Raw genomic sequence first — 141278 nt, forward strand, 5'->3', positions numbered from 1 at the left:
CATGCACATCTATATATGCAAATTAGATGCCTAAATCTATATTTTTTTCTGTGGTGACCATAACAAATGACCACCAGCTGGATGGCCTCCAATAGCAGAAATGTTTTCTTGTGTAGTTCTGGAGGCCAGAAGTCCAAAAGGTGATGCGGGGCCGGTTCCTTCTGGGGACTCTGAGGGAGAGTGTGTTCCAGGTTCATCCCACTCCCGGGGTCACCAGCATCCTTGGCATTCCCTGGCTTGCAAAGGCATTTCTCCAGTGTCTGCCTCCACCATCACTTGGCCTTCTATTTGTGCTTCCATCTGTGCCCTTTCTCTGTGCCCATCTCTACCGGTTTCTAAATTATTTTCTTTGCCCATCTTTGTCTAAGCTGGATAAAAAGCCAGGACAACAGGCATCTTTTCTTTCCTAGAATGTAAGGTCACCCTAGCTCTACTGTCCCACCAGGTTTGACTTATATATCACTAGCCAGTGGCTCTGGCATATTCACAGCAGCTGGTACTCAGCCTTCTAATTGGACCCTTTCCTCTTCCACCTGTTTTTGGGGACTACACTTTGCAAAGGAGAGCAGCAACCATTCATGTGGCAAGCCCCAAGCCCCCTTTTCTGACTACTTAACTTTGAGGATGTAAACACAGAGGTCAGGTAACTTGGGGGAGTCGTGGTCAGTTGGTGAGGGGGCTTGGATTGGAACCTGGACATTTACCTTCAGAATCTGAGTTTGTGCCTCTACCCTAGTTCTAAACGCCCTGTGTTTAAAATGTGTTCAGGTTGCTCTGATAAGATTCAAAGCACTGCTGAACATACTTTCCCGTCAATGCTTTTCACTGCTGCATAGGATCCCCTCATATGCATACACTGCAGGGCTCTTACCCACTTCCCTGGAGAGGACCACCTAGGTTGCCTCCAGTGCTAGGCTTCCCCAAACCCCATGCTGATGAGTATCCTCATCCACAGGACCTCCGGGGAAACACCCCAGGTGCACAGGCTCAGAGCAGCAGGTTGCAAGATATTCCCATAATTAACTTCTCGAAGCACAAAGTGTGTTCTTTCTGTGAAGTCCTGAAGTTGTGCAGGCTCCTACTTCTTTTTTTTTTTTTTTTTTTTTTTGAGACGGAGTCTCGCTCTGTCGCCCAGGCTGGAGTGCAGTGGCCGGATCTCAGCTCACTGCAAGCTCCGCCTCCCGGGTTCACGCCATTCTCCTGCCTCAGCCTCCCGGAGTAGCTGGGACTACAGGCGCCCGCTACCTCGCCCGGCTAGTTTTTGTATTTTTTTTTAGTAGAGACGGGGTTTCACCGTGTTAGCCAGGATGGTCTCGATCTCCTGACCTCGTGATCCGCCCGTCTCGGCCTCCCAAAGTGCTGGGATTACAGGCTTGAGCCACCGCGCCCGGCCCAGGCTCCTACTTCTAAGCTACGCAACTGCAAACCAAAAGGTGTTTTGAGGAGCTGTCATCGTGATGTGACTGGCTGATGGGACTGTGTATTGGAAAGGAATTTGAAAACGGTTTCATGCTGGGCAAATGTGTGGGCCACTCACATTGCTGCTGAACAGCAGGATCTGTCTTTAGGGTGAAGTGTGGACAACTTCCATGGAAGGGCTGCACCTGTCACTGGTTTGTGGAGGATGGAGTGCCCCTGGAATCCAACCCACGGGCAGAAGCCTAGGACCAAAATCAAGAAAGCTCCTCTCGCCTGTCAGTATGCAGGTTGAGGGAGGGGCCTTGATTCACAATGGCTCAGGGCTCTCACCACAGGGCCCTAATGCACGGGCTGAGGCAAAGGGAGCAGGGCTGGGAGCTGATTCTTAAATCCTGGTGGACTCTGAGCACACAATCCACTCTCCACAAGCAAGCACAGTGGACTTCCCCAGGTAGAAAGCAGCCCAGCAATTTACTCCTTGGCATACTGCCCCAAAGATGGTCCCCAACAATGCTACCCCTACCCTCGGCATATGCTACCTGTTCTTGCCCAGTGGTGGAAAAATTACTGGGCTGGCCTGTAAATGCTCTGGTCCATACAATGACAGTCTGGGACATCTGAATCCTGGTCTTAAGAAGGCTGAAAGCTTCTACTTCCCTCCTCTTGGAATCCAGCCTCTGTGTTGTTAGAAGCTTTAGCCACATGGCGAGGATACACAGAGGTAAGCTGAGGAGCTCTGGTCAAAAGTCCAGTGGAGCTCCCAATAGCAGCAAGCACCACTGATGGCCACATGAGCAAGAAACCTTGCACCTTCGGCCCAGTTGAGCCTCTGAATGACTGCAGCCCTAGTACCATCACATGGAACAGAAGAACTGCCCAGCTGAGCCCATCCCATGAACCAAATCCTGAGAAAGAAGAAAATGGTTATTGTTTCAAGGACTCAATTTGAGGATGGTCTGTTATACGTTAAGAGATACCTGAAACAACCTCCAACAGAAATGCATGCAGAAGGTAGCCAAGAGACATATACCAGTCTCCAGCTGGAAATAACTGTGTGTCCCTCAACAGTAGAAGGAATAAATAGCCTGTGTCCCATCAACAGTGGGATACTCTATGGTGGTGAAAATGAATAAACGATGGTTCCATGCAGCAATCTGGGTGATTCTCATAAGCACAGCCCAGAGTGAAGAAACCAACCCCATTCCATATGATTCCATTTATAGCACGTTCAGAAATAGGCAGGACTATCTCTGTGGCTCCAAGTCAGGAGACGGGTGACCTGTGAGTGGCGGTAACAGGAGGGAGCTTCTGGAGGATGGAGATGATGTGTCCAGCTGTGCACACTGCTCAGAGAATGTGTTTCCTTTGAGAAAGCTCACTGAGCCAATTTGTGGACGTCTCTGTGCGTATGTGATGTTTCAATAAAAAGTTTACCTTAAAATGTAAATCCGATGTTTTCTGGTTATCTATGACTGCATAACAAATCACGCCAAAATGCAGTGGCTTTAAACAGCAGTTTTTCATTACTTCTCGCAGTTCCTGTAGGTCAGAAATTCGAGAGGAGCAGGGCTGGGTGGCTGTGGCTCGGGATCTCTCATGCACTCGATCCTCAGGGAGGGCTAGACTGGGGTCATCTGAAGACTTCTTCACTCCCGTGTCTGGCACCTGGGCTGGGAATACCCAAACAGCAGAGGCTAGTGAGGCAGAGGCTTCTGGAACTCTCTATTACCTTTCTGTGGCCTCTCTACAAGGAGTCCAGGGTAGCTGGACTCCTTACAAGGACTCCTTACAGCGCAGCTCCTAAAGCGTGCATCCTGAGACAGGGACCAGGCAGAAGCTTCTCTGCTCACCTAACCTTGACAGTCACACAGAGTCATTTCTGCCAGTCGAGCCATCCAAACGATCTCAAAGGCCTGCCCAACTCCAGGGGAGGAGTCCCAGACCTCATCTTCCAGAGAAGAAGCTTCAGAGAGTTTGCAGACATGGTCTAAACCACCAACAGAGCATGTCATTCTCATTAAAAACCTTCAATGCTTAACCATCCCATTTAGAATAGAATGCATGCTTTTCCCGGCTCACTAGGCTGGTAGGATCACCACAGCCCCTGCCTACTCTTTCCACCCTCGCTTTCCATCCTCTCTGCTTTCTCAGATTTCTACTCCCCCAGTCCCAGCTACACTGGCCTCCTCCCAGATCCTGGAGGACATCACATTGCTGTGACCTCAGGCCCTTTGCATGTGCTATGAGTTCTGTCTAGAACACTCTTCTTCTGGATTGTTTCCTGTCTGACTCTTTATGATGCAAGCCTTGGCTCAAATGGCACCAGGTCAGGTGTGTGTGTTCCTCCTGCTGTCATTCTCTATCTCCTTACCTGGTTTACCTTCTTCATTGCACTTAGCTCTATTTGAAACCGTCTTTCCGTGGACTTGCCCTTTCGTGCTGGTTACTGTCTGCCTCTTCCAACCAGAATGGAAGCTCCTTGTTAACCACGAGTTCAATGCCTGGTTCTTACTAAATATTTGTTGAATGAACAGACAACAGATAGACGAATGTACTGGTGATAATTAATGCAGACTAATGCTTCCTTTTGAAGTACAGTGTGTGCCTAGTACTGCACTAGGTATTGGGGATATCAGACGGATGACGTGCAGGGAGACAGCGGCTGACACTGCCAGCGAATTTCTCGCCCAGGCTGGGGTACAGTGGTGCGATCACTTCCTTTTTGGATGTATCTTCCTAGTCTGGAAAGTGAAACAAAACAAAACATTTCCCAGGCTCCCTTGCAGCCAAGGTGCTGGAGGTGAATGAGATTCAACCAATGAGATGCAGTCACAAGAAACGTGGGGCAGAGACCAGCTCCTGATGCGTCCTGCTGGTGCCACAGCATGGAAACTCGAGGTTTTCTGTGGCATCCACCTTGGGGTGCCAAGGGGCAAGTGGGCAGAGCCTTCCTGACCCTGGATTGCAATCAGAGTTGTTTGTGTTATTTTTCATCTTATTTTATTTATTATTATTATTATTTAAGACAAAGTCTTGCTCTGTTTCCCAGGCTGGAGTACCGCAGTGTGATCATGGCTCACTGCAGCCTCAATCTCCTGGGCTCAAGCGATCCTCCCACCTCAGCCTCTCAAGTAGCTGGGACTACAGGCACACACCACCACACCTGGCTAGTTTTCATATATATATATTTTTTTGTAGAGATGGAGCTCCCTATGTTGCCCAGGCTGGTCTTGAACTCCTGGGCTTGGCCTCCCAAAGCGCTGGGATTACAGGCACAAACCACTGTGCCCGGTTTGTTGGCATCCTTGAGCCCACCAGTTCCAGTGCTAACCTTCTGCCTCTCACCTCCGGTTTACAGCTCTTTGGTGCCAATCCTACTTTGCTCCCACAGTCATTTCCAGAGGCCCAGTGTGGAACACACTCTGCCAGCCTCTCCAGTGATTTTGGAAGCACCTCAAGCCCTGTATCAAATCCCATCTACTCAAAACACCTCAAGTGGTGTGTTAGTCATGTCACCTGCCACAATCTTAGGAGTCTGAAAAGATGAAGAGGTGTGACTTCTGTGTACGGTCACTGCAACTACAGATATGTCAGCAAATCCCAAAACATCCTGAGAAAACGAAAAACTCCAGCTCACAACCTGGAAGCTCTGGACACAAACCAGATATTGGATATTTGGAATGTACAGGGAGTTTGCTGTGTTGCTCACCTTTTTTTCCAGATACGTCGCATGAAACTCATTTGGCAGCCTGTCTTAGATGATTTCACAGTGCTATGGACTGAACATTTGTGTCCCCCACAATTCCTACATTGAAATCCTAACCCCCAAAGTGATGGGATGAGGAGGTGGGGTCTTGGGAGGTGATTTGCTCATGAAGGTGGAGTCCTATGATAGGGTGAGTGCCCTTATAAAAGCGACCCTGGAGAGCTCTTGTTGCCATGTGAGGACACAACAAGAAGATGGAAAGCTACAGCCAGGAAGAGGACTCAGCAGTGCCGACACCCTGATCCTGGACTTCCAGCCTCCAAAACTGTAAGAAAACAATCGTCTGCTGTTTACAAGCCACTGAGTCAATGGCACTTCATTAGAGCAGCCCAAATGGAGCAAGACAAACAGTAAACACTAAATTAGTTTTTTCTGCTGCACGATATGATTTTAAAAAGGGCCAGCAGTGGCTCGGCTGGGAACAGTGGCTCACGCCTGTAATCCCAGCACTTTGGGAGGCTGAGTGGGGGGGATCATGAGGTCAGGAGATCGAGACCATCCTAGCTAACATGGTGAAACCCCGTCTCTACTGAAAAATACAAAAAATTAGCTGGACGTGGTGGCGGGCGCCTGTAGTTCCAGCTGCTAGGGAGGCTGAGGCAGGAGAATGGCGTGAACCCGGGAGGCAGAGCTTGCAGTGAGCCGAGATCACGCCACTGCACTCTAGCCTGGGTGACAAAGCGAGACTCCATCTCAAAAAAAAAAAAAAAAAAGGACCAGCAGTCTATGTCAGTTCTGAAATCTAGTCCTGGTGCTACCACTAACCTACTAACCTGACTGCCAAACTGGGTAAGCTACTCACCCTCTCTGGTCTTCAGTTTCTCACTGTCAGTTGAGAGAAGGAGATAAGACCATATCAAGTTTCTTTGTGGCTTTATATGCCCAGGATTCCCTTCTCTTTTTCCTGGTGTTCGTGGGGTTCTTTTGTGATTCATCCTTTTGACCAAGGGACTCTGCAGAGCTTCCTGCTTCACTCCACAACCCACACTGGCCCCTGTGAGATCAAGACAGGTGATTTTAATTTGCTCTTGTTACAGAAAAAATGAAATATATGAAAGTAAAGAAAATCGGATAACCAATCCCTATCTGCCCCGTACTCAGAAACAACCATTTATCAGCTCCCGTCCAGTCCTGTTCCACCTCCCGCCCTTCCCACGGCCTCTTGCCTTGGTTTCTCAGATGTAAATCACATCTATACGTATTTCACTTGGTATCTCCGGAAGACACGGGCAGAGCTGGTTTTGACAGTGATGCAATTGCTGGCAGATCGGTTTGCATCCAACATTGTCTGGAAATTTGGGTCACCTCTTCACAAATCCTGTTTGGAAAAGTGCTCTTATGAGGAACAGATGCTCCAGATGAGTCACAAGCCCGAAAACACACAACAAACAGACAGGCCTGTCCTTTCTTTTGTTTGGAAAGCAATGGTTAGAACTTCAAGAGTGATTCTAGGGTGCTCTGCAGTCAACTGCTTACCATAAATGTGATGTGTATAAATTTAGTGATTTAGTTGAACACTGCCCAGTCCAGGCCCCAATCCCCTGCACTACTGTCGATGCTCCTTCATCCTGCACACGTGCCCTGCATCTCATGTTCAGTGTCAGTGGTGATGAGCACACGCCAGGTGCCCTGCAAACTTGGGCTCTGGAACCGAATGCCTGTGTGAGACCCGGCTCCGCCACTCACTAATGTGTGCCCTTGGGCGAGTCACAACCTCTCCTTCCCTCCACGTTCTCATATGAAGCATCCTTCGTTATGCTGCTTCGGGGATTGAGTGAGATCATAGACTCAGCACTCTGCCTGGTGCCTGGCACTCAGGGAGTGCCTCATAAACATCGGGCACTGCCTTGCAAAGTGAGTGAGGGTTCCCTGTGGCCAGATGCTGGCTGGCTGTGCCCAGTGTCCGTCTTCCTATAGGTCAGCTGTAAGCGTCTATGTTAAACCCAAAGAACAAGCCCAAGTATGATCCCCAAAGGGAAACGATTGCCTGAGGGAGCCCAATCCTCCTGCATCTCCCGTTATTGCCTCCACGGCTTGATTGAGCCTTACACAAGGAAAGCATTCAATCTCTCCCTCGGAGGGGAAGAAGCATAGAGAAAACCTTTCTCACAGCAAGAACGGAGTTTGTGTAAGAACTGCAATTTTGAGGTCCTGAAGGACACAATGGGGGTATTGTACTTGTGGCTCCTCGTCAGAGCAGCCAGCTCGCCGGACAGTAAACAAGTTTCCAATGAAATAAAGGCTTTGGGTGGCAGATTCTCTTGCTGTGACTAATAGACCATGTACTTCCAAGAGTATCTGTCACATTTGTCATCTCAGATGGGGGACCCTCCCAGCAACAAAACAACCTGAACAGTAGCAAGGAAGCCAGTTCGGAGCAGTGATGCCTGTTTCGGACATGGCCCCCTCTTGGTCTGAGCTAGAGCTTTTAGACGCACCTGAGGCTAAGAAAGATGAGTGGAGTCACCCAGCCATCTGTCCAACCCTTAGCTGCCTGCAGCCTATCTTCCCTCCTTGGAGTTCGCAGGGAATAAAGGATGCAACCCAGTGAAACTCAAGCTCCAAATGCACATTGTTTTATAGCAATACGCCACAAATTTATATTAACTGATTAACAAACGTTACATCTTGCAGCATCATTTAATAGAAACTCTAAGTTAAATGGTGGATCTACATAATTAAACCTGTTGCATTTCCCCTGAACCCCTGCCCTAGCCATGGGTGCCAGGGTCACTTTAGAACAAATCCCCCACTCAGATCCCTAATCACCAATCAATGAGCACAAATGATGCAGAGAGGTAACAAGTGTGGCATCACTCACTAGCTGTGTGTCCCTGGGGTAGTTACTCAACCTCTCTGAACCTCAGTTTCCTCACTTGGAAAATGGGGACAATACCACCTGCCTTGGAGAGGTGTGATGATTAAATGCGTGTGAAGAAACTGGTGTGTGCTTCATGAGGGTGACAGTGGTGGTGATGAAGGTGACACTGCAGAGAAAGACAAAATGATTAAAAATGATGGCACCATCAAATGCTACAGGCAAAAGACCTGGTCTCTGGAGAGTTAACAAAGAATCCCTGTTTCCCAGAAGAAGAAACAGATGGCCAGAGATGGAGAGGGATGTGGCCATGGTCACATAGCACTGCCACCCAGTGCCTCCCTCTCAGAGTGGCAGGAAACTCCAGAAAGGGCCACGGGCATCCTTGCCTTGCCAGGACTGAAATTCAGAAAGCTGCCCAGGACTTGCTGCTTTCTCTGTATTCAGATGGATATGAGGAGGCTGTCCTAAGAAGGTAGTGCCAGGGTACTTGTTGGGTGTGTGTGTGTGTGTGTGTGTCCACAGGAGTGGGTCTGTAGAATCTGTTCTTGTCCCAGCGCAGGCTGTATCTATCTGGCAGGAGCTCCCAGAATCTCTAAGCAGGACATACATAGGGAAGGGATGGAAGTTCTGGTGTCTTGCCCAGCTTGGAAGCCAAGAAAGTTGGGCCTTGGCCAGTGGGGGTGGAGGACATGGCCACTTTCCTTTAGGACACAACTGCCCTGCCTGGGGGGCCCATTAGCCTTATAATTAATCTGCCCCCTTGGAGGCCTTGGGCAAACATTTAGACTGGGGACTCCCTCATCTGGTTTGTCCAAATATTTGTAGCTTGTGGGTCACCCGGCCACTTCCTGAGAGGCTAAATCTGGGGATGTCCCTGTCCACACAATTCCCATCTCCCCAGCACTGCCAGGATGAAGCTGAGCATCCATGGTGTGTCTGGAAGCTTCTGGTTCCAACTGGGGCCACCTGGACATCCAGGATGTTGGCAGGGGTTGGTGGGGCAGGCAGCAGGGAACGAGAGCACGTGTGAGCAAGTCCTCTTATGGTGAGCACTGCTGATCACCAGAGAGCATGATCTCAGCAAATCACGGCAACTCTGAGCAGGTTTCCAGGGCAGGTACTGCCCAGGGTGATGGTCTGCCCCCTACCCCGCCCACAAAGCTACGACTGTCCAACCCTGCAGGCAGGTGGGGATCCTGCACAAGGGAAAAAAGTTACCCAAGCTGGTGGGCACCGCTGGTGATGGTCTGGGCCCCACCCAAACCTAGGGCTGTCCAATCCTGGACTCCAAATCACTGACAGCCCTTTACATGGAGTGGTCTCATTCATGCATTCATATCAGCAGCCCAAAGACTTATTTTTCTCCCCTTCCTCATGATTTGTCATTTGGCCACCATGAACTAAACTTCTCTGCACTCTGCACTGGGCTACAGGCTTCAGATTAACGTCGAATTTAATTCTTCTAAACTTTCCGGGAGAAGGCATGGCCTTTCCCCCATTTTACAGATGAGGTCACTGATGTCAAGAGAGGTTAACTAAGCCACCCATGGCAGTCAGAAGTAGAGCCTCTCAAGAAGCGAGGTGTACTGACTCTACTAAGCTCCAGATAGTTCCACAGTAAGCCATGGCTAGCACACCATCTTCTTACGATCCTGCCAAAGGCTTTCCCACTACAGACTAGGCGAGTGGGCTGCAGGGAGATCCGAATTTGGGGACTGAGACAGAACACCATCCATAAGCGCCCTAAGGCTCCATGAGGATGTTCTTCCTCCGCGACCAGAGCGGCTCCTTTTGGGATACACTAAGTGGCGGACAGGCAGCGCGCCGGTGCCAGGCCTGTGGCGGGGGCACAGGCACAGCCGGAAAGGGCCTGGAAGAGCGGCTGATCCTGCTGGGGTCGCCTAGAAGACTGAGCCTGTACTTAGCTCTCCGTGGTAAATAACAGCTCTGGTTTCTGCTAAAAGGATTCATTCCCAGAACACAATAATTTTCATCTCCTCCTCACTACAACCCATATTTTATGGCTAAATATACGCCATAATGAGCCACTGGCCTGATAGCGTCGTTAAGGAGATATTTGACCTCGGGTTTAATTGCAGGATGGAATAAATGGCTGGGACGCGCAGAAGGGGCCCTACCAGCTCGCAGGCGAGTTCAGGGCTCAGCATCTGGCATCTACCAGCCCCAGAGAAAGTGGTGCGGCTGCAGAAAGCGGCTCCCGCAGCGCCCAGGGCGCTGAGACAGGGGAGAGCGCAGGCGCCCTAGAGCAGCCAGGTGCAGTCTTTGGCCAGGGCTGCCTCTGGAACACCCCGGTGTGGCCGGAATAGGGAGCCCCCTACCCCTGGGGAGCTACCCTTTCGATCTCGCTCCTTCTTTAGCTTGCCGCCCCTCCTTTCAAAGCACCGGGAGAAAAAACCAACCCCCCCCCCCCCCCCGTGAGTGAGCGCAAGGCCGGCTACCTGGGCGCATGCCTCGCCACCCATCACGACAGATTAAACACCAGCGTGAAGCGTTCCTGTGTCTATCCCTCTGGCGAGGGCGCGGAGGGAGCTGGGATGAGGACCAGTTCTGGCACCTGCTGAAGGTTATTCAGAGAATGGAACCCGCGCTGTCGGACAAATTGCGGTGCACGGCTGAGCAGGGCGGCTGACCCAGAAGGAAGGGCTCCGCGGAGCCATTGCACCCGGCCTCCCACCCCTGGAACTGCAACTACAGCGCTTCTATACGGAAAATACGGGCCAGTGGGAGCCTGTGACCTGCGCTGCCCGAAGGAGAGGGGCGGATTCAGGCCTGTGGCAGCGCGGGCGTTTCACGCACCCGCCCCTGACTCTTCTCAGATTTTTCCCTCGGCTGCTCAACGTCAAGGCTACACAAGCCGTCAAGGGAGTGTCAGCGGTGCGCACGGGTTTGACAAATCATAGTTCGCTGAAAGAACGAGGTGCCTGATAACTGTGACTTAGGCGCACTTTATTCTGTGTTGGCCGTTTTTATTTGGGAGGGAGATGTGTTAGGGACTTGCTGTATCCGGTGGAAACTATGATGCTGCTATTCTCAAAAATGCACCTACACACCTAGTTTGCACCTTCCACTTCAATATCCTTTGATCTGGAGTTAAAAACACAGTCTTTCGCCCTCCCCCTGCTTGACCCACTCTGTTACCCAAGGCCCTGGAAGCAGCCACCAGGCTAACCCTTGACTGGGGGCAGCAACCTCCCAGACCCCAATCAAGGGTCTGCTGGTCTCCTTTGAGGTGGCAGAGGAGAGAAAGTGGGACAAAGTCCTCAAAGAAATGCCTCATTGCCATGTAACTCACTCCCTATGCTGTGAGCATTGTGCCTAGGTCAACCTTGGAGGAGTATGAAGGAACCACCCTCAGAAAAACTCGCCTTCCAGGGAGGAGAAAGTTTACACGCAAAACTTTAATTTGGTCCAGTAATTATCTCTCGATGTCTCCTCTTCCTTGTGAAAGTGTTGTTTCCTGGGATCCACTGACTTCTTTACCGCTGGGGTGCTAATCTGATTACCAGGCTGGTGAGCACGGTCTTCAAAGCGTGTTTGAAGCAGTGTCGGTCTCCTTTGTAGTAAGGGGGAAAGCAGAGATTCACAACAGGGCGTGGGGGATGGCGCCCCAGCAGTGCCAGGAGGTCCATCTTTCCAGGTGGAAAACCCAGGTCGGGTGTTCTCTGGGCCCTGCCTTCCATCCGCAGGCGGGCGGCGGGCCAGTGAACCCACACCAGCGCTGAACTAGCCAGAAAGGGAGGGAACAGCATTTGCACAAGCAGACTATGGCGACCACCAGGGAAAATAGGGCGGATAACTCAAATCTCCCCAGTCAAAGGTCCTCTAGGAAAAGATGAGACATGGCTCTGAAAGTTCCACTGGGCTACACACCCGCCGAGTCTCCATTTCACCATGGAGACGCAGCTATGCGGTGTCTGGTAAGTGGACCGGACCTGGAAGCGCCGGGCTGTGGTCGCCCAAAGGCGTGGTGCCCATATCATCCTGGCTGCCCTGACCCAGGCAACACCGACCCTGTCCCAGGGCCACAGGTCACCCAGCCGCCTGGGTCAGTCTCTCTCCCGCTGCTGCAAGTCGGGTTGTCTCTCCTGCTGGCGGTTTTTCTCTAACCAAAGCAAAGGAGGGCAGCAGAGCCAGGGTCCTTGCCTATCGGAGGAAGACGGCAGTGGGTTCCAGAAAAGGGGGCGAGGAAAAAAGTTCTCTCCGGATGGAAGGACTGAATGGGGCCCTGAGAAAATCTCATTGCTTTCCCCCAGGAAAAAAAAAAAAAAAAAAAAAAAAGGCAGCTGGCCAGGAAATAATGTCAAAATCCGGGCTAATTATATTATTGAAAAGAAAGAAAAAAAATGAAAATGAAAAAGAGCAGAGCGGTGAAGGGGAGAAGGGAGACTGAGTTCTAGCCGCATCCGAGTGTCCCGGAAGCGTTAGCTGAGTGCTGCTTAAAAAATGAGTTGCGGGGGTTAAATTAGGGTTTTTCTTATCCACAAACCTGATTGCGCTACCAAGGGTTGGTGAGGGGAGCGAGGTGAGGGGGCTGATTGCAAACAGAGGGTTCTCGATTTGGAGAAAGAGAGGCGGGCAGGACAAATTCTCCCAGTTAGAGGAGGGGGGGAGAAGGTTTCTGCTGGAGGTCCCAGAGCGGCCCAGAGCGCGCTGGCTTTGATTGGGCCTGGGACCAGAGCGCTGCGAGTCTCCGGCGGCCGCGGCGCGATCGGCTGGCTGTTTGTAATTCCATCCTTTTTTCATTAACATAAACACCACTTGAACAAAAATATACACGGCCACCTACTTCGTCGGGAAAGACAGTCCAGCGCCCACCGGCCCGTGATCGCCCGCCTGCCGAGCCCCGAGTTCCGGCAATGCGCCCCGGGTGCTCGGATCCACTTGGCACACGCCGCGCGCGGGGCTCGGCCGAGGTGGTTTCGGATGGCTTTGAAGTCTGGGTCTTCCCGACTCCCAGGACGCTCCCCCCCCACTCCCCCACTTAGCCTGTCATCTCGGCCCTTCGCCGCCGGAGCCCCGACGGAGGTGCTCAGTTGTCAACGCAAATTCCTAGTTAAGCCACTTGTTGATAAATCCTTTAGGCAAATTGGTTCCGTCTTTACCTGCCTGCCCCGCCCCCGCCCCCGGCCCCAGCCGGCGCGGCCCTAATTGCTGGAGCAGCTCGACGCCGGCGGCGGCCTCTGCAGCGAGCTAATTGAGTTGGAACCGGAGCGGTCTTCGTTAAGCCGGACGCAAGGCGGAGACGGGGGAAGGGGGCGGGAGGTGAGACGCAGCCTGGGACCTCCGGCCTGGGGTTGGAGGCCCACGCTTGCTGGGGTGGGCTTTTGGTGGAGGAAGAGCAATCATGGGGAGGGGTCTCTGCCGCTGGGTTAAGTGGACGCAGCAACTATCTAGCGGTTCTCGCGGGTCTGCTTTCCCGGGTTCACAACCACCCCACCCCCACGCGTCTGTACACGTGTCCCTCCAGCCGCGCAAGGTCTCCGCGGGCGCGCCCCGCCCCAAATAGAGCTTACTACAGTAACCCGGGAGTCGCACATCTGTGCGTCCCCCACCATCCCCCCCGCACCGCCTGTGCCCCAATTTCGGCCCGCACTGTCCAAATTTTAAAAATTGGGGACTTTCGGGGACTGCAATGGCACTGCATTGGAAAATCAGCTGGCCCCGGCCCCAGACTCCGTTTACACTGGCACAGTCAGGCGGAGTACAAAGCCGGTTTTCTGGATGATTCAGGCCCCAAATCGTCGTAGAAATGTGCGAGTAATGGACCTTCGATCTGCTTTCCCTCCCTTAACACATAATCCGTAGTACTCGCTATTTCCCGTTGCCCCTATAGACACGTCCCAACCAATCTCGCACTGTAAGTGCATTTCTTGGGTTTTCCGGGGAAAAGCACGGTTCCAGGCACCCCAGATTCATGAACCTCAGATTCCCACCCAGGCGTCACCGTCTAGCGGCAATCTCAGTCCCATCCAGAGAACAGCGCCGAGGCCTCCCACTCTCAACCCTCTCCCCCACTGGCTGGGGCGGGCAGGGGCTGGGGTTTGAATATGATCGTGATACCCGGGGCCTGGGCAACTGTTTCACCACCGTCCTAGGGGCAGTACCGGCGGGAGACGCGCGGGGCCTTGGTTTCCAGAAAGTGCCTCCTCAAGGGGGCGGGTCCCAGGTGCGCCCCCGTGCCCCGAGGCCCTGAGGCCTGAAAGCTGGCTGAATCCGCCCTTGACCAAGTCAAGGCCAAGCGAGTGCGAAAAAGGCGTGGTGGGAGGGGGCCCCTAAGTCCCTTTCTCAGCCTGAAAAGTTTTCGGCTTTGCAGCTCCGGCGTTCCTGGACCCCAGGCGCTCAGGCGCGCACCCCTCCCCTGGGCTGGTGAAGGTATAATAAACACGGCGTTCACGCCGGCAGGACCCATCATTAGCCCAAACCGCGGTGGAGAGGAGCGCTTGGGTGCAGAGCTAGAACAGCAGTCACCAGCCGAGTCTGCCCGGCACCCTTCCGCCGTCGCCGGCGCCGTGATGGCCGCGGAGCCGCCTCGCAGCCAGGTCCCAACGCCGACCCCAAGGGGTGGCGCCCCCGGAACCCGCGGGGGTCCCACGTCCTCGCGGAAAGAAACGCGCTCTGCTTCTCCCGGGCGTCAGATGCACCGCCTCGGCCGAACGCCAGCCCTGGACAAATTTTTTCCGGGAAGGCGACGTAAAGAATGTCAGACTTGCAAAACCAGAGTGCGCCTCGGCTGCTTAAAAAGGAGAGAGAGAGACAGAGAGAAGTCAGGGGCAGGTGGGCAGCGGCAAAGGGGCGGCTGCCCTGGAGCCACGTACTTCAGCAGAGGCGGCTATGCAAAAAACGCAGAGAAATGTGGGGGCGGCAGCGGAGGGAGAATTGGACGCTTACCGCTGGTCTCATAAAACAGTGAATTTGATTCCTAATTAAGTTAGTTTTCATGGTGCATTAAATGGATCTCAGCTCAATTTTGGGGGAAAAACAGTGACCCCGCGGAGAGAAAGTTTTGCCTGCAGCTGACAATGGGAACGAAGTGGTTTTCAAACCCTGAGGGAGGTGGGAGGAGAGGCCAGATAAAAGGATCAATGCTGACCTTGGGCTTATAACAAAATATTTAAAATTTTTTGAGGTTTATGCTTTTTAAAATAGCGGGTCTTATACATCTACTTATGTCAGGGATAGAATTTTTGCAGGTAATTAATTGCTAACTATTAAGAAAATGTTCCCGGGATGAGAGTTAATTGGCACTAGGGTAGAGAAATGCAGTGCACATATGAAAACCAAGTGAACCACGGAAATTACTTTTAAAAACGAATAGGCGCTAGGATCTCTGTGTGATCAAATTGTTTAAAGATTTGGTGTATTTCAAACATCGAGAAAATACGCTTCAAAATAAAAGGACTAGAAAGTTTGAGTGGTTAATGTTTCGCCTCCATTTGATTTTTAAATCTTGAGGTCAGAAAGCTGCTGGCTGGTAATAAGGTGAGCACGGAGTAAGAGGCAAAACTAATTATCGTGAAGACGCGGGGATAGGGCGCGGTTATTTACCTCGCTAGGAGCGCTCCAACCCTTAGGTTGAGCAGCACAGGAGCAGTCTCTAGGACACCCCAGGTAGAGACAGTGCCTGGCCAGTCAGGGGCCCCTACTCCCAGGAATTCCCCTGGGAGGTCTGCTTTGCAGAGTGGGGGACAGGGGCTCCTCTGACCTCCCAGGAGCTAAGTCCAAGCTGCTCCAAGGGCCCCGCTTTGCTCAAAGTTCTCCTGCTCCAATTCTTTGACTTGCAAAAGCCTTCAATAAAGATTCTCCCTGAACACCCAGGGAGGGGCAAAGGGCAAATGAGCGCCTCCCCCGACCCAGCAGCAAAACAGCAACAGAGTGCTGACGTTGGGAGGGTGTTCAGGACCAAACCCCCACCCTTCACCCGCCCTGTCATTTCTCAGAAACTGGACTGTAGGGGAGTGAAGGCCGGGAAGTGGGGGTGGGAGTTGGTGGGGGCCTCCCCAGGAGGCCTCAGATTTCCCCTGCTTTCCCCGGGGAGGTGGTCCCAGGCAGGACCCCAGGCTAGAAGCTCTTATTTTGTTCTTAGGTGTTGTGGGAAGTTGGGGAAAGGGGACATGAGGGCTTTCAAACCTGCCTTAACTTTGCCAGAGCCTCCGAGTAGATGAGGACATTTCCCCTCCCCCTCTTCCAGCCTCCCCCGCAACCCTGAGCTTTTCCTGGGCTTGCCAAAGGCAACCCAGAGTCCAGATGCCACAGGGGTCTGCACTTTCGACTTTAGGAGAAGGGAGGGAAGTGCCTTAAAATCGGTCCAGCATTTATTGGGCCCTTACTGTTTGCCTCTGTGCTGCACCTTGCTTTCCTGTCTGTGAAATGGGCTTCAGAACAGTAACTGCCCAAATAACGGCAATGCCTCAGCACGGTGCTTGCACACTGCGGGCGCTCAGTGGTTCTCGAAGGAGAGCGGTTCTCTAATTATAACAGCATTATCCTTCTATTTAGTCTTCATGGCTGCCCTAGGGCACAGGGACTGTTATTCTTGCCAGCCTGCAAAAGAGAAAGGGGGCTCAGAGAGGTCGAGAAGCTTCTCAGGGGCCACACAGCAGATGGGGCAGTGAGGTGGGATTCTGACCCAGTTCTCGGGCAGCCACTGCAATGCGGAGGGGGCCCCTTAATGAGGGGCTCTGTTGACTGCAGAGGGTGACTGGGGACCAAGCCCAGCCATGACAGAATGGGGGCTACATCTGAGACTGTGCACCTTCTTGGTGTTGAGAAGTCATTCTGAGTTCTCCAAGGGCTCAAGGAGGCCACCGGCTGACCCCCAGGCTCCTGCCAGAGCCCAGAGTGGAAGGCGCTCATCCACTGGCACATGAGAGCTTAGACTCCCACTTATGCGTATGCCAGGCCCTGACCCTAAACTGCCAGGCTTGAAGGGGCTCCGCACCGCCACCAATAACAACCACAGCTAACAATTGCTAATGAATGTAATCAGCTCAACCAGCCATAAGGGAGGTGCTGCCATTGTCCTTGTTTTGCAGATGAGGAAAACCAAGCACAGACAGAGAAAGCCACGTCACACAACCGTGGAGCAGAGTCTTAACCAGGTGGGACCCACACTCCCTATCACTAATGCCTATATTTGTTTGTTTAACAATTTGGCCGTGGATTGAGTTTACGGTGCCCATCTCCCCACCTCCACCCCTGCCGGACCCTGCAGGACACACTTCAGGTGTTCCTTCCCTTCCCTGGTCCTCATGTCAGCTCTGTGGATAGGGACTGACGTTATCCCCACCGTAAGATAAGGAAACTGAGGCACCGAGAGATTAAATCATTTGCTCAAGGCCAGAGCTGGTACCAGAGGCAAGACTGAACCCTTCTCCACCTCTGCGGACCCCTCTTGCATAAGCAGGGTTTTAAACTCAGAGCCAGGAATGGGGGCCTCTGGAGTGGGGCTCTGGCCACCCCAAACCCCCTTCTTTCTCAGGATACTTCCCTACAGCCAACCAAGGAAATCCATCCACGTGAATGTGTTCTGTGTATGCGTGTGCTTGTATGTGTGTGTTCTCTGTGTGTGCATTTGTGTGTTCTGTGTGTGCCTGTGTATTTGTGTGTTTTCTGTGTGTATTTGTGTGCTCTCTGTGTGAGGTGTGTGTGTGCATGTGTTGTGTGCGTGTATGTGCCTGTGCGTGTGTATGTGTTGCTGTCTCTCTGCACGTCTTTGCCTTCCATCCATGCCTCCCTCACTGTGCTGAGTCCCTGATTGTCCCACAATCTCTGTATATGTCTCTTGGGGCCTTGCCCCTGTCCCTGAGCCTCTAGATGTCTCTGAATTCTGATGAGGGAATATCCTTGGTCTCTGTCTGGGGTGGGCAGGGGTCCCTCTGCCTCCCTGTGCCTCTGTTCTGTGTGCAACCCACCTGGCTCCCACCCTGAACTTTTCTTCTTTACTGACTTCCCAGGGGCTGTGTTACCTTTGCCCATGCCAGGCACGCAGGATCTGGCTCTCCAATCGATTTTGCAAAACAAACAGACAAAACAGGCTGGTGGGGGTGGACATGTCTGCACATCCAAGTGTAAATCCTTCCAGGGGTTCCTGGAGTGGCTGAACTACAACCCGGCTGGGACAAAAAGGACCCAAACTGGCCTTGGAGGAGGGTGTGAGAAGAGGGAGGCGCCTCCATTTTCTCAGGGACTGTGGGCAGCATCTTTGAGCCGGTAAAGCCCCTTCCTCCCTTCCCAAGCCTGGCATCACTTGGCTGAGCGGATTTTGTTTTCTCCCTTAAAACAAAATAAAACAAAACAAAAACTTGTTTGCATCATTTTCAACAACTTCTAAACGGGAATAGACAGGGCCGTTACGGTTTACAAGCCGTAAACGGAGACCAACGGGCACAGGTTGAGTGTCCACATTAGCAGGTTTCTGGGAGCAAATTGCTACCTTTGATTAATAAACCTGAGCGCGTTCCCCTTTCACCTCTATTTCCATGGTCCCCATTTCCAGGGGTCTCCCTGGTTTCTGATTTCCTCTTCCCTGTGGGGTGAGCATGCACGTCTATCGCACCTCTCTCTTTCAAATCGGAAACTACACAACACCTGCCCACTGAAATTTAATTTATGTTTTCCTTTTGGTTTGGTTTGTCTTCTAGAAACCCATTCATGTTCCAATCTATTTTCTCTTTGTTGCCTTGCTCCCTCCCCGTCTCAGGAGGACTTATAATTCCACAGAGAGCCACTGAGTCACAGGCCCGCTCCCTTTCTTTCTCTGCTGCCCCTTTTGGTCATCAATCTCCTTCAATGTGCCCTTTGCTCAGGGGCACAAATTCTGGGTGCCCCTTCAACACCCCCCAACTTACACGCCCCATACACACACATTCATGCTGTAAGGAAAATATTATTGCCATCTTTCCAAGCACAACTGTCCAGGAAGCAGAGATTAAAAATCTATCGGGATGCTTCAGGCACTGCCTCTGTGGGAAGACAGAGCTGCAGATGGGCCCCGCGTCCAGCAAGGGAACACCGGGAAGCTCACTGTCTGAGGCGCTTTCTGCTTCTACGAGCCACATGTACTGCAGATGCAAGAAATCTGAAAAGCTCGCAGGAAGAGGGCTGGAGATTTCTGGGCTGCAATGTTGTCAAATATTTCCTTGAAGAACATCATGGAAAATGCGTGCGTTTGGGTAAAAGGGCCGGTGGAAGGGGCGAGCTCGGGCCGCAGCAGCACAAGCACCAGACTTTTTTTCTTTTCTTTTTTTCCTTTTTTTCCCCCTTTCAATTTTTTCCTTTTTTCTTTTTTTTTTTTTCATGACCAAACTATGAACCTCTCTATGTTGTTCAGCTGAGAGGAGATTCACTGCCAGGGCCTGGGGCCAGGGATCACCCTCATCACAGCTGCTCCCCAAACTTAACCTTGATGGTCCCCACAGGTGGGTTCCCAGCCCCCTCTGTGCTAAGTGGGTGTGGCAGGGCTGGGTAGACCAGGGAGTGCTGCCTTTCTCTCCTCCTCACCTTGGGGTACTCCCATGAAGAGTCTGGGGAGGAACCCAGAGCCTGGCTGGCTACCTGATACTGACTGACTGCCTTGGTTTGAGATTGATCAGGCAGCAGCAGGCACAAGTGAAGACAGCACCCCTAATACGTGTGGCTCAAGCCAGGAGCTCTCCTGATAGTGCCATCACCCCCAGACACTGGGGGATCCCAGGATGTGGGGCCTTTTCTGCTGCAGGTTCCGTACATCTCGCCTGCCCCTGCGTCTTCCCTCTGCCCACTGCAGATAGGTGGCTCTGTGCCCTGAGCACCCGGCCTCTCACAGGCCCACTGGGAACCCACCACACTTGTCCGTCCATCTCCACACCACACCAAGAGCTGCCACCACTCTCCTCCCAGAGCCACAAAGCTGGTAAATGTCACCTGATGGCTACAAAAATAAAGTCGGAGTGTCATTTCGCTTCCTTGGGACCTGAGATCAAAAGAGAATCTTCCTTACAGCATTACAGTGGGATTTTGTAAACTGATGATGACCTTGAGGTGCCTAACCAGGGCACAGGCAGGGCTCGGAAACCGTTCGCTGTGTGGTCACTGCATTATTGCCTTCTTGCTATGACTGCGTGTCAGGTGGTGTGGAAACCGTGGGACAGTCTTCCCTTCACATAGCCATGCGCTACTGTGCACCCATGCCCTGACGCTTGGGTGGAGAGAGTACTGGTCACCACGTGGACCCTGTCGTTGCAAACTGCTGTAGCCAGAATTCGTTTTGCATCCATGGGTCTCCCATGGAGTTCTGTTGCCTCAGGCACTTCACTGTATACAATTTTAAGTGCACCCTGCATGGAACCCATTGCAGGGCACACACAGCCTACGTGTATCCCAGGTTTTATGCTCACAGAGCCTGCAGTACTCTGTGTCTGAAATACGTTATTTGGTGCACACCTCCCAGAGCAACATGTAACATGTGTGTAACATGCTATCCTGCACACATCTGAAAGATTCTGTGTACATAACACTATTATGCTGTGCACACATTTGCTCATATTCTGTGTAGAAAGCACCTCATTTTGTGACTCAAATATTCGGTTTCCATAACAAGTTGCATTGCTCACATCTTAAAATATTCATTAGGCGTGAAACCACGGCATGGTACCGACATCCTTCTGGATTGTCCTGCACAGAGGCTGATATATTTGCACAGTTCTCGCTGTTCTGTGCGCCCAACCACTCACACTGGACGCCCACCTCACACTCTTCTGCCAAGAGGGACCTAGGTTCTTCCCTTCCCTGTGCTGGCTGTGCGGGCCACAGCCCTCTGCACGCCAGCAGCATGACGTTTGCACATCTAGAGTGTGCGAGAAGTATCTCAGGTATCTGTACACAGATCATCTTAGAATCCACCCGCTGGACCTGATATTTCCCCAGTTCCCTAGTCCCCAGGGCTGCACTTTCACCCACAAATATACCTCCCGCTCCCCTCCGCCGGCCGTGAAGTTTCGTTTCCCCCTGCCGGGTCCTCCTTCCCTCCCTTCCTAAGCCCCCAGGACAGGCCGCTTCTCTCCCGCCTAGCTCCCGCGTCGGGTCCTGGCTGGCCGCCCTACCTTGAGGCGTCGTTTGAACCTCGCCTCGCAGGGGGTTGGAGGGAGCGGGGGCGACGAGGGCGCGGGTTCGGCGTTAATGCCGAGCAGGGGCGGCGGCGGCCGGCTGGGCGGCTGCCCTCGCAGTGGGTGGTCGGCGGCCCCCTGCCCCGCCCGCGCGGCCGGCCCGGGCTCCCTCGGAGCGGGATCTGGTTCCCCGCTCGGGTTACGGCGCGCTCTCGGCCCGGGCGGCTTCACTTAAGCAATTAGCTAGTAAAAATACCTTGGGCCTGGGGAGTGGGAGACGTCGCAGGCGTGTCTGTTTTTACACACCCCCGCCAATCCCTCTCCGCCAATTTCAGGATTCCTGGGGCCGGAGCTGGGGCGCAGATTTGTTTTGGGGTGGGAGGGGGCCGGTCTTCATGGATTTTAATCCAGGAGCAAAAGGCTGCCGACGATCTCTGTCCCTGTCTGCATTTTCTCCTCCATCCCTGGAACTGAGTCCCTGGGGTTTTTGTTTCTGTTTGTACAACCTAAGCCTTCCGTGCATGGTCTGGTCCAACCTTCCGTATGACCCTAAGAAATAGGAACCATGATGAGTTCCATTTTTCAGATAAAGAAACTAAGGCACAAAGAGCGTATGCATCATCCCTACGTGGTGGGGCGAGTTCATATTCCCCTGCCTTTGGGGTTCACGGCAGAGGGGCCCCTCTGCCCCGAGCACCGCGGGACCTCACCCCGTGGTCAGGACACTTAACGCCCTGGTTCTGCAATCAGGCCAGGTTTGGATACTGGCTCTGCAGGGTGACCTAGGATCTAGAGTGACCTCGCCAAGCTCCCTCTGTGAGGGAAGAAGGAAATTATACTGACTTGGTAGGGGCATCGGGGAATATTAAGCAGGTTTCTTAGGGACATTTAACCGGCGTCCTGTGTTCATGGTTCGTGCCTCACAGGTTCACAGATGGGCTCCAGGCATTTGGTGAAACCTTCAAAATCATTCTATGAATGTCACAAATATGCACCTTCTGGGGGTGGGGGCAGGTCTGACTAGCTTTCAAAGAATTGACAGCCAAGAGGAAGGTTAGGAGCAGACAAGGGCAGTTTGTGGAGTGAGGAGCAGTGCCTGGTGCCTGGGCAGCAGTGGATGAGCCTACTATTATAGTATTTATAGTTGTCATTGCTATTTTATCACCATCAGTTCTCCAATGGGGCCCTCTGTCCCCTTGGGCCTGGGAAGCCAGGGCTATGTGGTGACAGCAGAGGCATTTCTTTTCTAAGCCCCACTCTCTCCACTTCCAGCCTACACAGAGGCACCTGGAAGAGTGAAACGCCAGGAAATTTTGTCCTTGGGCGCACGGAGGGCAGACAGAGAGATGTTCACCTCTCAGCGCTGGCTGATGAGTGCCAAGTCCATGCTGGGCCTCAGTTTCTCCATCCTAAAAATGTAGGATTAAGGGAGACCTCTCAGGGACATTTTAAGAGCCGAGAATGCAGCCTCTGGGCATGAAGGAAAGCCCTTCTTGCTACAACTGTGGTTTTCCCCAGAATTCAGGGGGTCCCCTCCAAATTACAGAGTTGGGAGCTAATTACCCTCCTCTCTCACGCCCCCACTTCTACACACACCCAGCAGTAGAGATTAGCAGTTGAGGAGAGCCTCCACCTTTGGCTTTCCTGAGCCTCCCAGGCCTACTGGGCCGGCTCTTACCCTGGACTCCATGGCTGGCTGGCCTGTAAGATCTGGTTTGCTGTCAAGAGCGGGTGAAAGGGTAGAAAGAAGGGTGGTAAGGGAGAAAAAAAGGATCTCTGGGTTAGCCAAAGATGGGACCTGCTGCTTCCCTTCCCCAACTGAAGAGGGCCCAAGAGGGAAGGAGGCTGCTGGGAAAGGGCTCCCCAACCTCATGCTTTAGAGACCCCCTCACTTTGAAGGCGCCCCATGAGTGGGGGAGGGGCGAGGGGAAGGGAGAATGTTATTTCCACTTGCAGAGAGCTGCAGGGTGCAGAGAGCCCTAGCTGGCTTAAGAGCTGTGCAGCTTCCCTGCTCACCTCTGCTAAAGGCCAGATGTGCTCTGGCAGTCGGCAGTAGCGACCCCTTCCTGGGAACACAACTTTCCTCCGGAGGCCAGGGTCTCCTCATCTGCAACTGCCATTTGCCAACAAAAAAAAAAAAAAGAAAGAAAAAAAAGTGGGGAGAGTAGAGATGTGAGAATGCGTGTGTGCGTGGACGCGTGCGCACGTGTGGAGCGGCGGTACTTGTGATTATTTGCGCGTGGCGCCTGGCTATGCGTGGGCGAACGCGCAGTGCAGAACACGTGGGCGTGCATGAGGTGTGAACTTAAACCAAAGTGTGCCCTCCCCGTTGGGCAGGCCTGTGTGTTGTTCCAAGGGTTGGGGGGCGCCTGAGCTGTGAGGGTCGCTGTGGGAAGGGTGTTCGAGGCCGTGGGCGGTGCGGAGCGTATCTGTGTCCGCGGAGGCTGAACTGATGGTGTGAAGTGGAAGCGGGTCTGCCAGAGAGCGTTTACCTGCGTGAATGCACAACCACACACTACGGGTCACGTCCCACACTCATTCTTTCCCTAGGCGGGCCAGGCTCTCTGAGCGCGGAGACCCAGAGAGGCCAGCGGAAGGACAGCGCGAAGGCGGCTCTCTTCTTCCGTGAGCGCGGATCTGGGGGAGGAGGCGGCGACAGCCCGGCAGGCTGCTCCGGCGAGCCCCCCAGCTCCTCGCACCGACGTGCCAGGCACCCCGAAGGCGACAAGGAGTCTCCCGCCGAAAATGAAGGCGTCCGAGCAAGGAAGGTGGGGGCGGGTAGTTAGCGAAAGACAAGGAATCGGGAGAAACCCGAGAGGCGGGTGGGCTTTGAACGCGCCGCGCCGCGGGCAGTGCTGCGAGCCCGGCACACGCCTCTCGCCCCAGCTCGCGCCGAAGCTTGGCCTCTAGGCTCCTCGCGATGACCCGCGAAAACACCCCTCGCCCCCCTCTTCCCAACCGGGAACCCTGGAGGAAGAGGCCGGGCCCGGCACCCAGCAGTCCGTGCGAGAGCAGCACTCACCTGGGTCTGTGCGCACAGCGTTGCGCCGGAGCTCCTGCTCAGTCCTGCGCTCGCCTCACCGCACCACCTTCCCTGGCTCCACCGCCCCCAGCCCGCACCCTAGGGCTGAGGTGGCAAGCGCAGGTCTGCGTGCGAGCCCCCTGCGGGCTGGCAGCCAGGCGCGCGAGGGCCGCCCTGGCCCGCGCTCCCCGCCCGCGCTGTCTGCTCTCAGGAACCTGGCCTGGCGCGCAGTGTCAGAGGCCCCCGCGGCGGCGGCAGGCCGAGCCCACAGGGGCATTAGGCCAACTCCCCCCTCCCGCCCTGCGCACGCGGAATTCTCTATTATTATTATTAAAGAATCCCCCAGAACTTGTTTACGTTAAACCCTGTAAACTTCCTGCCAGGGCCTTTGCCATCTCTCGGGAAATCGGACCTGCGCTTTGAAAATGGGGCCGCGGGGCCAAATAGGCGGGTTTTCAGTGTGTGTTGGGAGTGGGGGAGGGCAACTGAACTACGTGTGAGTTCAGATTCGAGTGTGGCGTGTGTACGCGTGAGTGGGAGTGAGTGCGAACTTAAGCTCCTGTGGGCCTTAAGCTTCTGTGTCAGCGAGCGCATTAGTAGGTGCGCACATGCCTGAGCGCCCTCTGCACATGAGTGTGCACACACGCATGGGTGTGTTTACACGTCTGTTTGCGTAATTTACCGGGTTTGCATGTGCATCAAGACATGTATGCGTGTGCTAACGTGTGCACAAGAGCGCAAGGGTGTGCGGGCATGGGTGAGTGACTGAGCACGCAGCTTGTTCCGGGGCCTGTGCGGTTTGGGTCGCCGCTGGGCCAGCGGGTTCTCACTCACCCCCATCAGGCCCGCGGCACCCGAGACAAAGCGGCCGCGACTCGTGCTGCGCTTTCGTTTTCCGCCTGCGCTCTACCCCAGCGGCTGCCCGCCCGCTCGCAAGCTGCTGGGCGAGTCCGAAAAATCCCGGGCGCTGCGCAGTCCTTCCCGGGGCGGGGAGGGTGGGTAGGCGGTCCCTCGCGGGAACTTACGCCGGCCGGCCAGGAGGACCGGAGTCGAGCCGGCTGTGCCCGCGATGGTCACGACCGGGAGGCCACCGCACTTGCGATTTGCCGCAGGGCTGTGCGCGTCGGGGAAGGCCCTGGCCCAGGGCGCGTTTCCCGCCGCGCCGCCCGGGCGGGGAAGGCGGGGTCCTGCGCGCATCGGGGCTGAACCGCCGGCGGAGGGCGCATTAACACTTGCTCGCCAGGTTGGTGGAGGCGGGGCGGATTTTGTTGGCGGCCGCAGGGCGGCGAGAGTGGGGGCTCTTTAAGCGCCCCCCAACGCGGGGGCCCGAGGGGGGCAGGGACGGAGGGAGGGAACTCCGGGAGGGTCTTACGCCGACCTCGAGACGCCGCCGAGCGGAGATGAAGTGAAGGCTCTCTCGGCCGGAATCTCGCAGCCGAGCGCCGCGGGCGGCGGGGACCCAGGGCTGCTCCCGGTTGGGGCGCACGGCCGTAAGCCCTAGAGGTGGTGCCTCCCCCACAAAAATACCGGCGGGGGTAGCTTCCTCACGGCCTCCGCCCGGGCTGCCCTCGGCCTCAGCTCGGCTTCTTTCCTTGTGGGAGGGCGAGAAAGAGGGAGGAGAGAGGTGGGGGAGGCGGGAGTTGGAGAGAGAGGGGCTCTGAGCCAACCGCCGGCGGATCCAGCAGCTCCTCGGGGAGGGCGGGCGGGAGCGCGGGGGCGGGCGCGCAGCAGCTCGCTCGGGAGAAGTGGCCGCCGATGACGGCAGAGGTGCAGCCAGCCCCGCGCGCGCAGCCCCCTCCCCCTCGCCCTCTTCCCCCCCCTCGTCCTCTTCCTCCTCCTCCTCCTCCTCCTCCCGGCCCGTCCGCGGCGCAGAGCAGCGGCGGCAGCGGCGGCGGCGGCAGCAGCCACCCGATGTCTTCGGCGCCCGAGAAGCAGCAGCCACCGCACGGCGGCGGCGGCGGCGGGGGAGGCGGCGCGGCCATGGACCCCGCGTCGTCCGGCCCGTCCAAGGCCAAGAAGACCAACGCCGGCATCCGGCGCCCTGAGAAGCCGCCCTACTCCTACATTGCGCTCATCGTCATGGCCATCCAGAGCTCGCCCACCAAGCGCCTGACGCTCAGCGAGATCTACCAGTTCCTGCAGAGCCGTTTCCCCTTCTTCCGCGGCTCCTACCAGGGCTGGAAGAACTCCGTGCGCCACAACCTCTCACTCAACGAGTGCTTCATCAAGCTACCCAAGGGCCTCGGGCGGCCCGGCAAGGGCCACTACTGGACCATCGACCCGGCCAGCGAGTTCATGTTCGAGGAGGGCTCCTTTCGGCGGCGGCCGCGCGGCTTCCGAAGGAAATGCCAGGCACTCAAGCCTATGTACAGCATGATGAACGGGCTCGGCTTTAACCACCTCCCGGACACCTACGGCTTCCAGGGCTCGGCCGGCGGCCTCTCGTGCCCGCCCAACAGCCTAGCGCTGGAGGGCGGCCTTGGCATGATGAACGGCCACTTGCCGGGCAACGTGGACGGCATGGCCCTGCCCAGCCACTCGGTGCCCCACCTGCCCTCCAACGGCGGCCACTCGTACATGGGCAGCTGCGGCGGCGCGGCGGCCGGCGAGTACCCGCACCACGACAGCTCTGTGCCCGCCTCCCCGCTGCTGCCCACCGGCGCCGGAGGGGTCATGGAGCCGCACGCCGTCTATTCGGGCTCGGCGGCGGCCTGGCCGCCCTCGGCCTCCGCGGCACTCAACAGCGGCGCCTCTTACATCAAGCAGCAGCCCCTGTCCCCCTGTAATCCCGCGGCCAACCCCCTGTCCGGCAGCCTCTCCACGCACTCCCTGGAGCAGCCGTATCTGCACCAGAACAGCCACAACGCCCCAGCCGAGCTGCAAGGTGAGTGGGGAGGCCGAGGGCGTCCTGGTCCCCGGAAAGTCGGATCTGAGTGGCAGCGGGACCCAGCCAGGGGCGAGCCCCTCCACTTCTGTGGTCAGAACCCCAAGGCTGAGGGGAGGCACCAGCTCCCCAAGGTGCCTCTTTGCCCCACCTCTCCCCCTTTGAAGAGTGACTACCTCTCTTGAGCCTAGTTTGGGCCAATCTGTTTCTCTTTCTGTTCCAACTCCAGCTGCCCGCTGCTCCAGGCCTGAGCAGGTAGGCCGGTCCTTAGCAAGATTTCCCAGACCCCAGTGCCCTAAGTCCTTTTGTGTCCCTTAAGTCCCTTTACACTTTGGAAAGGTCCTGGGATGGACCCAAGGCTCCCAGCCCTGGCCAGATGGCCCTCCCTCCCCGGTGGTGGCCCTCACATTGCCTGGAGAGCTGCCTCTGCTTGAGGCTGGGCAGAACGGAAGAGTTAGGCCCAAAGCCGCTGGGCCAGCGCTCAGAGGCTCAGCCCCGGCCTTCAGGGGACCAGGCTTGGCAGAGCCACAGCTGAGTCCAGGGGCATTTTGTGGTGAGGGAGGCAGGGCGGTGCATGGCCAGGCCCCAGAGGGTCAGAGCTGCAGGCCGGGCCATGGGGGCTCCATTTTTTTTTAGGATCCAAGTTTTCAGGCCTCCACACCCCCAACACCCCTGATACCCCAACACCCCAAACATACAGAAGCATCTGCCAAGGGAGATGCGGCAGCCTCGCCTCCTGATTCTGCCCCAGGTTTCCCGTAGCCTGCAGGCCCAGCTCTGGTAAAAGCTGGAGTGAGCTCGCCAGGGCCCATCCAGGGTCAGCTGTCAGCAACCCCAGGAGGCAGGAGGCAGGCCTGGAGGCCTTAGGCAGCCTATCCGCGGGGAACTTCTCCGCACAGGGGCCTGTACTCTGGAGAAGCTTCTTCTCACCCCTGCTGCTGGCCTGGGCTGGCCCCGCACTGGCCTCTTCTTCCACCTGGTCGGCAGTGGGAGCCTCTGAGGTCGGCGGGGAGGGGGCGGCTGCCCTGGCGGGGAGGGCCATGGGAGTTAGGGGCCCTCCACTTAGCCTCCCTCACCACTTCCCCCTGGGCCCCTGCGCGGGGTCGGAGGCTGGACAGGCACGCAGCAGGCAGGCACTGCGGGGAGCGAGGCTCTGGCAAGTGTTCTGGAGTCTTTTCCTTGGGTGCGCAGCCGGAAGGCCGGGAGGAGGGCGGGTAGGCCGCCGTGCTCCGGAGCCAGGCTGGCAGGCCTTGTGCGCCCCAGGAGCGCTGCTCCTCCGCCTGAACTCTGAGCCACCGTGGCTAACTCTTCTGCTCCCCCAACCCCTCCTGTCGCCTCGCCTTGCAGGCATCCCGCGGTATCACTCGCAGTCGCCCAGCATGTGTGATCGAAAGGAGTTTGTCTTCTCTTTCAACGCCATGGCGTCCTCTTCCATGCACTCGGCCGGCGGGGGTTCCTACTATCACCAGCAGGTCACCTACCAAGACATCAAGCCTTGCGTGATGTGAGGCTGCCACCGCCAGCCCTCCTGGTGCAGGCAGGCGGGTCACAGGGACCCTGGACTGGCACAAGAAACTGCTTTATTCTCGAGGTATAACCGTCGGCAGAAGAAAAGGGTTCCACCCCTCCGCAACAGGAGTTTTTGGCAAGGAATCCCCAACGCAAAGACACAGCGCTGCGGTTGGCACCTCCTTCCTCACCCCCTCAAAATTGTTAAGAAATGGTAGTGGTGGGTCTGATCTGACTGCAGCCGTTGGTAAATAAAGGTTTTTGATCCTGTTGAACCCGGCTGAGACGGTGCTGTGCAGGGGAAAGCCTTCCGCATCCACACAGGAATTCTGCTGCGGTCCCCCCTCCTTCCGGCCAATGGCAGAAGTGGAGGAAGATTTTTAGAAGAAAGGCAAACATGTGAGACCAATCATTATCAAATACTTTTATTTTTTGGTTGAGTATTTATCTTTTTATTTTTTATTTTTTTTGAAAGAATGTCTTGGAATGCGCAAGTCTCCCTTTAGAGCTGTCTTTTGCGGGGAGCGAGAGGTGACAAGAGCTCGGATCTCCCTCCCGATCTCCCTCCCCACCTCGGAAGCCTCCTCCGTGGACTGCAGGTGGATCTTTGTGCGAACAACTTGCATTTCGGAAGCCACTGTCCGTCTTTAAACAGAAAATTGAAGGAGCCACGAAGCAAGCGGCCGTCCCGGCGTCTGCCTCCGTCCCCTTCCATGTTCCTCTTCTTCCTTTGCTTCAGCCTTTTCTGTTATGTTTTGTCTTGAATTTTATTTAGACTTTTTCAGTGGGTATTTTTCTTTCTCCCAACCTCTACTGTAAACTTTCTGGTCCGAGAACGAGCCGAACACAGCGCGACGCAGGGACTAGGAAGGCCCGGTGACCGCGCGGATTCAGGATTGCGGGGACGCAGAAAGGTTAAGGCACTTTTAAAAACTATAGCAAGGCTCCTGTTTATTTATTCTACTTTCTTTCCCTAATAATCAAAACACCGCGTAGGCTCCTCCGTTTATCAGTATTAATGGTGTAACTTGTTGGCAATATTTGCCGTGTAGAATTTTTTTTTAGATATCCATTGTAAATTTGAAACAAAGACCGATCTGTGTAAAAACAAATTTCCATATGTTTTATATAAATATATATATAATATGAAGGACTACCCTCCCTCATTTTTTTTTTTTTTTTGTATTTTGGCTGCTAGAGTGCAGCATTGGTGACACGGTTTTGAAATTTGAAATTTCCTTCTGCACTGTAGAAAAAGACCATTTGAGGATGTTTTGCCTTTTGTGTATTTTTTCCTAAAAAAAGAACAAAAATAAAAATGTATAACATTTGTACTTGGCCTTTAAAATTGTATCAACTAGAAATAAAATTGCATGAATCTCTTATTGGGATTGAGATTGCAGAATACCTTACAGACTCCCAAAGATAGAGGGGGGGAAAAAACAGGCTTTGGATCTCTAGACTTTTAAAAATTTTGGGTGATTCTGAATACTGTTTTCTTTTTTGGCAAATCCTCCTCTTTTCACTCTTCATTCCACTTTGAAGTAAACGTTGGACAAGAGGAACTATTTTTCTTGGCTTCTGTTTTTTAAGAAGAGCCCTTTGCCCCTCTAAATGTCATTGATCGTTTTGAAGAAATAATCAAACGTTTAAAGCACACTGTAGACCTCCTTCCCCTAGGGAACACCAATTAAACCATATTTGTGCACATATATATGTATATACATATGTGTCCATGTACATAATATATATATTTTTGCCACTACAAGACCAATGAGAGTTTTACTTTGGGTTTCAGACTTTCTTGTTCTCTTGCTGTAGCTGTTAAAAATCATGAATCAACTTAAAGGGTTTTTTGTAGTTGTTGGTTTTGTCTTGTTTTGTTTCAGCTATTTGGTGGCTTGTTCTTGGTTTTCCCCCATAGTAAATCAAGTAAAATCTAAATGAGGCAAAAGGGCCCTTGGTGGGCCGGGTGACAGGTACCTTTCCAATCCTGTAACGTTTATCTCCTAAGTCACAGTTCGTCGCCTCTGGGGAAAAAATATTTTTTGACGCTTGTGTCTTCCACTGACCACTCTCTTGCTATTCCAATTCCCGGCTAGGGAGGAAAACAAACACAGTAAGTCACATTGTTGGTGCGGCCCTTCCAGACCCACCGCAGTGTCTTGCGTCGTGGGGTCGTGAGTCTCTGAACCTGGTTCTTCTCAGAGTTGACATTTTGGACGTGGGGGTAATTTCTCCGGTGCTCTGTTACATCAAAATTATCAATAAACTCGCCTGGGCAATTAATGTCCCAAACTAACAGCTGTCTATAAAATCGAGATAAAGGGGACAAGAAAAGACGAGCGACTCCATCCCTTGGGGTCTCCGGCGGGCCGAAGCATCAGGTCAGGCTCTGCCGGCCGCAGGCGCCTGGCCCTGCGCTCCAAGAGCAGGTTCGCAGCAGGCGGAGAAGGCGGTCCTCCTGGGGCGGAGGTCTTCTCTGCACCCTCCGCCCTCCACCAGAGCCCGGAAACCCAGTCCTGAGAAGAGTCCCCAGGCCTCCTAGCGCGGGAACGCTGCGCTCGCGTCCGGTCAGCCTCTGCAGGCTAGAGGAGCTGGGAGCCCCTCCTCTCTCCCGCAGAGGCTGCGGCCCAGTTAGGGCAGAGGCTCCGGGGAAGAGGGGCTGATTAGGAGAAACCCAACTGCGAGCGCCCAGGTTTTCTTCTGCGGAGTCTCCAGCCCCTGCACCCACTCACTTGGCACCCTGTGCGCGGTGGTTGTGCATGGCTTTGGCGCCGCTGGACGAGGGTCCAGGGCGGTGGCAAAGCCGGGTTTCCTGTTCATCTCCTTGCCTTTGCTTCAGCGGGATCTCCCAGCACACCCATGTCCAGGTCTAGCGGGGCGGGAGGCACCCAGAGGGGCTTGTGTAGGAAAACCGGGACGGATTGCCCGGGGACGGTGACCGGCCTCGGTCTTCCGGCCTGACTTGCGGCCTGGTAATGAGAGGGAAAGTCCAGCCTTCCCGCAAGGAGATCCTGGCTCCAGGCAAGCCCGGAAGGGCCAGATAACGCAGGCGAAACTGCCTCGGCGGCCGCGTCCGAGATTTCGCGCCCCCGCTGCTGCAGCGCCGAGACTGCGCTCGGCTGGGCTGTGTCCTCCTCGGAGTCCATTGCGTCCTGGGCTGGCACAGGGGTTGCGGGTGAAGCTCCCACCGCTGCGCGACGCCACAAAAGCGCGCCCAGCATGGCAAGTCTCACGCTTAAATCGCAAAGGGCTCCTGAGGCTGGTGCAAAATTACGCGCCCTGCGTGCATAAAGGACCCCTAGGATCCGCCAGCACAGAGGCGTCCTAGGTAGAATTAATTCATAATCGCTCCGTATTATCTTAGGCGTTTTTGTCCTGGAATAACGTGGAATTAATTCACAATCTTTTCATCTATTTTAAGGATTTTGCGCTGGAACAGACAAGTCAAGATGCCCGTTGACATGAAATCCCCTCTGTAATAAAGCCCGGAGCAGGGGTAGGAGATGCTTGGAGCAGGGGTAGGAGATGCTTGCAGCAGGGGTAGGAGATGCTTGCCGCAGGGTTTCTGCGTGTGGATTACACATCCGCGGACGTCGCAGTTCTCCGTGCGGGGCCGACGCCTTGGACGCACTCGAGCCTCAGCGGCTTTCCCATTGTAGCCCCGAGCAGCAGAAGCGCCTGGGCGGGACCTCCGGTCCCTTCAGCCCCAAGGAAGCGGGACTTCGCCTCCTGGAGCTCACCCCCAGGGCCCGTCCAGGCCAGCAGAGCCAGTCGCCCGGCAGGAAGGCGCCTGGGGTGTGGGCTTCTGATGGGAAGGCGCCTGGGCCACAGAGGTGTGCTCTTTTTGTTCTCTTTTTCTCTTTGGGGGCTGGAGGGGTTGGTGGCCACAAGGGTATGGCTCCAGGCCTTCCAGCCACCCACCAGCAGGCAGCTTTCGCTCAAAGGAGCTCCAAAGGAGCTAGGGTTCCTCCTCTGCGGCCACCCCAACCTGAGCAAGACAAGTCGCCTCTGAGCCTTGGTTTCCTCGTCTCCAATAGTACAATCCTGGTGGACCTATGCGGGCCGGGGTTAATAAGGCAGATGCTTCTAAGGAGTAAAGGGGTGGCCTGGTTCCTTGGTACCCAGACAGGAGTGGCCGGTCAGACCTGGCGTTTCTCGCTGAGACATCTAGTGGGTCCAGTGTGGAGTGGTGGTAGTGTGTGTGTCTGCTTGTGGGGGTGTGGGAATCATAAGAGGTGGAAAAAATCCATATTTTACAAGGCCCTCTGCTCAGGGACTTCTGATCCCAGTGTGGGGACAGCTACATTCCCATCGTCACGGACTTTCCCTCCCTTCCCAGGGATAAGGAAGGTGGCTCACATAGCTGGACAGAGAATTTTCACAGTGGCTTAGGGCTTAGGATGCCAACATACACCAGCCACTAGAATCTCCCCAAACGTCCCTGGCCCCTCCTGGGCATCTGAGTCCTGCGGATGACCCCACGGGGAAGTGGGAGATCAGAAGCCCCCTGAGCCCAGTGGCTTCACCTCTGATGGTAACTAGCAGAGTCCAGCCCAGGAATCACCCTCATCAGAAATATTTGGGGTGTCTGTTTAAACAGCAGATTTGAGGGGTCCCTGACAGCTACTGATTAGAATCTCCGGAGGGGAGGCCCAGAAGTCCATGGTGTTCACAGATAAGCCGGGTGGTCCTGGAGAGCGCTAGTTTGGGTCTGTTCTCCCACGCTGGTCAAGGTTGCTCTGAGCGGCCTCTGCTGCCCCCTCCTGCCCGCCTGCTGGATCAGGCCCATGTGTCTGTAGCAGCAGCTGGTTGAGAGAACTTGGAGGCCAGGCAAACAGGCACCATGGCCACATTTGCAGGCGTACCATGTGAACGCTGGGCTGGGGCAGGCCTTCTTCCCACATGGGCATCCCAGTCCACCCCTGTTTGCTCCTGCCTCAGCTCCGCCCTTGTTACTCTACTTGTTTTGGAGGTAGACCCTGAGCTCAGGGAGGGTCAGTGACTGCTCCCGACATGGCTGGTAAGACGTGGAATTTGGATTCAGGTGCAGTACTTTCTGACCTGGAAGCCTGTGTCCCTTGCCATTATTCCACACGGCTCTTGGACACCCATGTGCCTGCATCCACAGGGCCTACTGGAAAAAGGAAAGTTTCCATGGGCTCCATGATCTAGCCTCTGCTGGCTTCCGGCCTCCAGAGGAGGGGCGGCAATGGGCAGGACCACAGAGAGTCGGAGTCTCCGAACACATGCTGTCAGACCCCCTCTGGCCTTCCAGCTGAGCTAGGAGGGGGCATGCAGGTGTGGCAGGGGCTGGCCTAGCAGCCAGTACAGCTCAGACCCTGACCTTCACCCCCTCTCAGGGTTCCGACTGTGATTCACGGGTTCCACCATGGCCTGCCATGGAAGCTTCCTTTGCTTCCTGTGGTCCCCTTAGACCAGCTGAGAAAAACTTCAGATGGAAGTGGATGCTCAGACGAGGCCGGCTGCACAGCACTGTGGCCACTTCCACACTGTTTATGGAAACTTCTGGGGACCAATACCTCAGAGTTCTGGGCTCTGTGTTAAGGAGGAAGGCCCTTTTCCAGTGTCTTCTGCAGCTGAACCCAGGGGCAGTGTCCTGGGCCATGTGGCCGGCAGGGTGAGACAGCTAGGGAGGGGTCGCATCCATCCATGAAGGGATGCTGACTTGTTGTAGGGCCGAGAGGAATCACGGGCCTTTGACAATTCTGTCTTCATGTGCTTTGGGGGTGGGCAGGGGCAGAGGAACGCCTACTATCTGCAAGCATAAAACATCGTGGCAGTTGGGGGGTCTCCTAGCTGACTCTGGCTGGAAGGCTGTCCAATTTGCGAATTGTTCATTGCTTAATTAAGCTCTTAAATGAAATAAAAGAAAACACTGTCAGCATGAAATGACAGACGGACAGAGGGGAACCGTTGCAGAACTATCCTCTCCACACGAGGCCCTGGCTATGTGTCCACCACTGCACTAGACTAGATTTGTGATAGACATGTTGACACACACCTGTCATCACAGATGGACCGCCCAGTGCCCTGTTGACCCAACCCACTGGCAGGGGAGCAAGTGTGTGGTGGTTGCACAGCAGCTGGCATTGAGGTGGGAAAGTGTGCAGTCCCTTTTGGAGCAGATGTCCAGGTCATGCGCTGCCCAGCAGCTGAATACACAGGGCCATGTCTTGCAGGACCATCCAGCTGCTTCCAGCATCGGGACACCTGGGCTCATGTGGACACCCTGAAGAGACGACGACACAAACGCCAGGATGACCACAAATGTCCTGAGCAGAGGCAGAAAGCTGGCCAGATGCGGCGTCTGCAGGGTCCCTGTGGTGGTCTTCCTCTCATCCTACAGTGCAGGACGCTCGCTGGCGACACAACCAAGAGGAAACCTGGCAGAGCAGGGGCAGGGGGTCTCTGGGGCCAGGTGCAGGCATCCTCCCTGACTTATTTTGGACAATGTTCTATGTCCGTGGGGTGGCAGCCTAGGGAGGAGCAATACCACTCTCAGGGCTCTTGAGAGTGCTGTAGCGCTGTGACCAGTCGCTGAAGGCATCTTATGGAAACCACCACCAGCACTCCAGGGAGCAGGCACGGACCCCGTGTTCCTCCCACCCCGTGTTCCCCAGCAGGTCTGGGGCTCGGCAAGCATGCTGAGTCTGCAAATGTCCCTGGAAGAGGATAGCAACATTTCTGTTCTGGACACTTCCCCCCAGACAGGCCGTGATCTATCAGTGCATGGCATTTCCGTGAGGCAGGAAGCACTGGCCCACCCGGGCTTTCTGCTGTGACTCCTCGGCAGGGTCACCAGCTTGGGTGAGCAGAGAGGACTGCGCCACCTCGGTCCAGGTGCAGGGCGGGCCAGCGAAGTGGGAAGGGCAAGAGGAGGCAGCCAGGGGAGGCTGGGTGAGGCCATAGCAAATGTGGGCCATGGGGACAGGAGGGCAGCTGTTCTGGCTCACTTCCCAGGGGCCTTCGTCGCGATGCCCGCCCCAGGGAGAGAGCTCAGGGTCAGGAAACCTCTTGGGAAACAAAAGAGGACCCAGGGCAGCAGGGTCCTTCTTGCAGGGCAGCCTCTGACCCGCCCCAGCGATTTCGCGCTCGGCTGTTTCTCTACGAGGAGGCAGCGCCACCTGCTGTCCACTTGGCGCAGATACTGTTGGACCCTAAAAATCAGTCCCATCAGGAAAATTGATGTCACCACGCTGGGCAACCACGGATGCGAGGAATGAACCTGATTGCCCTATTTCACGCCCTTTGATCTTTGTCAAGGGGTAGCTGGCTTTTTATTTTATTTTATTTTATCTGGTCAGGGGGTCAGTTAATGTAGTCTTTTTCTAATTACACAAATGATGTGGCTTATTCCAAATAAAAAAAATAAAACTTTATTAAAGTGAAACAAAGTAAAAGTGACTTCCAACCCCATTCCTGAGTGAGACAGCTGTGCTCTGGTGGCCACAGGAGACATCTTCCCGCACCCTGAAGGACCCCGTGGTTCTACGAGGAGCAGATAAGGGAGGTAGTGGGTCAGAGCACTGGAGTCACAGGGCCTGGGTTCAAGGCCTGGCTCCACCTCTTCTCAACTTCGTGAGCCTGCACAGGTGTCTCTCTTCTGCTCACCTCAGCTTCCCCATCGGTACAGCAGGGACGATGGTAAGAGCAGGGCTCTCACAGCACTGCTGTGAGAGGCTTAAATAATAATCTGTGAAAGGCTTATAGTGAAGAAACCAGGCACAGAGAGGGCAAGCACTTAGAGGCCACACGGCCAGGACATGGTGCAAACCCTGGTGTGCCTGGCTCCAGCACGGCACTCTTCGACCATTAAATGGTCTCTCTGTTCTGACAAGCTGCGGCGGCTTCATCACCCCGAGGACCTGCTTGTGGTCAAGAGATGAGCACGTGGTGTTTCTCCGGAGGACAACCTTCTCCGCCCCGCAGGGAGGGGCTTGGTGCTATGACTGGCTCTGCCGTGAGACCGCAGGGAGTCACAAAGCCCTTCTGAGCTACCCCTTTCTTATCTGGAAAAGGGAAACAGTGGTACGTGCTTCCTGGGACTCTTCTAAGGCTTAAGTGAGCCAATTCACCCTCCAAGGTGGGCAGGGATGGTTCATTTGCTCACAATTCGGCACTCAGGGCCTGAGCTCGTTGCTTCCAAACCATGCAGAGTGCAGAATGCCCAAACCACATGGCCACACGCCAGCTCCATTCCGACCCCTGCGATTTATGGACATCAGAAACAAAAGGTTCCATTCACGGGAAGGAGTGCTGCCGTGTTCGCGGGAATGGCAGTGTAAAGGTTCCACTCACGGGAAGGAGTGCTGCCGTGTTCGCGGGAATGGCAGTGTAAAGGTTCCACTCACGGGAAGGAGTGCTGCCGTGTTCGCGGGAATGGCAGTGTAAAGGTTCCACTCACGGGAAGGAGTGCTGCCGTGTTCGCGGGAATGGCAGTGTAAAGGTTCCACTCACGGGAAGGAGTGCTGCCGTGTTCGCGGGAATGGCAGTGTGGGCTCCCTAAACATCTCTGCTTGTTTGAACAAGTGCTCAGATGGTCTCTGGTAAAAACACAGGATGACCACTGAGATTGGCAAAGTCATGGGGACTTGCTGGGGCAGTGGGTGGCAGGGAGAGGTGGACAGGAGAGGGACTCCCAGATCCCCTGAACCTGCGGCTCTGCAATGCACCAGGAAACAAGCAGCCAATACTCTATGCCTCAGTTTCTTCATCTACAAATGCAATCAAATATGGGGCTACTTCCAGCAACAGGACCAGGGTCATGCGGGGCTGTCGCACGGTGGGCTGGCCGCAGGTCACAGGGTGGCGATGTGCAGATCAGAGTTGATGGGTTCAGGGCACACAAGACAGGGACTCCTGCTGGCTTCTGACTGAGCAGCCCTGGTCCCCAACGCACCTCTGCACTGTGCACCGTGTGATCTGGTAGAAGCCCCCACTGTTCCACAGGACCCTGCTTTTCTCTTCCAGGAAACACGCCTGGCTTTGTCTGCCTCTTCCTACCTCCAGTGGCAAGCAGGGGACAATCCCCAGTGAAGGCAGGCACAGGGGTGTTGGTGGCTCAACCAGTGGTCAGCTGCTGCTGCAACCGGGGCTTTACCCCCTGCACACAGGGGCACCTGTGTGGGCAAACTGACTCCTCTCTGCATTTCAGTAACCTCGGCTGTGAAATAGGCACTGGCTTGAGGAGGCCGCCTTTACTGGGCTTAGCTCTGCCGGCACTGGCTGTGGGACCAGGCAGGGGGAAAGTCACTTCCTCCTTCGGGATCTCAGTCTTTTCATTGGCAAAACCGGGGAGAGCATTTTTCCTCCTTACAGATTTGGGAGTGTGTGCTGGGGGCTGGCTCCCCGGGCAGCCTGGGTGCTGATCCATCCTGTGCAGCCAGACTCAGGAACAGATACATTTGCCTATGTAAGTGGAACACCAAGCCTTTGCCCTGAGCATTCTAGAAATTGTTTTTAGAAGTAGACAAATGTTATACAAGGTTTTTATCCTATTGTTCCAAAAATGATTTAAGTAACACTAAAAAATAAAAATAAAATTTAAAAAGTCACCTATGCACAGTGACAAGCATGAGAAAAGCACCCGTGGAAATCCCAGTGGTGCTTTGGTTAAGGTGGCATGACGATTCTGCTGCTGCTGTCTTCTGGCCAGCACACAGTGCTGGCTTTTGGAGTCCCACTGCACCTTCGCCTGCCTGTGGTTATCCTGCAGCACGGGGGGAACCCTGCGCAAACATCAGTTTCAACATACTGCAGAACTAGACTTGTCACACTTTGAAGAACAGAAGGTTTCAGAGGTGCTTCTTCCCACAGCCGTCACTGCTGTTCTCTATTATCTTACTGAAAAATAATTAGGAACTATTTGCATCACTCAGACTTGACTTCACATAGAAACCGTATGTGGAAAAAACACTGCGAATGTCAATAGACTCCGGGAACGCTGGCACCTGTGCCACAGCCTGCCGCTCAACTGAGGGTGCAGAGCCATGGTAAGATGCCAGGGGCCGGCAGCCAGGTGTGTCCCATCGTTTTCCTGAGCAGTGTGGTGGGACTGCAGGGAGGAGCTATGAAAGGTGGGAGAGAAAAAGAGCCAGGGGTTTGGGCTTCATCCTGAAGCTGACAGTGCTTTTCCAGAAGGTAGAACTGGGCTGTCCTAGGAACTTCTTCCTCCTCTTTCATATTAATAGAAACAAGATGTGAACTGGGACAGGCAGACTCTCCCATACCTTCTCTTTTTCTTTTTTCTTTTTTTGAGAGGGAGTCTCACTCTGTCGCCCAGGCTGGAGTGCAGTGGCGCGATCTCGGCTCACTGCAACCTCCGCCTCCTGGGTTCAGGCCATTCTCCTGCCTCAGCCTCCCGAGTAGCTGGGACTACAGGCGCCCGCCACCTCGCCCGGCTAATTTTTTGTATTTTTTGTAGAGACGGGGTTTCATTGTGTTAGCCAGGATCTCCCATACCTTCTCAACTCGCCCTTGGGGAGCGCTGGGCTCACTGGCCTTATTTTCACATGGCTGATGCTGAAAGGTGCTTTATCTGTTGCACCTGGCAGCATGAGACAGGCTGATGCGGGGCTGACCACAGTGGCTTATGCCTGTAATCCTCACACTTTAGGAGGCCGAGGCAGGTGGTTGAGGTCAGGAGTGCGAGTCCAGCCTGGCCAACATGGTGAAACCGCGTCTCTACTAAAAATACAAAAATTAGCCAGGCGTGGTGGCACATACCTGTAATCCCAGCTACTCAGGAGGCTGAGGCAGGAGAATCACTTGAACCTGGGAGGTGGAGGTTGCAGTGAGCAGAGATTGCAAAATTGCACTCCAGCCTGAGTGACAGAGCGAGACTCCGTCTCAAAAAAACAACAAAAAAAGGCTGACATGGAATAACTACATAACCTGGCCTGGTTAATTCTGCTGCTTGGAGAAGTCTTCTTCAGATAGTTCATCTTGGTGGGTTCATTTGGATTCTGCACCAGTCAAAACCTGACTTTCTAAGGGGGACAAAGGAATAGATTCCTCTTGAAATTCAAGGTCTTGCTTATGAAGCCCTTTCCTATGCCAACATTAATAAAGATTTCTCTCCTACTGTCTCCAAAGCAAGGGCGCGGTCTCGGCTCACTGCAACCTCCCCCTCCCAGGTTCAAGCCATTCTCCTGCTTCAGCCTCTAAGTAGCTGGGATTACAGGTGCCCACCACCATGCCTGGCTAATTTTTCTATTTTTAGTAGAGATGGGTTTCACCATGTTGGCCAGGCTGGTCTCGAACTCCTGACCTCGTGATCCGCCTGCCTTGGCCTCCCAAAGTGCTGGGATTACAGGCATGAGCCACCGCGCCTGGCTGCCTCTTATATTTTGTTACAATATTGAATTAGCCTGGGATTTATTTTTATGTGTGGCACAATTTAGAAATCCAAGTTGCGCTCTCTCTTCCCACTGCCTAAGATGCCGAAAGAAAAGAAGGCTAAGGGGAAGAAGGTGGCTCCAGCCGCTGCTGTCGTGAAGAAGCAGGAGGCTGAGAAAGTGGTGAATCCCCTGCTTGAGACAAGGCCTAAGAATTTTGGCACTGGCCAGGACATCCAGTCCAAAAGGGACCTCACTCGCTTTGTGAAATGGCCCTCCTCTATCTGGTTGCAGCGGCAGAGAGCCACCCTCTATAAGCGGCCGAAAGCGCCTCCTGTGATGAACCAGTTCACCCAGGCCCTGGACCGCCAGACCTCCTCAGCTGCTTAGGCTGGCCCATGAGTACAGACCCGAGACAAAGCAGAAGAAGCAGAGGCTGTTGGCTCGGGCCGAGAAGAAAGCTACCAGCAAAGGGGACGTCCCCACTAAGAGACCACCTGTCCTTTGAGCAGCAGTTAACACTGTCACCACCTCGGTGGAGAACAAGAAAGCTCAGCTGGTGGAGACTGCACACGACGTGGATTCCATCGAGCCAGTTGTCTTCCTGCCTGACTTGTGTCGTAAAATGGGGTCACTTACTGCATTATCAAGGGGAAGGCAAGACTGGGCCGTCTAGTCCACAGGAAGACCTGCATGACTGTCGCCTTCACGCAGGTGAACTCGGAATACAAAGGCGCTTTGGCTAAGCTGGTGGAAGCTATCAGGACCAATTACAATGACAGATACGATGAGATCCGCTGTCACTGGGGAGGCAACATCCTGGGTCCCAAGTCTGTGGCTTGCATCGCCAAGCTCAAAAAGGCAAAGATTAAAGAACTTGCCACTAAACTGGGTTAAGTGTACACTGTTGAGTTTTCTGTACATAAAAATAATTGAAATAATACAAATTTTCCTTCCAAAAAAAATCCAGGTTGCTTTTTCCATCCTTCAAAACAACAGCCAGCAGCTGAGTCTGTCTCTGACGAGGCAAATCCTCCCCCCATTTGAAATCACTGTCATGTCCCAGGTTCCCACCTGCTTGGAGACCCTGTCCTCCACTCTCCTGATCGGCAGACTCCCTGCTGGGTGGAGGCGGGAAGCTCCAGCATCAGACCTGCATCCAGAAGCCAGTCCCTCTTCCTGGCCCGGGACTGTTCTTGAGCACTTCCTGTCCACGCTGTTGATTTCCATGCGCAACGCCTGGTGAGATTTTGCTGTTCCGTATAGAATGCCTTGGCACCCTTCCCTCTGGAACACAACGTGTTTCTTGATTCAGATCTTTCCTCTCTCTCAGGAAAGTGTGACCATTTTATCCAGATGAGTCGGGAACTGATCAGGTGTTTTCCCAAGAACTGACTAGTTTCTGTTGTTATTGCCTTAAACGTTTGCTAGTGAGTCGTGGAAATGCATGCGACTTGCTCTGGCCCTCCAGACCTTTTCAATAGGAAGTCAAATATTTCTTCAGCTGGTGCAAAGTTTTACTGTGACTGTTTCCATTTCACGCTTCTTCCACCCCTATCCCATTCTGCAGTGCTGTGGGGAAGAATCACCTGGCTCCATCTCTGCACTATCTGTGTCTATGTCATTGTGCCTTCAGCCCAACTAAGTCTCTGTATTTTGTGATTTCAACTTTTTCTGAGTCTCACTCTATCGCCCAGGCTGGAGTGCAGTGGTGTGATCTTGGCTCACTGCAACCTCCGCCTCCCGGGTTCAAGCAATTCTTGTGTCTCAACTTCCCTAGTAGCTGGGATTACAGGTGCCCGCCACCATGCCTGGCTAATTTTTGTATTTTTAGTAGAAACGGGGTTTCACCATGTTGGCCAGGCTGGTCTTGAACTCCTGACCTCAAGTGATCCGCCCACCTCGGCCTCCCAAAGTGCTGGGATTACAGGTGTGAGCCACCGTGCCCGGCCTATGATTTCAATTTCTAAGGAGTTTTTTCTTACCAGTCCACTCTCTTTTTAATGGACACAATGGCCTCCAAGTCCCTTTGTGACTCCTGTATGAACATGTCCACCACGGCTAGCGCACGTCTCAAGATGCCGATGTCCTCAGCTGTCTGGCAGCTACTTGTTGCCTGCTCGTATCTGCAGACGAGGCCCAGACTCCTGCCACAGGTGTGTGGAGAAGCCCTGGCTCAGACGCTGCCTCTGCAGCCCAGGGAAGTCCTCCTGTTGTTTCTGAATGCCGATACGGTCGTGCCTTCCACACCGGGGTTGGCTGTGGCTTGCCACGGCCTGGTCTCCAGCACTCTCGTCTTACTGCTCACAGATTTTCTTTCTCCCGCCACAGCACGGCTTCTCATACAAATGTCGATGTTGTGAGTAGGGATTTATATTCTTAAAAGTATCACCACCCTTCCTGCTGAGCTTTTTATTCCTGCTCACTGTCTGCAGGCTCTGTTTAGGATCCTCACCCACCTCACAGGACTTCTATTTTTAGAGCTCATGTTTTCCTGTATATTTTAAGATCAGAGCAGACACGAGCAAAAATTGACACATTTTCCTTTTTAAAAAACATTTTTCTTAATAAAGTTTCGAGGACACTTCGTCGACACAACTTTTTTTCGTGCAAAACCGTATCAAATGTCTCAGGACTAAGGAGCGGATGGTGCCTGAGATCTTCTCGATTCCTGCAGTGAAGCTTTTTCACGATGTGGTTCCTTCACTTTGAGTCCCTCAAAGGCCCCACGTTGATCTGTTTTCTATTTATTCAATTGTATCATCCTAGCTACTTGGAGGCTGAGGCGGGAGAATGGTTTGAGCATGGGGGTTCAAGGTTGCAGTGAGCAGTGATCATGCCACTGCACTCCAGCCTGGGTGACAGAGTGAGACCCTGTCTCAAAAAATAATAACAATAGATATAAAAATAAAAGGGATGGTCTCAGCACTTGTCAAGTGACTGTCTTCCATTCATTCTCCCCTTATCACATGTGAGTGACACAATCCCGATGCACGCAACAGCCGTGGGAACAAGAAGTTGGTAGCTGAGTACCTGCCTCACTACCACCTGTCACCACAGTCCTTGGGAACTGTCCCCACAGGTCTCCCTGCAAAGGACAGGGCAGTGAAAGGTGTGCAGGCTGTGGGGGATTTTATTTCACGCACTTGCTCTTTAGTTTTTCTTACACGATGTTCCACAAATATAAAAATGAGAAACTCCTTCAGATTATCTGTGTATCCATACACCTGGATTATTCTGGCTAAAGTGTCAGGAAACCCCAGCAGTCTGGCTTCCCTGAGTGAGCCTGTACTGACTGGTTTAATCCTGCCGTCTGAGGGAGGGGTGGGCATCAGGCATGGCTGGACACAGGAGTTTCAGTGGTGGGGTCAGAATCCAGCTTCTCCCTCTCCCGGCTCCAGTGGGTCTATTCCCAGCAGTCCTTGCTCCTGTCTGCAGGGCTGTGCCCACTGCTGGCCGGACAGGGAGTGGACAAGGCAGGGATGACTCACTTGCTCTTCTCCTCGAGTTGCTATTCTAACGGCAGCAAATCCACAGAAAAAAGGTAAACAGAAAAACAAATGAGAATCTTTCAAAAAGAGAAGTATTCTTTAAAAAAAAGAGAAAAAAGGTGAGGACTTCAGTGTAACCAGATGACTACTCTGAACTGGGGGCTGAGTCGGCCTCTGACACTGAGCTGAATGCCCAGTGACAAATGTGACCAGTCGTGCGGGTAGGGGGGAGGCCAAGGACACAGTTGGCCCAGGGCCCAGGGCCAGGTGTGGTGCTTCGAGATGTTTCTCCTCCCTCATTTTATTCATGGCGACTTGGGAAGGTCATCAGTCTTTAATGAGCAAATCTAAGGCCGCGTTTTCTTTCCAAAGTCTCCACGGGATTTTCACGGGAAAACCAGTGAGAAAATGCCCTTTCAAAGAGAAGACTGAGTGTCCCGAAAACATTTTCTTTAAAGTGCGTGCAAGCGCTGCCCTCCTGAGGCATAATAATGTGCTTAAAATAACACTTGGTAAAACCCTCTGGCTAAAAAATCAACATTTCCAAAGCATATACATTTGAAAAAAATAAAATCTCCACTTAAAAGCTTATTTTGACTTGTTGCCCGGGATCAATTGCAAAAGCGCTTCTGTTGAGAAAGGACAGTTCAGCCAAACTCCAGCTGGTTTTTAGAAACAGAACTGGAGGGAAAAAACCAGAAAACATAAGGCACTGGGCAAATGTGACGTAGGCTGGGATGAAACCCGTTCTCCCAGAGCCGGTCTCTCCCACAGCACAAGTTGCTCCCGGTGCAGCCAGCTGGCTGAGGGCCCAGAGCGTGTGTCAGCAGAGGGAGGAGTGGGCTGGGGAGGGGAAGAAGGGACGCTGGCTCCCCAAAGTGTGACCTGAGGACTGATCTGAGCTGCAGTGAGCACTTTTTACCCAGGGGCTGAGCTCCCTGGGCTCCTGTGACGTGGATGGAGCTCTCCCTGCCATGCTGCCAGCTCAGGACCCTGAAGTCCAAGGGCGCTCTTCTGTACCCGGCATGCAGTCCCGGCCAGGGCCTCTGGAGAGCCGGATCCTCTGTCCATCTTCTCCCGTTCAGCCCACCCCTGGCAAACCCGAGATCATCTTCACATCACCCACCCCTGCTTCGCCACTCACTCCATCCCCGGCCCCTCTGCTCTGTCCCTCCGGAGAAACACAAACTGGCTCAAGGCCTGAGCCTGCACGAACGGGAGGCTGAGGTCTCCGTGTGCTGTGAGATGGACTGTGGGCCGGCTTCCCCGCTCACAGGAGGCCCTGGGCGTTCACTGACTGGTGACTTCTGGGAAGAACTGAGACCCGAGCAGCTCACGCGGTGGCTCTGCCACGTCTTGCCACGCAGGCCTCTCGAGTGCCACAGGAACCGGAGCGGCAGGGGATGGGGATGGCGAGTCTGCAGTGAGCTCTGTGGCTCTCCATGAGGTCACTTGTCCCTCTGCTGCCTGGCCAGCGCCACCCTCAGGGTGTCGGTACCCAGGCGCAGGCCCTGCAAGCAGGAGATGGCCTGCTGGGCTGCGGCTGAGTCTGGGTAACGGAGGAAGGCTCTGCGCCGTGGGCCCTGCCAGGTGAGCCGCAGGGGCACGGAGCCGAGTTCACGCAGGGCTCTCTTCAGGTCACTCACACGGGCGTCCCTGGGGAGGTTCCCAACATAAACGTCGGCTGCAAGCGGGGCACCCTCCCCTGGTGGGGACCCACCGGCTGCCTCCATGGAATTGGCTTCTGGCCCGGGTGTGTCCGGGGGCCCTCTGCCCGCACTCAGGGGCACTGCCTGCTGGCGGCCTGGTTCCGGAAGGTGCTGGTGCTCACCCTGGAGGGTGACATCCTTCCCAGCCTGCTGCTCTCGGGCGCGGAGGCTCCTCAATACTGGGATTTTCTCCATCATCTCCCAGCTGATCTGAAAAGCAAAGCAGTTGCAGCTGTTCTCAGGGACAGAATCACAGGGCACCTGCCACACACGCGTCCACACCTCTGACTACCGGCTGTGCTACACACGCGGACTGGATGCCGAGTGGTCTAACTCAGCCCTAGGGATGGGACTCCCACTGTCCCACCCAATGTCTCACACAGACGATGTCACCAGTCTGTAGCTCTGCCCCTCACCCCTGGCTAAAGGGAGATCAGTGCTCATGGGGGCTCTCGGGAGCGTTTGCCCACATGCTGTGGAGGTTGCAGGGTTGGGCCTCCATTTTCGTCCAGGCCCAGAAGCAGGAAAGTGAAGCTAGGGCTCTCTGCTCAGGCCTCCTACCCAGAAGAGGCACCTAAGGTTGCTACTATTGGGATTACAGGGTTACCAAAGGCAGCTCCCCTAATGACCTCCCCACCCCGAGAGTAACAGGGCTCTGTATCTGCCCCCTGCCTGTGCCTTTGGGTGGGATGAGGACTTTAACAGGACCACAGGGGTCTCCTCTCCACTGAGGGAACATCTGTCAGGGGTCACCCCCTTCAATGCAGAGCCAAAAATGCAGAAAACAAGGCAAGTCTGAGACACAGCTTTGAAAACACTTCCTAGTGACAGGTCACCAAACTATGAAATCAGTAATACTACGCAAAAGCTTAAGTCTCAATTGTATGGGACTTGTAGACAAAGGATATCTTTAGCTTTATCCGGATTTTTCTAATCAATCAGCTATTGCAGTGGGCCCCTTGGAACAGACTTGAACTAGCTTGATGCAGCCTAAACAGTGAAGGCCTGTTGGACGGGGCAGTTTGCACTGGGGGCTGCCTGTGGGTCAGGACAAGTCAGGTGACACCTGGACCACCGTGCCCTGTGCAGAAAAGAAACAGACACTGTGTAGTCCTTTTAGACAATTCTCATTCTTTAGAGATATTTTTTATTTTTCTTTTGGGCACCAAGCTTTCACATGACCATGGTCACCAAGAGGCAAGCCGTGGTCACCTGCAGGCCTCCAACAGAAGTGAGTATGTCACAGTATGAGGCAGCACATGAGCTAGACAACTATAAATTGTTCTACAAGATGAAACAGTTCAACTAGTATCAATGCTCTCATTACATTCAGAATAATATGTAATTTAGAGCAATGGTTCTTATCCTTGGCAGGGTGAGAGAGGAACCTTTGTGAGGAGCTGGGGTTCCCTCCCAAGAATGACTCACCCACAATTTTCTGTACAATTTCCCAGGGTCCATAAAGACTATTCATGGGCCTCCAAGCTACAAGAGGTGCACAGGCCCCAAGTTAAGCATCAATAAATTAGAGTAATAGTTAAAGATACACAAGCACCTAAGAACAGCCAAGTGCGTTCCTGAAAACCTAGAGGCTCTCAGTCCTCTCTCATCTAGTACCTGGCTCTGTCTCCCAGTGCTGGGTGGAAAGTAACCTCCCCTCTCGGCAAAACCTTCGCTTTGGTCAGAGTCCTCTGTGGTGGGATGCCACTGTGCTCCCTGGCACTGCCACATCAGAAGCCTTGGCAGGTGGCAGGCACAAGGCCTCATTTTGGTCTTGAATGGCAAACAGACTCTTCGCTGTCATAGAAAGACTCTGCAAAGACTTGCTTCAGTATTTCCCATTGTTCAGACACAAAGGAAAACAACTCACATCTATGCCACGAACATATCCACGATGTGCTCCTAACTAATTACAAGGCATTTCTCTTCCACTGGGCCTGCGGCCATCCTTCTCAACTGATTTACTGCGAGGAGACTGAACTCACAGAGCAGTATCATACAAGCTCTGGGGCCCAAGGAATCTCAAAAACGACCTAAGTCCAACCAACCCAACCTCTTTCCACACCTCTACTCCACCTTCTCAGGAAGTTCAGGCTTTTGTGTTCTTCTGAAGTGTTTAAAAATAGATACAAACTGGTCATCATTTGATTTTGAAGGATCTTTTAAATTACCAGATTTAGTACTGAGAACAGACGATAAAATTTAAAACTGCAATTACAATGAGAGAAAAAGTGTGGCTATGCATTTACCTGGAAGAACTGAAAGTTACTTGGCTCTGAGGATAGCACCAGAAGCCTTGAGGTGACAGCATCAAGTGGGCTGGGGGTGGGGGTGAGGTAAGGAGTGCAGTAAGGGGTATGGGTTTGGGGGCAGGCTGCACCCTCCGGGTAAACACCGCTCTTCTGATGGGGTCTATCAGGAGCTGCGCCAGCCCAGTTTCCCGCCCCCCGAGTTACTGCCCCTCCCATCTGTGTCCAGTAGCACCTCAAGGTTCCCTATGGCAGAAGCAAGCATTCTCAAGCGAGGCTTCACACTTGGGGTTTTACAGCAGAAGTCTGTTTTGAGACATGCCGTGGGAAAGACAAATATATCCTCCATGCACATCACAGGGAGCTCCTCCATTCTGAGCCAGCAAACATACAGTCGGCTGAAGAATAATGAAAACATCTTAACCACCCATTATGAGCTGACGGGACGGCCAGGGCACCGACACACTGGCATCCGCAGGGGGCCGTTAGGATGGAAATGCACCAGTGTGTTCCACTGAAGTAAAATCGCTCTTCTCATGAGCAGTGTTTTTGGGTAAAGGATGACAAGGCTTCGCATCAGCTCCCTCCTCCTCAAGCTCTAATGGAAACATCTTCCTGGCTGTGGGGCGGCTTTGCCACTCTGCCAGCTGCTGGATGACTGGGCCGATCCCTGCCACAGCTGACAAGAAAGCCTCCTGTGCACCAGCCAGCAGGGTGGCTGGACACCATGGTCGGGACGAGTACATGGCAGTGCTACCGTTTCCCGGCTGGCAACGAGGAACAGCTGTTACATTCTGCCAATGTGGCATGTGAAGTGAAACATTTTGCTTAATTCTACTCTCAAAAAAATAGAACTTTTATTTATATTAAATATTATATTATTATATTAAAATAAAGTTTAAAAACCTGTCCCCTAGACATGTTAAGTCAAATATGAATCTGAAATCTGACTTTTAAGATTTCTGATTGAGAATCAGAAACTGCTCAAAAAGCAGAGACTTGGGCTCCAATCCTGAGGCAGCTACATGCTGCTTTTACCATTTTGGATAAACTGTTTTTCTTTCTGACTCCTGCATTACCTGACCTGGAGATAAGGAAACTGGATGATCTTTGAATCCCCCTCATTTTTTTTTTTTTTCTTTTTGAGAGACAGGGTCTCACTGTGTCACCCAGGCTGGAGTACAGTGGCACAACTCATAGCTCACTGCAGCCTTGAATACCCAGCTCCAAGCAATCCTTCTGCCTTAGCCTCCCAAGCAGCTGGCACTACATGTAGGCACTCACCACCACACCCAGCTAAGTTCTCTACTTTCAGTAGAGATGGGGTCTTGCTATGTCCTCAGGCTGGTCTTGAACTCCTGGGCTCAAGTGATCCTCCTGCCACGGTCTCCCAAAGTGCTGGGATTATAGGCATGAGCCATGCTGCCGAAGATGAGCAGACATCAGAAGTCTTTCTTTTTTTTTTTCTTTTTGAGACGGAGTCTGGCTCTGTCGCCCAGGCTGGAGTGCAGTGGCACAGTCTCAGCTCACTGCAAGCTCCGCCTCCCGGGTTTACGCCATTCTCCTGCCTCCACCTCCCAAGTAGCTGGGACTACAGGTGCCCGCCTCGTCGCCCGGCTAGTTTTTTGTATTCTTTAGTAGAGATGGGGTTTCACCGTATTAGCCAGGATGGTCTCGATCTCCTGACCTTGTGATCCGCCCGTCTCGGCCTCCCAAAGTGCTGGGATTACAGGCTTGAGCCACCGCGCCCTGCATCAGAAGTATTTCTAATACTAGGTTCAACCTCCATAAATAGTGAGTTCTCTCACCTGAGACTAAATGTGATTGTTCCCTGATGAAAATGCCTTAAGATACTTCCAGATGGCCACAGTGAAATAACCATATGGAGTGGGTATGCTCAGAGGAGAGCGCAGGGAAGGCCAAGGGCATGTGCTGCCTTCCGTAAACATAAACGCCCGGTAGGCCTCGAAGCCGCTGCTGGCTCTCTAAGGGCAGAATCTCTTCAACGCGGCTCACGGGAAACCCTTTTGTTCATAGTTGATCAAAGGTGTCAGTTGGTAGAAAAAGACTCAATAGGGCCACCCCTTTACAATCACGCTTCTACTAGGAGTGCTGGCGGACAGTAGGGGCGAGGCCTGGATCTCCCAAGAGGGGGCTGACCACAGGCAGCACTGCGTTCGACTGTACCCCAACATCGGGAAGGGAGGGCTCAACTTGGGAGGGGTACGGAAGTCACTAAGAACTATTTAGTAAAAAACATTTCTGTTTTCCGGTATACACGATCACCTTCAAACTGACGCTGTGAGGTGCCAGCTTCCGTCTGCATGCCGTGGCTCCTGCCTGGCCGTCATTGCAAGGCCTGTGGGAGTGACGTGCCTCCCTCCGCCTGCTCTGCACAGAGTCCTGCGTGGGACCAGCAGCTCCCGTCTCACTTTCGCACTTGGAGTTTCGGCCCTTGGAGAAGAGCAGCCGCATGGTTCCCCTCACACAGACATGCTTGAGCTTTCCGTGTTGGCTGTTCCAGTGTCACCCTACACACGTGTGTGCGTGAGTTTTAAGGACTGGCGCATCTTTAACTATTTTCATTTCCGAATTCTCATTTCTACTAATTGAGTACACTGGGAACAGAGATACCTACCTTACTGCTGTATGACTGGGTTCAAATGCACCTGGGCACAATGTCTACCTTGGAAAATGTTGAACAAATTTACTGTTTTTTTCCTAAATATTGTTGATTATAAAATTAGGATATGCTTGTTGTGGGAAATTCGGGAAAAAAGTGAAACATTTGAAATCCTATCTCCCAGAGATAAATATTGTTAATATTCTGTTATATTTCCTCCCCGTCTTTTCTCTCTGCCTTTTAACATGAGCAGAATATGAAATTCCATATCAAGCATGTATAATATCATATTGTGCCTTTTCTACTTTATACCACACGCATTTTCTCATGCCACTAAATATTCTGTAAAAAGCTGTATGCACTTCAGTGGACCCCCCAGCCCCATTTTAAGGCACTGCATGTCTTCTATAGAAATTCAATAAATCCTTATCTGAATTTCTACCTATTTCTCTAGGACTGATTCCTAGAAGGTAAATTACTAGGTCAAATACGGTAATTCTTTTTCAATGAAAGCCTGTCTCGGCCCTCTAAATGTACTGGTCCAGCTGTGGGTAGGGGTTGGTTCACAGTTAGCTGCGCTATTTGCAGAGAACCACTTTGTCTTATGTGGGATCTGAAATTGGGCTTTGCTGTCCCAGGACCGCTGTTGAAGACTGTTCTCAAATCCTTTTTCTTGAAGTGTCTATAGACCATGCAGCATTCTGTGGCCATCTGAGGACCACCCTCCCCAGCAGAACTGTGGGGAAGAACGGGCCATGCTTTGAAAGCTACAGAATTGTTTCCTTGAGTATAAGCACGAGAGTGGCTCTGGAAGAATCCAGTTTCCTTCATTAAGGAGCAAATGAGTTGACCTGGGAAAGTCAGACGCACAGACCTTGGTCTATGGCATCCTCGCCACCCCCATGGTAATCAGGAGCCATGTGCTGATGGGAGTTCCCGTGAGGAGCACAGGACGGGTGAGAAGATGTGTGTGAGTGACAGTCCTTCCACCGGGCAAAGGCCAAAAGGTCCCCTGGTTTGTGGGTCTGGTGACGGGGACCACAGGCTTGCGGGTGCCTGAGTGGCTTCTCCTACGCCCTCAGTCTCCCAGTAGGCTGGCCTGGCCTTCAGTGCAGTTGAGGTTCTGGAGTCGATAGCCATGCCTTACCACTCCTCTCCATCTCCGAGGTATTCTTAACATATATCTTTCTGGCTCCCCAGCTCAGGCCAGCTCTAGGGAAACACTACAATGGTGTGGTGCGTCTCCACTGCCCAGGTGCGGCTTGGGCAGAACGGGGCTTCCAAGATGGCGGTAGATCTGGGTCTCCCCACAGAGGCTCCACCCACTGCTACTGTCCAGGTGCTCACTTGGGTCCAGCAGGTGACCACGGGTCTCAACAGGAAGTTCTGTTCTTCTGTTGCCAGTGACTCACAGGACACCACTCAGCCCTGGGAGCTGGCTGGGACTCTGCCCCACAAGGGCAGGCACTGGTCAGTGGCCAGGGCTGCTCGACACTAGTGGGTCCGGGAATTCAGCCATTTTCGGTTTGCTACTGCACAGAGCTAAGGCAGCCAAATGGCTCTCAGCCCACTGCAGATCACCTGACACATGGCTGTCACAGGGAGGGACATCGCATGACTGTCTCTAAGATCAGAAGATCACCGGAGCTGGACGAACTGCCCAGAGGTTCAGGACCACATTCCAGCTTCAGGCCCAGGTCTCTGGTACCATCTCCAGCCTGACAGAGATCCCTGGTGTAGCTGGGAGTTCAGGGAGTCCTGGGTTCTCAGGGTGCGGTGACTGGGAGATGGGGCAGCAGTGGCTATGCATCTTGTGGCTTGGATGTGGCCAAGTCACCCTGAGTTTCACGGGTCTGTGGGTGAGGCAATCGCCCCCAGAGACAGAAAAGCCCACGAGGACAGAGCAGACAATGTGCCTTCTAGAAAGGAGGAGTAAAAGCAGAGCCTTCTGGGGAATGTCTCTGTGCCTCTCTCTTCCTGCCAGAAAGTTTCTGATGAGGGTGCAGAGCACTGGAATGCACTTTCACCCCCTTTCCCAACCCTACCAGGCTTCCTTTGTTGAAGAGGAGATGGAGGAGGAAGAACAATGGCTACTCGTGGGGGGTCTCTGCAAAGCACCTGCACGGTCACAGGCGGTATGGAGCAGCCGAAGGGCTGGAGAGCCGGGTCAGTGCCTTTCTCTCCTTGTCCTCCACTGAGAGGTAGTAAAGGGCATACCAGGGCACCATGTGACAACCCGTAGCCACAGGGAGACACATGAAGGACCCCATCTTGGCTCAGTGAGCTACCCAGAAGGACCATCCTAAGGATTCTGCCAGCAGCACAGAGAAAGAAGAAACATGCATGATGTCCAGGAAGATTTCTCAACTTTAACAACGTACCTCGCATTTGTGACAATGATGAGGACTGTGGCCATGCTCGCAAGCATCGTCCTGGGCATTCTACGCGCACTGCTGCGCACCCTCCTATTTCAAAGACAAACGAGGGGCTTGGAGGGTGTGCTGGAGATTACAGATAGAGCTACGAAGTGGGAAACTCTTGACTGCTAAACTGAGCAATACGCTCACTGGCCACTTGGTCTCCTTTCTTCAAAATCATGAGACACGGGCTGAGAAGAGTCCACGTGGATGTTGACGGTGAATCAAGGAGATGCGCTGTTTACAGTAACTGCACTCAAGCGGAGCGTGTATTAGACTGCTCTGGAAGACTGGGCAGGACATCAACTATTGGAAAGGTGGAACAAAGGCCACGGAATGAGATGCTGAACTATCTTTGTGTTTTGAAAATGAGTAAAGGAAAGGCAGTTTGTGCTTCCTTCACATCCTTCCACAAGCGATCGACAGTGCATTGCAGATATCCCAGTGAGATGGCCAAGAGGTAAATTCTTGGATTCTAAGACCTACAGACCTATAGTGATAAATCATTACCACTATAATATCATGGACAGGTATACCAAATATTTGCCCAAAAGTCCATTTGAAATGATATCATAACCTGGCACTGAACAGTCCCCCTCCACATCCAAAATCTTTCCTGGAATTTAGGGATTTTTTTTTTTCTCCCAACAAATGTTGGTAAAAACTCACTTTAGCTGCATGGCTAGTGAGACTAAAACAGAAACACTGGGGGCTGGAGAAAGTGACTGATTTCCTCTGACCATGCAAAGGGATTACCAAGTGGTGAAACTGAGAACACAGGACCCAAAATGAGAGACAGGTTTTTAAAAGTTTGAGATTCTTGCTGAGGCCTCATAAACAGTGACCATTTTCCTGGAAGAGGGTCTCGACAAACAGTGAAGCCCCCAATGCCCTCCCTCCCCCACAGTGTTGACCCTGTTTCAGGAACCTTGGCTGAGTTTGGTTTGCTTTTCCATAAGAGGATATACTCATCTAACGTGTCCGATGACTTCATTTGTTGCTACTTTTCTACTTTTCTTGTTAAAATCTCCAGAAAGTAACCAGGCTGTTCCTAGCTCTCTTCCAGCAGAGGCTGTCCAGGCTCCCCCTAATATGGCTGCAATGGGCCCCTTCTCTGACATGCTGGCCTGGAGGGACTGCCAACAGCCTGACTGTGGCTAATGCCCTTGTACAACTTTCCCACCATCCCTCTTCTTGGCTCTGAGGAGCCACCAGCCTCATGCTCTGTCTAGTGCATTGGCTTCCACTTACAAGGAAGCTGTGGATCAGAGTTTCCAGGTGAAAGACTCTGAAGAAAGACACCAAGGGATATTTTCATTTCCTGGAAGAGCAGTGACCGCCTTCTCCCCAGTGCTCCTGGTGCGCTTGGAGGGCCACCCATCCACTCTGGGTCACACAGGCTGTTCCCTCTGCTTTCATCAGCAACCAACCGAGGAGTGCACACCTGAGAGGCCCCAACAGTGCCTGCCCAGGACGCCTGCAGGGAAAGTCCCTGCTGGGCTGTGGGGAAAGTAGCAGGTATTTTGTGTTCATCCTTAGAGGTGGATGTTGTTGACTTTCCATGCCCAAAGGAAGGATATTTTCAAACGCTGAATGATTTGGTTTTAAAGAATGGGAGACGTGGACACGTATGCTTATAGGACCGATAGTTTTGTCCGCACGAAGCACAAATGTCTTCTCAGTCATTCTGGCTGTTTGTCAGCAGTGACAGCATCATAACCTAAAGGCTGCCCTGCAGGGTCAAACTCCTATTGCAGACTCATTTGCAACGTGTGCCATTACCTAAGCTGGAAATAAAAACGACACACGTATAAAATGTACAGAGGCTTGGTACTGCCTTCTACTCAGGCTAGATCTGCTTGAAGATCCGGATCTTCAGTTAAAAAAAAAATCTGGATTTAAAAAGGGAAGACCAATGAGATAATGCCAGGCAGAGTTTGCTGTGCCTGGGATGGCAGAAAACAACTCTTAAGAATGAAAAACAGTGGGCAAGTAAAGCTTCAGGGCATTCGCTCTCCTAGCCCATGTGGCCATTTCTGCCATCTGCAGAGGCAGATTTTAAACCTAGCTGCTTTTTAGAATCCCAGAGATCTGTGAGCAGATTCCTGGGCCTGGGCCTGGAGATGGTCATTCAGGAGCCAAATTGTTCAAAAGCTCCTTAGGTCATTCTAATGTATAGCCACGCTGGGATTGCCAACAGCTCCCATGCCAGACAGAGAACACTTAAAAGAGGAGGGGCCGCTAAGCTACAGGCCAGAGCTGGCCACGGCCGTGACCCACCTTGGACCACGTGATTCCCCTTGGCTGTGGACGCTTGCAGCCTGTGGCGATGACTCTGGTTGGAGTGAGGATGTAGTCAACGGTGATGTCGTGCTCCTCAAGGAGCTCTTCAGGGATGTCCACGACCTGGGGGAACAGAGGCGGGATAAAGGGGCTGGCAGAAATGCCACTGCAGTCGTGCACACTGCCCCACCCAGTGGGAATGTGAGGCTGGCTAGAGAAGCACCCCCACATCCACTCTGGGGCTAAAGCTTAGCCACTGCACCACGAGCAAGTCCAGCCCTAGCTGATCCACACCACTCATGACATGGCATGGTTCAGAAGCAGACGAGTCTCTTTCCCCACCCCCTGCTCCCTCAGAAGAGAGTGGCAGTGGCTCTGCTCAGCCCATTCATAAGGAGCACCTGGCAGTCGTGGACGATGGTGACCACCGGCGTCTCGTTGCTGACGGCACCCATGGATACCATCATGGCATATTCCAGATCGGCGTAGCCTTCTCCCTTCCCGATTCTCCAGCCTAAGAGACAACCGAGAATCAGTATCGCTGTGTGGTCCGGGGCATTGCTGAGAAGTGGACTTTCCATCAGGTCCAGTGGAAGGAGAAACTTGAACCCAATATCCCGAGCTAATCTATAGAAATTTTCACAGAAATGCCCACCAAATGCCCACAAGCAGCCCACCATGAAGATGGACTTTTGGGCATTAAACAGGAATAATAACACAGCAAATGTCAGGTGGTGAAAATACAATGATGTGAACACTGGACCGTTTAACCGTGTCACAAAGGGAAACAGCTCACATTCATGTCAGCTTTATGTTAGCAAGACTCATACTTCAAAAGAATGAAAAGAGCAGTTCTCAAAAAGACTAAAAACAAATTCCTACTGAAAGCAAAATATGTTTAATCAACTGACCTCGGGGGAGAATCGCCGCTGTGAAGTCAGGAGCCCGTGACGGCACGGCCTTGTTTCTTCAAAAACACTGAATAGTTGCCACTGGACCCCAGGCCCGAGGGACGGTTTAAGCAGCACTAACGCGTTTTGCAAATTTGTAATGAGTGGCACCACAAAAGGATTATCTGAGCCTAAAAGAGCAGCTAAGATGAAATCAATGTTTAACAGCCTCTCGAGCCAAATCAGCTATTCAGAGACAAAAACGCAGGAAGACAGGAAACATGAAATGCCTTCTGACCCTCACGGAGAAGCTACAATTCCTCTTGTGAGAAGCCTGAGGCCCTTCAGAAACCGAGGCCTGCGTGTGCCACCACCAGCATCCCCCGCAGAACACCTGCATTACTGCCGCTGTGCCTAAGACTCACATCTGATCGTGCTACTTTGACAATTCAAAATCTCCAACTGTACATGCAAAGAAACAAGAGAAAGAAAATTCAACAGAAAAAATAGCAAAGGATATGAACAGTTCACAGAAAATGACAGGCAGATAAGCAGCAAACATACAAAATTCTTGACTGACTCCTAATTAGGTACAAATCAAAGGCAAAGGAGATACTATTCACTGCTCATTGGCAGACTGCAAAAAGTCAAAGCTGATTCATTCCAGCTAGGAACAAGGAAACAGAGACAGAGGCCGGGCACCACTGTTGGGGCCAAAAGTGAGCGGCCCTTCTGGTGGCAACATCGAGGCTGACAAAATCCATCCTTCAGTTTAGCAACTCCCCTCTGAGGCCCTGGCCCATGGAGAGCCTCAAAGACGCACTTAGACTATCCCCCAGAACACACTTCACTCTAGCATGATCTGTGAGGGAAAAGACCAAAGCCAAATCTGGAAATAACTCATAACGTATACATCCATCGGCCGGGGTGGGCTTCAGCTACTGAGGGGCAGTCATGAGAGAACACCGTGCAGTTCCTCAACACGGGCCGAGGAGGCCGGCCTGCTGTGCTGACAGGAGGGGCGCTAAGACACATTCTCCAGCGAGGCACGGAGCTCTGTGTGTGCCACTGTCCCTTCTGTGAATGTGGAAAAGGGATGTCTGTAAATCTATACCTATAAACTATAAGACAGGGGTTCCCAACTCCCGGGCCACAGACGAGTACCAGTCCGTGGCCTGTGAGGAACCGGGCCACACAGCACGAGGTGGGCAGTGAGTGAGCAAAGCTTCATCTGTATTTACAGCCGCTCCCCATCACTCTCATTACTGTCTGAGCTCCGCCTCCTGTCCGATCAGCCGTGGCATTAGATTATCATAGGCGTGCAAACCCGTGTATGAACTGTGCGTGCCAGGGATCTAGGTGGCATGCTCCTGAGGAGAATCTAATGCCTGCTGATCTGTCACTGTCTCTCATCACCCTGAGATGGGACCGTCTAGTTGAAGGAAAACAAGCTTAGGGCTCCCACTAATTCTACATTATGAGTTGTGTAATTACTTCATTATTTATTACGATGTAGGAATAACAGAACTAAAGTACACAATAAATGTAATGTGCTTAAATTACGCTGAAACCATTCCCTCCCTGGTCCATGAAAAAATTGTCTTCCATGAAACCGGTCCCTGGTGCCAAAAAGTTGGGGACCACTGCTATAAGATATCTGTGTCTCGGCAAAAAAAACTGTCATCAGAGTGAACAGAGAACCTACAGAATGGGAGAAAATTTTGTAACCTGTCTGTCTGGCAAAGGTCTAATATCCAGAGTCTATAAGAAACTGAAACACATTTACAAGAAAAAAACCCAAACAACCTCATTAAAAGGTGGGCAAAGGGCCTGAACAGACAGTTCTCAAAAGAAGACATTTATACAGCCAACAAACATGAGAAAAAGCTCAACATCGCTGACCATTAGAAAAATGCAAATCAAAACCCCAATGAGATCCTATCTCACACCAGTCAGAATGGTGATTATTAAAAACTCAAGAAACGATAGATGCTGACAAGGCTGTAGAGAGATAGGAAGCTTTCACACTGTTGGTGGGAATGTAAATTAATTCAACCATTATGGAAGACAGTGTGCTGATTTCTAGAGGACCTAGAACCAGAAATACCATTTGACCTAGCAATCCCATTACTGGGTATATACCCAAAGGAAGATAAATCATTCTCCTATAAAGACACATGCACATGTATGTTCACTGCAGCACTATTCACAATAACAAGGACATGGAATCAATCCAAATGCCCATCAACGATAGGCTGGATAAAGAAAATGTGGTAGATATACACCATGGAATACTATGCAGCCATTAAAAGGAACGAGATCATGTCCTTTGCAGGGACATGGATGAAGCTGGAAGCCATTATCCTCAGCAAACTAACACAGGAACAGAAAACCAAGCGCCACATGTTCTCACTCATCAGTGGGAGCTGAACAATGAGAACACATGGACACAGGCAGGGGGACAAGCCACACTGGGGCCTGTCAGGGCAGGGGCAGAGGGAGGGAGAATATCAGGGAAAATAGCTAATGCATGCTGGGCTTAGTACTTAGGTGATGGCTTGGTAGGTGTAGCAACGCACCACGGAACACGTTTACCTATGAAACAAACCAGCACATCCTGCACGTGCACCCCGGAACTTAAAAAAAAAGATATGTGTCTCACACGCATGCTACTATGTATGACATCTACACTAGGAACTCCTAATGGGGCAGCTGGGGAAGGAACAGGGAAGACATATGGTAGAGCTTTCTGTGCTGTTCAATTTTCTACGCAGACACATGACTACTTTACTAATTTACACAGGGGGTCCGCTGAACAACGAAACTTACAAAGCATTGCTTTCTTCTTATACATCCCTGAGACTGATGATCTTTTTGAAGAGGGGACCTTTGCTTATTTCCCACCACCTAGAGCCCAAGTCCCATCATCTGGCCTCAAGGCTTCTGAGAAGGGGCCGTAACCTAGTAAAGGGCCTGCTGCCTGAGGACCCTTCAGTCCTCTCTGCCTGGACAGTGGCCAGCATGCAGGAGCCAGCCCTGAGGCCGCTACTGAGGAGATGCCCCCTCCAGGCCAGCCGGTCCCTCCTCAGACTTCCCCTCCCACTCCCATCAGTCCTGACTTGTGTCAAGCACTGATCATGTCAAGTCCTGTCCTGGTCCAGCTCTCGTGTCAGCCCCACCCACACACCGTGTACTAAGGTAGAGACCACCCAGTGCCTGCCTGGCACACAGCAGGTGCAGCAGGTACACCAGAACAGTGTGTTCCTGAGTTCCCAGCCTTGATGACACAGACGAAGCAGCGGAAACTGGGAATGCAATGAAAGCAAAGAATAATGTCCCCACATCAGCTCAAGTGGTGGCTGGGAAAAGAGGGTGTCCTGAAGCTGGAGATAATGAGGAGTGGTGCGGTGACCCTGCCCTCTTGGCAAGGGCCCCCTGGCCTTGTGGTCCGAGAGCAGCCTGCCTCACACGCAGCACGGCAAAGCACCAGGCCTCAGGAGAAGTCTCAGGGACACCCCATGTTGTTCAGGAGTCTGCTGCTTCATAACAAAAACAAAGCTTGGAAGGTACTGCTTTTCCATTTGCTGGAGTCCCTCCAGAACCAAGTATTTACTGACATACTGAAAAGAAATTCAGCTCCAGCTCCAGCTCACTTAAGAACAGAGAAAACATCTCACCACCTGAAGAGAGAGTTATCTCACTTTGTTTTCCCTGCTAAGAAAAGTGAAAACGCTGTACATGTGTTGGGCTGGGGCCAGGAGTAGGGGGGCTGAGCCGATTCACCACTGAAAAATGCAGTGGCTTCGGAGACCAGGTAAGCGCATCCAGAAAGCAGAAATCACCGGCAACTTTGGAAAGACAAACAGCCTGGCACTGATAGCCTGGCACGCAGCCGCCTTCAGGCAGAGCTGTCACACTCAAGAGTTCCCATTTGCTAGTCTTACCTTTTTCAGACACGGCGACGGATCCCACCACAACTAAATCCACAAGGACCCTGGAATCCAAGCCAATGGGGACACTGCAGTTCCTCACACCCTGCACACAGAGACACGGATTGGAACACTTCAACGCCAGCTGCCTCCTCATTTTGTAATTCATGATCCAAGTGCACTCAGGGTTTGAATCAACCTTCGGACAAAACCGATGCAGGCACACACAGCAGCGCGGATGTGGGGGTTCAGGACAAGCCGCATTCCAGAGACCGCTTTAGGGCAGTTCCCCTTCTCTTTCCCAGAAAGGTGGCCAAGGGGAACTCACAGCACAAATTCAGAGGCTGCCAACTTCATAACATTTAACAAATCGTTTTTCCCCATAAGGCGGAAAAGCACAGTGGTGAGAACACAGGGGCAGAGTCCCAGGAAACTGGGTTCAGAGCCTCTGAGCCACAGGACCCCAGAGGCTGGAGCTCTCTGAGCCTCAGTTTCTTCCCCTGTAAGACAGGGACACCACCTTCTGCCTTGTCAGACCAGTGTTGGAATTAAATAACAAAACGTATGCATTTAGCACCTAAGACATGGTCGGTAAACACTGTATGACATATTTACTCAATATAAAATCCTGAAGGGCACGATTTTTATGTACAATATACTCACTTCTAAAAAATTATCCCTTCACCCAAAATGTCCCAAAAGTGTAACGCTTTATATTAATGTAGGCCTGCATGTAAAGAATAGGGAAGTTGAATATATTCATTGATTCTCATAACATGGTTTATGTAAATCTCAGGAAAAAGCCATTTTCAGCCCTGTATCCAGCAGTAACTGATCATTCAACGTGGCAGTGGGCTCTGTCTGTCAGTGCAGAGCTATGACAAGTTCCGTAAGGATCAGTGCATGCGGGTGGCTTGGGGTCTCCCAACAGTCACACAGGGGCTTAGTCCAGGAACCCTCCACTGCAGGCAACCCTGGGTTCTCATCATCTCACAGGAGCCACAGGGGGCAGGCGCTGACCAACTGCAGAGGAACAGACGGCTTGCATTTGTGAATGCTGCCCATCACCATGGTTTTGTCTCATTTTTCTACCTTTATTTTTCCTTTGCTCCTTTCTCTCTCTCTATATATATATTTTTTACTTTATCGTATGTATTTTTATAAATCATATCAAATTCTATTTTTGGAATAAGCAGGGTGCTAATTAGTAAAAAATAAAACATTCCAGTTTTATACATTAGGCTTAAGTGGCAAATCCCATAAAATAGGATATCTTGAATTGCCTTATTTTTTATTCTCAGTAGATTAGAAATTAAACGACTTGGAGTTTACTTTAGGATTCTTAAAAAAGCCACCAAATTCGACTTCCTTAACTGTAAAATACATAACCAATTGTATTATAATGCACCCTAAAGTCATACTTGTACACTTGGTTTTACTAAATTGTGAGGCATTCAAGAAAATCTTAAATTTATAATTGTCAGCAATTACTCATTTAGAACTGGTGAGGCAATTTCCAGTGGAGCATGTTTTGGAAATTACATCCCATCTCCCCAGTCACTCTGGTGGCATCTGACGAACAGGCTGGGAATATGAAAAAGCTCCACAATACGAAACGTTGCAGGTTAACACTGGGCAGCGCCGAGAACCAGATCACTCGTCTTCCCTTTTCTTACAATAAGGAATTTATAATTTGCCAATTTGGTGCAAAACCGAAATTGAGTTACAGAAATAGAATCTGTTTACTCAGTTTTCCTACTTGGCTCCGTTAGTGACAGAATTCTTGAATACTTTAATATCTCTGTTCTTTTGGCCCTGTTAAAAATGAATTCCAACTGCGTGATGCTATCTTATGCGAACTTGTGAGAAGCCTTCACAGGGTACAGTTCTTTCCTAGGTGAGGACATTGCTTCTGGCACTTACCTGAGAGGTGGCACATTTTCTCAAGATGTCTTTAGTTGCCCCAGGGGGTGGTGCGATCTTATTAAACAACCCCGTTCTCAGTCGTGGTGTTGGAACCAACAATGTTTTTTTGCTCTTTTAAAGAAAAGACAATCAATAAATTACAAAATTAAATTATTCCATAGGACTTTTTTATATGTGTTTTTACCATTTCAGGAGGAGAGGCAAATTACTATTATCTGCATTTTTTTTTTTTTTTTTTTTTTTGGTGTGTGCCAAGGAAATTACCTATTTGAAAACCTAATTAAATAATATGTGGGTTCAATTTTTCTTAGAACCACCACTCGGCACCTCCTTATCCTGAAGAGCCACAGTGTTTACTAAACTTGCTAATTTGACTTCACTTGCCATTCAAAATCGGTACAAGTAAAAATTGACAACAGAAATCCAAACTAAGGCTGGTTCTGACAAAATCCCAACCTCGACTTTCCTGTGCCCTCTCTGCGCTCAGCACCAAGTGCAACAGAGTTACAACAATGTTGTCATTAGAAACCGGCAAGGCATAGCTGTCTTACTCAAACATTTCTATGCAGTTTGGCTGTTCAGCAAATCAGTCAAAGAGACCAGTAATCATGATAATCAATACACCAACACGTGCCAATAGCCCTTTACTTCTACTTAGTTCTCAAATGCCTATTGTGAGAACTTCTACAGCAGGGCTTCTCGATGCGAGGGCCCTGGGCCAGCGCACCAGTGCTTCTGGCACCTGTTCGAAATCAATCAGCCCCTCTGGGGGAGCTCTGATGAGCCTTCCAGTGACTCTGATACACACGGAAGTTTGAAAACCACTGGTTGAGATGTCTCATAGATTCTGCAAGGGTAAGCCACAAGGCAATCACAAGATCTGTGAAATCTTTCATGTAAATAACAGTATATTTTAGTTTTCGAGCAGGAGATGACATCGCAAGACCAATAAAAGACCCATAACATCTGTTTGGCCTATTTCAACAAAGGCTTGTCAACCACGAGAGCAAAGTACTTCAACACAGCACTCTAACTGCCGCGTGCTGCTTTCTGTGAGTGGTGGAGTGTGGCTCCCCTCACTGGCAGTGTTGGAGTCCTGTGCACCACATTATGGGGACCACTCTCTCTTTTCTAGAAGCTGCTCATCCTCTGGCTCAGTGGATGTCAGCCTTTAGTGAGCATTAGAATCACCAGTAAGCTTTAAGAATTATCGAGGTCTAGACCTCACTCCAAAGACCAACTGGAACCTGGCATGGCCAACAGACAGTCTTCAAACTTCCTTGAGTGACACCACCATGTGGCTAGAGCTGGCAAGTGGCACCTGAGCCAGTGGTCCTGAAGCCTGTGTGCTTGGAGCACCCCCAGAGTATTGATGAAGCAGAGTCTGATGCCACTCTAGAGACTCACAGGTCTGGGGTTGAGCCTGGGAAGCTGTGCGTGCCCCCCGCACTGCGGACTGTGCAGTCAGACACTGGCCGCTGTGCCTCCAGGTGTGGCCTGAGGCTGTGCATGTCACCATTGCCTGCCCACACATAGCTGGGGCTCAGGAACCTGGATTTTTACCTGCATCCCAGCTGATCCTTAAGTCCCTTAAAGTTTCCAAAAACTACTGAGGACCCTGTAAGCACCAGAACTCAGGGACCACATATGTGTTGGTGTCTTTCAGCACTACATCCTATGCCCAGCACGCAGCCTGGGAGATAGCTCAGTTATTTATGCAGTCGTTTCTCCAGCCTGAATAAATGATGGCATGAAGCAACAGGGATTTGCTCAGGGCTGCATCCCTCTTCCAGGCCGTCTTGGCTAAGGCTGATCTCCACATGGTCAAGGTTTCTGATTTTTGCTCTGAGGGGCCGACAGCTGAGAACACCCTGAACTTCACACCTGCAAGGACTGGCTCTGGAGTCAGGTGGCTGGGTCAGAATCCTGGCTGTACCGAGACTGACATGTGGTAACTGGAGGTGGAGCCTCCCTGCATCTGGTTTCAAGTGTCACAGAGGAGAAGAGATGGCTCCCATAGGACTACTGGAGAGCTAAACCACATAACACAGGGAAAACATTCAGACAGAACTGCGCCTTGAATGCAGCGACTGCCGACTGCTGTCCTTCCTTGCTACTGCTGCTATTCCTACTTCTAGCTTATTCAAATGATTCCTTAACTGAGAAAATAAGGCTGACAGGAAGCTACGCTTCTGGAAGAGCCTACATAGAAGTCTCTCTTGGGGCTGAACCGCCATCAGCAGACCAAACCATCTCCCACACGAGCTTGGACCCAGGGCAGGCCCCTTCTCTCAGCTCCAGCAGGAATACACTCTGCCATTCACCTTTTTTTTGCCACGCAGTGTGGAAAGCGCCCCTCTCACCAGGGCTTCTCAGGAATTTGACTTGACACCTTGGGTGGGAGAATGGTGTCAGCACACGACGCGTGGCAGCGTCAGGCAGAATGACGACGGTTCTGCCGTGAGATGGCCAGTACTATACTCACCTTATCAGCTGTGATTCGCTTCAGCAAAACCACACTAAACATGACATTACATACATGGGGTTATTTGAATGTTACTGATTTTATAGTTTTGTTTGTATTTAACTTATATGCTTATTTTGGTTTTATAGTTGCATAAAAGCTATCTGCATTACAATTTATACCAAGTTTTATGTTTATCATATTGAATTAGATTATAATAAACTAATTTAAACCAACCCCGGGGGGGTTTTCTTTTTTTCCTTGAAAAGGAGCCTCTATGTTTTCAGTCGAGAAACAGTGCTCTAACTGATACATTCTGAGGGCACATCAGGCTTCTTCTTCGTGATGGATCATGTTTCAAAGAATTATAACACTACAACTACGGCAAAAAGAACTAAGTATGTTGTCATCTTCCTCCTCTGATGAAGCACATCAAAACTGAGAATGTGTCCACGCCATAGTTTCTGTGTTTGGTTGGATAGGAAGAAAAAAAATAAAAATTCTAAGAGCATGCCTGAATTTAAAAAGTTTAACAGTGTTGAGAAGAAACCTTTCCAGTTCTTATCCCTGGTCTTCATAGTATCAGAACATGACAAGTGACGTCTGTCATCCAGAAGCAAATGATTCTGTGTTTGGCAAGCTTGTCAGCATGCTCATTTCAAATGGCAAAGTGGTGTCATCCGTTTCAGCTCCAGCTCCTCAATTCTGGAACACCACAGGTTCTGCCTGCGTTCCCGCTCTTGTGTGGAAGCCATTGTTTTGAACATCCTTTATCTCTGAATTTAGACACATTTGGGACTCCTGATTGACTGAATGCTAAACAGCTGAAGGGCTTCTGAACTATTCTTGGAGAAATCACCACCAAGGGCACCTTCTCTATTGGAGGGAATCAGAAGCACCAACGTTCTAAATACAAGACAGACGTGTGCACTGACCAGCGACCTGGAAAAGGTGTCCCCCTTGGCAGCCAGGCCTCGGCTGGCTCCGGGAAGTGGAATTACCTGCAGCGCCAGCAGCCGAACGCCTTCCAGTGGTTTATCAGGGTCCACTTTAACTTCCTGTGTTCTGGCAAAAACGTCTAGGTCTTTGATGCTTTGGCAGGCCAGATAAGACCCCTAGTTAGGCAAATAGACAGAGGTGCACTTACTTCAAGGACGAAGAAGCGAGCATTTTTCTGGGGGGCATCGGGATTTACTTTAATGGTCCTGGCCGTTTTGAACGCCTGCAAGCGTGGGAGTTGCTCAGCAGCATGAGAAGCGCCCTGTTTCCAATGCAATCGCACGTTACTGAAAGGACAGCATGCTCTCAGGCCAACTGCAACCCAAGCAGCTCGGCCCGGAATCTCACCCAGACAGGAACTAACAGTCACCCAAAGAAACATCTAAGGAAGTAGTCTAAGTAAGGAAAGGGATTTGAGAAAAGGAGCCTAATCCCACTTGAGTTTTAACTGAAATAAAACACGCACTCCAAAAATAATACAAATCACGAGTGCAAAATGCGATGATTTTTCACAAAATGAAGACTGCTGTGTAACCACCACCAAAATCAAGCAACAGCATGACCTGGAAGCCCCCACCTCTCTCCTGTTTCATTCATTTTTAAAGATTTCTACATGATTCTCTACATCCTTCATCTTTTCCTCTGCCAAGATACATTTATCTCTCTGGGGTCAGAAGCATTTAAACAAAACACAGTAACCACAGAAAATCATCAAAAGAGCAGTTTTTCAAAGGGACAGGACAGTCTTGGAACCACCTCAGCCGAGGACCAGAGAAGGTGGAGCTTGTTGTGGAGAAGCCAGGCTTGGGGAGAGACAGTCCCGACAAAATGGGGTGAAGCAAGCAAACAGCTAAGTCCTTCAGGCCAGAGAGAGCATTTTTGAAAAGCGCTTTCTTTTTCTCTTGGAAAACAGGCATGCCAAAGATTATGAACTGTTGCACTGCCTCTTTCAACTAACCTTTTTTTTTCTGTCAACCCTGTTACGAACAGCCATCTTTGATTGTCTTACATTTTGATCAGCTGGGAAACTGAGGCCCAGCATCGTTAGGCTGGCAAGGCATTCATTTCTTTCCGAAGGCGCTAGAGCCTGGACTTCCAGTTCAGTACCCTTCACTCCCTAACGCTCTTAGGCGGGCCAATTTTGTGAAAAGCCATCACAACAATAACATGCTTCTGGCCAGGATAAATATTTTACTTTGTATCATACAGATGCAAAGTAGCACCACCTCACCTAGAGACAACCAAGCCGCCCTGCACAGAGAGGCAAGAGGCCCCAGGTGAAGGGTAAACAACGTCTCTAAACGCTAAGGACGCCCTGGCCAAATGGTTTTGATTTCACACCACTGCTCACTGCTCACCACATTCTAATCCACCATGATGCAGTACGAGAATTTTATTACGAGTGTTATTCATTTAGGAATATCTTGTTTTCCTTTTCCAGACTCCAGAAATGTGTCAGTACCTTAAAGTTGGGAATCCTGTGATGAACAGGTCGGGGAAAGTCAGCTAAATTTTGTGATTCCATGTGGTCCCAAATTTGCTCACGAATGTCCTGTTTGGAGACACCTACTGCAACAAAAGATTCCCACTTAATAACAAACAAAGGAATTCCACAGCCCATGCTGAAAGCCTGCTCCAGTTACACGCTCAGCTCCCCACACCAGAGTTCATGACTATGCCAGACCAGACTGAGAGGTCTTTTGGTCTCTACATTGAAAAATGTAGTATGTTTTTTTTTGGTTTCTTTTTTTGAGATGGAGTTTCGCTCTTGTTGCCCAGGCTGGACTGCAATGGTGTGATTTCGGCTTACCGCAACCTCCACCTCTGCCTCTTGGGTTCAAGCGATTCTCCTGCCTCAGGCTCCTGAGTAGCTGGGATTACAGGTATGTGCCACCACATACTCACGAACAATTATTAAAGTTCAGAGTAAATTAGACATAGCCCTAATACTTACTCCAGTTATACTAACCTTGTAGCAGTAGGGGAGCCAAATACAACCCAAGTCTTGTAACCAAGCCCTCCTAGAGTCCCTGCTTGGGGACTCAGGTTCTGCTGATGTAGAGAAACTGTCCTCTCAGTCTATTCAGTCTTGATATAACTATGATTCGCTTATTCTTGCCATAAGTCAGGTAAGCTTGCCTTAAAACTAAGTGATCTCTAAGACAGCTATTATTTTGGATTACTGACTGCAATCCCCTTTATTAGTGTGGGCTTAATAATTAGATGACCAAGTTGGCCTTATCTCCTGTCATTCCTCACTCTGAATCCAAAAAGTGGCTCAAGGACTGTTCTTCTCTGGCCCCAACACACCTGCCTACCTCCCTCTCCCTTTCAGGCCTGTACCTCCTCTGCTCTCCCTCAGGTCTAGCTTAGATTCCACCTCCCCCAGGAAACACTCTGAGCGCTGTCTCAGGCAGATGACCCTCCTTTAGAAATCTAAAGAGTACCCATACCATTTGGGTTTTTTTCCCAAACTGGAACAATTACTACAAGGTTACCACATGTATCACTTTCACTAACAGCCCAGAGGGCCTGGAATATCCCCAGCCCCGCCCAGGATACCCTGTGGGACACAAGAAATGTAACACTGTGGTCCCTGCTCTGGAGTCAATTAATCCCGTAACAGTGATTTCCCCTAATAAAGCAATGGGCTAACTGGTAAGGGGAGGGGTCATTGCAAAAGAAAAGGGCAGGGCCTTTCCTTTGGAAAGTTACAAAAACATGAGAAATAATTAAAATAATAAAAGGTGACACATAGCAATGTGCGAAATGCCTGAACCCTATCCTGTAATTGTCTGTTTGCTCCCTTAGCAGGCTGTGGGCCCTGCTGGGTCAGCATGGGTCTCATTCACCCTTAAGTCTCCAGTCCCAGCTCAGTCCTGGCACAGGACAGGCATCCCAAAAGGTCACTCTAACCATGACGGCATATGATGACCCTCCGTCTATGTATTGTGTGCATGCTGCACACGTAATATGGGTGGGAGTGAACCTGTTCACAGCTGGGGTTCCGGCATTTAACAGACCCTGGCACACCTTGTGTACTAGTAGTATGGGGTATCTGCCAGGCAATCCTGCGAGCAATCATCCACTCCTTACCCCACTAGAGAGTGACGTCCTACAGGCCAGGGGCTCTACCGGAGGAAGCCTCGCCAGTGCCGAGAGAGGGCCCCGCACGGACAGGGCTTCCACAACCATCTGTTAAGACCACAGCAGTTAAGCGACTCCCACATGTAAGTCAAACCGGCTTCCGATCCTGCCCCTGAGTCTCAGTTTCCCCGACCTCACGGGGCCCATAGGCTCCCCGACGTGCACGGCAGGTGTCCCTCCCGCCTTGTCTTCCAGTTATCTTTATTTGGTTGGACCCGAACCCAGCACAGACCCCCTCCGACCCCCTCGCCCGACTCCGGTGATTCTGCGCCATCCTCTGCCAGCCCTCGTGGCCCCGCCTCGACCCTCACCGGTCCCGGCCGTCCCTCCCCATTCCCAGCCGCCCGGGGGCCGCGCCGCGCCGCGCAACTCACCCCTCCTCGGCTCCATGGCGACGCAGTCACCGCGCGACATCTCCCGGGGCCGAGTCTGGCGCGCAGTGACGTCACCCGCTTCGCGCCTGCGCGACGGCGAGAGGGGCGGAGGCTGAGCGGGCGTGGCCCGGGCGCGCATGCGCGGGCGGGTAAAACCCGTGCCGGGGAACCTCAGGGACTCTCCCGGGCATGTCGCTCATGCTCTTAGCTGGTCATTGTCGAGCGCCGCCCGTGACAGGCGTTTTGCCAAGCCTTGGAGTTACTGAAAGAACAAGTCCCTGGCCTCTCGGAGCCCACTGCCGGTTGAAACACATCCCACCTCCTCTTCCAGTCCTAGAGGCCTCCTCTTCCGGAAAGCCGGCCTTGATTGCTCCTCCTGCAGGACGCGGTTCCCTCCTTTGAGACCCTGCAGAACCTCGTGTGCTCACACTTGGACTCAGCCGGCAGCTCTTTAAAGGGTCAGGCAAATGGAGATTCGAAGCCAGCCCAGCCCCGGCGACTGCGCTGCGGACGGCCAGAGGCCATCCTTGGAGAAACGCCCGAGAGGTCAGGGATTCTTACCCTGACCTTTGCATACCCTGAGAAAGAACGAACGTGGCAGCCTGCGTCTGTTCGTCTATGTCTTTCATGTTTGCCAACCTAAGGGTCGGGAAAAGACTCGAGGAGACCAGGCTGCACAGACCATCACGTCCATGCCCTCCCAGGCCCCAGTCCAGCGAGAAGAAAACGAGGGCGTTCAGCCTGGCGGTGCATTCACTTACAGCCGCACCCAGCACACACACACACATGTCAGGGACCAGCCCCTAGGAACCACTCCCTGAGCGAATGAAGGCATCCCCGTAGCCACGTGCCTGGCACATCACAAGCACTCAAAACGTGGCTGCCACCTTTCGAAATTACATGCCCAAAACTTTATGAGACCCTCACAACACGCTTGTGAGACAGACAAAAGCGTTTGAATGCCGCCCACTTGACCGATACAGAAAATGGTGTTCCGTGTTCAAGCGACTTACGTCTGCTGGTAACTGGCACTGTGCTGTTTGACCTCCTTAGAACATAATTAATGATGGTAATTAGCAGTGCTACGATGTGCCAGGCATTGAGCTTAGCGCCTTAAAAGTCATAGCTAAATATGTTTCACAACAAACCGTCCGAGGCAAATGTGACCCGCCTCCTACGGAGGAGGCAACAGAAGCTCAGACATGTTAAAGAAGCTGGCCTGAGTCTCCCAGCTGGGAAGGAATAGAGCAGTGATGTAGCCCTGACAACGTGCTTATTTGCCACTCCTGTGGATCCCATCATAACTCTCTCTCTTTCTATGTGGAGTCCGCAACATTAATACATAGAGACACGGAGGAGCCTTAGTTCTGCTTGTGGGTGGGTCTGTCTTCCACCAGGCTGGCAAAAGGAGTGCAAACATCATTTTGGAGGTGATAAAATCTCTCGAAGAGGTTGGATGTCCTTTCCCCCTTTCGTGGAAGCATGGATGTGCAGAGAGTGTTTTATGCAAGTAGACTTGGTCTCAGCAGTGGAAGTGTGTGCAGGATTCCGTTCCCCAGCTGTGCTGAAAACAGAGTCCAAGTCTCTCAGATGGACAGCCTGGCACAGCCCCCAGAGGGTAACAAGACACCAGGGACAATCTGCCAGTGGCAATTTTAGAAAGCAGGTGGTGCTAGGAAGGACATTCTCTTCAGTTCCTCCATACCATGTTTTCAAGTTAGAAGTGCCTCAAAAAGCATTTACCCCCAGCTCCTTGAGGGGGTGAGGCAGAAGGTCACTTGAGCCCAGGAGTTTGAGGCTGCAGTTAGCTATGATGGCACCACTGTACTCCACTTGGGTGACACAGTGAGAACTCCTCTCTGAAAAACATAATAATAAATAAAAATAATAAATAGTAATAAAAGACCCCTTAGAAAAAATCAACGGGCTCTTTTATGCAAGGAAGATGCTCTCAGGATAAATAGCTAATGCATGTGGGGCTTAATACCTAGGTGATGGGTTGACAGGAGCAGCAAACCACCATGGCGTGCATTTACCTATGTAACAAACCTGCACATCCTGCACATGTATCCTGGAACTTAAAATTTTTTAAAAAAAGAAGGTACACTTGAACTTTAACTCAGATACTTAAAACTCAGTCACATATGTAAATTTGCATTTGGGCACTTCAGGATTTTTTTTTTTTTTTTCAGTAGACTTTATCGTTTAGAAAAGTTTTGGTTTGGCCGGGAGTGGTGGCTCACACCTGTAATCGCAGCACTTTGGGAGGCCGAGGTGGGCAGATCACTTGAGGTCAGGAGTTCATGACCAGCATGGACAACATGGTGAAATCCCATCTATACTAAAAATACAAAAAATTAGCTGGGGGTGGTGGCTTGCGCCTGTAATCCCAGCTACTCGGGAGGCTGAGGCAGGAGAATCACTTGAACCCAAGAGGTGGAGGTTGCAATGAGCCAAGATTGCACCACTGCACTCCAGCCTGAGTGACAGAGCGAGACTCTGTTTCAAAAAAAAAAGAATAAAGAAAAGTTTTACTTCACAGCAAAATTGAGCAGAAAGTACAGAGTTCCCGTATACCACCCCTGCCACTGCATTTATACACAGCCTCCCCCACTATCAACATCCTGCAGTGGAATGGTACATTTGTTACAATCAATGAACTTACACTGATACATTGTTACCATCCAACAGCCATAGTTTATATTAGAGCTCAGGCTTTATGTATGTTCTAGGGTTTTGACAAATGCATAATGGCACGTGCCCATCCCTTACTGCCCTACAGATCCTGTGTGCTCTGCCTCTTCTTCCCTCTCTCCCTCCCTGCTAACCGCTGGCAGTTACTGGTCTTTTTTCTTTCTCCATAGCTTTTTCTTTTCCAGAATGTCATATAATTGGAATCATACACTGTGCAGCCTTTTCAAACAGGCTTTTTCCACTTAGTAATCTGCATTTAAGGTTCCTCCATGTCTTTCCATGGCCAGACAGTCCTCTCTTTTTAGTGCTGAATAATCTCCATCGTTTTGGTGTCTCACGGTTTATTTATCCACTCACCCACTGCAGGACCCCTCAGTTGCCCCTATGTTTTAGCAAATACACATAAACCTGCTATAACTATTCCTGTGCAGGTTCATGGAGGATCGTAAAGCTTGTCACAGGCATCTGGTGAATCCTCAGCCCTCTTTTAGAACCTGGCTGGAAGGAATGGCGTGGAAATGGGGAGTCTCCTGGGCATGAAGAGCGTGGCTGTGAATCTCCAAGCTGCGTTCCCTTGTACGGTCTACTTTAAACATCACAGTTCTCCGAAACTACATCTAGTAGCTTCAATTGTACTTTCAATCTACATTCAAAGTAATGGCAAAAACCGCAATTACTTTGGCACCAACGAACTTAACAAAATATAAGATTGTTTAATAAGCTAATAACTGAAAAGATATTCGAAGAATTTTTTCAAATTAGCAGTTGCCAGATTAAATACAGGTTTCCCAGTTAAACTTGAACTTCAGATAAAGTGATTATTTTTTTCATTTTTAGTGTAAGCATGTTCCATGCAATCTGTGGGTATCGTTATTTTCATTTGCTCAAGCTGGAACCTGAAGGGGCCCCCAGCCTGTTGCCAACTTCTTCCAGAAACTCACACAGCCTCCTCGTCCCCTTTCTGATTCTTCTGGGCTTGCTCAGCCTGGCCCCTCCCTCCCTGCACCGTCCTGTGGCAGGGACTGCACCGCGGTAGAGGTTTGACTCTGCTGCGTGGCTGATTCAAATCCCAGGTCTGCAGCTCTCTAGCTGCGTGAGGCTGGGGGAGTCACTGAACGTCTCCGTGCCTTGCTTTTCATTTGCGGGGTGGAGATAGAAGCACCGTTGGCATCCGCCTCTCCACACTAGTGATGGTGAAGTGCCGGATCCATGCAGCCCAGAGAACAGCACCTGGAACGCAGGGAGAGCTCTCTATGTGCATTGGCCTAAAATAAAGTTTCAGCCTGTCATCACCCATGCGCCTGCCACGGCTTGGAGCACTTGACGATGAGTCCCCATTTCTTATGCAGTGTCTGCCTTTATAAAATATGTGCCGGTAAATGTTTGAAACAAATTCTGAGGTTGAACCACACATGGGAGACAAGGCCTGTAAGTTCCAGTTCTGGAGGCAGTGAAGCCAGGGAGGGGGTGCCTCTCTCTGAAGTCCCATTTGTTCAATGTATAATTAAGAACATGGAGTCTGTGTCAAGCAGAGCCATGCACAGGGCGGACCAGGCCCCTGCCTGTCTTCCCTGTATGGGGGTGGTGAGGCGAACAACAGACAGAAGACCGAATGAGACCGTACCAGGCAGGGGGGCCTGTGCCACCCAGAACATGAGCGAGGAGAAGTGGAGAGGTCGTGGGGGCAAGGTGAGCGGGTGGCTGGGGGAGGCCTCGGAGGAGGGGACAAGGGGGCAAAGAACTGAGATGAGGGACCAGGCCCAGGGCACAGCAGGCACAAAGGCCCTGCCGTGGGTCCAGGCTGGGCTGGCCATGCAAGCCCCGTGTCGGGATGCACACAGGCAGAGGTGGGTCCAGGCTGGGCTGGCCATGCAAGCCCCGTGTCGGGGTGCACACAGGCAGAGGTGGGGGCCAGGGCCAGGGAGTCTTCTTGGCTTTCACGGGCTCCTGAAGGTGGACAGCACCCAGTGCCAGTGGTGGTTGGACTCCCCTGGGGGAGCGCTCTGCATTCTTAGCTTTATTCAGTGAGACCCACTGGGGTCCCACTCAGTTATGCCACTGTGAGCCCCAGCCCTAGTCCCAGTGGTTACTGGAGGCACTGGCTGAAGCTGCCCCAGACTATAGCTTTTGAGCCTGGCTTATTCCCTGGGGCTCAGAACACCCATCCTACAGGCTGCTCCTTTGGTGAAAATGAAATCGTCCCCCTCCCCTCTTTCTCACCCTGTCCCTGTCCAAACACTGAAGTCCTGTCTGACCTCCCCAGGGGCAGCCTGCTTTCCACAGGCCTTTCCAGTGAGTCCATGTACCCCACAAGGTTAATCACAGGGGTTCAAGTTAGTGATATAAAAAACTCAAATCTCATACACATTAAGTTGTGTGTGGTCAGAAGCCACGGCTTCATGGATACACCATTGACTGTGTCTACATACTTATAAGGTTTCCATATAGATTGTGTTTATTTATATAGAAGTTTTTCTTTTAACTTTTTAAATCTCCTCTAATTTCCAAGTCCCTAACTCTCTCTCTCTCTCACTCTCTTTTTTTTTTTTTGAGATGGAGTTTTGTTCTTGTTGCCCAGGCTGGAGTGCAATGGCACCATCTCAGCTCACTGCAACCTCTGCCTCCCGGGTTCAAGCAATTCTCCTGCCTCAGCCTCACGAGTAGCTGGGACTACAGGCATGCACCACCATGCCCAGCTAATTTTGAATTTGTAGTGGAGACAGGGTTTCCCCATGTTGGTCAGTCTGGTCTCGAACTCCCGACCTCAGGTGATCCGCCCGCAGTGCTGGGATTACAGGCGTGAGCCACTGTGCCTGGGCCCAAGTCCCTAATTCTTAATCTTAAAGAAGCAGCAAAGGAGTGGGTTAAGAGATCCCGATCTCATCACTTGGGCAGTGCACTGGGGCTGCAGAGAACAGAGAACAGTGGTTACTCACCTGGAAAGACAGGATATGAGGCTGCCGAGCAGATGCCTGGGCCCAGGGAAGACTGATCTTCCTGTCCCCTGGGTGTGTTGGGGACATAAGACCTGCTCTGGCCTATGAGCTGTGGATAGAGGTGACACATGTCACTCCCAGGCTGGAAGACTTAATTCCCAGGGCCGGATCACCTCTCTCCCCTGCCAGGATGACAGGAACCGATATGATGAGAGGTGGTCTTTGGAAACTCAGGCTCCTGAATGACTTTGATGAGCAGAGCCCCCTGCTAAGCTGGGGTTGGCTCAGGATGAAGTCACTGAGACTAACTTTCTTTAAAAAGAAACATATATGTATTTTTAATATTATGATTGCTTGAGGCTAAGAGTTCAGGCTACCGTGAGCCATGAGCCATGAGCCAGTACACTCCAGCCTGGGTGACACAGTGAGGCTCTGTCTCAAAAAACACAAAAACAAAAACAAAAAATCCTATAACACCTACAATACTGAATGTCTGGCATCTTTGGTTAATTGTGGCAATGCCTAGATTATAAAACAGATAAGTTCCTCAGAGAATGCGTTTTTTTTTTTTTTAAACCACGAATTATTGTGATAAACGCCATAGCTATTGATGGTAGTTTTCCAGAAACTTTGAGAAAAGGAGGAGAGCAGACACTGGACTAAGTTAGGCCCTCGCTAAACATTTTGCAAATTCCTTCCCTGGAAAGACCTTCCTTTACTGTCACATTTCTTTTCAAGTGTTCAGAGTAAGAAAGGTGTTTTACTCCCATTTTTTATTTTGAAAAATTTCAAATTTACAGAATTGCAAGAACAATACAATGAATACCCAGGCACCATGGGTTCAACAACTGTTCTCATCTTACTACCTTTGTATGGCCTTCCACCCTCCTTCTCCCCTTGACCCCACCTTGGTTGAATCTTTTGAATCTTCTCCTTCTCCTTCTTCTTTTTTTTTTTTTTTTGTATTTTGAGACAGGGTCTTGCTCTGTCCCAGGCAGGAATGTAGTGGTGCAATCATGGCTTACTGCAGCCTCGACCTCCCAGGCCCAAGTAATTCTCTGCCTCAGCTTCCCACATAACTGGCACTACAGATGCTCACTACCATGCCCGGCTAATTTTTTTTTTTTTTTTTGTAGAGACAGGGTCTCACCATTTTGCCTAGGCTGGTCTCGAAACCCTGAGCTCAAGCGATCCTCCCACCTCAGCCTCCCAAAGTGCTGGGATTACAGGCATGAGCCACCGCGCCCAGCAGGGTGAATTTTTTAAAGGTTGCAGAGATGATGAATATTAGTCCCAAATATTTTGACACGTACCTTCTAAAAGCAAGGACACGCTCTTACTTGACTATGTATAATTATCGCATGCAAGAATCTTACCCTTGATACAAGATTATTATCTCATACACACCTCAGATGCAAATTTCCCCAAGTATCCTCAAACCTGTCCTTGATTGCTGTTTAAAATTTTCTTCCACCTGGGATTGAGGATTGTGTTTAGTTGTTGAGTTTCTTTAATCCTTTTAACCGAGAGTGGTCCTCACTACCCACCCGCTTTTGTAGCCCTTTCTGGCCATTTGTCGATGGCACCTCATGGCTTTCACTCACCGGAAAACTCACGCACAGTAAAATGAGCTTGAACTGAGTTTTAGGAAAGACGCTTTTTTTTTTGGTCCCACAAAAGAGAATCTCCAGAAGCCGGATTGCGATGGAGTTTTAGGAGGAGGCACTGACTTTGTGTAACCCAAGGGCTCCTCTGTTCCCAAGCAGCTTCTGGAAGCCTGGGACTCCTCTGCCACCCGATCCCTTTCCCTAAAACCAAGGCACCTCGTGACCCCAGAAAAGAAATGTTTGAAGGATATTGAAATGAATGAACGGGAAATCGTGAGAGAAGAAACAAAACTCCTTTCACTTGTCCCCTCTTTGAGTTCTCTGCTGTGCCTCAAAAGCTGAAGTGGCCTGCTGCCAGTTTCAAAGTCTTCCTCTTGTTCAAGACAACCCTCTAAACATACGCCCAGCAGGAACAGCTTTCTGATGAATTCCCTGAAGCTCACGCCACACCTCGCGCAGAAGTACAGCTGCAGCAGGAAAACAAGGACGAAGCAATTTGTTCAACAACTCCGGGGGAAAAACATGCACATTTCTAGCCACCTAAGAGGCATAGATTTTATTTGCTGAAAACCTCAGCAAGTTTCCCTAGAGAAAATTTCTTGCTCCCGAGCAGTTTCAAAGACATTTTTGTTTCCCAACAGATCGTGTTCTTGACTGATTGCAAAGCTATGGGAAATATTTTTAATCGACGCGGTGCAGTTTATCCCGTTTCCCTGCTTTTACAGATGTTTGAAGGCTCCATTCCTGCCGTGCAATGCCCAGGAGTATCCACAAGGTGTCAGCACCTTCATGATAAGCTGGGAGGGCCGGGCGGTCTTTTTCTTTTTCCTTTTATCGTAGTAGTTCCCTGGTTGGCCTCAAGATGACGCCAACACCCATGGAGTCCGCCCAGCCGCTCCAGGTGCAGTGGCCACAGGCCGGGCCGGGAGGAGCGCAGCGCGGTGCGGGTGGAAGGCGAATTAAATACCTTTCGTCTTTATCGCCGCTTATTATTCCAGGAACACGCGAGGCCCTCTGGGATCCGATTCCGCATTCGGCTCACTGACTTTCAAGGTCAAGAAGGGGGAAAGTCAGCCAGAAAGTAGCAACCCCCCATCCAAAATACTTTGGCAGGTTAAAGAAAAGCTCGGAAATACGGTTTTTGCAAAGTCCAGGTGTGTGAAAGGCGTTGTTTTAATAACCTGAACAAACATCTTTCCCGGAGTCCCTCTGAGCAGAGAAGAAACCTAATTCCAGGGGCAAAGGGAAGTGTCTCTCTCACCTTTTCAGTCTTGATTATACGAATTTCTTTCCTCTCCCCTTTTCATTTCTCTGGGGCAGGGGAGGGTGGTTAATATATTGGGCGACTCGATTCAGGTGGTTTTTTTTGTTTGTTTCCCCAGATGACATTGGTTTAAACCTGGACATCCTTGTAAATACAAACGCAGGCAGCAACTGCCATTTTGGAATTTATTTTTTCATAGTCCTTAGCTATTTTAGGTTTTGCTGTGATAAAGCTGTTTCTCTCTCTCTCTCTCTCTCACACACACACACACACATACACACACACACACAAACACACACACCCCTCGTAAAAGCAGAGTAAATAATATTCCTCCAGGAAGCCTACGGGCTGAGGAGTGTTTCTTGATCAATAGTTTGCATTTCCAGTAAAATCGTGACATGAACTCAGTGTGCCTGTCGTACGCTGCAGGAGAAGGGCACTTTTTACTAGAGTCCTTTTTTTTTTTTTTAAGCTAGATGCGGAAATACTAGCGGTATTAAAAAATAATAAAGTCATGGTGGGAGTTTAGGGTTGGGGCAGAAAGCTCAAATCATTTGCCTGTGAGCTGAGAACTGGGCAGCTTTATTTCACTTTGTTTCAAAGAAAGAAGAAAAAGGATCAGGTTGGAAAAAAAGCCCAGAATCCTCGTAAAAACAGTGTTTCAGAAGTGGAATATTCAAGGTAAAGGAACCTGATTTGTAGCTTCCCTTTGGCTTTGAATTGATCAGGAGACAAAGATAATGCATATAGATTTTTGTCTTCTGTTCTTTTATTTGAAATGACTGGCCCGCCCCGATTGCCTTCTAGTCACCTCCCCGAAGCGAAGAGGCCTGGTGGGTTCTCTTAACATCCTTTTGCTGAGAATCGAATACGCAGCCGATGAACAGCCAGGAAGGGACAAGGAAACCCGAAATACAAATGTTCTGTCTGAAGCCCTCTTCCCTGCCCAACCAGACAAGCAAATTCCAAAATTCTGCCCGTATTTAGCCCTTTTAAAGGAGTGTCTCACTCCTTCAGGGGAAGTGGGAAGAGGGGATCTGATTACTGAGGTGTGGAAGAAATAAATAATCAGTCCAGAAATAAACAAACTGTCCGGGATTCCTAGAGGGAAGGAGAAATCCTTGAAGGAGATCCAAGTCGCTCCAGGTCTGCCTCCCGAATAATATCATCCCCAAGAGATGTTGAACCGTTTGCAATCAATCGCTCACTCAGTCTCCCCACGGAGCGCGCTCCTCAACTCAGCCTACCCAAACCCAACAAAACAAAAAAAGGCTAAAATATAGAAAATCAACTTGGAGACTCCCAGGGGGACGTTGCCAGGAGCAGGAGGCAGGGACAGCGCCCTAGGGTCGATGTTAGCGGCCGGCGCCGACCTGGGCCGGGGAAAGCGTCCACGCTTGGTGCCCGCGGCGCGCGGCGCTCATTGCGCGCGTCTTCGAGCGAAGCCCCCGCGGAAAGCAGGCTCGGGTTTCTCCTCGCAGGGCCCAGGAACTCGGCTCTGCCTGGCCCCCGTGGGTCGCTGCATTGGCCGGGTCTTCTGGGAGCGCGGGGTCAGCTCGTTAGAGGGAATTTGTATCTGGGAAAAGGGAGAGGAGCTTCGAAGCTGAAGTCGGTGGGCTGCGAGTGTCCACGCGGGAGACGAAAGGGGGAAATAGCACAGTCACTTCACCCTTTTCCCCAAACCCCACAAAACTGCTCGCAGTGAAGCGGATGATTTACCGAATTCACAGCGAATTCAGAGGATTAGATTGTCGGCACGTTGCTACCTTCCCCTCTATCCACCCTGCGGCCTGGCTCCTCGGCGGGGGGCGAGAGAAACTGAGAAACTCAGTTTCTAGGGTTTGCCTCTAAAACCTTGATAGGTTATCCTTGACGACCCCGAGCCTGGAAACTCCCTGCTGATGATTAATTATTTGATTAAATAAGTATAACATCCAGGGAAGGCCCTGCCATTCCAATCCAGTGCGTTTGCTTTGAATCCATTACACCTGGGCCCCCATAATTAGGAAATCTAATTATTCGCTTCATCACTCATTAATAAGAAAAATGTCCCAGGATCATTGCTACTTACAAGGTCTTTGGGGGAGATATTTTACTCCATTAATCCATTCTATTTTATATTTCAAAGTGATTTTTTTTAAAAGAGGAGAGTGGCTATTTTTTGTTCTGGGCATGTGGGTCCATTCACCAAAATGTGATCATAAAATAAATTTTAATAAGATACAACTTTTTAAAAAGTCTTTTCAAGTGAAGACGGAGTCGCAGCGGAGGCCGGGGCGGTCGGGTCTTAGAGCCGACGGATTCCTGCGCTCCTCGCCCTGATTGGCGCCGACTCCCTTCAGCTGCCGGGTGATTGGCTCAAAGTTCCGGGAGGGGGCGTGGCCCGAGGAAAGTAAAAACTCGCTTTCAGCAAGAAGACTTTTGAAACTTTTCCCAATCCCTAAAAGGGACTCGGCCTCTTTTTCCGGGCTCGGCGGGGCAGCCGCTCGGACCCCGGCGCGCTGACCCTCTGGGCTGCCGATTCGCTGGGGCCTTGGAGAGCCTCCTGCGCCCCTCGTCGCGCGGGCGGAGGGTCCACCTGGGTCCCCGGGCCGCGGCGTCTCCGCTGTGTCCGCGGCCGCCCGACTGCCCGCGCTGCCGCCACCGGGTCCTGGAGCTAACGAGGAGCGGGGCCGGCGCTGCGCTCGCCCGGGGCGCGCCCTCCAGGATGCCGATCCGCCCGGTCCGCTGAAAGCGCGCGCCCCTGCTCGGCTGAAGCGCCGCCGCCCGCGCCCCCTCGCCCGGGAGGCTGCCAGGAGCCCGGGGCCGCCCCTCCCGCTCCCCTCCAATCCCCCTCTGGCTCTCTCGCGCTCTCTCACTCTCGGGGCCCCCCTCGCTCCCCCGGCCGCAGTCCGTGCGCGCGGGCGCCGGCGAGCCGTCTCGGAAGCAGCATGCAGGCGCGCTACTCCGTGTCCGACCCCAACGCCCTGGGAGTGGTGCCCTACCTGAGCGAGCAGAACTACTACCGGGCTGCGGGCAGCTACGGCGGCATGGCCAGCCCCATGGGCGTCTACTCGGGCCACCCGGAGCAGTACAGCGCGGGGATGGGCCGCTCCTACGCACCCTACCACCACCACCAGCCCGCAGCGCCTAAGGACCTGGTGAAGCCGCCCTACAGCTACATCGCGCTCATCACCATGGCCATCCAGAACGCGCCCGAGAAGAAGATCACCCTGAACGGCATCTACCAGTTCATCATGGACCGCTTCCCCTTCTACCGGGAGAACAAGCAGGGCTGGCAGAACAGCATCCGCCACAACCTCTCGCTCAACGAGTGCTTCGTCAAGGTGCCGCGCGACGACAAGAAGCCCGGCAAGGGCAGCTACTGGACCCTGGACCCGGACTCCTACAACATGTTCGAGAACGGCAGCTTCCTGCGGCGCCGGCGGCGCTTCAAAAAGAAGGACGTGTCCAAGGAGAAGGAGGAGCGGGCCCACCTCAAGGAGCCGCCCCCGGCGGCGTCCAAGGGCGCCCCGGCCGCCCCCCACCTAGCGGACGCCCCCAAGGAAGCCGAGAAGAAGGTGGTGATCAAGAGCGAGGCGGCATCCCCGGCGCTGCCGGTCATCACCAAGGTGGAGACGCTGAGCCCCGAGAGCGCGCTGCAGGGCAGCCCGCGCAGCGCGGCCTCCACGCCCGCGGGTTCCCCCGACGGCTCGCTGCCGGAGCACCACGCCGCGGCGCCCAACGGGCTGCCTGGCTTCAGCGTGGAGAACATCATGACCCTGCGAACGTCGCCGCCGGGCGGAGAGCTGAGCCCGGGGGCCGGACGCGCGGGCCTGGTGGTGCCGCCGCTGGCGCTGCCCTACGCCGCCGCGCCGCCCGCCGCCTACGGCCAGCCGTGCGCTCAGGGCCTGGAGGCCGGGGCCGCCGGGGGTTACCAGTGCAGCATGCGAGCCATGAGCCTGTACACCGGGGCCGAGCGGCCGGCGCACATGTGTGTCCCACCCGCCCTGGACGAGGCCCTCTCGGACCACCCGAGCGGCCCCACGTCGCCCCTGAGCGCTCTCAACCTCGCCGCCGGCCAGGAGGGCGCGCTCGCCGCCGCCGGCCACCACCACCAGCACCACGGCCACCACCACCCGCAGGCGCCGCCGCCCCCGCCGGCTCCCCAGCCCCAGCCGACGCCGCAGCCCGGGGCCGCCGCGGCCCAGGCGGCCTCCTGGTATCTCAACCACAGCGGGGACCTGAACCACCTCCCCGGCCACACGTTCGCGGCCCAGCAGCAAACTTTCCCCAACGTGAGGGAGATGTTCAACTCCCACCGGCTAGGGATTGAGAACTCGACCCTCGGGGAGTCCCAGGTGAGTGGCAATGCCAGCTGTCAGCTGCCCTACAGATCCACGCCGTCTCTCTATCGCCACGCAGCCCCCTACTCCTATGACTGCACGAAATACTGACCTGTCCCGGAACCTCCCCTCCCCGGCCCGCTCCGGCTTCGCTTCTCAGCCCCGACCCAACCAGAGAATTAAGGGGTTGCAGACACGCAAAAAAGAAACAAAACATGTCCTCCAACTTTTTCTCAGACCCGGGAGCAGAGAGCGGGCACGCTAGCCCCCAGCCATCTGTGAAGCCCGCAGGTAACTTGAATTCGCCGCCCCGTTTCTGGGATCCCAGAAAACCCCCTCCAAAGGGACACAGCCCAACAAAATGAGTATTGGTCTTAAAATCCCCCTCCCCTACCAGGACGGCTGTGCTGTGCTCGACCTGAGCTTTCAAAAGTTAAGTTATGGACCAAATCCCATAGCGAGCCCCTGGGGACTTTCTGTAGGGGTCCCCATAGGTGTATGGGGGTCTCTATAGATAATGTATGTGCTGTGTGTAATTTTAAATTTCTCCAACCGTGCTGTACAAATGTGTGGATTTGTAATCAGGCTATTTTGTTGTTGTTGTTGTTGTTGTTCAGAGCCATTAATATAATATTTAAAGTTGAGTTCACTGGATAATTTTTTCATCTTGCCCAACCATTTCTAACTGCCAAATTGAATTCAAGAAACCTATGTGGGTTTTGTTTCCTGTACAATTATGAGATATAATTCTTTTTCCCATTGTAGGTCTTTTACAAAACAAGAAAATAATTTATTTTTTTGTTGGTGGATAAAGAAGTCAAGTATCTGATACTTTTTATTTACAAAGTGTGATGGTTTTGTATAGTAGGTTCCACCCTGAGTATTCCTAAAAGAAAAAAAAAAAACTTAGAAAATCTAATTTCATCTATGTTTGTCTTATGTGGTCTTAATTGTTGTACTTACCTTAAAATAAACCCATGTTGTTTTTTCTGCCCAAAGTTTGGACAGTGTTTGTGTTGTTGCATTTTTTAAAAACGAGGTGTGTTTGCAAACCCGCCTGCTTTGATTATTTTTGTTACACAGGTGGGTATATGTGTAGACACATAAAAATGACCAGAGACTAGGAGCACACACCTGCTGTCTTGTTTAGTGACAGAAAAGGCTTTTGATTAATTTTAAAATCCCACTCTAGGATTTTTTTCTTTTCGAGAAACCACCCAGTTGGAGGGGGCTGCCTGAAGGACCGGACCATGAGCTTGCTGTGATGCATTTTGTTAAATGCAGAAAAACATGCTAATTGTCAAAACAGTGCCACTCCATCTCAGTGTCCAGCCGTCCCCAATTTAAGAGGTGAAGGAGGGGAAGAATAAACATTTCCCGTTTGCTAACTGCAAACCAGGGTGAGTCCTGCTTTCCCCCGATTTTGTAAAATTCAAGCTTCTTTGCCTGCTTTAATGGTGTTCCAGAGAATTTGAACTGGGCCAATGAAGGTCTGAAAGGGATGGATTTTCTAGCATTTAATATCTGTCCCTCTTAGCAGCCAGATCAGAGGGTAATTTCAGACTTCGTTACTTCTCAACATCATGTCTAAATCTATACCCTCATCACAGCGAAAAATTTTGAAACCTCATTACCCTTCAAAAATAATTGATGATGCCTTTAGAGTTCTAAATTCAAGTTTTTCAATATGTTAAATAATAGAGATTATTTTTCATTTCAATGTTAATATCTCATCTTTTACATTTTTAATAGCAACATAGATTTTGTGAAAAGTAGCTGAGAAAATGGCTTTATTATCTATTTCAATGGCTGAAGCCCACCACTCCCCTGCTGGCCTCTATGTGTGAATTTGGGGACGAAAGCTTCATCAATTCCCACCTCAGCAGGTGAGCTGTACCTTGCCAGTGCTGACGTTCTTTGTGAGCTTAACGTTTCAAGACCTGATGATTTTGCTAAAGGCGATTTTGCTTGATGCCGTGGCGCTGAACGTAACCCGGGTGTTGTTCTTCTTGTTGTTTTAAACGTGGTAATTTATCTCTATGCTGTGTTGAAACAGAATTAGGGGAAGCTTAAAGCGTAATAATTTTCCCCATATGTGCAACACAGACTCTTTCAATCTGTGGCCCCAGAGGTGGCACACAGTTAAAACTTGGAGGCTGTTTCATTCCTTTTCATAATGTGCGGGTGCCCGGGCATCCGGGTGCTAGACTTTCAGCAGGCCCCAGGCCAGGCGGACTTTGGTTGAGTGAACAGGAGGAGGAAGTTAAGGAAGTAGGGGTGGGGAGAGACCCTCTCCAAGCTGCAGAAGAAGGTGGCCCAAGCTCCTTGCCCGCGTCTAGCGTCTACCGTGACGGTTTCATTTTCCTTCTGCTCGCTTCATGCTATTTGCTCCAGGAGAAGAGGAGAGTATTCCAGACCCTAAGCGAGCTGGCTTCTTCCCTTCCCTAGATGTTTTAAAGAAGTCTTTCTGAAAGCTTGCCTTCATCGTAAGCTTTGAAACCGTTGGTGTCCTGTTAGTGGCGAGGCCTGAGAGACACACGGAAAAGAAAGGAGAGCGACGGTGTGGCTGAGAGCCCCCAGCCCTGCTGTTGAAACCACGCTGGGCTTTTGCACCTTTAGGAAGCCTTTTTAAAGAAGTCCTGCTGTGTGGGGGCCGGAAACCCAAGTGAGTGGCCCTTGTGGAGGTTATCGGGAGGGGGTTTTTCCATTCCTTGGGGAACGTGGGCAACTGGAGGATTGTATCTGGAGCTTTATTCAGGTCTTCAGCGGCAGCAAAGTGGAGAACCAGGCCCTTAGTGTGTAGCGGCCTGGGGATTGTGGGACTCATCTGAGGACCCTGTCACTCAAGGCTTCCTCCGTTTCAGTGGGGACAGGCATAGGTGCGGTAAGTGCTAGAAGGCCGGTGGCCCCTTGTGCTGTGAGCTGGCTCAGAGCTCTGTGCAGCCTGGTCTCCTGCAACTCCAGCCTCCTGCAGTGCCTGTGTGGACCTCAGGCCTGGGGGCTTAGCGGCTCCTGGGGCATCTGTTGCTCCCAGCAGAGTGGGAAGATTCCACAGCACATGCTGTGAACAGCCAACGTTCTCGCCAACAGTTTTGCGTCTTGCGAGCCACCCTGCTCGTCTGCTGCCCAATGTACAAAAGGCACGTGCCCAGGACATTGGCTGTTCTTGATCCACTCATCTGCCACCTTTTCCTATTGCCTTCTGGTCCTCAGGAGGTTCTGGGCCTTTCAAGGGAAGGGGAAAGGAGGTTGAGGATGGAAGGGTCAGAGTGTCTGCCACAGGCTGCAGGGACCCTGGGCTGGGGCGGCTCTGCAGACCACGCAAATGCAGTTTGCACGAAGTCTGTCTGATAACCCTGTACCTTCCTGACCCAGTAAGAAGATATCGCAGGGCCAATCACAAAGATGTCGCAAATAAAATGAAAGTGCCTGAACACCATGGCAAAGACCTTCCCGTTGAATTAGCGCTGCATCCCTGGTGGGTTTTGGCTGGGTGGCCTCTGACTCTAAGCACAGTCCAGTTATGACAGATATGGGCTACCCGGAGAGACCCCCATGGCCTCTGAGTGTCCCATACATTCTCAGCCCCAGAGAGGCTGCAGCCAGTGTGGCCTCCTTGAATGGGCCATCTTGTGTAGCCTCTGAGGCTCCACCAGATGTTCACAGCTTCCAGGTAGAGAGACTGCCTGCCTCCTGCCGGCCGTGCCGGGGCCTCTCAAAGGCTGGGCTTGGGTCTGTGGTCAAAAGGCCATCGCTGCTCTGAAATAGGTGACCTATCCCTGAAGATGCAAATCTTCCTGTAACTTTTGTCCAGGAATTGCTGGAGCACTGGGCTAGGATGAGAAAGTCACATCTTTCTGTGTGAACAAACCACTTCCCCTCCCTAGCCTTGGTCTCTTTATCTGTAAAATGACCAGGTGGCCGGGGCTACGCTGCACCACCCTTTTGGGCATAGCCAGGGCTGCTGCTATGGGGCCTCACTTATGCTGCTGACCCTCCTGCCACCAAGACATGAAGATCAGAAGCCAGACACAGAAGAAAACACAGGGTCCTGGGAACTTCTGCGCTTGGCTCATAAATCTTTCGGGGCTCCGTCCCTTCCCTTTACCCAGTGACTGCGTGGGGGTTGCTGCTGGTGCAGGGAGAGGCTAGTGAATAGAGCTCCCAGCTCACCGGTGAAAATGAACCCTGTGTGCTTGTGAAGGTCTCCTCATTTCCAAAAAAGGGGTTGGGGTGTTGGACAAGGTTGGTTGATGGGGACCTATTGTTAACTGAAAACATGAGCTGGGTAGAGATAGAGACACCGAGATAAAACACCCGTTGAAGGGTGGGCAGAGCCACATGTCTTGAGAAGGTGCTGGGGTCTCAGAGCCTGTGGTTGGCATCTTGAGAACTTGTGTTCGCCTGGGTCCCTGTCTGACTCTCAGTGGGATGAAGGTGGATAAGTAAAGACCTGAGGTTTTATGCCTTAGGTGCCAGTAGGCTGAGGCTGGTTGGGGATCTGGGGTCCGGTGCCTTTGCTCCAGGTGAATGGGACAGGCCGGGTCACAGCCACCCAGAGAGCCCGCCCCTTGCCTCCCAGTGAGCACTTTCTTGCACCGCATATTTGAAATGCTTTCCCAAACTTTCAGAAGCGTTCCCTGCCTGCCTCTTGCATGGCCTCAGCTCGCCAAGGCGTTTGAAATGTTTGCTTTTTGACATAGGCATGTAAGGAAGGGGGCGGACGGTTTCAGGGGAGATTGGAAGGCTGGCAGCTGCTCTTCAGGGACAGCCACTGGGTCTGGGAAGACACCACCCACCTGTGTAATTTGTGCCAGGCTTTCTCTTCCCTTTTCAACCTTCCTGCTGCAGACCAAAAGCAGAGGGCTAGGTTTGTCTGAGTGTCAGCCTTGTGGGGACTTCATCCTGGGCGGTGGGTGTGTGAAGAGGGAAGGGAGGATGGTTGGTAAAGCTGCTGGCATCCCAGACCCATTTGGGGGGATGGAGCTTGGAAGCTTCCACCCCCTTTGTGTCCTGCTTCATGCTCTGGAACCCCAGTCTATGCCCACCCAGGCTGCGAGGTCATGGAGACACTGGGCCTCGCCTGTCTCAGTGGCCCTCTGGCCCTGGGTCTCCATCTGTCTTGTGTTATTTTCACAGATGGCCTCCCTAGTGGAACCACTCTCTCTAAGGCTGAATCCACGTGCAGCAACTCAGGCCCTTACGAAGATTCAGGGGACATCAGACAGATCACCTTAAGCACTCTGGGGCAGTCTCTTGGCTGAAAACAGTAATAGGATTGAGGGGGTTATCTCCAGGATTCATGAACCTCACATAGGCTGGCAAGGTGCTTCCACAGTGTCCTGTTCATAGTAAACACTCATGACCAGCCAGTAAAGTTTACCTGGAACACAGAAGAGAAAAAGAGAAAGGAATCTTTGGTCTGAGTGATGCCATTTATCACACGGTACTGTGCAGCCCTGGCAGGGAAAGCCACTGTGTCTGGGAAGATGCCACTCACCTTTAATTCTGCCAGGCGTTTTCCTTCCTTTTTCAACCTTCCTGCTCTACAGGGAAAGCAGAGGGTTGGGCTGTTCAAAAACCCAGAGAGAGCATGTGCACCAACTGCCTCTGTTTAGAGCCTTTCCATCATTTCTGGGAAAAAGGTGTGCTATAAATAAGTGCATCATTTGGGAAATCCCGCCCTGCTTTTGGGTCTCCTTCTGCATTCACTGACCCAGTCGGACTGCCATCACCTTCATGTCCCGTTCACTGCCTCCCAAGAGAAGGGAGGCCCTGGGCCCTGTTCCCCCAGCTCTGGAAATCTTCCACTCTTTTCAAAGTGGGAGGGGAGGGAAGGAGGAAGAGGTCTTCGGGGTTTTGGTGGAACATAAGCAGGGACTCTGGAATTTTCTACTTATAATGTCCTGAATCTCCTAGCTCCAGGGGTGCTGCACACCCTCTCCGCTCTGGAGGGCCCCTCTCCCACTGTCTACTCCAGACAATCTCTGCCTCTGAGTCCTTCCAGATACCTGAGCATGTCAGAGCTCAGAGCACCCACTTTTGGAGGACACTCACATGGGCTGTGGTCCCTGTGCCGCCATTTCCTACTTTTAGGGTCTAGGGGTATTCTGTGCCGAGCCTCAGTTTCATCATCTGTCAAATGGGTGAGTCTGCCACGCCTGCCTTTCACAGATGTAGTAAGGATTGGCAAGATAACTTCCACGGAGCCCTGAGTGTCCACACCTGGTGCTATTATAAGATTGTTTTTCTGTCTTTGGAGCACTTCCTCATGGGACACCTGAGACAGGTTCACTTACAGAGCTTCGGTCAGTTTCCTGGTTTGCAAAATGGGAACGACAAAGGTTTCTATTAGGTCTGCTATGAGGACGAAATGGCTCAATACATTTTAGTTATTCATATTATTATCATCTATGTCTCCAGTGTTTTTAGGTTGTCAGTAAGGTGAGGGGCTAAGCCCTTCATCTTTCCATTGCAGCTCTTCTCAAACATGCTACACATGCGGTTGAATCACACATACGTGTAACACACACACACATTGTATATGTGTTAACTGTCTTTACATTTAGAAAAGTGATGCAGACACTTGGAAAGGCGACACAGATTACTGTTAACTCAGGTTTCTGCTTTTTACTTGCCAGTGAGGAAGGCTGAGTGGATGGCTTGGGGCACAGTGGGAGGAGCTCTTGTCTCTCACCCCTCGGCCTTTTTATCTGAGGCGGTTTTCATCACCGGTGCCTGGGTTCCGATCTGCCTGCCTGAGGAGCGCACATGCGCTTTGTCCCAGGACTGGGAACGAGGCTGTCTACCCTCATCCCACGCTGAACCCCGTTTCTGCTCAAGCCTCAGAGCTGGAAACTCCAGTCCTTCTGGAGCATCCGGGCAGGCCAGAGATCTCAGGCTTTTCTTGCAGGCTGGGAGGCGAGCCCTCACCAAGTGACTTCTCAGATGACGCTCTTTTCTGGGATCCGAGGCTTATGAATCTGCAGGGAACGTTCAGTGTCCCCATCTGGCTCTCTAGGACACTCGTTCTAGAGGCCCACCAGGCCGTCTCCCAGGCTCCACTGCCCCCCGCAGGCCCTTCGCTCAGGCCTCAGCCAGCAGAGCATCCGCACGAGGGCGCATCCGCTCTCGGACTCTCGGGGCTTGAGCCTGCACTCCCCGGAAATATGGAAATTGCCCCAGCGCGGGGTTCCTTCTAACAGAGGCCCCTCCTAGGCTCAGGTTACAAACTCATCAATCACCCAGGAGCCCGGGATTCAAACTCGCTCCGGAGCCGGGCTGGGGCGCAATGCTGGAGTTCTACAGCTGAAACCTCCCAGAGACTGCACACTTCTGCAAAAGCGCGGGGCTGGGTGTGCGTCTCCAAACCGCAACTAGAGCGTGGGCATTTGTTTTTTGTTTTGTTTTGTTTTTTCTCTCTCTCCCAATCTCTCGCTTTTTTTTTTTTTTTTTGCTTTACTATCGGTGCCCCGCCCACCAGCCGAGGGTGTCTCCGCCCGCGTCCCGCCCATTACCAAATCGGGTAGTGTTTATCACTGTACAAATTCAAGCTCGGATTTGTCTTAGAGTTTGGAAGTCGCGCCAGGACGGCAGGCGTTTCGGTAGAGGCAGGGATGTGCGTGCTGGACTTCGGGTGCCGCGTGGGGAGCTCCAGGACGGGCTGTGGGATAGGAAGGTGGGGAAAGGGTTGCATAGTGACACCGGTTTATCTCTTGGTCTGGGTGTGTTGGAGCGAGGGCCGAGGCTGGAGAAGGAACTGGATCCAAACTTGAGCTTGCTGGGGGCACGCCGCCCCGGAGAGATTGGGTGACCCCAGAGACTGTGGGGCCTGCGGGTTGCAAAGGCGCTGGCATTGAGGTTTCTTCATCCCAAGGTTGAAAGGTGTGCGCCAGTGAGAGCGAGCGGTCACGAAACGACAACGCCCCGCCCCTGCTGGCCAGAGGTTCACCCCCAGGACCTACGCGGGCCGGGCTGCGTGCTGGACCCACGTTAAAGGAGTAGGGCCTCGGAAGGAGGCCCAAGGTGTCCCAGGGACTGGCCTGTCGCTCCCGCAGGCAGTGTCGGCACCCAGACCGGTTTTTCCACCATTCCTGCGACTTCCTTTTTGATATTTTAAATTTACCCGCTCCTCTGCGGTCTACTTATTCTATGGGCTGGGTACCCGGGAACCCCAAACACACGGATTATTTCTGTTTTTCTCATTTTGAAAAAGGATGCCCGCCACCTTTCCTTGTTCAGAGGCTACCTAAGCACTCACATCCCCAGCCGGGTGTGGCAGCAGCGGACACTCCCTCTATCCCTGTGAGTGCCCTCCGTGCCTCTCCCTCCTTCTTGGCCCACACCTACCTGCCATCATCCCCCTTCCCTCGTCTCTTTGACATGCTCACACGATTTACTCAATGAGACGCCAATTATCCGAATGCGTGTGCTTGTGTGTGAGTGTGTGTGTGTTATATTCAGGGGGTGATCATAAACAGGAAGTAGTCATACTAGGTGCCCTCTACCCCTACCCTAAGGAGTGGAGTGGGGAAGAGAGGCCGCCTTCGAAATCAGCATGATTCAGGATTTTTATTCAAACAGTGACCTGGGAAAATGTAAAATGAGATGGGGGTGGGTAGCGGCGTACACCCCAGGGTGGGTGGATGCAGGGAGAGCAAGCAGGCTTCCCAAATGCCTAATGTAATCACGGGCCAGCTGCATGCACTTGTAAAGTTGTTATAACCCCCTCCTTGTTATAAACAGGAAAGCCCAGAATATAAAGCTGGAGACCCACATTCACAAATACCAGGCCTCCCGCGCCAGCTGCCACAGCCTCCTTTTATGGTGCTCCTCCCTTGCAACCTTGGCCCCATCAGGAGGACCTTACTTTTGCCCCCAGTTCTCTAAATGGGTTTATTTTGAAACCTTCCTCGATGGAGCTGTGGACCAGGTGCTTTTCCCCAGGCCTCCAGTGCCCTAGGCCTTCCCTTCCAGAGAGGCTGGGCTCCCAGAGTTCAATTTCCCTCCGATTTCCAGAGAGCCCTGGAAGGGAGGGTGTTGGGAGAGCAGGTCCCTAGAGAGTGCCACCTCCTATTGGGTCTGCCACCTGTTTTTTCAGAGAGGGCCCAATCCCCTTCTCAGCAGACACTCAGGCTTCTTAGACACCCTCCCTGCCCAGATCTAAAAGGTTCCTAGGACCTCAGAAAGTGTTTTGCTAGACTCGACCTTTTACATCTCGACATGTCCGGTTAAGCCTGGGAGAAGAAAAGTCCTTTTGTGGAGGCCCTGGGGTTGTGGGGCTCCCCCAGGCCAGCGTAACACTCAGCCCTGCACACCCACCCCCATCTCCACCTCTCTTTCCTGGCTCAGCAGACCCTGCTCCGAGCCACCGCGGTCTACATCCTGCCTCACTGACTGTGTGTGCTTACAGCGTCAAGCGGTGGACGTGATATTTCAAACATCAGATCAGTGCGTTTATATATTGGGTGCCCGGAAATTTTTCCAAATAAACACAGCTTGATTCAACTTGGGTGGGCGGACTTATCAACAGACTAATTCTATAAACAAATGAAGGAATAGCCCCCAAACCGATTGGCTGGTATCAAAAAGACACGTGGAGGGAAAAGCTTGGAGTTTTTCAGCAATGAAATTTTAATTAATGTGGGTGGGCTGAGAACACAAGGACTGTTTATCATAGACAATTTATTTTCCAGGGCTAAGTCAACATATAACAGCAAACTTACAACAATTATTTAACATTTTTAAAGCCATGAAGAAGGGACAGAGCACGGAGCGGCCGGGGAGAGCGGCAGAGCCAGAGGCAGAGGCACGACTGGCTCCCCCGGAGGGCCCTTGCGGCGCGGGGCGCAGTGCCTAGGTCCCCCGGGTCGCCTGCGTTGCGGGGAGCGCAGCACAGGCTCTCGCTTGCCATGAGCCACCTCTTCGATCCCCGGCTGTCTGCCCTGGCAGCCTCGCCCATGCTCTATCTGTACGGTCCCGAGAGACCCGGGCTGCCTCTGGCCTTCGCCCCCGCGGCTGCTCTGGCTGCCTCGGGCCGGGCCGAGACCCCACAGAAGCCTCCCTACAGCTACATCGCGCTCATCGCCATGGCGATCCAGGACGCGCCCGAGCAGAGGGTCACGCTCAACGGCATCTACCAGTTTATCATGGACCGCTTCCCCTTCTACCACGACAACCGGCAGGGCTGGCAAAACAGCATCCGCCACAACCTCTCGCTCAACGACTGCTTCGTCAAGGTGCCCCGCGAGAAAGGACGGCCAGGCAAGGGCAGCTACTGGACGTTGGATCCCCGCTGCCTGGACATGTTTGAGAACGGCAACTACCGGCGCCGGAAGAGGAAGCCCAAGCCGGGCCCCGGGGCCCCGGAGGCCAAGAGGCCCCGCGCCGAGACGCATGAGCGCAGCGCGGAGGCGCAGCCGGAGGCGGGGAGCGGGGCAGGGGGCTCGGGCCCTGCAATACCACGCCTGGAGGGAGCGCCTGCGGGCCCCTCGCCCCTCCTGGACGGCCCCTCTCCGCCGGCGCCCCTCCACTGGCCGGGGACCGCGTCCCCAGACGAGGACGCCGGTGACGCTGTCCAGGGCGCAGCGGCAGTGGCGGTCGGCCAGCCAGCGCGTACGGGGGACGGCCCCGGGTCCCCTCTGCGCCCCGCCTCCCGCAGCTCTCCGAAGAGCTCCGACAAGTCCAAGAGCTTCAGCATAGACAGCATCCTGGCGGGAAGGCAGGGCCAGAAGCCGCCTGCAGGGGACGAGCTCCTGGGGGGCGCCAAGCCCGGGCCCGGCGGCCGTCTGAGTGCCTCGCTCCTGGCCGCCTCCTCCAGCCTCCGTCCGCCTTTCAACGCTTCCCTGATGCTCGACCCGCATGTCCAGGGCGGTTTTTACCAGCTCGGGATCCCCTTCCTCTCCTATTTCCCCCTGCAGCTTCCCGACACCGTGCTCCACTTCCAGTAAAGCAAACGATGGCGCGGTTCTTCTCCCGGCCCAGCCTGCGCCTCCGCTGAGCGAAAGGCCACAGCTCCCAGCTGCGGAGGATTTTAAAATGATCTTTGCCTGGGACGGCCTGTGGGTTCAGGGAAGTGGCACCAACCGTTGCGCGCAGGTGGGCGCGCTCGCCTGCCTTCTCCGCAGCAAACTTTTCCCAGCAACTGGGCGCAGCTACAGAGACTTAAAAGATCCCCGCGGGGTCATGGGCACCCGCAGGGACCTCTACCGCGGGAGATTCCTTGACTTTTGGCCTGTCTAATGGAGTGGTCTTCAGCTGCCCACCGCAGGTCCTGCGCGTCCCGGGCATGCGAGGGCCCGCAGACTACCCAAGACAGGCCTTACAGGTGCAGTGTGGTCCTTTCGACCGGGGACCCCCATAGGACCGTCGCCTGCTTCGCTGTTGCTGTGTGGGTCAGGCCTTGGTTATGAGCCCATCTGGATGTGGGGTGGTCACAGCTGGGTTTGTTCCTGACTTGAAGTTGTGGAGGTGCCGGGGGTGACCCGGGGTTTTCAGGTTTTCTGGAAGATGTAGGGCCTGATTAGGATTTATGACCAATATTCAGGTACAGAAGCTGATAAACCACCCAGAGCAGTAACACTTTTATTTTAAACAGAGAAGTTTTCTCTTAATTTCTTTCTGGGTAGTAAAAGGAACATGTTTTATTATTTGCATAAATACTTGACTCTAAGCATTGACCTTTGAAAACGCCTGTATTAACAACTTTTATTAAGAAAGTGCACTCTATATAACATCTTCTTGCATTATGATATCTCATTAGCCAATACACATGCAGCTATGTAACCCACAACAGCAGACGGCCTATCCTTTTGCTTTTGTTTTTAAGGGATCAAAATATTTCAAGGCATACCATGAGGAAGGGTGTGAGGGGGAGGGGATATGCCTCAGACAATGTCAGAGTTTTGATTTCCATGTTTTTTCAAGATCCAGGCTTGGTGGTCGCTATATGTTTCAGAAACAGATAATGAAGGACTACGTTTAATTTAAAAAGTTGGGTGAAACAAGCAAAAGCAGATGCAGAGAGAGAGGGATGAACGCGGGGGAAGAATAAGGGGATGTGCTGGTATCAGCTGGAAGGGGCCTCTCCAGGCCCCAGAGGACCTGAGGCTTGACGGCAGGACACTCCTGGCCCCGCACCCCCAGCAGCTTAAAGAGGTGACTGGCAGTCTGGGGAGGGGAGCAGAGCTCTGCAACAAAAATCTAATTAAGAATATTGAGATGTTCACAACCAAGTTAGGCTTGGAACTTCGGGGAAATGCACCCAACCTCTATGCCATCGCTAGCTGGATTATCTTCGAGGTCGTGAAATGCAATTTTCTGAACCTCTAAGTCACTTTTATTTTATGTCATGTGATAAAGACACAAGTAGTCATGCATTCTTGGAAATAGATTGGGAGGGAGGTCTTTAAGATAGCTTTTAAGATAGTTTCCTGGACTTCTCTAAAAATGATGACAAACTTTGAATCCAGAGGGCCTGCTGGTCAATGTGTTGGAAAGGACATTTCAGACCGACAGACTGATTGGATAATTCATAGGCATAAAGGTGACTTTTGGAAAATTCATTCTCATGTCCGTGCTGAACCAGGCTTCCATGACTGGTTTCCACCCAGGCCAGTGGGAAGACTCTGGGAAACTGCAGCCCAGCCTTGACTGGAAGAACTTCCAGGAGGAACCATTGCTGAGATCCAGGCTCACTGTGTTTAACTGAAAATGTGGTGGAAGGGCTGTCACTGGATATTTTGTTATCCCAAACTCTCAGCCTCTGTGAATAAAGTTGTTTTTTCATTAACCTCTCAGTGACTGGTTCAGTGGATTACTGGAGGGAAATAAACAAACAGTGTAATAAGAAAGAGGAGACTGGGATTATATCTGGGAGTCGTGTTAGCATCTCAGGAGGCTCTGGCTTCGGAGGGGTAAACACACAGACAGAGGGGAAGGAGTGAAGAGGATGCCGGGCCCGGGAAGTTGCCTCCATATCAGAAAGCACGATGAGTTAATTCTGCCATATTGAATCAGTTTTTAATCTTTCCTTTTTCTTTTTTGTGTTTGATATGCTGTCTTGGGAGGTTTTGTTAATTTGTGATGGCTATGTTTTGAAGAAGCAAATAATTTGATACTGCAATTTTAAAAGAATCATATTTTAAAGTTACCATTCCAAAAAGTATTGTACAAACGTTACTTTTATGACACAGAAAAAATGCAAATGTATCCACTTTGTGTGTTTATACATGCATAAAGATAAATTCTATTTAATCCCCACTTTCATCTGGTTTAGAAAAGCTAAGACAAATGGATAGTGAGGTCATTTTTATGTAATCTATACAATTTCATGTGTATTCCTTCCTCCCGAACCAAAAAGAGGAACTTTGGGTCTTACCAATCCGAATAACTGTTCTATTGATCCAGATTTAATCGTTGGCTGAAAATTATGGCTCAATAATGTCAATAGTTTCTGCTCGTAATTAAAACAAAATCCCAGGTATAATTAGGGTGAGCCAGAAGCAAGCTTATCATTGTACTCTTATGCCATCTGAAGGAATACCTCTCTGCTCTCAACTAAACAAAGGGAACAGATCTGTCTTCTGTAAATGATTTTTGGTTCAAGCCCTGATTACACACACACACACACACACACACACACACACACAAACACATACCCACACATATGAGTGCACTGATCGTAATGAGGATATGGCAGGCACATGTATGAAAACTGTGTATACATATGTGTATGTTTATATAGGTGTATATACATATATATACACACATGAATGTGTAGGGGTGTGTGTGTGTGTATTTGTTCTGTGTACATGAATGCTCATAAATTTATCTTTTTTGAATATACCTGAGACTCAGATCAAGTACTGAGTCCTTTCACTTTAATCCAAGTATTGATACTATTTGAAAGATTTTGTTTTTCTATATAGTTTTGAAAAGTAGATATAATTTCTATATAGCTTTAATAGTTTTGTTTCTCTATGTGGTGTGAACCAGGGATAACTTTATTGTTCTGTGTTATTATAGTGAAACTAACAGATTTTATTCAAATGCCGTAGACGACACCCGCTTTGAGAACTTTTCCCTCCGTTCACAACGACAGAGAACTTTACAAAGGACTCTTGCTCTGCCTGGCCTCATCTAGTTACTGGCTCTTCTAGAAGCGAATGGCCTCCTGGGCTTCCAATGAACCATAAGAGTTTTGAGAACCTGAACAGGACCTGCTTAGCCATTTTCAGATTTAATTGTGCCCGTTTGAATGGTGGTCTTCACCATTTCACTCAAAGTGGTGAGTGTGTACCCGTGTGTGTGTTAAAGAATTAGCCACATATATTATTGTTATAGCTGAAAGCCAGAGCCAGCCTGCCCAGACACTGGCAGGTTAATGTGAACATCGCAAAAGTGGGTGACATTTCCAGTAACCAGCTGCACCCGGAGTGAGAAAATCGGGGGCGAGTCATGATTTTGTGCCCTTCCTGGCTTCATGGTGGCTGGAGTTTTGCTTCCATGGAATAAAGATTGTTTCATAGAATGAAAAACATAAATGATAAAAGCAAAGTTTGTCCATTAAAAATAAAGAGCGTGAGTTTGTGGAAAAGTAAGATCCTTTTGACTCACACTTAAAGCAGTTTTAAAAATATGCCTGAATAGCCACATGGCAAGCTCTCTCCTCTGCTGGTCCTTATCCAGAGGCCCCAGTGCTGAGTTCTCCAGGGCTCAGGCAGGGGCCACAGGTGTTTACAGTGACCTGGAGTGGGGCCTGATCACTGGAGCGGGCAGTGGTGGGGCTTGGGCTGAACCAGGGTGGGGGAAGTTCTGTCCCTTCAGATGGCATCCAAATGCCAATTGCACTGGGTAAATCAAATGTGTGGCTTATAGGCCAGATGTAGAATCAAGCTCAGGCTCTCCACCATGGGGTGCAAATGAAATCTAGGGGGACACAGTCAACTCAGGTGTCTTTACACTAGCAGTGGGGGTGGAGGGAGGCAATGGGACATAGATTTGGTCCCAACCTGTTTTTTCCATTAGGTACAAGAATGAGGGTCCTGGCAGGAAATAGAAACCCACTTAGAGGGCTCCATGGAAAGGATCAGGGTGGAAGGACTATTTATGGAGGAGTGGGCTGGGTAAAGGAAACCATCGGTGATTAGCAAGGGTGAGAATGGCTCCATCCTGCCTCTGCCCGCCTCAGCCCACAGCAGGTACCACCTTCAGAGCTGGAGTGGAAAGGAGCCACAGTGCTGGAGCAGACAGGAGGGAAGGGAAATACCCCACTTCTCCTCTTCCTCCTTCCAGCCTCAACCGATGCCTCTGATGGGCTGAAACCTGTCAGAAGCCCAACCTACTATGGAGCCCAGGTAATGCTGTCCACAGGGACCAACCTGAAGAGGAGGTGAAGAAGGGCTGTGGACCCGGGAAGGGTTGGGCAGGCTGACTGTGACCAGCACACTGGGGGTTCTTCTGCTGGGATCAGGAAGTTGCCACTGCCCTCACCACACCTTGATGTACAAGAGCCAAGGTTGGGATGTCCCAGTCAATGCCTATGGCTGCATGTGGAGTTCCAGAAGATTGGAATCTCCCATCTGGCAAGCTTCCAAGAGAAGCAGGCTGTAGATACTAATCTGGGTCCCTCTTAGGTGGGCAGGGCCTCGGCCTGAACTGAGCTCCAGAGAAGGCCTGCCCTGGCCATGCATCTCTGCCTGGATGTCTTGGAGCCTGAGAAGGTGCTGGACTGCCTGTGATCGTGCATGGTAGTAGTGTTTTTTGTTTTTTGTTTTTTGTTTTTAAGGCTGAGTCTCACTCTGCTGCCCAGGCTGGATTACAGTGCTGTGGTGTAATGATAGCTCACTAGCCTCAAACTCCTAGGCTCAAGCCAGCCTCCTGCCTCAGCCTCCTGAGTTGCTGGGACTATACGTGCACAATCTTACACTTAGCTTATTTTACAATTTTTGTGTTTGCAGAGAGGGGTCTGGCATGTTGCCCAGGCTGGTCTCAAACTCTTGACCTCAAGTGACTCTCCCACCTCAGCCTCCTGAAGCACTGGGATTACAGGCGTGAGCCACAGCATCTAGCCTTCACTGGGTTGTGTGACTGATGCTGTCCTGCCCTTCTAGAATGTGTGGACCACTAGTTGGCGAGGGCATCCTCAAGCCCAATCCAGAAGAAGGTGGGATGAAAAAAAGATCTCCACCCCAGGGCAGTGTCTGTGTTAAGCCCACTTGGAAGGGTGAGGAACAACACCCTGGAGTTCCTGAGGTCATGTGAACTTCAACAGCATGAACTTTAAGGAACAGCTCATGCCTTTGCAATGTGCAGCAGAAAGTATTACGAACCTCATGCCACCCAGAGCTCTTGGCTTCTCATTTCTCTCAGGTAGTTGGTCACCATCTCCTATTCACCTCTTCCAGGTCTGCCCCTACACACCCAACAATGGGAACAATCGCTGTAATTGCATCTTACTGATGCCTTACACCTCAGTAATTGATCTAGTCGGGGTGGGGTGGCCCCGGAAGAGGGTTTCTTAACCTGGAGAAGAGTGTGGTCTCGGAGCCCATCAGATAGAGGCTAAAAAAGCAGCTGAGCTTTCACTTGCTATTGACATTGGCACAGTGACCTAACTCTTTTGTCCCTTAACTCCTGGCATGGGTACAAATAACATTAGTAACTGCATCATAGAGCTGTCATGGGGCATAAATTAAATGATGGTTATATGTTCATGACAACAGCCTGCCCTGGTTCTCATCTGTAAAATAGGAAGAATAATCTCTCCTCCTCCATAGGACCTCATCAGAGTTAAATTAGTAGATGTCTATAAAATATCCGGCATACAGAAAACACTCAAAACATGCTAGGTCTTATGGCTGTATACAGATGTAACCTCTAGTCTCCATTTGTGACTTCTCTGTTCAGCAACAAAATCATGAACCAGCAGCACTGCTCATGTTAGAGAATTCTGTCGAGAACAGAAGGCTCCTGGGGCTGATTTCTCCAGTCCTCCTGCCCGGGCAGGCTGGGATCCATTTCATCTTTTTGTTGCCATGTTTCCTCTCTTGAGGTGATCCAACCGTTTGAACACGAAACCAAAAGCAAAATAAGCTGCTACACACAGCAGGGAATCTTAGGAAAACCATAGGAGAGATGATTTTCACAGACTGGAGGAGGGCAACATTCCTTTGGTGCTTCTTTGCTTTGCCCGGGCGGTACAAGGAGCCTAGAGGAGACTTCCCAGGGCTGACTGTCTAGCCACTGTGAACTCAAGGGCCTTGGGAATGAATACAAGTCTTTATTTCTGCCCCCCCAGCACGGAGACCATTCCTATAAGCCAAAAGAGAGGCTCCACCCCTCTCCTGGGGAGAAAGGGCCTAGCCTGGAGGAACAGTTTTCCCTAAACTCACGCATTTCATAGCCCGCCTTATAAAGTGTAAAGAGTATTTCTTTTCAATGCTGTAGCTAAATATAGCAGGGCTTGGTCAGCTAGAACATTTTTAGAAAGCACATTACAAATCAGGAATGTTTTGGAGAAATAAATAAACTTTCCCACATTTTTGGACTTTGAGTCGGTCCTGCAGCCTCCATCTTGAGAGCACGACTGGTGGGGAAATGATGAATAATTCATCAATGGCACTGCCCAGAGCTCTTTTTGGAACCCTGAGTATACTGGATATTCTGCATTGACTGAAGTTGTGGGACAAGGATGGATGTGCAGGGAGACACTCTCGGGGGAGGGCAGCCCCCTGTCTCCATAAGGGCCACTCAGTGGCATAAGGAAGAGAAACAAATGTATCTCCAATGTGTTGCATTTCTGACCCAGCCATTTTGGGAGGTGTTCACTGAAGCATCTGAATGTGATGAGAAGAAACCCATGAGGCTGTGGTTCCCACCTGCTCTGCACCAAGAATGACCTGGGAGTTTTGGATTTGCACAGCACCTGTGTACTGACCTCAGACCATGATTCACTTGGCCTCTGGTGAAACCAGACAGGTGTATTTTTATAAATTCCTCAGGCAATTCTATTGATGCTGCAACCAGAGCTGACAGCCCCTGCAGTGAGGTATAGATGCCACTGGTTGCATTTGTAGAGGTAGAGAGAAGACGTACTCAGCATTAGCTATCATTTCTTTCTTTTCATCTATGCATATTTATATACAAGTTTGTTCAGAGTAAACTCTCACCATCTCTCTATGACCTCAACTACCCTTTCCCTTTATTCTGTGTAGATTTGTCTTTCAATAAAATACCACTGTGGAAGTTATATGTGTTCATACAGGAAATGCATAATATTCAGAAAAGTGGTAAAAAGGGAACAAACCTGTAGCAGCACAATTACTTGTAATAATCCTACCTCCAAGAGTGTACGTTTGGTATTTCCAGTGTATTTTGGTATTTCTTTTGGTATATCATCATTCTCTAAGTTGTTTTTATTTCATGAATGCTACCACAATTACCACCACCACCACCACAATTATCACCATCATCATCATTACCACCACCACCATCATCATCATCATCACTATCACCACCACCACCATTATCATCATCACCATCATCACCATTATCACCACCATCACCATTATCATCACCACCACCATCACCATCATCACCACCACCACCATCATCACCCTCACCATCATCAGCATCATTATCACCACCATTATCATTACCACCACCATCACCATCACTATCACCATCATCACCATCACCATCACCATCATCATCACCATCATCAGTATTAACATCATCATTACCACCACCATCATCATCATCATAACCCTCACCACCATCATCGTTATCACCATCATCATCATCATCTTCATCATCATCATCATCACTATTAACATCATTATCATTACCACACCACCACCATCATCACCATCACCATCACCACCATCACTATTAACATCATTATCATCATCACCACCACCATCATCATCACCATCATCACTCTCACCACCATCACCATCACCACCACCATCATCATAATCATCACCATCATGATCATCATCATCACCATCACCATCATCACCCTCACCACCATCATCACCACCATCATCACCATCACCATTATCATCGCCATTATCATCACCCTCACCACCATCATCATCGTCACCACCATTATCATCACCCTCACCACTATCATTACCATCACTATCATCATCACCACCACCACTATCATCATCATCATCACCAGCCTTGCCACCGTTGTCATCATTACTGTCACTAAGTTGCATCTCAACATTGCCTGTGCAGTGCACTGGGGACAGAGAACTCTGCAAGTCACACTTCTTTTACTTTAATTGCTGACAGCTTGGTAATGGAAAGAGGTGAGTGAAAAATATTTATTTATTAAAAATTTTAATTTTGATATAATTGAAGATTCACAGGAAGGTGTGAAGAAATGTACGGAGAGGTGAAAGAGACTTATTTTGTACGAGAATTTTCATATCCACTTTCTCATTCTATTTTAACCACCTTCATGTGAGGTAGGCATTACCATTTTCTCCACTTACACACACTCTAACACAGGGACACTCAGAGAGGGTTAGGTGGCTTTTCTTAAGGCACATGGCTAGTCAGTTTCAGAATTAGTCCTGAAATTGAGAGTCCAGCACTCCCAGCCCTCTGGTTCATTCTGACCTCCTGCTGTGGCATCTGGCACCAGGGATTGGGAACAAAGACTTCTGCCAAGTGACCCCTGGTTGGCAAGTCCAGTCAGTGACTTTGCTGTCCTCTCCATCATTCTCATGGGGGAACCACACTGGCTTCTCTCTCTAAGCCCTGCCAGGATCTATTTCTGTTTTCAGGTTGATTTTTATCCTTCCTGAAATTACAGGAATAACTGTTGGTTAGAATTGTGACTTCTGTTGTCTGTGTAAACCATTGAATCTCCATCTGGGCTAAGCACTGAAATCACTCTGTGTATGTGTGTGTGTGTGTGTGTGTGTGTGTGTGCGCTGGGAGGAGCAGCTTTAAAAGTGCTGGCAGCAGTGTTGCAACCCCAAATGGTATTTCAGAAACCTTCCCAAATGATTCTAGTGTAACTGATTTTGGGAACCAGTGGTTTTGACATCATTAAGGGAAGACTTGAGGTCAAGTGTCCAGATTATTCAGAAAAACCACTTGGCATGAAGGAACAAAAAAGTGGGTTCAGGGCTGAAAGTAACAGCCCAATTGTTTGGTATTACACAAGCCCTGTACCCTTATCTCCTTGTCCTCACTCTTGGGAGAAGGATTGAGCACACAATCTTTGCCCTCTATCATTTAATCATTTCAACAACTCCAGGAGGTTGGCTAAAGTCTCTCCCGTTTGACAGATAAGAAATTGAGGCTGGGGTGCAGGACTTCATGAGCAGCACACAGTTAGGAAGAGGCTGAGTCAAAAATTGAGGTCAATTTCTTCTAGAACCCTTGCTGTCCCTCACACCATCTTCTATGCTGCCCATCCTATAGTTTCACTAAAACACATTTCAGTGCAGCATAAAGGAAGCGCATGCATTTAGGAATATCCCTAGAGGAAGAGCGTGGTTTACATTTTTCCATGGTGAAGAACATGCCTTTTACCTAGTGGTCTTTGTAATTGGCATAGTTTATCATTTCTCATCTAACGAATAGTGATCGTCATTAACTGTCAGGCTGTGATATGCCTTAGGAATATGTCAGTGAACCAGACCCAGGTCCTGGCCTTCAGGGGCTCATATTCTGGTGGGAAAAACTAGAGAAGCAAATTGATATGCGCCATCTAAGGCAATTTGGACATTTATGGTTACTCAAAATCTTTTAAACACTCTTCAGTTTCTGATAGATTCCCATACTTTAAATCCTACCTTCCCAAAATAAGCAGGAAGAAAGTCCTGCTTGTCTCTGTGTGCTAGCCATCTGGAGTCAACCACTGAGATAGGCAGGGGTGAACCTTGGATTTCTCAGGGAGGCAGGTGAGCAAAGGGGAGGGCATGGTATGCTGGCTTTGCTGCTGTGGACTTTGGAGGTGGCCCTGGAGCCGATGGCTGTGGCAGCCACTTTCTGTGTGATTTGAAGGCTTCTGATCCTAGAAGAGGCAGCAGTTTCCTTGGTGCTCATTTCTGCAGTATAGTGCAGGGAGTCGCCCCTGGAAGCTCAGCCTCAAATCTATTTTGTAAGTTTTGCAAAGATTCTGTGAGCTGTGTGCATCCCTTAATATAAACACTTTCTGTGTAAATGAAGGAGAGTTTGAAGTAAAACTAAAGCCAATAAGAATGATAAGATATATGAGGGGCTAATAGTCATTTTAATATTTTCTGATTGCTTGGCCTCCGCTTGGATTGTTCTAAGCACTTTACATGTACACAGTATTAACTCATTTACTTTTCCCTGTCAGTTAGGAACTATTGTTTTCCCTTATTTGTAGATGGATGAGGTAACAGAGGTTTAAAGAGCTTAGTTATTTGCCCAAGTTCACACAGCTAGTAAGTGGCAGGGCTAGAGACTGGATTCAGACTCTCTGGCTTTGGTGCAATGCCTTTACCACTGTACTCCACACCTCCCATTGTTTGAAGCAGCCTTCTATGGCATGAGGGCTCCTGAGCCAAAGAAGTAGATCAACCAACTCATCCCAGTTTGCCTGGGACTTTCCCAAGTTATTATTGAAAGCCTGGGTCCCAGAAAACCCTTTTGTCCTGGGTAAGTTGGGACGGTTACTCACTCTATGGAAAATTACTCCATAGTCACACTATGGAGAAGTGTTTCTAACCCAATCCTAAAGGATTAGTAGAAGCCACTTGTACATGTGTTTTCTCCAGGAAGACCTGAGCAGGGACTGGAGCTTCTTCCTCTTTTTATCCTCAGCACATGACCTAGGGCATGTTCTCTGCCAGGTGCTCAATGTGTAGTTGTTGAGTGAGGAGATGAAGCAAAACTTGTGTTGAACATCACTACACCCAACATGTGAAAAACAATGGTAGTTTATTCTTACTGAAAGATGACCAGATGCCAGGAACCTAACTGAGTATGGAGGATACATCTGTGAATGACACACAGGCCTTTGCCCACACAGGGCTTTCAGTAGGGAAGACAGTCAATAATGGAATGATGATGGTGATGATGAGGATGCTGATGCTGAAGGTGACGATGATGATGGTGATGAGGATGAGGATGATAATGACAGTGATGAGATGATGGTAATGGTGATGCTGCTGAAGGTGATGATGATGATGATGATGGTGATAATGATAATAGTGATGATGATGATGGGTGATGAAGCTGATGATGATGATAGAGGATGATAATGGTGGTGATAATAATGGTGATAGTGGTGATGATAATGATGATGGTGGTGGTGATGATAATGATGATGATGAGAGGATGGTGATGGTGATGGTGGTGATGATGATGGTCAGGTGTCAAGCTCTGTGCTGAGGTCTTTATATGCATGTTCTCTTTAATTTTCAAGCAAACCTAGAGGGTAAGTACTATTGTGTCTACTTTACTAGTGGTGTTCTACTGTTAGTTTCTCCAGGTGGAAAAGCCAGTCCTTGGCAAAGTATCATACCAGGTAGGTGCACCTATCTTTAAAGTTCTTAGCCACTTTTTGGTATCATCTAACCAGGCATGAAAGAAAGTATTAGGAATACAGGGCCAATGCTTACAGACTCACCTCATAAAATGAAAGAGACAGGCCAGGAAACACCCTCTTATCAAATAGCATCCTACACAGAAGTCCTTGGTCTGCACAGCACATCACAACCATCTAGGGAACTTAGCAAAATGTGATATGTGGACCCTGCCCTCAGAGATTCTGATGTATTTGGCTTGAGGTTGGTGCACGCTTACCTGGTGATCTTAGTGCACAGTCATGGGTGGGAGTCATTAATCTTATAGAATATAACAGTGGTCTAGTACAGTGGTCCTCAGTTGAGGGCAACTGGCAATGTCTAAAGACAGTTTTGGTTGTCATGACTGACAGAGGGATGCCACTGTCACCCTACAAAGCACAGGACAGCGCCTTACAGCGGAAAATTATCTAGTTCAAAATGTTAACAGTGCTGAGGTTTCAGAAACCTTGTATAATCCCCTCTTTGTGAGGTCTTGACTCTGAAGAATGGTAATGGTGTAAGTCACGTTTCTATTATCTTCTCATCCCTCTGTGAGAAGTTCATAGAGCTCTGGGATTTTGAAGCTAAAGGGCATAGAATACCTCTTAAGCCGGGCTGCCTTTTATGACCTTTTAGACCAGTGAACCGAAAAAGGAGTAATTTAACAATGTTTAATGGCCACATTAAAAAAAGTAATAAGAAACAAGTGAATAAATTTTAGTAATATGTTTTATTTAACCCTACCTATCCAAAATACTATCAGCCGGGCATGGTGGCTCATGCCTGTAATCCCAGCACTTTGGGAGGCCACGGTGGGTGGATCACCTAAGGTCAGGAGTTCGAGGCAAGCCTGACCAATATGGCAAAACCCTGTCTCTACTAAAAATACAAAAATTGGCCCGGCGTGGTGGCAGGCGCCTGGAGTCCTAGCTACGCAGGAGGCTGAGAGAGGAGAATTGCTTGAACCCAGGAGGCAGAGGTTGCAGTGAGCCAAGTTCGCGCCACTGCACTCCAGCCTGGACGACAGAGTGAGACTCCATCTCAGACAAACAAACAAACAAATAAAAAACAAAATACTGTCATTTCATCATGTAATTTAATTGAATAAATTATGGCTACTTTACTTTTTTGGGTTTAAGTCTTCAAAATCCGGTTCATCGTTTGTGCTCACAGCACATCTTGGGTTAGACTGGCCGCAGGTCGTGTGCCCAAGATGCACCTCCAGTGGTCCCTGCATTGGACAGTGAGGCTTCTGTCTCCCTTGGATTGCCTCTCATGCACTGTCATCGAATTCTGCAGCTCTTTATGGACTAGTCACGCTGGCAATAAGGTAATTATTTGCTTATTAGTGTGTTTTGTATCTGTCTCCCCCCACTACTCATAAGCTCTAGAGAGGCAGAGGCAGAAGTTTATTCTGTTTCTGCTGCCACTTTTTTCTAGAGCGTCTAGCCTAGTGTCTGCCACACAGTGGGTGCCCCAAAACTACTTGCTAAAGGATGAATTTTTCCCTTATTGCTGACTCTCTTGCTGAAGTGAAAGTCCCCAGCTCATTACAACCAAGTGCTTGGAGTATAATAGACAATAAATGCTTGTGGCACGGATGTAAAATCTTGTGAAGGTGCCCTCTTCCTCTCCATGTTTCCTTCCTGCTTCTGAAGGTTCCTTCCGTCCAGAGGCACCCCCACCCCTTTACTCACTCAGCTCTGGAAGGAGGGGGTGGGAAGGCTGATCTGATTCATAAACAACAGTAGAATTAATGGGATATTGAGACCCAGCCTGGCTCTTCTTTCCCCTGGCAGTGGGGAAATTCTATGTTGTTCCTTTGTGCAGTGAGTTTTAGAAGGGGCTGCCCACATCCACCCTAATAATGGATGGGGGCTTCAGCGGTCCCAGGCTGCCGTAGCTGCATGGGTGGCTCTGTTGCTCACTGTGAATCTAAGCGAGCCACCGGCTCCCAACCGAGCTTTCATAGCAAAAGTTTTGGCTTCTCTTTGCCTAAGTCTGTCATTTCTCAAGTGGTTCACAATTCAGACAACTTCCTAGTTTTACTGGAGAGAACTTCAGAGGGGCAGTGGGGGGAAATGAACTTCCCCAAGACACAAAATCTGATAGTCAGGGCTGATGGGGGGCTCCCAGTGCCCAGTCTGGGGGTGCAGTGGGTTTCGGCTGTACCTCATATGAGAATGCTAACCGGATGGCAATGCTCAACTCTGGAGGACCTCCCTGAAGAATGAAAGAGCAGGGTAGTATTTACACCACCATGGACAAGACCCAAGGGCTTGGTTTTTTTTTATCTCCACAACTTCCTGGAGGGACAGGGAAAATTTTCAAACTGCGGATTCAAACTCTGGGTTTCTAGGATTTCCAGAGAGTTGTGTCCCCTTCCCTTTTGGTGAGAAGGATGCCCTCGGGGAACTGCAGTTGTGATGAAGCGGGTTGGGGAATGGGATAGGAACAAGGAGAGGGGGTGGCCCCTGGGGACTGAGAGAAAGAGTAAAAGTCCTTCGAGCTCCATTAAGAGCAAGTGGCTGTCTTTCCCGGCAACAGAAATTCTCCATGGGGCCCATGATTTATATGGCAGAGCTGAGCTTGAAGTCAGGCCAGAGACGCTGTGTTCTGCATGGGCACATGATTATGACGTGTGTGGTGGGGTGTGTGTGTGTGTGTCTGTGTGTGGCAAAACTAGGGGCAGAAAGAGGCTTTTGGGGGGATTTAGAACCTCTACCTTTGACTCGATCTATCCTCAAATGGAGAGAGATCCCTGCAAGCCTCCCGGCACCCTCCCTTCCTCTCCATTTTAAAATTATCCTCTAAGTTCTTGAGTCAGTGTCTCTGAGGGCTTCCCAAGCCTTTGTTTTCATTAGCAAAGCAATATGTAATAATAGTTGTTAAAATAATTGTATTTCTGTTTTTACATCTGTAAAGATTAAGTTAAACAGTATGAAGCCCATTAAACTATTTCATGACACGCTGCTGTAAATTGCCCTTCATTCCCACTGCTACTATTATTCCAGAGTAAACTTCAGAGATCGGGCGGCTGCCATGAAGGTTATTTATAGCGGCTCATTCATCAATAAAAAACTTCAAAAGGAATCTGTTATTCTTCTATTGAGAAGCCAAAGAAAACTCACATAAAGAGAACCCCGTTAAGAAACAAAGTGGAGGCAACCGCAAGACATTTAGTTAAGTAAAATCCTGATTTCTAACAAATACCATGTTGCAAAAAGAGATTGCCGGCAACGTGAATCCATTTAAACAACTCGATTCCCATTGGATAGTTAAAAGACGCTGTTAAGCAGTCGTATTTACATTGGCTTCAAAGGGCCAAGGACCCCTCTTTGGGTTTAAACATGTACTAAGTTTGTGATCTCCATGTAGCAAAGCGATTCTTTTCATCTTCGGCGAGCCCAGGGGATGGACTCATCCCAGTGCCGACTGCTCATGGTCTGAACCTGCAGTGTCTTTGGCTTTTTGTGGAGGCTGCATTGCGGATTGAGGGAGAGTGTCCAGCCGTGGGAGTAGAAGGCACTGGGTACTTGCTAAAGTTTTGGTGCCATTCTTTAGAAGTAGGTATTATTGGCTCTGTTTCGCAGGTGAAAAAACTGAGGTTGAGGTGGGCTAAGTGTATCCATCAGACTGGACAGAAAACATGACCCATCTATGTGGCCCCATCCTTGGTGACATCTTAGAATGGCAGTGATTCATTTGGTCTCAGATCTTGAAGTGTGACTAGCTGCAGCCACCCGCACATTCATAGACATAACAACCGCCAGACACCTGGCACGCCCTGAAGACACACCCTAAGATGTCTGTGGAGATCCCCAGACGACAAGAACACTGGCATTTCTTTGCATCTCCGTGCCCCAATCCCAGACCTGTGCTGGCGCACAGGAAGCTGGTTATGAAGGTATGCAGTGGAGACGGTTTGCAGAAAGAACACCGAGTTTGCCGGACTCCGTGTTATGGAGATATTTTGTACTTGTGGGGGTTGGGGGTGGAGGCTGGAGCATGCCCCAGAGACGACATAGTCATGAGGATTCACAATTATCCAGCAATTAGCATGTGCTGGGAACCCTGCCCAGTGAGAGCTGACAGATCTTCTGTCATTTATTTTTCCCAAGCCTGTGAGGTAAGCACTACCATTAGGCCCATTCTACAGATGAGGGAACTGAGGCTCAGTGAAGTCACTGGCTCCAGATTATATGGCTGAGAGGACACAGAAACAGGGCTCTTGCCTGTGTACTTGGTGGGGACTCTCCCCTCCTCTCGTCCCTGTGCCTGTGGTTAGCTAAGAGGAGCCCCGGGCTCTGGAGTGGGACAGGGGATAGTGTTTGGCTGTGTTGCTTGCTCACTGCCCTGAGAACCAGCAGAGGGGCTGAGGTAAAAATTCACTCCTCCTTGCCAAGCTGTGTACCTTGAAGAAGCTATGCCTTTGGGGTTTGAAGTGGCCCTGGAGCCAGCCCTATCTGGCAGACCTGCTTTGCTACTTGCTAGTAAGTTATTCAGCCTCTTGGAGCCTCAGATTTCTCATCCCTTAAACGAGCTAATAACACTGAGGTAGTGGTGAGGGTTAAATGGGATGAGGTCATGTATCTGCAGTGCCTGGAACATCATCGGAAAAACAGCCAGCACCAACTGAGCACTCAGAGCCTGACAAGTACAAACTCTTGCAATTCTTCCTGCAAGCCTCTGGCGGGAACTGCTACCATCCTCATTTTACAGGTGGGGCAACTGGGCCACAGAGAGGTGGAGTAGTTTGCCCAACCTCATGCAGCTCTAAGTGGTAGAACTGGGAGGCAGACCCAGGCAGTTTGGCACCAGAGTCCATTCTCCAGGCAACAGTCCATTCTCATCTGTCTCAGTGGCGGGTTCTCAGCAATAGGGTTAGATGGCTGCTGGCATTCAGATAGCACAGACAAGACAGAGGTGAGAGTCGGCATTGGATTCTAGAAAAGCGTTGGCCACCCGTGCGTTTTTTGGTACAACCCCAGGCGTGCCATCCACAGGGATTCGCGGAGTCATGCTCTAGAATGGTGCACTGGAGTTGTGTAGCGTGTGCGGCCTGGGAAATGGGCGTCATGAATCCAGTCACTGGCATGGCTGCCGTTCATCTGCTTGAGTGACCCCCAGCAGGTCCCCATGTTCTCTGGGCTTTATTTCCTCACCTACTAAATGGGAGTTGGCTTCAGTGATGGCCAAAAGCTGTTCGGTCACTGCATGCTGTGGATCTCTGCCCTTTGAACTTAGAGACAGTGAAACATGCCTGACCACACATACCTCTTCAAGAGTCCAAAATTTGATTCTAAAAGGGCACATGCTTTGCTTTCGTTAGAGGCTAAGTCGGGGCCTCATCTCCGGTGCACAGAGCATGAAGATGCTACTTTTTTTTTTGGTGGAAGCCATTTTGGTTTCCCATACACGGCTACAGGAAGAATTTTGGAGGGAGTCTCTCATTGCAGGTGGAGGCCAGAGCTATGTGGAAATGCTGCCTTTTGCAATTTCCTGCAATGCAGTTACGTGCCTCCAAGAAGAACAACGGTGACTACAAAGACCAGGACGACTTCATGGCACCGTTAGCTGTAGTTTTCAGTTCCTGGCTTTTGGCATGTTGGAGGGAGACCCGTGCTTGTTGGATGGAGTGAGAAACTAATACCCATCCAGGCATGGTGTTCCAAACTTGTTCTGTTGGATCTTTTCCTTAGCCCTGTGATTAGCCCTGGATGATTTCATCTGCTTTTTGGACTCACTGACCATCTCACACTGTTTTTAACATGCTTGGGGTTTGATAAAACTGGAAAGATATTTGCCAAGCCCCTTTCCCCTTCATTTTTAAAACCCATGTGGATTTTAGGAGGAATTTAATCCATATGTTTCTGATCCATGTGCTCTTAACTCATCAGAACCTTGTTTCAAAAGCTATTTGATGTCCAACGAGTTTTTGGGGTTGGGTTTTAAATATTTTAAAGTCTTCCCTTCCCGGCTTTGAAATGAGATGTTGCCTTTTGCCAAGCATAAATGAGCTCCCAAGTCGAAAAAAGGTTCATGTTTGGTTCACAGTTAGAGAAATGTGAATTCTCAGTGGGCTGTGATATGAGCAAGACCTGCTCTCTTCTCAAGACCTGTCAGGGCACTCCCCCAAATCATGACCACAGCCTTTGGGGCCAGGAGCCTTCTCATTGGCTGGGTGGACAGCTTTTGGGGCTAGAAGCCATCTCATTGGCTGGGTGAAAAGCCTTCCAGCCAGGAGCCATCTCATTGGCTGGGTGAACAGTCTTTGGGAGTACAAGCCATCTCATTGGCTGGGTGAAAAGCCTTCCAGCCAGGAGCCACCTCATTGGCTGGGTGAGACAGGACTCAGGGAGCTCCTTTACAGGGAACCAATTTGACTCTGTCCAGAGAATTGGAGCCTGGAAAACATTTTTGAGGACTAGACTCCCCACATTTTAGAGGAATGTAACTTAGGCAGGACTTCTAATAAAACATATTTTATTTGTTCGTAAAATCTGAGTTATTTTGAACTTTTTACAATGAAACGTTTAAAACACAAGGGTAGAGAGTGCCTCCCTGAGCTCACGGACCTTCAGCACATATCAGTGCAGTGCTAATCCTGGTGATTCCAAAATGAATTTGGACCTCAGATCAGTTCCTCCTTACAATATTTCAGGGTCTATCTCTAAGACGTAAGGAAGGATTCTTAAAAATTCCACAATACTCTTATCACAAACTGACGAGAAATCTCCAGTGTCATACAATATCTGCCAGAGATTAAATTTTCTCTACTTTCTCTTAATTTAAAAAAAATTTTTTTACAATTGGCTTATTTGAATCAAGGGCTGTATATTGCATTTGGTTGCTGTCTCTCTGAGATTGCTTTTTTGTTTGTTTGTTTGTTTGTTTATTTGTCAGGAATACATTTTATTCTGAGTTTATTAAATCTAACCTCTAATCTTATTCACCAAGGTGATGATGCTTCAATGTCATCCGTGGACGCTCATCCCTAATTCATGTGAAAATCCAAGGGCTTGTGCCAGCCAAACAGATGAGCAGGTACTCTGATCATCTGTTCACGTAGGTCACTGCTGATGGGCTCCTTGTCCAGTGAAGCAGGATTCCGTGGCTGCTGCGGTGGGGCCAAGGTTGGATTCTGGAATTTTGTTCAAGGCTCAGTGGTAGAGTCATTCTCTTGAGATCCATTCTCTTCCAGGTCTTGCCCTTTCCCTTCCTTACGATCACGAGGTCCCACAATAGGCCATTTGCAAGCTGGGGAGCAAGGAAGCCAGTTCAACTCCCAAAACTGAAGAATTTGGAGTCTGATGTTGGAGGGCAGGAAGCATCCAGCAGAGGGGAAAGATGGAGGCTGGGAGGAGGTTGCTTCTAATCCATGGTTCCTCTCCCCTCCTCTCCTCTCCTCTCCTCTCCCCTCCCCTCCCCTCCCCTCCCCTCCCCTCCCCTCTCCCCTCCCCTCCCCTCCTCCCCTCCCCTCCCCTCCCCTCCCCTCCCCTCTCCCCTCCCCTCCCCTCCCCTCCCTTCCCCTCCCCTCTCTCCCCTCCCCTCCCCTCCCCTCCATCCCCTCCTCCCCTCCCCTCCCCTCCCCTCCTCCCCTCCCCTCCCCTCCCCTCCCCTCCCCTCTCCTCTCCTCTCCTCTCCTCTCCTCCTTCCATCCTTCTCCTTCCTCTCTTCTTTTCTCCTTATCCATGCCCCTCCCCAACCCCACTCTCTCTCTCATTGCAATTCATTTATTAAGGAAACAAGCCATTTATCATGTGGCATAGCCCATACTTTGAATTTTTCTGACTGCGTTCTTGCATTTAACAAGTTCTTTCCCTACAAAATATGAATTCTTAAGGCTTGTGTAGGAAAAATATTTCATACAATCAAGTCTATTAGAACAATTTATTTTAAATTTTGATAGGCTTACTCTCTCCCTTTCTCCTACCTTGGAATACATCCTCTCAGCCCTGCACATAACTCCGTTCTCTGGGCATACCTGATACCCACATGCATTTTCTGTCTGGATCCATGGTTACAAGGCACAGATGTTGCAGGGTGGGGAGCCAGTTTTATCGTGACCGAGCCTCGGCAGGAAGGAGGGGCAAGAACAGCCAGGGAGGGAGATGCTTTTCCAGGGACGCCCTCGCTCCTGGTCAGAGGGGAACCCCAATCATCTTTCCCTCTTATCCAGCTCCCTCCTGTGAGTCAGCAGCCAACAACTCTCTTTTCTTCACTCACACGATGCATTGGTTACTAGGGTATGAACCAGGGGAGCCCATTTCCAGGTGAGAGGAAAGCTGCCTTGCTCCTCCCTGCCTCCACCTGCTTTTGAGAAATGCAAGCTGTGGCCAGACTGACTTCACTCAGCTCCTCACACTGGCTGGTCCTGCCCTAACCTCGAACATTTTGCATGGCTCGCCCCTTTACCCAGAACACCCGCTTCCATCACTACCACCCATTTGTACGTACACATTCATCACTCACGTAGGACTTTTCCCAAACTGTTCTATATGGTCATTGATACTGCCTGGCTCTGTGTCCCCACCCAAATCTCATCTCAAGCTGTAATCCCCACGTGTCGAGGGGTGGGGGTATCTCCTAGGAGGTGATGGATCATAGGCACAGTTTCCCCATGCTGTTCTTGGGGTAGTGAGTGAGTTCTCACGAGATCCAGTGGTTTAAAAGTGTTTGGCAGTTCCCCCTGCCCCCCTCTCTCTCTCCTACCAGCCAGTGAAGAAGGTTCTTGCTTCCTGTTTGCCTTCTGCCGTGATTGAAGTTTCCTGAGGCCTCCCCAGCCAAGTGGAACTGTATCAATTAAACCTTTTTTCTTCAAAAATTACCCAGTCTCAAATAGTTCTTTATACCAGTGTGAAAATGGACTAATACAGTCATGCTACTTGTGCACTTATTTACTTATTATTTTTCATTAAATCTACATTTTTCCCAAAAGAAAATTTTAATATCTTAAAGAATATATGTGTGTGTGTGTGTGTATATATATATATATATATATATATATATTTTTTTTTTTTTTTTTTTTTTTTTGAGATGGAGTGTCACTCTGTTGCCCAGGCTGGAGCTGTGGCATGATCTTGGCTCACTGCAACCTCTTCCTCCCAGGTACAAGTGATTCTCCTGCCTCAGCCTCCTGAGTAGCTGGGATTACAGATGCCCACCACCATGCCTGGCTAATTTTTGTAGTTTTAGTAGAGACAGGATTTCACCATGTTGGCCAGGCTGGTCTCAAACTCATGACCTCAAGTGATCAGCCTGCCTTAGCCTCCCAAAGTGCTGGGATTACAGGCATGAGCCACCGCACTCAGCCTATTTTACTTTTAAAAAGTAAAAATCAAAATTACACATATTAAATAGTATTAGCATTTTGGTTTACAAAAATAGCTTTTAAAAAAAGAAAAGTAAAAAAAAAAAAAGAAAAAAGTAAAAACAAACAAACAAAAAAAACAGGTAAAAAAGAACTAGAGGCAACTATTAGGTCCAGGAAAAGAAAAAGAAATTATACAAAAAGGAAAAAAATGATAGTACACTACTTATCTCAGATTAAATAATATTTTTATGATCATAAGAAGGAAAACACTGGCTGCCAATTTTATGGAAAATTACAATATAAATCTATTAGGAGAGTGTGGGAAAGAGAGGTGGATACATGAACTATTTCCTTTAATAAAAGTCAGTAGTTAAGGCCTGAAACTGATGAATCAAGAAACAGTAACACATACATATTAGAAGAGAGAGCTAAGGGAATTAAAAGTGGTTGTCTCGAGAGCAAGGCATGATGGAAGTAGGGGACGTAGCAACAGGGATCCTCTTTTTTTTTTTTTTAATGTTTGACATGTTTGCTGTGGTGTTTTCTCTTGTGCTGGGACGCTAGTGCCCTTTTCAATCTGGAGATGCATGTTCTTGGATTATGGGAACTTTTCTTGTCTTACTTCTTTGACTATTTCTTCATAGTTCTCTTGTTCTGTCTTTCTGGAATGTCTATTAGTAGAATATTAGGCCTCAAGGACTGATTCTCTAAATTTTGAATTTTCTCTCCCATTATCCTTCTTATTACTACCCCCGAACCCCTCCACTTACTTTCTGGGAGCATTTTCTCTCCTTTATTTTTCAACACTTATTGAATTTTTTATTTATGCTGTCATACTTGTTTCTAAAAATCTATTTTCATTCTAGGTGAGCCTTAAAAATAGCATTCTATTCTTGCTGTCTTTGATAGATATTGTAGGTTCTCTTTTTTCTAAGGCAGGGGTTGGCAAACCTGTTTTGTAAAGGTCTGGATAGTAAATATTTTCAACTCTGTGGGCCGTATGGTCTCTGTTGCATTGACTCCCATCTGCCACTGCAGTGTGAAAGCAGCCTGGGGCCACACATAAGTGAATGACTGTGGCTATGTGCCAAGAAAACTTTATCAATCCTGAAATATGAATTTCATATAATTTTCATGTGTCACAAAATGTTATCCTTCATCTGACTTTTCTCAGTCCTTTAATAAAGTAAAAACGGTTCTTAGCTCACAGGCCCAGCTCGATTTGGCCTAGGGGTCATAGTTTGTCCAAATTTGCTCTAAGGTTAATATATTGATAGTATCTCTAACTGTATTACTTTTTCCCCAATGCTCTGGATTTTCTCATGTTTGTAAGGATTTTTTTTTTTTTAATGTTTGCTTGTGTTCTCTGACTTTCACATTGCAGACCCCTGAATTGGCAGTCATGGTTTGAAGGCAGGCACACAGGGTCATATGGCAGGTTTATGAGCACAGAGGAGGTATGTACATGGGCGGGCTTCCCTCCAGGGGATGGAGGGTTCCGCAGTCCTCCAAAGGTTCTCTCTCTGTACATTCTGTTTCTCCTGGCATGGATCTTGCTGCCTCTTGTCTTGGAACACGAGCCTGGTGACTGGCACGCTGAGGCTGAGCAGGGCAGGAGGTGGTAGGAGCTTACATTTTAGGATGCTGACTTTTGTCATTATGTTTGCAGTCCAGCATTGCTCCATATCTCTGGGGACCCTGTGCTGGGCTCTTCAGTTTAATATATCCAGAGAAAATAGTGACGACCCCTGAAAAGGGATGAGGTGGACAGATATCCTCTCTGCAGGACATGGAACTGAGGTCTGGTTCAGGAACCTATACAGTCTAATTGCCCCCACGCCATCTCTTCGTTCAGCCCTGTCTCAGTTCACCTTCCAAGGTAAAGGAGGCTTCCAACTCCCAAGCATTCCCAGGGGTCTGTAGGAGTATAGTGAACGAATAGTGGGGCTTAGGGCTTGTGGGGATACCCTCCTCAACACATCGCTTTGGAGGTATCTTCCAGCTGCTTCACAGCTTCATGTACAACACCTTAGAGCCATTCAGGGTCACAGATGTCTTCTCATTTCATTGAAAGGAGACTTTGGGTTTACTTTTTTCAATCTTTTTCCTTGCAGGGGGAGCTGATTTTTTTAAAGCATAGAGGGATTATTCTGCTTTCTTAAAACTGCAAATCCAAACACATTTATTTCAAAAAGGAACTTTATGTCTCTAAGGAGGAGGAAAGCCAGTCATCCCTGTCGTAAATAAAGGATAACCCTGAAAATGAGCACTTAACTACAATGGGCAAGCTGTTCCCTATTTGATTTTTAGGTGGTACACAGATCCAGTGTTGCTTATCTTTGAGGCACCCAGTGGGAAAGCTCTTCCCTTTTCCATTCCCTTCCACACCACCTGATTGTATCAAGGAGAGTCTCAGCTTGGTGTGGACCTGTCCAGCACCTGCTAATCTTCTCGTTTAACAGACAGATCCAGGCCTGCAGCACAGAGCCCTGGGCAGGTAGTGATGTCTAGCTAGAGTTTAATCACATTGCTTTGTTTTTATTGTGTTTATTTTTAGTTACATTCTCCTTATCAAGAGATACTAACTTTCCATTTGCAGCAGTGCTGTAAAGTTGGCTTTTAAAAATTATTGAAGTAAAAAATATGATTCGACTTAAAGGAAAATCCTAACGAAATAATGGAACAGTGGCACGTGCTCCGGTAAGCACCATGCTCACTAGCATGGTGGGCAGGATGGGGTTCTGCAGGAGGCAGTGGGAACGCCTGGGGCTTTTCCTCTTCTGCATAATCTAACAAGGCACATGACTACAGGCAAGCCACTTCACCTCTCTGAAATCTGTTTCTCTCCTCTGTAGAGTGGAAACAATAATCTTGGCCCAGAACCCCTGTCTCACCTTGCAGCTGTGGTTAAGGAGCAGAAAGATGACTAATGTGAAAGTGCCTTGTAAAGAATAATTATTATGCATAATTTAATAGTCATTTCTGTACTTGTCTAGCTTGCCTTTCTCTCTCCTCTTTCCCTTTCTCCTCCTTTTTCTTCCTCCTCCCTTCTTCCCCTCTTCTTCCTCCTCCTCTTTTCTCCTTCCCCCTTCTCTCTCCTCTCCTTCCTCCTCCTTCCCTGTCCTCCTTCTTGCTCCTCCTGCTCTTCCTCCTCCTTCATCTTCCTCCTACTCTTTCCTCCTCCTCCTCCCTCCTTCAACCCCCCACATCTATCTCCTCCTTTTCTTTCTTCTCCCTTCTCCTCCTTCTCCTCTTTCCTCCTGCCCCTCACTCTTCTTTCTTATCCTTCTCTCTCCTCCTTCTCCCTCCTCCCCTCCTCCTTCCTCTTTTCCTTTCCTCTTCCTTTCTCCTCCCTCCTTCTCCTTCTCCCTTCTCCTCCTCCTTCCTCCCCTTCCTCCTCTTTCTTTTCCTCCTCCTTTCTCCTCCCCCTCCTCCTCCTTCCTCCTCCTTCCTTCTCCAATATAGAGTCTTTCTGCTTTCTTCTTGATTCCCCATTTACTCATCTTTCTGGAGCTATGAAAGGACATCATGCAGGCAGTTGGGTAGTGAGACGGTTTGGATATTTGTCCCCACTCAAATCTCATCCCCACCCAACAGTGGGGATTGCAATTCAGCGTGAGATGGAGCCTAGTTAAAGGTATTTGGATCTTGGGGGTGGATCCATCATGGCTTGGTGCCGGTGAGTGAGTTCTTGTGAGGTTTGGTTAAATGTGTGGCACCTCCCCTTCCCTCCTGCTTCCACTCCCACCATGTGACACGCCTCCTCCTGCTTCACCTTCTGCCTCGATTGGAAGCTTCCAGAGGCCTCCCCAGAAACCGAGCAGATGCCAGTGCCACACTTACTGTACAGCCTGCAGAACTGTCAGCCAGTTAAACCTGTTCTTTATAAACTACTCAGCCTCAGGTATTTCTTTATAGTAATGCAAGAACGGCCTAACAAAGGTAGAAACTAAAACGAAAGCCATGAGTCCTTGCTAGAGGTACTAGAAATAATTTGGGCTGGCCGCTCAGGGATTCCTCTCACAACGTTTCTGTATCAGACTCCACCTACATGCCATAGTAATTGGCCCCGTGTCAGGCACGTGGCTCATATTGGGCCAGAGTCCAGCTCCGGCTATCTCCCACTGGCGCAGGTGGGTGACCCCGCTCTTCCCCAGGAGGGTGCCCGGGGCTGTGATTGAGGTGCTGGGGAGTGGGGGCTGGTGGAGCTGACTGAGAGGGCCCCATGAGAAGGCTTTTCCCTTTTCCATCTCTCCAGTGGCGTCTGACTAGAGAAGGAGGGGTTCAGTTTGGTAGTTCCTCTTTTGTTTCTTGGAGAGGAAAAACAGAGGGGAAAGAGGGAGAGAGAACAACATTTCAGTCCCCAAGGCCCACTCTGCTCCTGATATTTGATTAAGGAACTTGATACATTCTTTAATCCCGATATTTTATTAAAGAAGTTGATAAATTCTTAAGCTGGCTTGCTTAAGCCAGTTTCTGTTTCATTTCTGTCACCTTCAACCCAGAGTCCTGACTAAATACATCTGTTAACATTACACTTAAAAGCACATATTAAACAATTCATTTGGTGGCTAGAAAATAGGGCGTCTGTGGACAGACGTTGGGTGGGTCTAGCTGCTTTGCGCTGGCCTCCTGAAGTGCTCTGGAGAAAGGAGCTGCATCCTTGTTTAGGTATTTGACCCTTAATTGTCTTTAGCGTCATTGCCAGCAGCTGGTTCCTGTGATAGCCTGTTCCAGCTCGTACGTTTTCATCACCTCACTACGTGTTTTCATGTTTGTGCCATTTCTTTGTCACAGTGTCCCTTTGATATGGTCAAGAACGATGGATGGATTGATTAATTAATTTGACCAAGCAACATTGTGGACCACCTGCCAAAAGTTGGGGGACCTTGGGGGATAAGGATGTAAGGTGGAATTTCCGTAGCCAAGTAGGGAGGTTAAGAGATATGGCCCTAACACTCAAGTATTAGGTTGATGCAAACCTAATTGTGGTTTTTGTCATTACTGCAATTACGTTTGCACCACACTGATATCATTATCCCTTTAATAAAAAGCAAAAACAAAAACAAAAAACAGAGGCAATGAGCAAGGTTAAGGGACTCGCCTGGAAAGTCTCAGGGCTTTCAAATGGAACCAGGAGTAGGGCCATATCTCTTAACCTCCGTACTAGAGTCTTTCCACTTCAGCCTGCTTGCCACTTTGCAGTGTTTGAAAGATGCCCACTCTTAGACACTTCCTTGATCTAAAGCAGCGTGTCTGTATCAGACCCCACCCCTGGGCCACAGTGATTGGCCCTGCATCAGGCACATGACTCATTTGGGGCCAATCAAAGTCCAACTCTGGCCTGTTCCCACTGGTGCAGGTGGATGACCCTGCTTGCCTATACCAATGTAGGCAGATCTGTGGATGTCTCCGGGCCCCTGCACTCCGAACAGTGAAACACAGTGTTGGACACCTAGGACTCATGACTTGCAGCCTATGAGTGTGAGCACCCAAGCCTTGGCAGTTTTATTTGGTTCAAATATATTTTTAAATACACTGTATCTAGGCAGATCTTATACTTGGTAGCCATTTAAGCAGCTTAGCATCTGTTGCCTCATGTTTGGCCTACTTCAGTCATTTTTGTTATCTTCCAGGCCCTTACAGACTTTGGAGTTTGCAACCCCCGGATCACTAGGTAGCCTCTGACATATGTTCTATTCCTGACATTTCTATGATTAGATCGTAGTGTTTTTTAAAAGTATAGGTAGAACATACACAACATTTCACATCAAGTATACACCTTTATGATCACGGCTCAGGTCATGGGATGGAATATATTAATTCCCCGAAAGTTCCCTTGTGTCCTTTTTCCGGTTGATATCTACGACTGCCCCAACCTAGCGGAAGCCGTTCTTTTGATTTCTAGCACCATAGATTGTTTTTCTCTATTCCTGACTGTCAGAGAATAAATGGAATCAAAACAAGTGTGCCCCTTTGCATCTGTCTTCTCTCCCTCAACGTTATGATTGTGAAGCTCATCCCTGTGGCATATGTAAAGCTGGTTTTTCATTTTTTATTGCAGTGTAGTATTCCTCTATATGAATACACCACCATTTGTTTCTCCATCTATTGTTTGTTTGTTTGTTTTGAGACAAGGTCTCACTCTGTCACCCAAGCTGGAGTGCAGTGGTGTGATCTTGGCTAACTGCAACTTCTGCTTTCCAGGTTCAAATCATCTTCCTACCTGAGACTCCTGAGTAGCTGGGACTACAGGTGCATGCCACCACACCTGGTTAGTTTTCGTATTTTTTTCTTTTTTTAATAGAGATGGGGTTTTACCATGTTGCCCAGGCTGGTCTTGAACTCATGAGCTCAAGACATTCACCCACCTTGGCCTCACAAAGTGCTGGGATTACAGGTGTGAGCCACTGCACCTGGCATTCTATCTACTGTTGATAGATGCTTGGGTTGTTCAAAGTTCTTGTCCATTACGAGTAAAGAACTTTTTTGTACATGCCTTCTTGGAGAACACAAGCCCTCATTTCTCTTGGGTAGAGATTTGGAGAAGAACTTGCTGGGTCATGTGGTGTAAGCACGTTTAGCTTTGGTAGGTTCACCAGATTGCATTCTCATGAGGCCAAGCTCTTGCTCCTCTATTTCTTACTCTTTGGTGGGGGGCTATGTAAGCACATGCGTCGCCCCCCTTCTCTCCCAACACACAGTAAAGTGCCTGGCACATAGTAGGTGTTCAGCAAACACCTAATGGTTGGGGAATGAATACTGAAGCAATCCCTCTTCTCATCTCACCATCAGGACAGTCACTGCCAGCAGTCTCGTTGCCATCACAGATGACACTTGAGGAGACCCCCCTAGGGACATTGTTGTATTAGGCCGTTCTCACACTGCTAATAAAGACATACCCAAGACCAGGTCATTTATAAAGGAAAGAAGTTTAATTGACTCACAGTTCTGCAGGGCTGGGGAGGTCTCAGGAAACATACAATCATGGCCGAAGGGGAAGCAAACACATCCTCCTTCACATGGTGGCAGCAAAGAGAAGTTCCCAGCAATGGAGTGGGGGATGTCCCTTATAAAACTATTAGATCTTGTGAAAACTCACTATCAAAAGAACAGCATGGAGGTAAAACCACCCGCATGATTCAATCGCCTCCCACTTGGTCCCTTCCATACACATGGGGATGAACAAGTGGTAAGATGGGAACTACAATTCAATTATGGGAACTACAATTCAAGATGAGATTTGGGTGGGGACACCGCCAAACCATGTCAATCATCTTCTCTAATCTTCACAGAGGCTGCTGAGGCTGGTATCACTGTACACATGTCACAGGTGAGGAAGCTGAGGCTCAGCACAGGTGACCTCCTGCCAGCACATTTCGAGCTGGATCATAGATCTGCCCAAGGCCGCGCACTCAGCCACAATGCTGTCTGCTTCTGGGCACCTCAAAGCCTTAGGTTCATCCTGTCAACCCGTTTTTCAGACAGCTCTTGGCAGCTTGTCTGCTCTGTGGCATTGTTTGCAGAAACAAGAGCATTGCTAGACAGTTTGGCTTCCCCTGGGATGTCTCCAGGGGCTACAGTCTGTTTATAAATGGACCCTGGGCCTTTTCCTTTACTGGCCTCTATTGACAAATAAATGACTGACTCACCAGAGTAAAAATACACTTCTGGTTGGAGCTGTGTAGAGTTATTAAAAGTTTGTTGTGTCTACTCTGATGGTACAGCCACTGTCCTGGGAGAGGGCAGCTGACTGAGCTGTAGGACAAATACAGGTCAACGTTTTTTCTCCTGACTCAGTCATACATTTTAGGTCATGGGGACAAGGCTCACATGGTTGCAGGGATCAGTTCCCCCTCTGGTGGTTTGGCAGGGTGGCAGGGAGGCAGGGCATTGGGTCTGGAGCCAGGAGACCTGGGCAGTGCTGCAGCTCTGTCATTTCCTGGTAGAGTGACCCTGGACAAGTCCCCTAACTTCCTGGAGCCGGGCCTGCCTTCTGCCTGCAAAATGACAATCACACACCTTCCCTCCCACGGTTGCGAGAAGGAACCAACAAGGATGGATGCAAACACAATTTTAAACAAGTTTTCTTGGTGAACATCTTGGGATAGGAAGGGTTGGCCTGATGTGAACTGGGAGAGGAGGGCTGGTCAGATCACAGAAATCTTTTGGGAACTGGGATGCTGTAGTTTGGAGGGGTCAGTGTGTGGCGATGCTGTCCAGCTCCCATCCCGTGTTTGTGGCAGACATTGCTAATTGATCATCATGTCTTTCCTGATGGGGCTGCAAATGAAATGGAATCACACAATGTGCAGTTTTTGGGGATCTTTCTCAGGATAAGCCCCAGGAAGTCACCCCCAATTGGTTAGAGTTGACAGGGAAGCTGAAACCTATTTGCAGTTCTTTTTTTTGAGATGGAGTTTCTCTCTGTTGCCCAGGCTGGAGTGCAGTGGCTGGATCTCAGCTCACTGCAAGCTCCGCCTCCCGGGTTTACGCCATTCTTCTGCCTCAGCCTCTGGAGTAGCTGGGACTACAGGCGCCCGCCACCTCGCCTGGCTAGTTTTTTTGTATTTTTTAGTAGAGACGGGGTTTCACCGGTTAGCCAGGATGGTCTCGATCTCCTGACCTCGTGATCCGCCCGTCTCGGCCTCCCAAAGTGCTGGGATTACAGGCTTGAGCCACCGCGCCCGGCCTGCAGTTCTTGCTAAAGATCAGTGTGTCCCAAGTTCTGAGCCACATTCTACTGGGCATTCCTCAGATGGTTTAGGTGGGATGTCAGGGCTTATGTTTAACGGAATTGGGTTAAAAATGCAGGAAGTTATTTCCTTTCACTCCTTCTCCAAGATTTCTGATGATCTGATTGCCCTGCTATGCCTTCACCCCCTCTCTTAGCACTTGTTCATCTGCATTTTTAACAGAAAGAGATGAGTCTCAGCTCAGAGCTGAGGGCAACCAGAGTGTCTGGCTAGATACTCATAAACCTTGTTTTGTTTTCATGGCATTTATTTATATACATTGTGACTTTCTCTTGGTGCACCTAGAGTTGGTTTTCCATTTATATTAGCGATGTGAAGGTTTCTTCTAAAGTGAGTTTAGTTGGATGAAAGTGAGTCAATTTAGGGAAGGGTGTCAGTGGCCAGGAGTGCTAGTGACCACATCAAGTCTCCTGAAGGATCTGCCATCATGCTGGCCATGGCTGGAATTCTGAAGGTCACACATGAATCCCTTATGTTCGGAAAATACAGCCCTGAGCTCTGGGGATCTGGGGGAGAGCGTGAGCATCACAGGAGTGGGTTTCAGTGGGATCCCTGGGCAGAGAGTGGCAGGAATGGGGTTGCTGGGAGGAAAGGGGAGGGTGAGGTGGCTCTCCAGGGCTGCCAGGGTGGCCGTGAGGGTGAGGAGGACGCTGGGGCTTGTTATTGCTGGGTTTAAGGGGTGAGAAAGAGTGGGAAGTCTGGGATGTCCCCCAGGATTGGTGCCTTGGCGACGAGTTTCCTGGATGTGCCACTCCACTTGCCAACATGTTTCCTGGAAAGCAAGGAGGAAGCACTGATGTGCCGCCTCCCATGAGGTTTTGCTATTTCCACACTTAAACATTTTTTTTTTTAGATTTTCATTTTTTTTTTTTTTTTTTGAGATGGAGTCTCGCTCTGTCACCCAGGCTGGAGTGCAGTGGCCGGATCTCGGCTCACTGCAAGCTCGGTCTCCCGGGTTTACGCCATTCTCCTGCCTCAGCCTCCCGAGTAGCTGGGACTACAGGCGCCCGCCACCTCGCCCGGCTAGTTTTTTGTATTTTTTAGTAGACACGGGGTTTCACCGTGTTCGCCAGGATGGTCTCGATCTCCTGACCTCGTGATCCGCCCGTCTCGGCCTCCCAAAGTGCTGGGATTACAGGCTTGAGCCACCGCGCCCGGCCAGATTTTCATTTTTAATTGTGGTAAAATACATGTAGCAAAATTGACCATCTTAACCATTTTGAAGTGCACACTTCAGGAGCAGTAAGTGCATTCACGTTGTTGGGCAACTGTTGTCCCATCCGTTGCTGGGACTTCTCCATCATCCCAAACAGAAACTCTGCACCCAGCAACCTCCCACCCTCCATGACTCCTCCAATGCCAGCCCCCAGCACCCACCATTCCTCTTTCTGTCTCTGTGACTGTGACCACTTTAGAAAACTCAAAAAAGGGAAATTGTGCAGTCTTTTGTCTTTTTGTGTCTGGCTGACTTCACTCAGTATCACATTCTCAAGGTTCATCCACGCCGTGGCCTGTGTCCGGATCTTCTTCCTTTTCAAAGGCTGGCGAACACCCCACTGTAAGTACATGCCACATTTTACTCCGTCCGTCTGTGGGCATGTGGGTTGCTTTCACCTTCTGGCTAATCACACTGCTGTGGACATGGGTGTCCAAATATCTGTTCAAGTCCCTGCTTTCAGTTCTTTCTTGTCTAGGAATTGCTGGATCCTAGGACCAGACTTCAATCTTTAAACCCCACAGGATGAATCTCGAATAACGAAACTCAGGACTGAGATGGCCTCAGGTGGCAGATGTCATAGGGGAGAAAGAGCTTTCCCAGCAGTCCATCAGTCACCAGATGTGTGTCTCAGCTCAGCTTCCCCAGGAGCAGAGCCTGAGGCAAGGGTTTGGGTGCAAGGAGTTTATCGGCAAGGTGGTTCCAGGAAGCACCCATGTGGGAGAGGGGAAGGGAGGCAGGGAAGGGATGGAGCCAATAGGGGTGCATGGATGAGGGGGTCGCTGCGAGAGCACCTGGACTCAGCCGTACTGGGGACCTCGGGAGGTCACAGCACAGGCCTCAGCATTGTCCCATGCTGGACCAGGATGCAGGAGCATGGGCTGCCTCTGGCTTGTCAGTGGCTGAGGGCCACTCTGGGGCGGGGTTGTGCTTCTCAGCCCTTCCTGGCAGGAACAAGGCCTGGGCACCAATGGCCAGGAACGTGTTCAGCAGGTCTCAGGAGCTTGTGGTGGGAAGCCATTGTCATGGACAGGCAGTGGGAGCACGCCTGGGCTGGGCACAGGGGGCCTCTGGTATAAGAGAGGTGACCACGAAGCCCTGTCAGAGACTCCCTCACTCCGGAGGCTCCAGCTGGAGTTGAGCTGTGTTCACCAAGGTCAGGAGTCCTTCTGCTCTCAGCTCTCCCTCAACAGGCCAGAGTCCAGCACAGGGACCTCCTTTTGATGACCCAGAGAGACAGGATTTACCCTGTGACAAAGGGCTGCAAAACCAACGTTCTGGAAAGACCATGGATGGCATTCTTCCTGGGACCAGGAGGAGGGGCTGTGTGCCGCTCTGCTCCTGTCATAGCCTCCCAGCACCCTGAGCCTGGGCTCAGACAGCTGCCACCCCATGCCAGAGCGGGTACAGATGAGCAAAGTCTACCTTCCTCACTTCACAGCTGAGTCGTCCGCGGCCAGAGCAGACGGGTGGTTCAGCCGGGGCCACGCTGCTCTCGGGAAGCAAGGACACCACTTGAACCCAGGCCTCCTGCCTCCTGAGTACTGCCCTTTCCTGCAGTGCCCAGGGCAGCAGCACAGGCCTGCTGTTGGCCTCGGGAGAAGCTTGGTGGTTGTTTAGTCTCCTGTAATCTCCCGTGCCTGGAGACCAAGAGGCTAGGGCTCACCCTCCAGGCTGTGTGTGAGGATTTTGCAACTGTGGTGAGACACGATTTAACATTTTAGAGACAGAAATGGCCATCTGAAAAGGCTAAAATTATACGTTTTGGCCCCTTCTGTGACCTTTGGAAAGGCGCCCGGCTTCTGACAGTCTCTGATGCTGTTTTGGGGAGGAAATCTTATGTTGAAGAAAAGCATGTTACTTTCATTCCATGATGCAGCATCTGTTTGTGCATCTTTCATTTCAGAGCCCACACTGTATTTCAAAACCTTTCTCACTGCCTCTAAGAGGGGCAGCCAAGGACACTCAGGTGGAATGAGCCCACACATTCTTTCCAGGACATAAAGAGGAAAAAATTATTACTTCTACCTCCAAAATACCTTGCAAGAATATGCTTTCTTGCAGTGATTTGAAAAATCCTCCCAGTTAAGTTCTTTTATCAGGAAGGGATATTATCCCCTAGTAATCAGACAGCAGAGACAGACAAGTTCTCTGATTTGCAGAATAAGCACTTTCAGGGTTAGTTGACTCTTAGAACACATCAGTGCACATCCCATTGGAAGTGCTATTTAGAATCTTGGAATCCAAACCAGATGCAAGCACCTTTTCGTTTGGGAATTAAAAAACAAAATCAAAACCCTAACACTACATTTTAAAAAACATAGTTGAATTCATTGAAAAATTATTGTTAATGGGTTATTTGTAAGAATAACTATGGATCCTGATTGGCTCTGCTTTTTCTTTACCATTCTTTTGAAGATTCGTGTTACATCACACACGAATACATACACTTGTGGTTTGAATTACTCAAATCAGTGGAGGGAAACAAGACTCGGTCTCCTGGAGCAGCTGGGTGACCTTGAATCACATTGTACTCTGGATTTGAGCCTCTTCACTTCTACATGACTTGTACTAAATCATCCTTCTAGTTATTACTCAATAAGAAGAAAATAAATGTCAATGAGGCGGAGATTTATCTTATGATCACTTAGTAATAAATCCACTCAGTATCATTTCTCTGTCTTCTGGCATCAGCACTGTGGCTTTCCATGGGGGTCACTGCTCCCCCACATTCAGTCCCTTTGGTTTGGGTAGGGTTACTTTACTTCCTTTTTTTTCGAGACCGAGTTTTGTTCTTGTTGCCCAGGCTGGTGTGCAGTGGCGCAGTCTTGGCTCACTGCAACCTCCACCTCCCAGATTCCAGCCATTCTCCTGCCTCAGCCTCCCAAGTACCTGGGATTACAGGAGCCGCCACCATGCTCTTCTAATTTTTTTCCTTTTCTTTTCTTTCCTTTTCTTTCTTCTTTCCTTCCTTCCTTTCTGTTTTCTTTTTCTTTTTCTTTTTTTTCTTTGATAGAGTCTTGCTCTGTCGCCCAGGCTGTAGTGCAGTGGTGTGATCTTGGCTCACTGCAACCTCCGCTCCCGGATTCAAGCCATTCTCCTGCCTCAGCCTCTCAAGTAGCTGGGATTACAGGTGCCTGCCACTATGCCCAGCTAATTTTTTTTTTTTTTGTATTTTTAGTAGAGATGGGGTTTCACTATGTTGGCCAGGCTGGTCTCAAACTCCTGACCTCAGGTGATCCACCTGCCTTGGCTTCCCAAAGGACTGAGATTACAGGCATGAGCCACTGCGCCTGTCCAGGTTACTTTACTTCTGTGTCCGGAAGTGGTTGAGGAATACAAATTCACCAATCAGACAACTACCCCACATACTCCCTGGACAGTGCTGGGGCCAGGGGTGCACGTGGGACCCACATAAACCACAGTGACCCAGTGGTCATGGACCATTGGGAAAAAAAATTACCTGTTTGGGCCAGGCCCAGTGGCCCACGCCTGTAATCCCAGCACTTTGGGAGGCTGAGATGGGCAGATCATGAGGTCAGGAGATCGAGACCATCCTGGCTAACACAGTAAAACCCTGTCTCTACTAAAAATACAAAAAAATTAGCCAGGCATGGTGGCAGGCACCTGTAGTCCCAGCTACTCTGGAGGCTGAGGCAGGAGAATGGCATGAACCCAGGAGGCGGAGCTTGCAGTGAGCTGAGATTGTGCCACTGCACTCCAGCCTGGGCTACAGAGCGGGACTCTGTCTCAAAAAATATAAAATGGAATGGAATGGAATAGAATAGAATTGAATGGAATAGAATAGAATGGAATAGAATAGAATGGAATGGAATGGAATAGAATGGAAATGAATAGAATGGTGTGGAATAGAATGGAATGGAATAGAATGGAATGGAATGGAATAGAATAGAATGGAATGGAATGGAATAGAATGGAATGGAATAGAATAGAATGGAATGGAATGGAATGGAATAGAATAGAAGGGAATGGAATGGAATGGAATAGAATGGAATGGAATGGAATAGAATAGAAGGGAATGGAATGGAATGGAATGGAATAGAATGGAATGGAATAGAATGGAACGGAACGGAATGCAATGCAATGCAATGCAATGCAATGGAATGGAATGGAATGGAATGGAATAGAATAGAATAGAATAGAATAGAATAGAATAGAATAGAATAAAATAAAATAAAATAAAAATTTCCCTGTTTGGCTGGGTAGCTCAGAGGGATAGGACACAAGTCTGGAGCTGCAGGAGCCACCCTGCCTCCCTCAGGAGCCACACACGCACACATACACACAGAATCTCACACACACACACACACACAAACAGACTCACACACACACTCACATACACACTGTTTAAGCCAGTTTGAGTTAGGTTTTTTCTCTTGCAACCAAAAGAGTTTTGACAATTGCTGAATTTATATTTTATCTACCAAAACTCACGTAAATGTTGCATTCTCTAATAACAGCTACATTTTCCAATTACTATAAAAATAATCTCCACATATGACAGAGGTGGCAGGGTTTATTGAGTAAACAAGCTGGTGTAATTGATTATCCATATAGATTAAAAGTGAAATTGCATCTCTACTCTCACCACAGACACACACACACACACACACCCCAGATGGATTAAGAACTAAAATGTAAAAAGCAAAACTTTCAACTTTTAGCAGAAAATACAGGTGGATGCATTCTTGACTTTGATACAGAAAAGAATTTCTTAAGCAAGAATTAAAAATGCACCCTAGGGCCGGGCGCGGTGGCTCAAGCCTGTAATCCCAGCACTTTGGGAGGCCGAGACGGGCGGATCACGAGGTCAGGAGATCGAGACCATCCTGGCTAACAGGGTGAAACCCCGTCTCTACTAAAAATACAAAAAACTAGCCGGGCGAGGTGGCGGGCGCCTGTAGTCCCAGCTACTCCGGAGGCTGAGGCAGGAGAATGGCGTAAAACCCGGGAGGCGGAGCTTGCAGTGAGCTGAGATCCGGCCACTGCACTCCAGCCCGGGCGAAAGAGCAAGACTCCGTCTCAAAAAAAAAAAAAAAAAAAAAAATGCACCCTAAAAAAAGAAGACGGCCAGAAGAAGCCCCTCTAGAACAAACTCCCTAAGTAAAAGTGATGGTCTGGGCAGGTGGGCTGCCTTCGTTTTTAACTCCAAGTCCAGGCTTGCATGTCCTGGTTTACAGGCATGAAGCGAGAGTATCTGTCAGGCTCTCTTTGGCTTGTCTTGGTGATGTAGAAGTCCAGCTTTGGAAGTTTTTTTTATTCCTGCGTTGATGCTTTTGAATTCTGTAAAATGCACAGCCATCTGTAACCTGTGCTTTAGAATTTCCAAAGCTGCTGAATCTGGGTCGGCTCTGGGAGGCACATTCATGCAAGATGTCAAAGACCATGATAGCCTAACTACAAATGCATTAGTGTGATTTTAAGGGACTTGTAAAAAAATGCCTGTTCTTTTCTAAAAGCTTGCATGTTTGCACCAAGCACACCTTCTGAGATCTGTATGCTTGCTCCAATCACTCAAACAACAATTTCCATTTTAGTAGCTGCCAGGAAGGGCTAGGTTATGGAGCAGTAGGAAATCCCCTTTGCATCTCAGTGGCTTTCTATTTCTAGCTAGTACTGAGCGCCCCTTGCAGGTCAGCATGGCTGTGTTCCATGTTTTCTTCAGGTGTTCAACCCAGAACCCAGGAGGAGGACGCAGCTTCTATTTGAAACATTGTTACCTGGAGCTGAGGGAAAAGGGCTTGGTGAACTATGGGCTGGTTCTTAAAGTGACAGGCATTTCTACTCATATTTCATTAGGCCAAGCAAGTCAAGTGGCCAAGCTGGACTTAAATGGGGCAGAGGTGTATAATTCTGTAGGAGGGAAACCAGAATTTTTGGTGCACAGTGCTAAACTCTACTTTGCATTTCTAACTGTTTGTGAAATGGAGACGTGGGCTCTGAGAGCAAATAGACAACATTCTGTGAGCTTCACATGGTATACAAGGTCTCGTGTCTTTTCCACGTGCTCCCTGAGGTGTGTTCTATATGGCTTTTGTTCTGTACCCCCAGGGCTTGGCATGCCAGCAGACACATGGCAGGGGCTCAGTCTGTGTTCCTTGCTAGGCAGGTGTAGCTGGCCCCACTTTCCAGATAAAAATTAAGACCCAGAGAAGCTCAAAGATGACACAGGCGACACAGAAAGGTTGATTTAGATTTTTATTTCCTGCTACTTGGAGCGGCTTCCCAGGCATGTCTGCAGAGACACTTATTTTATTTGGGGAACACTCTAAGGTCATGTAGATGTGTGGATCAGCCTCCCCTTGGCCTCTCGCTCCCTCCAGCGACCACGACGTGCTTAATCTGATGAATGCTAGCTACTGTGGGCTTCTATGTTTATGTATGTGTGCACCTATATATTTCTGTCTGGTGGAGTTTTCAGCTTGGTTTCTTTGTGTATTTGATGCTGTCCGACACGTTGGTGTGAGGTCTTTCTTGAATTGGGGTGTGGACGTACATGATATGTTACTATTACTCAGAATCATTTATTTTGAATGCTTCTGAATAATAGTGATAGTTGAGGCATGCTGGTTTCAGAAGGAATCCATTCATTCAGAAAATAAGACCTGGGGATCTTCAAAAGTGCAAATGGGGTGGGAGGGTGTGTGAAGGCACCTTAGTATCTGATGAACAAAAATCCAAAGGATGATTTTTCGGTTGTTCATTTTCTACTATATATGCCTCACCATCACCCCAGGTTTTGCTTATATTGAGGCACATAATCTTTTTTTTAATTCGTCGAAGTTATTAGGAAGCGAACTAGCACACAAGTGATCAACTCTGGTAGTATTTGGCACACTTCTTTACACTGGATTCAAAGCACTTAGTGAAGGCCTGGAAGATTCTTTTTGCTTCCTTCAAAGTGAAGTAAATGCAAATATTTACTATACCTTATTGTTAGCAGAGAAAGAAACTGCATCCAGGAGAATTAATAGTAATAATAAACAACCTCTCCAAAGGTTTACAAAGTCCCAGCAGATGAGTTTCAAAGACTTTTTTTGTCATTTACTGACAGTAAAATTAGTAAGTGTTTGTAAAAAATCCAGACATTACAGATGTAGAAAAGATTTTATTTTTAAAACATTTTATTCATCTCACTTTCTGGGATTTTAATCTGTAATTTATACGAATTATTTTTGTTCAGTTATATTGTATTTAAATACATTTATAAATAAACAAGTGACACACAGTTAATTTAATTTTATGTTATTTTTGAGACAGGGTCACACTCTTTCGCTGAGGCTGGAGTGTAGTGGTGCCATCTCAGCTCACTGCAGCCTCGACCTCCTGGGCTCAAGAGATTCTCCTGCCTCAGCCTCCCAGGTAGCTGGGACTACAGGCATGCACCACCACACCTAGCCAATTTTTAAAATATTTTTTTTTTGTAGAGATGGTACTTTGCTATGTTGCCCAGGCTGATCTTGAACTCCTAGGCTCAAGCAATTTGCCCTCCTCAACCTCCCAGTGTGTTGGGATTACAGGCCTGAGCCATGGCGCCTGGCAACATACAGTTATTTGAAAAAATTCAGTTAACAATGAAATAAATCTATAACGTAGTGGGTATCAGTCCTCACTCTCGGGATAACCACAGTTACAGACATTTGGAACATATTTGCATGAAAAATCCAGCAGCTATTATTTTTATTTCTTTTTAATAAAAAATGGGAAATGACCTTACTTCCTGCTTTATTGCTGCTTTTTCACTTAATGATAGACTTTGGGCATTTTCCATGATTACACACACGGATCTTTGCTCTTTCATGGCTGGATGGTTTTCTCCGGATTGCAGTTCGTTTAACCAATCCCTTTTTAGTGAACACTTGGATTGCTTCCAGTTATTTGCTACGATAAATGGTGCTACAGTGAAAACCCTCGTACAGCTATTTGGCACATTTATGAGAGTACCTTTCAAGATACATTTCTCGAAGAAGAAGTCTAAGTCAAAGAAGAGGTGATTCTTTAAAGAACACTTACCACATATAAGCATCTTGTCCTTCATGCAGGTTGTTTGAACCAGTTGGTGCTCCTACATGGATTTTCTTATTCCACAACCTGTTTAACATCCTGTACTTCGAAGGTGCCTTGAACGACAGTTTGCTTTTTCAGAAGTACCTAGAACCATTGTTAAAACAAAAATTTTTTACCAAGAGAATCTTGACTGTCCAGGTAACATTATCTGCTATTGTCACTATTAAAGAGATACTGCCACACTCTGTAATGAGCACTGCTGATTCAGTGCTTACCATACTGAGGTGAAGCTGGCTAGGCTTCTGGTCCAGGTGGGGACTTGGAGAACTTTTCTGTCTAGCTAAAGGATTGTAAATGCACCAATCAGTGCTCTGTGTCTAGCTAAAGCTTTGTAAACGCACCAATCAGCACTCTGTAAAAATGCACCAATCACTGCTCTGTGTATAACCTAAAGCTTTGTAAACGCACCAATCAGCACTCTGTAAAAACACACCAATCAGTGTTCTGTGTCTAGATAAAGGTTTGTAAATGCACCAATCAGCACTCTGTAAAAACAAGCCAATCAGCACTCTGTAAAAATGGACCTATCAGTGCTCTGTAAAACGGACCACTCAGCAGGACTTGGGCGGGGCCAAATAAGGGAATAAAAGCTGGCCACCGGAGTCTGCAGGGGCAACCTGCTCTGGTCTCCTTCCACAGTGTGGAACGTTTGTTGGAACCTTTCTTATTTCTTTCTTCACTATAAATCTTGCTGCTGCTCACTCTGTGGGTCTGCACTGCCTTTAAGAGCTGTAAGGCTCAATGTGAAGGTGTGCAGCATCATTCCTGAAGTCAGCAAGATCACAAAACCCACCAGAAGGAAAAAACTCTGGACACGTTTGATCGTCTGAAGGAACAAACTCCGGACACACCATCTTTAAGAACTGTAACACTCACAGCGAGGGTCCACGGGTTCATTCTTGAAGTCAGTGAGACCAAGAACCCACCAGAAGGAACCAGTTCTGGACACAATACCACACTGCATGAGACACCTCCTTCAGGGCTGTTGAGTGCTTCATTCATCAGGATTAATTTTTTTTTTTTTTTTTTTTGAGATGGAGTTTTGCTCTTGTTGCCCAGGCTGGAGTGCAATGGCACAATCTCGGCTCACTGCAACCTCCACCTCCCAGGTTCAAGCGATTCTCCTGCCTCAACCTCCTGAGTAGCTGGGATTACAGGCGTCCACCACCATGCCCAGCTAGTTTTTGTATTTTTAGTAGAGACAGGGTTTCTCTGTGTTGGTCAGCCTGGTCTCAAACTCCCAACCTTGGGTGATCTGCCCACCTCAGCCTCCCAAAGTGCTGGGATTACAGGCGTGAGCCACCAAGTCCGGCCATCGAGATCATCAAGATTAATCTTATAAGCAGAATGTACAATGATGACAACTCAGCCTTGCTTTGCAGTGCCTTTCACATGCTGGTGTTATGACCAGAGGGCTCTGTGATACTGCCTGTGTGTGGCCTTCGAGAACTACGTAGCCCCTCTTCCTGTTTAACTTTTGGGGCAAACACACTCTCATTTAAAAATAATGGAAAGATAAGACTCTAGAGAAGGGACTTCTCCTGGATGATGAGAAGTTCTTCTTGTAAAATCTCTGCAAGTCTGGGGCTGCCATATTGTTTTTTCAAATACAAAGAAACAATCACCTTTTTTTTCCTGTGGCTTTGGTTGTTGTAGGAAACCATCCATAACCCCCTCCCTCTATGCCTTTGTTCAAACTGTGTCTGTGCTTGTCTGTCTACCTCAATGCTATTGTACCCTATAGGTTGGTTGTTCAAGTCCACAATTCTTCCCTTCTTACTCCAATGCCAATTGCCTGCAGGTGGAGTGACTTCCTATCCCTTGGACTGAGACAGAAGCAGCATGCATGTTTCCCAGCTGAGTTGCTGAGTCTTTAGGGGACATGTCCTTCTGGCCTCTGCCCCGAGACCAACATGCCCTGGGTGGCACTGCCCTTCAACCTGGGTCTCAGAATGAAAACCTGAACCTCAGGGAGCAAACTCGACCTTGACTTTGACCCACAGCCCAAGATCCAACCTGGCGCAACTGAGCCCAGTGGAGATCGGCCAGGCCGCGTATATTGTATATTGTGAGCACAAAATACAATACCGTTTGTGAAGCCACTGTGATGAGGGTGGGACATTAAGTGGCATGACTGCAGCAAAAATCAGGCTAACACACCATCTTCAGGTGGATCTTATGCCCCTTTGAAAGCCTTCTCTGAGATTCAGCCTGTATACAGTTGCAGGGTGGACTGAGTTTTAAAACGTTGCCATGCTTGATAAGCAGACCCTGTCTAACCCTCTGAGGGCCTCCCCTTGCCACCTTGGCAGCCTCTGCTCCAACTGGGGACCCGCCCCATGATTCAAAAATGAAAGGTTAATGCTTGGTTCGGTAGGGTGTGTCCAAGGGGCCCTGCAGGACAGGACAGCGCTGGCGGGTCCACCTTTGCTGGCTGGTGCCTGTGCCATCGTGGCTGTGGAGCATTTGGGATATCTTGCCAGGCAGAGGTGAAGAAGAAGCTGAAAGTAGATGTGAAGTGCTCAGCACAGACCCTGGTGTATGGGGAGCCTTCGTAAGTGTCAGCGATCATCGTTGCTGTCTTTGCAACATAAAGTGGCCTGCTTGCCAGGCTTGGCCCTCTGTGTGCAACTGTATGGGTTGTTCCCTAAATGTTGTGATGTGAAAACTCTACCTGTCCCCAAATACCTCCCTCACGGAGCTGCTGCAATGCCTGAAACCCCCTTCCCAGTCAATCCTTTCACCGTGACCACCTGGAGCCTGGGCACCTTAAAAGTCACGCAGGCAGCCAGCTTCCATCAACTCCAGAGGAGATGTTTGATCAAAACAGAAAACTAGGCTGGGCACGGTGCTTCAAGCCTGTAATGCCAGCGCTCTGGGAGGCCAGCCGACACGGGAGAATTGCTTGAGGCCAGGAGTTCAAGACCAGTCTGGACAACACAGTGAAGGCTGGTCTCTACAAAAAATAGACAAAATTATCTAGACACGGTGGCATGCGCCTGTACTCCCTGCTGCTTGGGAGGCTGAGGTGGGAGGATTGCTTGAGCCCAGGAGGTCAAAGCTGCAGTCAGCTATGATTGGGCCACTGCGGTCCAGCCTGGGCAACAGAGCAAGACCCTGTCTCAAAACAAAAAAAAGAAAAGGAAAAGAAAGAGAGAAAGAAAGAGAAAGAAAGAAGGGAGAAAGGGAGAAAGAGAGAAAGAGAGAAGGAAGGGAGGGAGGGAGGGAAGGAGGGAGGGAAAGAAAAAGAAAAGGAAAGAGAAAGAAAAAGAAAAGAAAAGATAAAACAAGTTACCTGGTATCTGGAAAGGTCTGGGGTTGATCTGAAGCCCGAGAGGTGGGCATTGAGGCCATGTGGAGGGAGGAGCTCTCCTCCTCATGGAGGGAGCTGGCCTTGGTGCCCATCATGCCATCTCAGCTCAAGGATCACAGAGGCTCAGGGCAGAAAGGCCACTCATGGTTTTCTCTGTCACCAACAGATACTGAAAGGACTAATGATATGGTTTAGTTCTAGGTCATTTAGAAATTGGTGACATCGGCAGAAAACAGACGGTTGGGGCGTTGGGGCCCAGGTCCAGGCAGGGTGGGTGGACGGGCCTCAGTTGTTAGTGGTGAACCATGATTGGGCTGCCGGGGCGGGCTATTTCTGGGGCTCGCCCACCAGAGGGGAGCTGGTGGCGTCGTTGGCCGGCTTTGTGTGCTGGGCGCCACTGAATGGGAATCTGGGAATGGCAACTTGGGGAGAGACAATGGGACTCACATTTAAACTTGGATTTCAGAAGAAATGCCAGACACAGACCCAGGGCCTCCCTGCGACATCTGAGGCCTCATTTGGGAAGTTAGTAAGCAGGGGGAGGCTGTGACTGGTTAACAAACAGCCTTCATGGATAAATGAATATACTGGATAGGTTGACTAATGCCTACTCTCTGCACCTGATGCCACATTTTGTGAGCACAGAGGAGAGCAGAGAGGAGGGTCCTGGAAGGAAGGGTTGCTGGGTGGACCCGAGCCATTTCCTTCACTCCTCCTGCGGGACACATGGTGCTCTTCGTCCTCACTTCCTGTGCCTCAAAGCAGCTCTCTGCTCATTGCCCTAATAGGAGCTGCATCTATTCTCAGACCTGGACTCTCCCAGCAGGGATGTCTTTCTGGGGTGATGGAATGTTCTAGAACTGCAGTCTCATACAGTTGCTGTTGGCCACATGCGACTCTTAGAGCACTTGAGCTGTGGCTGGTGTCACTGAGAAACTAGTTTTAAAATTTCATCTAGATTTAAGGATTTAAATTTAAATAGCTGCATGTGGCTAGTGGGCCCAGCATGGGACAGGGTACCCTGAGAACATAAGCCCAGCCGTGTTTACCTTTGCCTCCTCCACACCACTGGGAGGCTCTGACAGTCTGGGACTGTATTTTATTCCTCTCTTTTGTGCTAAACTTGTTGGGTCTGAGAGGTGAACAGGTGAGTGGAAGCCTCTGTCCCCTCAGTGTGGATCCATGAAGGTCATGGAAGGTTCTGATGGGCTGGGCCTGGCCATGCACCTGGTCTCTGTACAGTGACATCAGCACACCTGACAGTGACAGTAATTCTTCCAAATAATCAAACACACAGTCATTGCTCACATTTTCCCAGTTAGCAAATATATATCCCAACTCCTATCTGTATCTATATCTTTTTCTATATGTATATATCCATTCATCTGTATTATCTGTTCTCTAGCCTCCATTTGTCTATCTATGATCTTTTCATCTACGTATCCATTCAACTATCACCGCTCTCTCTCCATCTATCAATGATCTATCGATTCATTCATTCATTCATTCATCTATCCCTTTCTCTCCGTCTTTCATCCATCCACCTATCTTCCATCTATCTAGCTTTCTCTCTCCATCTATCCTTTTATCTAGCTATCTTCTATCTATATTTCCACCTATTTATCCATCTACTTATATGTCTCTATCAATTATCTATCTATCTATCTATCCATCCATTCATCTACCTGTCTCTTTTTCTCCATCTATTCATTCATCCACCTATTTCCCATCTATCTAGCTTCCTCTTTCTCTCCATCTAGCCATCTATTTCTCCATCTCTCTATCATCTATCCATCTATCTTTCCATCCATTTATCCATCCACCTATCACGTGTCTAACTCTCTATCCAACTACCTATCCATATCTATCCAAGTCAGGCTGCAAAAGAGACCCACCCATTGCATATGACATGAGTCTCCACTCTTCATTATCTGGCAGTTTCATCTCTCATCTCTGGCCTGTAGCATGAACAGGGCCCGTACTCTGTCTACCACCCATGCTGACTTCCCTGGGGAGGGACGACTGCTCCCAGTGAGTCCTCGGACTCGCCTGGCCAGCTCCCCTGGCTGGCGGCTGTCATGTCTACTGCGCTATCTCCCCATCAGGGGATGAGGATGCGCTTGCCGTGCCTGGAAGCCCTGCCCTGGCAGCCGCACAATCTGATATGACGCCTGTCTCAGGGAGGTTTCAGCACTTTGTCATCCTCACGGTCCCGGCGCCAATCACTTGGCCCAGGCTGCTGCCAAATGGAGCCATCAGGCCCCACAACTACGTTTCACATGCTCGGACATGGCCAGGCCACGTCTAGACAATCGTGAGCACCCAGGAAAACACGCCAGGTCTGATCAGACCAGATTGTGCCCAACGTCTTGGGGGCCGGGAGCCCATTCTGACACTGAACCGCGGTGCTGTTCCCAAGGCTTCTTGCTGGAGAAAGCAGCCCTTTTCCAACTGAGATCAGAAGACTCGGGGCACAGAGGCACAGTGCTATGACAATTGAAAAACAGATCGTGACTTAGAGCATTGGGGTGTTTTTCTGAAAAGTTGAAATTGTTCTTGTCTTTTAATCTCTCCTTTTTCCAGCCTTCCCCTACAATCCTACCATTTTCTTCACATTTGTGTCATTAAAGCCAGTGCAATTCAAAATAATAATATTTATTCTTTGCATATAATACCTCCTTTTAGTCTCCCAATGACCTTAGAGGGTCCATTATGATCTCTGTTTTACACGGATGAAGAAAGGAGCCCAGAGAAGTTAAGTCACTTGCCCAGAGTCACGTAGCAGGGTGGGGGTGTGAACCTAGGTCTTTTGATTCCAAAGTATGGGATGTTTACAGTCCCCCTCCCATCACGTGGAAAAGAGAAATCTTGTCCAAAGCGGGGAAGGAGATGTGACAATGGTAGGAATGTAGAAAAGAAAAAAAATTCAGGTGAGTCACTTTTCCTAGACTTCAAGGAACTGACAAAGTGGAGCTGTGAGACAGCCAGGCAGCCAAGTTCAGAAGGAAGGGCGTCCCAAGGCCCTGGCTTGGCAGCCAAGTTCAGAAGGCAGGGCATCCTGAGGCCCCACCTTGGCTGCCCACGCAAACCTCATGTCCAGATTCCTGTCATTACCTAGCAGTACACGTGAGACAAAATTCATCAAGCTGGACACCTAAGATGGTTTTATTATAAGTCAATTACCTCCCAAAAAGTTGATTTGAAAAAGATGGGCCTTGAGGACAGAAAGAGTGGGGAGGAGATCCCACGTTCCCGCCAAAGACAATGACCTTCCTGGAGCCATCGACTGCCCATTCCTCGGGCCTGGCTTGCTTCTCTGGAGGACATAGGCCTGCGTGCTTGCTCTGTAAGGACACAGTGGGGATTCGGTGAGATGATTTGCAGGACAGCCTGAGCGTGGAGCCAGCATGCGCCCCCCCATGACAGAAGCCATTGATACCACAGGGAGTGCTGTCCCAGGCAGGCCACCTGAGGTTCCAAGAAGTCCATCATGGAATAAGAAAATTCCCATTCCCAGGCTGCCCCCAGAAGCTGCAGACACAGGCCTGGTCCAAGCTGGAGGAGTCCCAGAGTCCCCTGCACTCAGCACCCCGACCCTCCTTGCTCCCTGACATGGATGGGCACCTATTTCCAGGCCTTGGCAATGCTGGCACATGGGAGGCACTCACAGTGTGTGTCCCATGAAGGCAATAAGCCACCTTGCAGTTTTGTGTCCTCCTCTGCTTCTTTGGAAACAGGTGCATGGAAGCTCTTTGGACTCCATCCCAGCTCCAGGCAGGAGGAGAAATAGCTTTTGTTTAGTGCAGCTTCCCCCCATGCTGGCTCTGCTCTGAGCATGTTGCAGTGCCTTTTATTCTTCTCAGGACAGCTTCACAAGGAAGGCACCATTACACCAACCTTTCAGATAAGAAAACTGAGGCATGCAGAGGCAAGGGACTAGCCTGAGGTCACAGGTTACTGGGGCCCCACACGGAGGTTTGCTCTCCTGTCCATGTGGCCACGCTAGAAGCCCCTAAATGCACTCCTGTCTCCAGACTCCATAGCAGTGAAAGGTGGGCCAGTCAGGGCACCACTGGCCGTGCTGCTGTCACGGGACACTTCCCTCTCTCATTCCTCCTACCTCTCGCTGGCCAGCTCTTCTCAGTGTCCTTTGCCAATACTCCTCAGCTCTCTAACACCTGAATACCCAAGGCCTCCGTTCTTGCCCTCCCCTCAGTTCCCAGTGTTAATATCATATGAGTGTTGGCAACCACTGGAGTTCAGCCTGTGCTCCCCAGAACCCCAGGCCCTGTGATCCAGCGGCTGACTTGGCTGCTGTGTCTGGATGTCTAATGGGCCTCACAGATTTGACATTTCCAAGCCCAATTCCTCACACCCCACCAAACCTGCCCCTCCCCAGGTGGCCCCATCTGGTCCACCACAGAACCCCTCTCTTCCTGGGTGCCTCTAATCTCAGCTCCTGGCAGGCCCTGCACTCTGTACCCCAGCCACACTGGCCTCCCCTCCCCGCGGAGCCGATGGTAGCTGCAGGGTCTCTGCATGCGTTGTGGCCTCTGTGCAAAGCCCCTATCCCAGTGCACTACAGTCAAGCCTCTGCCTGTCGACTCCGTTGAGAAGCCTTCCCTGGCCGCCCTTCCAGAACCGGCCACAGTCCAATCTGTGCCCTGTAGTCCTCTCCGGGAGCACCCAACACTCTTGCCCGCTACACGAATGAACCTGCTGATGGGGCCTCTCTCTGCAAAAGAGGGCTGGCCTAGCCCATTTCTCCTTAAACCCAGGGAAGCAGGTGTGACGGAGGCTACTGGGTGTCCAACAAAATCACTCTGCCCCTATTTGGGAAGCTGGTGGCTCATCTAGACCATATCCTCAGCCTTCTTTGCTGCCACAATGTCCTTATAGCTGCGTTCCAGTCAATGGTCCATGACAGGATGTACTCACTCCTGCCTGGGCCTTTAAAAAAAGAAATAGCTGTGTGTTTTTGTTGCTCTTTTCCCTCTTTTCTGCTTCCTGGGATGCTGATGTGAGGGTGAGCTTGGGCTTATATCAGTCAGGAGAGGCTGTGTTACACTGTGGAAACAAAGAACTCCACATCTCCATGGCTATATGTAATGTTTACTTTCCATCCTGGCCTTGTGTCCAACATAGATCCATGATAGCTCTGCCCACTATAGATGCTGAGGGCCCTTAGTCGAGGCAGGCTCCATGTTGATGGTGCCCATAGCCATCAGCACGTGGAGACGGGCCGTTCACTCAGCTTATTGGTGAAATAGAGCCACATGAGCAAGCTCTATTCCACAGGGACACACACAACTACAATCCTTTTTTGTGCCTAGAGTGGGGCGAGATGGGACATTTGTGAAGGGCCCTAATGACAAACACACATCACTGGATGGGAGGCAGGGAGCAACAGTAGAAGTCCCTGAGCTGTTAGCGCAGGAGGAAAGCATGTGGGTCTCACATACATCTCTGCATTTCTGGATCTCTCTGTTACAGCAGCTTCTGCTGTGCCACCATTAACAGAGGTCAGCCCGTGCTACTCCCCTTCCCAAACTGCCAAGCCCTTGGACATCTCTCCTCTCACGCGACCAGAGAACTGACTCCTGCATGAAGGATAGTGCTGAGGATAATTGTACATTCATTCATTCATTCATTCATTACCGTAAATCTTCTCTTAAGCACCGGGACCTGAGACATACAAAGCATGGTTATTTATGGTTGGCCTTTGCGTCTTCCCACTCTCAAAATAGTCTCAAAGAGTGTCACATTATCAAATTGTCAGAACATAATAAAAACTGGAAACTTTTCTTAATGTTTGAAAATGAATCGCAGATTCCTTTTTTTCTTTTTTTCTTTTTTTTCTTTTTGAGACGGAGTTTTGCTCTGTCACCCAGGCTAGAGCGCATTGGTACTATCTCAGCTCACTGCAACCTCCGCCTCCCGAGTTTAAGGGATTCTCCTGCCTCAGCCTCCTGAGTAGCTGGGATTACAGGCATGCACCACCATGCCCAGCTAATATTTGTATTATTAGTAGAGACGGGGTTTTACCATGTTGGCCTGGCTGGTCTTGAACTCCTGACTTCAGGTGATCCACCCACCTCGGCTTCCCAAAGTGCTGGGATTGCAGGCGTGAGCCACCACGCCCAGCCCACAACATTTTTAAGCTGAATGGTTCCTTATAAATCAACTAGCCCAACCCTGCTTGTTTTCGAGGTGGGAAGACCAAGGCCCCACCTGAGGGAATGGTCTGTGGGGTACTGGGGTGGGGCTGTGGCTGGACCCAGGGGAGGCTGCACCAATCACGCTGATGGCTCTTGGCCGTGGGCAGCTGCAGGTTTGGTCTGGAGCACCCATGCTGGAGTCAGTCACCCTTGGCAGGTCTCAGGTCTCAGATGACCCAGCCTACAGAGAGGGGACTCCTTCTGGAAAGTACGGGACCCACAAGCTGTGCAAACCCCCTTGCATGGTTCCTCTGTTTAACTACCATGTCACTGACCTAGAAGCATTTGAGGCCATGAAAATTCCAAAGCCCAGATTCTATCATAGAATCATTTTTCCATGTGTGATGTTGGGCTGACTCAGCTAACCATTCAGAGACTCAGCTTTCTTGATCGTGAAATGGGAATAATACTTCCTGTCTCTGAGGAGACAGTTGAAAGAGCCAACACCAAGGTGTAGGAGTGTGAGCAGTGAATTTCTCAGCCAACTGTGTCCACTAGAACTTTCTGTGATGATGGAAAGGTCTGTATCTGTTCTGTTCAATAGGGTTGTCAGCCACATGGAGATGCTGAGCCTTTGAACTGTGGCCAGTACCAC

The 141278-nt window shown here is 50.3% G+C and overlaps 4 protein-coding genes, 1 long non-coding RNA gene and 1 pseudogene across 15 annotated transcripts; 4 read left to right on the forward strand and 2 right to left on the reverse strand.

The window, feature by feature from the left end:
- Positions 1-1393: 1393 nt before the first annotated feature.
- LOC117088162 lies at positions 1394-24482 on the reverse strand. Of its 3 annotated transcripts, none has more exons than XR_004439023.1 (4): positions 24132-24482; positions 5959-6179; positions 1538-4160; positions 1394-1419 (listed from the first exon to the last, which is right to left on the reverse strand). It is a non-coding gene; the product is annotated as an uncharacterized LOC117088162 (long non-coding RNA). The 3 variants fall into 3 exon arrangements; XR_004439022.1 differs by having other exon boundaries at positions 1400-1661; positions 2854-4160; XR_004439021.1 differs by having other exon boundaries at positions 1400-2324; positions 2854-4160.
- A 1225-nt stretch (positions 24483-25707) lies between these two features.
- Positions 25708-29858, forward strand: FOXF1 (forkhead box F1). The gene is made up of 2 exons (XM_033219227.1): positions 25708-27015; positions 28363-29858. The coding sequence occupies exons 1-2, from the start codon at positions 25887-25889 to the stop codon at positions 28521-28523; spliced, it is 1290 nt and encodes a 429-aa protein (XP_033075118.1). The 5' UTR covers positions 25708-25886; the 3' UTR covers positions 28524-29858.
- Positions 29859-39989: 10131 nt separating this feature from the next.
- On the forward strand, positions 39990-40843 carry LOC117088164 (annotated as a pseudogene). Its single transcript, XR_004439024.1, has one exon. The product of XR_004439024.1 is annotated as a 60S ribosomal protein L7a-like (transcript).
- Positions 40844-43009: 2166 nt separating this feature from the next.
- MTHFSD (methenyltetrahydrofolate synthetase domain containing) lies at positions 43010-68484 on the reverse strand. Of its 8 annotated transcripts, none has more exons than XM_033219232.1 (8): positions 68389-68484; positions 66330-66436; positions 65016-65129; positions 61402-61515; positions 59494-59584; positions 55061-55173; positions 54657-54782; positions 43010-45297 (listed from the first exon to the last, which is right to left on the reverse strand). In XM_033219232.1, exons 1-8 carry the CDS (start codon positions 68426-68428, stop codon positions 44827-44829), a joined length of 1176 nt encoding a protein of 391 aa, XP_033075123.1. In that variant the 5' UTR covers positions 68429-68484; the 3' UTR covers positions 43010-44826. The 8 variants fall into 8 exon arrangements, with proteins under 8 accessions (XP_033075123.1, XP_033075122.1, XP_033075125.1 ...); XM_033219231.1 differs by lacking the exon at positions 65016-65129 and adding an exon at positions 64870-64983 and having other exon boundaries at positions 68389-68483; XM_033219234.1 differs by having other exon boundaries at positions 66330-66433; positions 68389-68459.
- A 10834-nt stretch (positions 68485-79318) lies between these two features.
- On the forward strand, positions 79319-82209 carry FOXC2 (forkhead box C2). Its single transcript, XM_033219237.1, has one exon. The coding sequence runs from the start codon at positions 79820-79822 to the stop codon at positions 81323-81325; it is 1506 nt and encodes a 501-aa protein (XP_033075128.1). The 5' UTR covers positions 79319-79819; the 3' UTR covers positions 81326-82209.
- Positions 82210-90832: 8623 nt separating this feature from the next.
- On the forward strand, positions 90833-94472 carry FOXL1 (forkhead box L1). Its single transcript, XM_033219238.1, has one exon. It carries the CDS (start codon positions 91126-91128, stop codon positions 92161-92163), a length of 1038 nt encoding a protein of 345 aa, XP_033075129.1. The 5' UTR covers positions 90833-91125; the 3' UTR covers positions 92164-94472.
- The last annotated feature ends 46806 nt before the right edge of the window (positions 94473-141278 follow it).

The sequence above is a fragment of the Trachypithecus francoisi genome, unplaced genomic scaffold (assembly GCF_009764315.1).
Source record: "Trachypithecus francoisi isolate TF-2019V2 unplaced genomic scaffold, Tfra_2.0 Lachesis_group10, whole genome shotgun sequence".
In the NCBI taxonomy this organism is placed as follows: domain Eukaryota; kingdom Metazoa; phylum Chordata; class Mammalia; order Primates; family Cercopithecidae; genus Trachypithecus; species Trachypithecus francoisi.

Bases quoted from the DNA above. Each gene is read 5' to 3' on its own strand.
- FOXF1 (XM_033219227.1), top strand. From the start codon at position 25,887: ATGACGGCAGAGGTGCAGCCAGCCCCGCGCGCGCAGCCCCCTCCCCCT. The intron at 27,016-28,362 runs GTGAGTGGGGAG...CTCGCCTTGCAG, and splicing joins CGCCCCAGCCGAGCTGCAAG to GCATCCCGCGGTATCACTCG.
- MTHFSD (XM_033219229.1), bottom strand. From the start codon at position 68,404: ATGGAGCCGAGGAGGGGTGAGTTGCGCGGCGCGGCGCGGCCCCCGGGC. The intron at 66,434-68,325 runs GTGAGGGTCGAG...TTGTTGCAGTAG, and splicing joins GGGAGGGACGGCCGGGACCG to GTGTCTCCAAACAGGACATT. The intron at 59,585-61,401 runs GTAAGTGCCAGA...CTCTGTGTGCAG, and splicing joins GAAAATGTGCCACCTCTCAG to GGTGTGAGGAACTGCAGTGT.
- FOXC2 (XM_033219237.1), top strand. From the start codon at position 79,820: ATGCAGGCGCGCTACTCCGTGTCCGACCCCAACGCCCTGGGAGTGGTG.
- FOXL1 (XM_033219238.1), top strand. From the start codon at position 91,126: ATGAGCCACCTCTTCGATCCCCGGCTGTCTGCCCTGGCAGCCTCGCCC.